The sequence below is a fragment of the Bacillus rossius genome, chromosome 13, assembly GCF_032445375.1.
Source record: "Bacillus rossius redtenbacheri isolate Brsri chromosome 13, Brsri_v3, whole genome shotgun sequence".
NCBI lineage: Eukaryota > Metazoa > Arthropoda > Insecta > Phasmatodea > Bacillidae > Bacillus > Bacillus rossius.
Genome location: NC_086340.1, coordinates 41522221 through 41644872, shown reverse-complemented (window position 1 = coordinate 41644872; position 122652 = coordinate 41522221). Strand labels below are relative to the sequence as shown.

Here is a 122652-nt window from a genome sequence, read left to right as displayed (position 1 = left end):
ACTATGAACAGTCTTAAATATAACTATAAGTTTGACTGGCATTAGCAGTCTGCATAGTTTGTCATGCTTACACTTAAAACCGAATTGATAACTTTTTCCAACAGAGGCTCCAGTAGAACAGTTGAGCTGTGCTAAACTGGCTCTGTGGCACCGGCAGTGGTGAAAGTAAATGCCGCCTTGGCAACAATGGATCAGCTGGACTGAGCATCATTGGCAATGTGGCACTGCAGTGATTAAAGTGCACACCGCCTTGGCAACAGTGGATAATTTAGCCAAGCAGTATTTTCACTGTGTCACCGGCAGTGGTGAAAGTGCATGCTGCCTTGAAAACAGAAGGTCAGCTGGGATCAGCAGCAGTGGCACAGTGGTACAGGCAGTTTTAAAAGTGCATTCCACTGGGAAACAATGGATCAGTTGTACTGAGAAGCAGTGGCACTGTGGCACCGGCAGTGGTGAAAGTAAATGCCAACTTGGCACAGTGGATCAGCTGGGATGAGCAGCAGTGGAACATTTGAACCGGCAGTGGTAAAAGGCAACAGTGGATCAGATTGAAGAGCAGCAGTGGTACTGTGGCACTGCAGTAGTATAAGTACATGCCGTCTGGGCAAAAGTGGATTTTGCTGGGCTGAGCCAAATTGGTACCATGGGTCTGGCAGTGGTAAAAATTCACACTGCGCCTAGACAACAGTAGTTCACCCAGTTAAGCAGCAGTAGTGAAATTTCAGTCCACCTGGACGAAGGTGGATCAGCTGAGCATTGCCACTTAGGCACCGGCAGTAGTGCAAGTGCATGCCACCTTGGCAAAAGTGGATTAGCTCGGCTGAGAAGCGGTTGCACTTTGGCTTTGGCAGTGGTGATAATGCGTGCTGCCTTGGCAGCAGTAGATCAGCTGGGCTGAGCAGTAGTAGAAATGTGTAACAGGTGTTTTAAAAGTATGTGCGATATTGCCAAAGTGGATCATTTAGCCGAACAACAGTGACACTGTGGCACAGGCTAGGTTGATAGTGCATGCAGTTTTGGCCATAATTGATCCCCTGGGCCGAGCAAACAGTGGCATTGTTGCACCGACAGTGGTGAATGTGCACTCTGCCCTTGGCAACAGTGGGTTAGCTGTCCAAAGAGGTGTGGCACTGTGGCACTGGAAGTTGTGAAAGTCCACGCCACCTTGGTAACAGTGAATCACCGAGGCCAAAAAGTAGTGACACTGTGGCATCGAAAGCGGTGATAGTGCACACCGCCTTGGCAACTGTGGTTTAGGCGGGCTGAGAAGTAAAGACACTGTTGCACCGGCAGTGGTGAAATTGCATTCTGTATTTGCAAAAATGTATCACCTGGGCTGAGCGACATTGGCACTGTGGCACTGGAAGTGAAAGTGAAAGCTGCATTAGCAACAGTTGATCAGCTGGACTTACCATCAGTGACACTGTGGTGCAGGCAGTGGTAAAGTGCATGGAGTCTTGGTAACAGTGTATTTGTTGAGTTGAGCAGCAGTGGCATTGTGTCAATGGCAGTGGTAAAAATTGTATGTTGCTTTGGCAACAGTGTTTAATTTAGCTGATAAGCACTGACACTGTGGCACCGGCAGTGTTGAAAGAGCAAGCCGACTTCGGCTGGGCTGAGCAGCAGTGAAACTGTGACACTGTGTGCACGCTGCCAATGCATTAGTGGGTCAGCTTGGCTTAGCAGCAAAAACACTGTGTAACTGGCCTTGGGGACAGTGTAGGCTACCTTGGCAACTGTGAATAAACTAGGCTGAGACATTGGCACTGTGAGACCGGCAGTGGGGAAAGTGCATGCCACCTTGGCAACAGTAGATCAGCTCGACTGAGCACAGTTACACTGTGACACCAGGTGGTAGGAAAAGAGTAAGTCACCTTTGCAACATTTTATCAGCTTGGCTCAGTAACAATGGCATTATGGCACTGGCAGTGGTTAAAGTGACAAACTTTCTCCCGCCTTTTGGGCCCACCCTAAGTACTGAAGATGCACATTCGTCAATGTCCAGTTTGAGCACACTTTACTAAGACACACCTTAAACAACTTATTGGAGGTCCAAACTTCTGGTGTAGCTTCAGCAAATATTTCCCGAAATTTTTCCGGGATTCTAGCGATCATTCTGCCGAACCACATTTCACATGTCCCTATGCCTAGATTTAACATTTTATTCAATTCTATCAGAAAATTAATAACATGGCCTACGTCCATACTACGCAAATCAGGATTTTATCAATTAAAGGCGTGACATACTTTTGCGCACGTTGGCACGAACTCACCCACACTGCCTGCTGTCATCGGATCCTTATCGCCGTCCCGGCGAATGAGCTCCCAAACCTTGGCCTGTTACGTCTCGATGCATTCCTCCGGGTTAACCTCGACTTCGGCCTCTCTCAGCATCATGCCCAACGCCGCCTTACTAAGCTGTGTCCAAGAAGTGGCTGCAAACATGTTGGTAATTACGATTTGCAGCGGTCGGTCTGCTGCCTTCAAACTTCGCGCTTCGCCGCGGGCTTTGGTGCATCTTCCCCTCCCTCCTTTCCCCTCCTAGTGTTGTGTATTGCTTCTCCTCGCCTCCCCTCCTGGGGTTGGCGCATGCGCGCTGTGCCACGCCGATTTAATATAAGCAGCTGTCAGGGTTTTATTCGGTCTTGTCGATCCTACTTCTTCAGCTTCATTAGCTTCTTCTGTCAGTCACGAGCATGTAGTCAGCTAGTCTTCTTTTTTGAAGTGACAACGTCTAATAAATCAATGAACGCTGGCTGCATGCACGAAAAATTGTCCCACTACGGATGTGTCCTGTTTACGCATGCGTGGCATCTCTCTGGTATGTTGCGGACGGTACAGAGAACTCGGCCGGCACGTGGCAGCGTACTGCTCAGGTTTCACCCCGCCATGCTGCAGGGATAGGCGGGTCGCGCCGGTTGGATCATGCCTAAAGTAAATTTATTAATAAAATTGTACATTTCATTTCACTCCTTCTTTGTATCCATACAAAATAGTGATAATTAAAAAAAATGATTCAATTTTATTCATAAAAGTATGCAGAGGTAGATTTTATCATAAAAAAGATAGAAAAATTAAAAAAAATTCTTCCTTAAAGAATATAATTTTTTTAATGCCTAAATGGTTTGGTTGCAAAAACCTATTATGGCTCAGTCTCAGGCCGAAAATGATATTTCCTTTTCTTGTGGATCAATCATTTCATCAATGTTTTGTTATGACGTCACGTTAAACTATCGTCCGTAAACCGACTTTACAGACAACCAATTTTTTTTTAACGATGTGTGAGAGCGACCTCGGGGGGGGGGGGGGGGGGGGGGGGGGAAAGCATGTAAGTGTATTTTTTCTTGTGAGTGAGGCAGTGGCCCTTGCTTTAATGTAACTTGAACGATTTGGCTGTTTTGTTTAAATTCCCTTTCGTTCGCCACCTAGAAAATTATGTTTCGGTTAACTTCTCTGCCGTTTGTGCTTTTGTGCATTCAGTAATTTCCTTCAGGTAGTAACTGTTCTCCCCCGAGACGTCGATGTTGTAAGCTTATAACAGTAAGTAACTATCTCGTGCGTATTAAATTGTGGTTCACGTAGTTTCTTTGCCTTCAGATTTAACGTAATTTTCTGTGTTCGTGGCCTCTGCCATGTGTGGACACAGCGGCCCTTTTGATGGTCCGTATAGGGACCATACCACTGTTGCGCAGATGTGACTTGCGTTGTTCATAGGTGTTGGAATGCTCGTCTACCTAAATTTGTTTAATTTGGTTTAAATATTGTTAACGTATTTTCTGGAGTCTGTATACCAACTTTATATGTATTAATATTCACAGACAGCATAACTTATTGTTATTGTATTACCGTCAGTATTATGTATTGTGTACCTTAAGTAGGCATCTTGCCTTATTAAATGAAAACCGCATAATTAACAATTTATGTAATTGAAATAATCTGTCCCTTTGCAGTCCTTGTTCACAGATACACTTCCTTAGTCCATGCCATGCTATGGCCCCCCTATCTTTATAGAAAGGTAAGCTTTCAGATTAATACTCACACTAGTGACACACACACACAAACGTTTTACAGTATTAATCTGATGATTCAGAATTTTTAAAAGTTATTTTTAACTGACACATTCGCCTACTCCATTTTCCACCGAAACTGCACCTACGTTAGCCCGCTTAACTGAGTTAACTAAAAGAACCCTCAGAATGACACATACGTACAGAGATTAAATGACAAATGCTAGTATTTTGTTTATTATTTATAAATAAAATTGGGGCCTTTTTAATTTTTTTTTTTTAATATTACAAAAGTTCTTGCCCTCCTAAATGTCCACCTCATAGCTAAACTATCACTCGTAGATCCAACCTCAGTATTAGCAGTATCCTGGGCTCCCGCGAAGATGGCTTCGTTGACATCACTCTTCTTCGGCGCGATGGCGGGGGCGTCCGATCCTGGGCTTAGCTCGCACCCCGGCGCCGCCCTGGATGTAGCTCCACCCACTCTTAACCAAAGACGAGACTTCAACTACCTGTAACACTTCCGTAGTTCCTCTTGCCATCGAGTCCTGCTGTGTGGAACACCCCGGTGTAGACTGTCCAGCTCGATTCCAGACCAGCACCAGGCTCGTCTACTGCTATCGAGGTAGACCGTCCTCATCATGCTGACCCATGACCATGTCAGCCCTACACCTTGTACGTCCTGGGGACCGTCCGATCCAGTGCCCTACTCGCCAATGACTACGTTGCACCCGGCATGGCCTTCTTGCGCATGCGCCGTCCATCCGCCGGCACACGCATCTGCCGACGTCACCGGCCGGCGAGCATTTCAAGCAGAGGGAATCCATCTTATTAGTAAGACATGTCAGTATTCTGGGTAATCCCTACCTGGAAGTAGAGTAGAGCTGATAGTAAATAATCTACAATCTAACATTCGTACATATTGCTTAGTTAATAGACTCACTAGGTACCATAGGGGAACTGAAAGGCATGGTTGAAGCTAATAAAGGATGCGTAGTCAGGTTGTTCAGGATACCACCGGTCTGGAAAATTTTTGTAAAATAAAAGGAAAAGATTTTGCAAGCAGAAATAATGGTTTTATTTGTAGTAAAACAAATCACTTGATTCGTTTATTTTTATTTAAGCGAACATACAAGCCCAGAGAAAGTGCATCTAATGCAAGTAGAGAAACCTATGAGAACACCAGGAAGGTAGGTGTTTGCTTTGGATGCGGGAAAGAGTGTAATTTGATATAAGCTTGTCCTTCAGAAAATAACTTTACCGATTATGACTATGTTCGAAAGAGTTAACTCGGACCAGACTGCCTTTTGTGATGTTGATTTAAAAGTGACTTAACTATTACCCCTCCTAATTGTGACTTTTGTATTTTTGTATTAATATTTTGCATATTGTCAACACTATCTTTAACAAAAATCTCATCCCAATTTATATCTTAAGATCTATGTCATACTTTGACAAAGTAATTTTTAACTTCGATGTATAGGTATCTTTCTGTATTTTGTTCATAGCTTAGTCTGAGACTTGTAGCAGTGGAGCGGCTGGCCACCTTTGTACTGTTTCACTCGAAAGCCTGAGCTTTCGATCATTACCATAGGAGATATGTTACATTGACTAGTGTCACCGTACAATATGCCCCCGATTCGGCGACAGAAGCGGAAATGGTAATTGCTGACTACCTCTGCACAACACTATGAAAAAAAGCTCACCGTAATGATCGCTGCCTCTTGGTCTTAGAATTCGCAAATTGCTAGGCCTCTACTATGTTTATTTATAGCTAATCAGAATTCTGAACTTAGCGTATGAGTCTCTGCTGCTACTTGTAATGATTAGTAAATGAAGTTTTTGGACTTAGTAAAAAAACCAAGGTGAATAACAGAGGGCTGAAAGATGTTGGTGTGTGGTGGCAGCGTGGTTTGACAGTGAGAATCTTGTGTTAGTGGCAGACAACAATAACATGAACTTAAGAGTTGGCATTCCATCGCCAATACTCGTGAACAAGGTGATTGAGAAATAACCATTAGTATGACTGGTAATTTGTACGATAAGTGTTCCACGTGTTGTCGCTGGGTTAGGCCACTTTCCTATTAAGGCTTTGAATATTCTGCCTTCGCTCAGGATTTGGCAAGTAATCCCAGTGCAGACACATATGACAAGCATCAGCATATGGTCTACAATCCTGCCTACTAGTTACAGCATTAAAGGACTTGGGTGAGACTGTCGCTGTACTTAACACATCCCAGTTAGCAAGTCAGGCTGCTGTCCAACAGCATCCTGGTTTTGTGACGCCGTAGGTCAGCGAGTAGAAGAGAGGTGAATGTTTCGATACCGAGTAAAACAGTGGCTGGTTCGTCACAGATCCTTGGAGCACCATTACAAAAACACTGTGCATCCACAATTAAATACTAAGGGCAAATTTCACCACGATGTCGTTAACGAGTTAAACTAAGATTAGTTTAAAGTAACCTAAACTTTTTAAACAAATGCTAGGCTTTTTCATTTCACCACTAACTTCATGTGTTTCCATAACTTAGCTTTCTTAATGTTCGCTAGAAATTCAATTCCAAGTAGTGGCCATTTTTTATCTGTTTATGGGTCATATCATGTTGAGTTTGTAAACAAACATAGTTTATAAATAATCTAACTCGCAGACCATTTTTGAGAACGTTTCCAAACCCAACCCTGTTAGGTAACAATTATGGAACCGTTTTAATAAAATGTCTCCTGCACGGGGCTTAAAACTGATTTCAATGATTTTCCAGCGAACGTTTGGGAACCATAGATACATTTGCTATGACTCATATAATCAGAGATAAGTAAATGGACCAGATGGAACATAACCGATAATTCTTGAAGCTGGCATTCACTAAGCAATATGGCGCCTATGTAGCTGAGAAATTGTTTACATGAACAGCTGTTTTAAACAACAAACAAACAGACACGTGTTGTTATACTTTAAAAAACAATTAAAATCATTAAAATAATGATTTTGGACGGTTAATTAGGTTAGTATAGCTACATTTTAAAAATTGGGGGATTGTGTGAATGGTTTGTTAGGTCAGGATAGCTATATATTAAATTAGAAATTCCTAAACAACAATTAAAAGGATTTGACAGTATTTTTAATGTAGCTATACTAACCTAACTAACCGTCCGCAGTGTTTTAAAGTATTTATAATGTAGTCAATTGAAATTTTAAATATAAGTTGTCCAAAACATGCATATACGCAGCGACCGTTTTTAATTAATGAATACGTAATCACCTATTGGCTCACGTACACATGAAATCATTCTCCAATTACAAAAAAAAAAAAAAACATTTGATACTCGCATAGAAGAAATGGCTACCTACCTACAGCTACAAGAATACAGCAACATCGTGATTTAAGCATAGTAATAATGTAATGTAAAAACAAGCTGCAAATCAAGTAATTTGTTGTTACACTAAATTAAAAAAACGTTAGCATAATTGAAAAGTATGCCGGATAACACTTACCTAACTACACAGAATAGCAATAAATAAAATAATGAATCCATCCAACAGTTATTAACATTGGATGCATAACACTGCTTTTTCAATACCATCTGATTACATTTAGTCCTACGGAATTGCGACATTGTCTATTGAATCTTAAATAACATTTAGATAGCAACTAATAGAGCCGATAAAAATAGTATTTCACTAAAATAATCAAACACAATTAACCTGTGAAAGGTTATCTTCTTATGCTTTTCCTTCAGTAACTGGCTCTCAGTTTTCCTAGAACTTCTGTTCACACAACCATACGCAACACACGATGCCATAATATATAAATATATCATGCTTTATAGATTGTCACACTGGTTCAAAATCACACATTCTACTTCTAAAACAACCAAACTTTTGTGAAATTACAACAGATTCACCTACAACACTCAAAAACCAAATTAACGTGACGCCACTCCGGCTGCCTGTCTAAGTTTTTTAAGGAATTATTAACGTTGGAAAAGATCTCAGGGGTTTTAACGGGGGTTCGGCCTCGTGGCTGCAGGCAGGAGCGCGTCGCGGTTCGAAACCTACCCGGGCTGTTCAGGCCACCCAGGACGCCTTATAAATAACTGGTAAACGAATTGACACGACACTGCATTTTATTCAGAACCGATACACTTATTGGTCCAGGTACTGGCAGCGTCTGTTGTCTGACCGCTGCGACACGCGTATCTCTACGCATGAACGGTGCGCGCGACCAGGATAGGTTGCAAAGGGGTATATACGGACTGATACAGCGGCCGACTGTCAACGTGAAAGATGCGGCGGATAGTCGCGGAGCTACTGTGCTGCAACAACTTATGCAGACATTTACGTTAACATATGTTCCAAAGTTATTTGCACTCTAACCTGTGGCGAAATATTAAAGTCTCGAAAAGTACGTACACCCGGTAAGCTGGAGGCATACACGTTACAGTCACTTTCTAATTGGAAATTACTCGGTTAGATTGCTCATTACAAGTTACACATTTATAGACAATGAAAATTAAGAGGCGAAAGTTGGCGAGTAAGAACTCGACACACGTTGCTAAGAGTCTTCGAAGATGATAATTAGGTGGCTGTGAAGCCGAAACTGCGTAACTCGATTATGCTGTCCTTAATCTCTGGACACGAAATTACGTAGAAAATGTAAAGTTCCCTGTTGGGATAAAATTAATTAGTTACGAGTCGCACGAAATATCGTGCGACTGGGTGGGGCCGGCGCAGAGCTGGTAAAAGGATTTTAAACACTTACACTATTGCTGATATGTGGAGGTAGCACGAAAGTTGATGGCTCTGCGTTCGCGGAGCGTCCGACCCCTGCGAGCCCCCGACGATAACTGAGCGCAAGACCGCCCTGCGGCCTCGCGCCTAACCACGTGGAGCGCGGGAAAACAGATCCGGCCAGTTTTGGGCTTAATAGACATGTTACACAATATATGATTATAAGACAATTAGACATAATTTCCCTTGAATTAAATATCTTTTAAATTGTTATTAAATTGGTTGTTTTTGATTTGAACAGAATAAATACATATTTAATCTACCAACCTTTCCCAGCCTGGTTAGGTTTGACCATTCCGAGAAAGGCTCGCAGTGGAAGTTGCCCTGAACCTTAGGCTCAATGGTGTCTTACCTCAAGGTTGAAAAATAGTTAGGCACAAAGGTAGGCCGACTGAACAACCAGCTCACAAAATTATAAGAAATATTTTCTTTTAGGTTAACTTGGGGGTAATATTTAAAAATAGAATAACTCATTTTCAGACCATCATTTATATTTGATATTTAAAACAAACTTTATGAGTATTACAGTATTACTTAGTTATTTATAAAACTTCATAAACAATAAATAGAATATCATGAGTTACATTTGTTACTTAAATTTGAAAACAAAATATGGGGCCCCAAAACATTAAATAAATTATTAACGTTACTTTAATTCATAAATTTATGTTAGCAAAACAAAATAAAAACAAACTATGAAAAATTTTTAAAATGAATTTAGGTAGGTTGTCCACATTTATTGCCGAACACATGCTTCATGCGAAGTATGAAAACGAAGAATCACTTTCCTGAATTCATGAGTGAGTGAATCCCGTAGCCGTCAGAAAAGAGAGGAGAACATCCTCTACTCCAAACAAAGGGTTACAAGTAGTTCATAGCATGGCCGGCATAGGGAAGCACTCCTGATCCATGACTCGTGGGCCGCCAATTGGCGGCTACCCAAACTTGAAACTACCGCATGGATGCGGTGGATAAATTAAGAGCAGAAAATTAATACAGTTTTTCACATGATGGTCACCAAGAAGAAGGAAGTGACCATAGATGGCATAACACAGTTAGCCAAACATAGTTACAAATGCACAATTTAAATAATAGTTCCGAAAACTGAATAGCACACTGCCTTGACGAAAATATAATAATTAATTAAACTTTAAAATAATTAAATTTGTTCAGAGTTCTTTTCTTTGATTCTTGATGCACTTAAATTGGATAATAATTATGTGATAATAAAATACAATACAAATGGTTAGAACAAAACATACCTTTACTTAAAGACAAAATTACAAATAAATTACCCCCATAACAGAAATTCTTAAAAAAAAATAAACCAGCGTTCAGTTTGCCGAAACAAAAAAAACAACACACAAATAGTTAAGCAAAAACGAGTGTACGCCCAGCTGAATGCTGCAATGGCACACACTCCCTCCCTCAAACCACAACATAGCAGGTGGGTGACAACAATCACTAAAATCCCCAAAACATTACTAAGTACCTGACAATTAAAACAAAACAAAATTACACACACACAGCAAAAACTTATTCCACCGAGGAGGATGAAGCTAGGGGAATGAGGATAGTACCTGAAGGAATGGTTGGAGTAGTATTAGGTGGGGTAGTCGCATTGGTCCGCGATTTCCACCAAATAAACAAACTGAGTATAAAAAAACCTACCAAAACTAGGCAAGAAAAGGCTATAGCAATAGAACTTATATAGGACGATGACTCAACAACTGTGTGAGGACGCAATAGGTTAGCAACATCTTTAAAAGAAACACCACTGGGTTGAGAAGTTAGCAAATTATTTATGTCCTTAACCAAGGAGGTATTTAATGTTAGGTTAGGCAAAATGGGAAAACTTAAGTGACTTAAATTAAAGTTAAATTTTGGAACGTGTACAGAAGGTAGTGATAAATTCAAATGTAGGGATGAGCTAACAGATCCAAAGGTTCGAAAGAACGGACTTACAATATCACAGTGTGAAGCATTGCTGATATAACCACTGCCCATTATGGACATGGTGAAAGGCTCAAAAGACATGGTAGAAGTTCTACACAGAAACGTAACATCAATAGAGTGCTTGGTAGTGAAGATCCATAAGGAGTTAGTTTTTTGAAAAAAGGGAAGGTCCAACGGGACAATGGACTTATCACAAAATTCCATAAACGATCTGCCGAGGAAAAGATTAAATTCACAGTTATCCATGTGGGAATCAAAAAACGGAAAAGTAGGAGGGCACAGGATGATACCATGTTCCTTACAGTCAGCAAGTAACTTAGAGTTAATTGGAGCGAAAAGTTTCCTATCAGGACTAACCAATAAAATATCATGAACTTTAAGAAGTATATAATGATGTAATTTAGAAAAGAAAAAGGTAAAACTAAAAACATTATAGAATTCAAAGCTGCTGTCTTTAGTAGCCAAGGGTACATTAACAATAACTTCCAAAGAATGATTATAGATCACCGCTTGAACATGACAAAGACCATAAAATAAGTGAAGATTTTCAATAGAAACTGGGGCCAACATATACAATGGCAAAGAAATCAAGTGCTGAATCTTATCTAATAGCTGAAGGAAAACATTGGGTACTACTAAGGTTGAGCTTAACTTTCCATGCACACTATTTTCAATGGCAAGACGTAAGTCACACAGCTCAAGTCGTGCGCTCGAGAGGGTTTCACTGACTCTAAACAGAAGGGTATTTAAATCAATTCTGAGACTTATCATCATCATCTTATCCCAAACTTCATGAATGGTGCTGTTAAACAACTTAAAAAATTCATTGTAGCTGTCCAAATAATGTACTGCTAAATTTTTAATGAGTTTAGTATTATTAAGCACTCTCTCTTCCAAATCCTTCACAACAATCATATGGTGGAAAACACTGGTAGCAATATCTTCTTGATTTGCTGTTACTGATTTTAAACGTTTTTCTAACATCACTAGGTCATTATTATCTGGAGTTCCAAAAACTGTTTTGAGCACTGTACCTCCAAAATTAAATAAACCACGTCTTTCGCGTGTGTCCCTTCGGGGCAAAAGTGAAGTTAATGCTAAAATCTCTGTTTTGTATGCTAAAAAGTTCTCCCTGAGCTGCGGAATGACAAAAGCAAAATCTTGATTCATAGAAGATTTTTTGGAAGACTGTTCGTTATTAAGTAGAAGAACTTGATTCAATGTTGTTTCCAACTGTGCACTTTCATCGTGTAAATTAAGTAGATCAAAACTCAACACAACAGAATAGTAACTATCCGAAAAATGTAGCTCTTGACCTTTCTCAAACAGAACACCAGATTGTAATTGTTTTACCGTGATGTTGGCAACCAAGGCGTGGATGCATGTGAGAATGCACAACCGCCCAATCATGGCGCAGAAGCACAACGTTGTGAGTCAGACGGGAAATAAACACAGGGACACTGGAACATGAAACCAAAAGAGACCAAGGTGGTAAATAGATGACACAAAAAAATTACTTAACATAACATCTACTATCAAACCAAATTCATTACCCTTATACCATTAAAAAAAAACTAACCAAAAAAAAACTTTATTCTCTTAAACTACATAACAAATATATCAAAGGTTGCAACCGACTTAAAATTAGTACCATGGGTTTTTTACTTATCTCTTCTTGTTACTTTATTAACTAACAAAGTGAATATTATAGGCCTATAACATGTAAATTAAAGTTTCCTGGGTTGTCAAGACTAGGATCGGTGGGTGATCAGACCACGATCAACTGAGTCACAGACCCGAATGAAATGCAAACCAACAGTGAGCACAAGGTTAGATTCTGCAGCACCTAAACAATGTCTACTCAAACTGGAGGTGGAGAATAACATCTCTTTAAATGTGAAATGTGTGCTCTAGTCACATATGCTCCTGAGTCAGGGTTAACTAGGCTTACTGTGACTGGCGTGAGAAAGCGTTGGATTTGAAAAGGACCTGACCAACGAAATGACAATTTTGCCATTTTTTTATCCACTGCTTTGCTTGTGGGATGAGCCTTGCAAAGAACTAGATCACCTCGTCGAAAAGGTTTGTCAATTCTATTCTTATTATATTTTAAGCGGCTCCTTTCGTGAGACCGTTTGAGATTTTTAAGGGCAGAGGCCCAAACTTCCTTAATATTTTTAGCGTTTTCTGGCAATAACTCTTTCAGACACCAAAGATTAGATAATGGGTTGTTTGGAGTAAAAGTGAACATTAAATTGAACGGTGTAGCTTTGTGAGATTCATGGCGGGAGTAATTGAATGCCATTTGAAGCCAAACTAAATTTTTGTCCCAACTACACTGATCTTGTGCATGGAAAGCGATTAACGCTGATCGGAGGTTACGATTGAACCTTTCCGCATGCAAAGGTGGAGGGTAGTAGGGTGACAAGGTAATATGGCGTATGCCATGGGTGAAACACATGCTCTTAAATAATTTAGAAGTGAATTGGCTACCATTATCAGAGACGATAGATGTCGGAACGCCAAAGTTTTGGAAAATACGAGTCTGAAGAGCTCGAATTGTAGATGGTGCATCTGCCTTTCTTAAGGGAATGAGCCAAACAAATTTTGAAAAGGCATCAACACAGACCAATAACATATTGTTTCCATTTTTACTTCTGGGCAATGGACCTACAAAGTCAATGAATAATTTTTCCATAGGTTTCTCAGATACTTCAGACGACAAGAATCCCAATTGTGTGTTTTGAGCAGGTTTGCTGAGGGCACAAAGACGACATTGCTTAACTCTGTTGGAAATTTCACCATGCATACCTTTCCAGACAAAATGCTTTCTTATAGATTCGATAGTTTTGTAAATACCAAGGTGGGCTCCAATAGGTGAAGAATGAAAGTATTCAAACACCACAGGTTTCAAGACTTTAGGTAGCACAATACGTTTCTGATTATGGCGAATTTTAGAATAAAGGATGTCTTTAGATAAAAAATAAGGTTTCTGTGGAATTCCAGATTTAATTTTTTTAACAATATTACTCAATTCCTCATCTTCTTCCTGGTAAGACTGAATGTTTTTGAATGCCAATGGAAAATCAGTCACGAGGACTTTACAAAAGTTTTCGCTTGAAGGTTTGTTAGATTGGTATGTATCAAACATACGTGAAAGGGCATCCGCCACAACATTTTGCGTTCCTTGGATATGCTGCACCTTGAATTTTAAAGAGGATATTCTCATGACCCAACGACCAATTTTACCTAACTGTCGGGGATGAGCCAAAAGCCAAGACAAAGCCTGATTATCAGTTTCCAACAAAAACTCTGCATGCTCTAAATAAGGCCTAAATTTGTCTATACCAAAAACAACAGCTAAACATTCAAGTTCATAAATCGTAGATTTCTTTTCCTGTTGAGTGAGAGTCCGGGATGCAAATGCAATAGGTTGGCGACAACCATCAAATTCTTGCGCCAAGACTGCTCCTACCGCTGAACCTGTAGCGTCGGTTTGTAAGATGAACGGTTTTGAGAAATCTGCCATATGAAGAATTGGTGGACTTATAATGTCATTTTTTAAAGATTCAAAAGTCTTTTGCTGTTCCTTTCCCCATTCGAACTTAACATTTTTCTTTCGTAAACTGTTAAGGGGAACTGCCTTTTCAGCTAAATTTGGAATGAACTTGCCAAAAAACTGAATCATGCCAATAAATCGGGCTATGCCCTTAACATCCTGTGGTGGAGGAAATTCTCTGATAGCTCTAGTGCGCTCCGGATCAATAGATATGCCTTTAGATGAAATATTGTGGCCAAGAAATGAGATTTCATGAACAGCAAATTTAACCTTTTGCGGATTCACTGTTAAACCAGCCTTTTCAAGGCGAGACAAGACTTCTTTGAGATGCTGAAGATGCTCTTCGAAATTTTCTGAATACACAACCAGGTCGTCCAAATAGTTGTACACAAACTTAAAAATTTTACATCATGGAAAATTTGATCTAATAAACGTGTGAGAACTTGTGCACCCGTGGCGAGACCAAAAGGTACACGTGTAAACTGATAAAGGTTCCATGGTACACAGAAACTTGTGATTGGCTTAGACTCATTTTTTAGAGGAATTTGATGATACGCTGAATTTAAGTCAATGGTAGTAAAATATTTTGCTTTAGAAAACCAATGAAATGCTGAATGTAAATCTGGCAAAGGCACTGACTCAATCTCAATTTTCTGATTAACACGAAGAAAATCAACAACCATTCTTTGTTTACCATTGGGTTTCGGGACCAAGAAAGCAGGACTAGCATATTGTGAGGTAGATTGCTCAATGACTCCTTTGTCTAAAAGTTGTTGTACCTCATTTCTTAAGATTTGGGGAGGTGCCAGACGATAAGGATGACTTTTAACATAGCTTTTATCATGGAGTTTTATTTCATATTCCAGAAGTTTAGTAAGGCCTAAATCTGAAGTTAAAACTTTGGGAAACTGTCCACATAAACTTTTAAGTGCTTGATGCTGTTCATCATTTAAATGGCTCAAAGGATCAGAAGTATTACTACAGTTTTGGTCAACACTGATTTCGGCAAGATTATCCTGACTCTGATTACTATCTGTAAAACATATCTTGAGATTTTTTTGAAATTTAAAGGAAATATTTTTTTCTTGCATGTCGAGAATAAGCCCAGACTTAGACATGAAGTCTGCTCCAAGGATAAAATCCAAACCAATATCCTTAGAGACTAAACAAGGGAACTTCCATGTAAAATTTGCAATTTTCAGCTTAATGATAGCACAACAAACTATCGGTAACACATAATTTGAGGCGGTATAACATTTAAAGTGACCTTTCTCAACAGATTTAACTAGTTTTGCCTCTTTTAACCTTAAAAACAAACCATATGAAATAATAGAACGTGTGGAACCTGAATCTACAAGAGCCTGCACTTCAAAAGTGCCAAAGGTGACTACAATCCGAGGGACTGGAACTGGATTTATCCCCACCAAATTAGGAGAATTTATGTTAGAGACAGGGTAAGGCTTATTTTTACTTCCAAAGTATTTTTGAAAAGAAAGAGCTGATTTGGTTTGTCGAAACAGGTGAGCGTTATATTGCGCATTATTTAGGCTAGGTTTGCAGGGTAAGCGGCTCACCTCGCGTCCCTGCTCTGAGCGTTTTTTTGTTGCAACTTCCTACATTCTTTAATTTTATGTCCAGGGTTTTTGCAAAAATAACAGACCGGCTTCTGGTCTGAGTTCACCTGATTTGCAGGCATTTTATACTGCTTTTGTCCACTAGCAGTACTGTTGACATAAACACGATCAGATTGTGTAGCACTAAATGAACCAGCAAGGTTCTTGGATTGCTTGAAACTTGAGGACTGAGGAAAATGTGTATTGCGATGGTAGTCCGCAAATCTGACATTCTGGGAATGGATGCACATCCTATCAAGTTCAGAAAAGGAAGAGGGTTTAGACAGAAAGACAAGTCTAGATCGCTCTTCAGGAGACAAACCATCTAAAATGGTATTTATCACTTCCTGCTCTGAGACTTGTAAACGAAAAATGGCAGCTGCCTCCTTCACTTCGTTTACATAAACTGCAAGAGGTTCACCTGGTTTTTGTAATCAATTGAAATGGCTCAGCTGAAGCTGAGTTAATAACCTAGAGGGAATAAAAAAACTCAGGATATCTTCATGGTACTTGTCAAAAGTAAGATTTTGAGAAATGGCCAAATTTGTTCGCTCTGCCAAAGGACCTAAGGTAAAAGGGTAAATAATCTCTAGCAACTGAGCTTCATGTAAGGAGTTGCTTTGACGTAGCTTCACAATGAGCTGAAGAAAATGGAGAAACTTAGGTATATGCAGACCATCGGTAGCTGGGAAATCCTTTAACATTATTTCTAAAGGGTGGGTTAACTTTCCAAACACATTGGAAAATGAAACTTTATTACTCAGCACTGTTGCTTGATGTGTACTTGGTACACCACTGAAAACAACGTGTGCGTTAGCACTAGCGGGCTGTTTAGCAGAAACATAGGTTAGGTTAGGAAACGTGACAAGGTTACCTGTCATACTACAAACAGGTTCAACATCCTGTTTGGAAGGACCTGGAACAGGAGAAATATCTGGAATTTGAGGCAAGGAAGTAGGTAGTGCCAACCTACCAAGTTGGTCACACACTTGTGCAATAGATGACACAGGGGTTAGGTCACACAAAAGAGAAAACTCAGTTTCAGATTTATTGAGGATATCACCTAACTTTTGAATCTCAATCAGTATAGTTTCTAATGATGCAATCTGCACCTCTGACAACTTAGGGGAATGAATGTCCAAAAGGCACTGGACACGTCTGTTTAAGTGGGCCAAACGGTTTTTGATACGAGGTAAGGTGCTTACGAAATTTTCATCATCCAAGTTTGACACTAATTCCTGCAGTACCAAAATTTTACTGGCACACAGATTAAATTCATCATTGGGATTCAAATTGACCAACTTGTCACAATCAACAGTCAAATTACTCTGAAGTGCCGTGCGCAATCTTTTGCGCAAAACGGCAGCAGTGGTGTCCTCACAGGGAACACCACGCAATTGACATTCAAATGTCAATTCATCTTTAAGGAGAAACTCGGGAATCAAAGTAGCCATAACGAACAAAAAAAAATTAATACAAAACACCAAAAGAACTATCAAATTGCTGTCACCCCCAAGCCATGCAAAGTTCCAAGGGAGCAACACATGCAAGCTAAAAAAAGCTATGCATGCACAACACAACACCCAAAGATAAAACACCAGAACCACGCTCTGCTACCAAACTTTCTACCAACCTTTCCCAGCCTGGTTAGGTTTGACCATTCCGAGAAAGGCTCGCAGTGGAAGTTGCCCTGAACCTTAGGCTCAATGGTGTCTTACCTAAAGGTTGAAAAATAGTTAGGCACAAAGGTAGGCCGACTGAACAACCAGCTCACAAAATTATAAGAAATATTTTCTTTTAGGTTAACTTGGGGGTAATATTTAAAAATAGAAACTAACTCATTTTCAGACCATCATTTATATTTGATATTTAAAACAAACTTTATGAGTATTACAGTATTACTTAGTTATTTATAAAACTTCATAAACAATAAATAGAATATCATGAGTTACATTTGTTACTTAAATTTAAAAACAAAATATGGGGCCCCAAAACATTAAATAAATTATTAACGTTACTTTAATTCATAAATTTATGTTAGCAAAACAAAATAAAAACAAACTATGAAAAATTTTTAAAATGAATTTAGGTAGGTTGTCCACATTTATTGCCGAACACATGCTTCATGCGAAGTATGAAAACGAAGAATCACTTTCCTGAATTCATGAGTGAGTGAATTCCGTAGCCGTCAGAAAAGAGAGGAGAACATCCTCTACTCCAAACAAAGGGTTACAAGTAGTTCATAGCATGGCCGGCATAGGGAAGCACTCCTGATCCATGACTCGTGGGCCGCCAATTGGCGGCTACCCAAACTTGAAACTACCGCATGGATGCGGTGGATAAATTAAGAGCAGAAAATTAATACAGTTTTTCACATGATGGTCACCAAGAAGAAGGAAGTGACCATAGATGGCATAACACAGTTAGCCAAACATAGTTACAAATGCACAATTTAAAGAATAGTTCCAAAAACTGAATAGCACACTGCCTTGACGAAAATATAATAATTAATTAAATTTTAAAATAATTAAATTTGTTCAGAGTTCTTTTCTTTGATTCTTGATGCACTTAAATTGGATAATAATTATGTGATAATAAAATACAATACAAATGGTTAGAACAAAACATACCTTTACTTAAGACAAAATTACAAATAAATTACCCCCATAACAGAAATTCTTAAAAAAAAAATAAACCAGCGTTCAGTTTGCCGAAACAAAAAAAAAACACACACACAAATAGTTAAGCAAAAACGAGTGTACGCCCAGCTGAATGCTGCAATGGCACATTAATTAGGCGCATTGCCACACCCGGCCGGGCGCTGTCGTCGCTTTGGTGTTCGTCTCGGCGCACTTTTATACACTCGGCGGACATCACGCTCGGGCGTGTTTGATGCACTTAAGAGTAAGTGTTGTTGTGACATAACGGCCCGTGCGAACCAGAGGGAGCACCGGCGGTCGGCGTCAAACGATACATAAATTAACAAACGTTCTTATTTTGCAATACAAGACCTGTGCAATCATTCGACCTTAGCCATTTTTTTTTGCATTATGTTTGTAAATGCCTAATTAATTAAAATGGTCGAATAGGTCAGGTCAGTTACATTGTAAATACTTTCAAACTGAGCGGACATTAAAAATAATGTGAATTAATTTTAATGGTGGTTTAGTTTTAAAGTAACTTATTTATAATGTAACTGACCTGACTAAACAAACTGGGGCAAAGGATGAACAGTAGGAATTTTTTTTTTTTTATACTTGTGCAACAATATCCAAATAACAAATTAAACATAAAAATTTGAAACATTAAAAACTCACCTAAGTTAGAGGCGGGTACAATTCGTTTGCCATTAGTAGAAAATTATGTAGTCGTTCTCTACGTTGCGAAAAAAAATTCATACTCGTAAACAAGAAACAATGTTGAACGTCACATGAACATGAATGCACAGGTATTGTGATGAAAATTTAAAAATTCGATATCTCCTAAAGTATTTGGAATTTCTTATCTCCGCCGGGTTTAATGAAAATAGGAATTTAAAGAACATAGAATAAAAGTATTTTCCACATTTTTTAAAAAAAATTAACAAATATCGCCCAATTATGAAAATTAAAAAATTCGATATCTCCTAAAGTATTTGGAATGTCTTATCTCCGCCGGGTTTAATGAAAAGAGGAAGTGAAAGAGCATATAATAAAAGTAGTTTCGGATTTTTAACTTTTTTTTCGCAAATAGTGCTACACTACATATTTACCAAACTTTCAACTACTCGCAATGTAATCAAATGGCGAAATCAACGATGTTATTCACTAAGCAATATGGCGGACCTTCCCCACACCTTTCCCGACTGACTTCAAACCCCTCATCTAAACTATGTGTTTATGTTCCAACTGGTCCATTTACTTATCTCAGCATCTAATACACATAGCAGAACGATCGCGCGAATCACATGGTGTAACTTTAATTTTCTCAAGTACTTTTAAAATTGCCTTTATAAAGTGTACAACATGTATTCCAGAATAGTTTCGCTATTAATAAGTTTCATTTCGCATACCAACACACTTGGTACGTTACCCGATGATAATAAAAATGACTATTATACTACTGTAAGGCGCAAGATGAGATTCAGCCTTCTGGACGAAATCAAAGAAAAAGTGAGCTCTGCGCATGCACGTAATTTTGGAAACACAAAGGCAGCGGTTAGGACACGAAAATCAGTTGCCTGAAAATAAGGGACTGGCCATGTCCTATTGTGCACTAGGAATATGTTTAAGGTACAGGTGCAGAATAATCAACACCTAAACCCTTATTTTTGTCTCTTGGAAAACTGGCCTTAAATCATTGTCATCACCAGAATTTTCCACTAATGTTTCAAGATTAAAACTTTAAGGTAATGTATGCAACTTATTATTTGTTATAGTATCAGCTACACTATTTAGCGGCCATTTTGGTATGTGCTAAATATATATTAAGAAGTTACGAACAAAATAGGTAGTTTAAAGTAAGCATTGGTTATCCATTTTCAACGCAAATAAATAATGGGTGAAATTAAATTATTTAGTAAACAGTGCTTAAGCGATGCTAAGCCCAGTTAAAAATATTAAAATAAGGTTGTGAAATTTGGCTCTGGCGAACAGTATCCAGTAACTAACTTCAACATAAGTCGTTTTATGCTGTATTTTTATGCACAGTTGTAAATATTTTTGGAAATAGACTTTAAATAATATTTTGTACATTGAATTTTGTAAATAATTTCTGTAAATAGGTGTGTAAATCTAATTGGTTGTGTATGTATGCAACTTTGGTGATTTCCGCAAGATGACGATGTCTGTGTACTATAATGAAGTAAACTGTAATTTTGTGAATTCATTTTCTGAATAGAATCGTTATTATATCCTAACAAATAACAATAACATACTTTGAAAATATATATGCTCATGGTTATTATTCGCTGTGCCACTCTAAAAAGGGTGTATATGTGGTTTTATGTTATGTACCTCTTTTCATCATCTAAGAACACTATAATAATATGTTTAATAAGAAGAAGAAAAAACTGTGGATAGTAAAACAATAACACTGCGACTACGTAAGGGTGGGTGGGGAACACACAAGGACAACAAAAATTGTGCTGAAAAATAAAAGCCAGATATTAATTAGGTACCTACTGTTCAAAATAATTACTCAATCATGCCAAATATAAATATCTTATTTCTCTCAGAAAATAAAATGGTTAAGACAAACGAAAAAATAGGCAAATATATAAAAATCTCCGGACAGGTTGGGCAGAGTTAACTACCAAACCTCTATGTTTCACTTTAAATATCAAAGTTTTCAAATAAATAATCATCTCAGGGTAACTTTAAAGTTCCAGGCTAGTTCAAAATCGGTATTACACAAAACTACACTCTGAACTACTGGCCTTGGATGTTCATTTTTTTTTTGTGTGTGTGTATATATGTTAACATCAATAATAAAGACACAGGGAATGAAACATTGTTTGCACTTAAGAACTTCCACTATTTGTTGTGTAATGAACAATAAACCACACTGTTACTGTAATGCAAAAGGGCCTAAAATGTGTTGGCATCACTAGGAATTTTGACAACTGACCTTTCCTACATGGCCTATTTGGCGCTGTCTCTGTTTGCAGTAGAATTTCGTTACGGTTTATACCACAAAATGTTTGTGGGAGTGATGAGGTTCAACACAATACTGTGATAGTGTTCACACACGAGAATTACATTTTAAATTATCACTGCCGCCAGGACCTCCTGACGGGCAGTTTCACTGGACCAAATGGTAGAAAACGTTCGATAAAATTTAGTGTTAACATCTCTTAAAATACATTAAATATGGTTTTAAAACAAAACACAGTATGTAAACAAACATCCTGAGACTGTAAATAGAGCACTTAGGGAAATACTAAGGCTTCAAATGTTTTCGAGATGATAAAAAGTTTTTCTTCCGAACAAAATGAAGATTAGAAAACTAAACTTGGTAGCATATATGCACTGATGGAGCTCTGGCGATTGTTATAAACACATCTGGCTTTGCTGCTTTGATCAACAAAGTGATCCCTGATGTCATATTCACTCATTGTTTCTTACATCAACATGCTTTACTGAAGGAGGTTATGGCTATGTGTCAAAATAATTAAATTCATCAGAGCAAGAGCTTTAAACCAATGGCTGGTCAAAAAACTTTGTCAAGAAATGGGTTCGGAACACGAAGTAATGCTTTACTACACAGAAGTCGTTGGTTGTGAGGTGACTAGTCTTTAAGCGTTTATTTGAGTTGGTGTAGAAGTGTGACTTTTTCTGAAAGAGAAAGAAAATTCACTTTAACAATATTTTGAGAGGGAAGATTTTGTACAAGGCGTGGCTTACTGAGCCGATATATTTAGCATTTTAAACGAGATTAACCCATCTTTACAGGGTCCTGCAGCAACCATCATGAATGGTTGAGAGTTTTTTTTGTAAGCTACCTCTTTGGAAAAGGAGAAAACAAATTTTTCTACGTTGGAAAGAGTTGCTGATGCTAGGTGAAGACAGCACTTTGAAAAGTATATCAACAGTAGTACAAAAAGAGACAGATGCCAAACCATCTGGAAACATTACAGAATTCTTTTGAAGATTTCTTTGGCCCAAAAAACCTTGTTAAAGGAATTAGGGTGCGAAGTCCAGTTTCAATTCATATTGATAATATCAGCATTGAAGATTGTAACACCCCTCGTGCCTCAAAATAGAATTATTTGGAATTAATTAAAAGAGCCTTGGAAACAAGCTGGAAAAAAAATACGTTAAATGAAATGATTTACCAGAGGCGACACGAGGTGGGAACAAACACAATTTAGGAACTTCCTGTAACAAGCAAAGGGGAAGTTGGGGGATCGTTATAATCAATAAAATAAAAACTACACGATTAACTTGATCTATAGTTTCCCTGTTTTATTTGCCCTGATGAATATCATGTTTCAATTATTTTAACATACATACAAAAGATTTAACAATTTTCCAAGATTAACAAAAGGAACACGAAATTGGGGCCGGCCCGGCTTACTGAGAATAATTTACATTTTTAGTTTGAACTATAAACATTTGCATTATGAGTTTTACACCCAAAGTTGGATGGATCCGATGATTACATTGATAATTAGTTCGATTAGTTTTACATTTTCTTGAGAAAAACACTGGTCGCTGGTGGGTTGGTCATCCGGTGAAGATAGTTCGTAGCTAGGTAAGGGGGAAATGTTGAATTTACATTACCACCCGGGGTCTTCAAACGATCACTTCGGGTGGTAGAAAAGTTTCTTCTAATGTTTCTTCCCGCGGAACAGGGAAGGGGGGGGAGGCCACGAGATGAGAGCATCAATCTCTCCCGGTCATCGAACCCAAAACAGGGGAGTTGCCCAGCACGCTGCAGTCGTGGAGTCAGCCAGGCTCGGGAGCTCGCGAATTGCGCGGCAGGACGCGGATGATTTCTTCATAATAATAAATTTCAAAGAGAAAAATTTCTAAGGCAAATAACTAAACTATGCAGACAGACTAATCTACTAAAATGGACTTGAGGGATAGCATCCCTTATACAAGGTGACTACATGTTCGTTAACGGTCGGATGAAATCTACCCGATTCGCCGATACTCGACGGAGGTCTGTCTGCAGCCGCGACGCGAGTTGATCTGTCTCGCGGTAAACGGCGTCTCGTAATTAAAAAGTGCCCCCCCCGGATCTAACAGGTGGAAGGGGGGGGTGTCTGGCCCGCCGAAAAATACCGAACTTGCCCGAACGCGGGCGGAGAAAAAACTCTAGCAGGAGTCTTGAAGTTGGCCACACTGGGCGACCGTAGCGAACTCTGTCGGAGGCGGCTGAGTTGAAAAGAATCGACTCGCGCCGGGCGTCCATATAACTCAAGGCAAAGCAGGTGCTGCTCTCTGGCGCCCTAGCGGGCAGGCAAGCGGAGAAGTTCGCGACTCGGTCGCTAGGCAACGCTTGATCTCAGTTTTAGCGCACACGTTTTGCGAAGAGACCTTGGAAACGGTCACCGGTGTCCAGGGGGTTACGACCGGTCATTGGTCTTACTTGGAACAGAGAAGGGGGGGGAGGTGGGGTAAGATGCAACGCTGATGGGAAACTACGCCCCGTCGTGGCTACAGAGGGGCGAATATAACACTACGACGTGATGAAAAAGGCGAATCTCAGCTCGTCTCTGCGAACTGGGCGCCTGCAAGCTACAGGCTTGCCTTTGCAGTTAGGGTCACGAAGAGAAATAATATTACAGGCTTGAGGCGTGACTGAAGGCGGGGGAAATGGTAAGCGGTCTGCCAGTCAGTGATTAGGCCAGCAGAATATCCGATACGCCGATGGGAAAGGGGCTTCAGGGCACTGAGACAAAGTTTAACTCAGAGGAGTACACCGGACTAACATATTAAAATTACACTATAGTAGGGCAAATAAAATTTCCACACAAAAATTTAAAATCATAATAAAAATTTAAAATATATTGTGTCGAATTTACTAATTAACGGCACATACTTCCCCCCTGAAAGACGGAGTCAGGGTGGCCCACTTGAGCCACCAAAAACCTGGGTTCCAGAAACTTATCCTGTACCAGGATCTACTGTAGTAAACTACTTACAATGGCTAACAATTCTTACGTATCTAAATAACGGCTAAAACTTACAGATAACTTATTGAATTAGGGGTGCCCCTATAAACTAGACAACTTAATGTAACACTTCTTAACCTAAATTTCTTATAAACTAGTACCATGGATTTTTTTATATTACCTATAATTATTACCTAGGTTTTTTGTTTTATACCAACACGTTGGTTGAGTATGGCATGCCGTAGTAGGAACGCTGTTCCTTGTATAAAGAAACACAGTGAAGAGTGCCCTCATTTTAGGTTGGGGTGTACTTTCTTCAACTGAGAAATGTGCGCGCGCGCGCGATATTCGCCGGAGCTGGGGTCGGCTAACGCGACCGTGACTGGCGTGAGGTATCGCTGGATCTGCCAGGGGCCATTCCAACGATATGAAAGCTTGGCTGACCTCTTGTCGATCGCCTTGCTGAGTGTGTGTGCTCTGCACAACACTAAATCTCCTACTCTGTAGGGATTGGGATAGCGTTTTTTGTTATATTGTTGCCTGCTTGCCTCGTGGGCCAAGTTCAGGTTTTTACGAGCTCTACTCCAGACTTCCTTAATGTTCCTGGGGTCGTCTGGTAGTAACTCTTTTAACGTCCATTGATTAGAGAGTGGGGTGTTGGGCTGGTACGTAAACATGAGTTCAAACGGTGTTGTTTTGTGACTCTCATGTCTGGCGGAATTGAAAGCCATTTGCAACCACATGAGATTGGAATCCCACCTATCCTGCGAGTTCGCATGGAATGCTATCAAGGCAGACCGGAGGTTTCGGTTGAAACGCTCCGCATGCGAAGGCTGGGGGTAGTAGGGAGTCGTGGTCACGTGCTGAATGCCGTGTGAAAAACACATGTTTTTGAACTGAGTCGATTTAAAGTTTGTGGCATTATCGGAAACAATAATGGAAGGTACCCCGGATATTTTGAAAATATAATTTTGGAGGGCTCGAATGGTGATTTCGGCCGTGGCTCTTCTAACAGGGATTAGCCACACAAATTTTGAGAATGCATCTACGCATACTAGAAGCATTGAATTTCCGTCTTTTGATCTTGGGAAGGGTCCCACAAAATCTATGAAAAGCTTTTGCATGGGCCTTTCGGCCACGTCATAACTTAAATAGCCGAACTGGGTCTGCTGCGCAGGTTTACTCAATGCACATAATTTGCACAATTTCACCCTTTGCGTTATATCCTTGTGCATTCCATCCCAGATAAAATTCCTGCGAATGTTTTCAATTGTTTTGAAAATTCCTAAGTGTGCGCCCAAAGGTGACGAGTGGTAATATTGAAAAACCATGTCCCTGAGATTCTGAGGTAGGGCTATTCTGAAATTTTTTGCTTGTTGTGTCCTTCGGTAAAGTATGCCTTTTGAAAGTTTGTAATATTTTGGAGGTGAGCCTGATTTTATTTGGTTAATTATGTCGGACAATTGTGGGTCAGAATTTTGATTTGATTGTATGTCGGAAAATGCTAGAGGAAAATCTGTTAATAATGCGTGGCAGGACATAGGATTGTTTTCCTGAATCTCGGAGTTGGAAGGATTCTCGAACATTCGAGAAAGAGTATCTGCCACGATGTTCTGTGAACCACGAATATGTTGGATTTGAAATTTCAGAGAAGCTATCTTGACAATCCAGCGTCCTAATTTGCCTAATTGCTTGGGGTGAGCCAAAAGCCAAGCAAGGGCCTGATTATCAGTTTCCAGCAGAAATTCTTTGTGTTCCAAATAGGGCCGGAACTTATCTATGCCGAAAACTACGGCAAGGCACTCAAGTTCGTATACCGAGGAGGCTTTCCTCTCCTGGTGTGTGAGGGTGCGGGAGGCGAAAGCTATTGGTTGCCTGCAGCCATCGAATTCTTGTGACAACACGGCCCCAATGGCCACACTGGATGCATCGGTTTGCAAAATAAAAGGTTTACTGAAATCAGCCATTCTAAGTACTGGAGGGCTAGCTATTGCATGTTTTAGAAAATCAAAAGCTTTGTCCTGTTCTGGACCCCAATTGAAAACGGAATTTTTTTTACGTAGAGCATTCAGTGGTGCTGCATGCTCAGCAAAATTGGGTATGAATTTGGCGTAAAAATTTGCCATGCCAATAAACCTGAATTGCCCTTAGCATCTTTAGGGGGTTGGAAATCCTTTATCGCTTGTGTGCGATTAGGGTCAATGGTCACTCCTCGACTTGAAATCAGGTGTCCGAGGAAAGAAATTTCCTGCACTGCAAATTTCACCTTCTTTGTATTAACAGTGAGTCCGGATTTACGTAGGCGCTTAAGGACTTCTTGCAAATGAGCCATATGCTCTTCAAAGGATTCTGAATAAACAACAACGTCATCAAGATAATTAAACACAAATTTGAATTTCAGATCGCCGAAAATTTGATCTAGAAGGCGTGTTAACACTTGGGCGCCTGTGGCTAGGCCAAAGGGTACACTACCTTGTATTGATACAGATTCCACGGAACGCAGAAACTTGTGACGTGTTTTGACTCTGGTGTTAGTGGTATTTGATGATAGGCCGAATTTAGGTCAAAGACACTGAAAAATTTGGCTTTACTAAACCAGTGACATGCCGAATTTAGGTCTGGTAATGGCGTCATCTCTACTTCAATTTGCCGATTTACGCGGCGGAAATCGACCACCATGCGGTGACCTTGGCCTTGGTCCTTGGGTACTAAAAATGCCGGGGAGGCGAAACTGGAAGTGGAAGGTTCGATAACATCTTTGTCCAATAAATTTTGTATGTGATCCCGCATTATCTGCATTTTAGGTCCTAATAATTGGTAAGGGTGACACCTAACTGGGGTTTTGTCCAAAAGCTTAATTTCATATTGGGTGAGATGGGTACGCCCTAATTTTTCACTCAAAACGTCGGGAAAGTTACTGCATAACTTCTCTATTTCTCGTTTCTGTTCAAAGTTAAGATGGGTTAGTGAAATGTTATTATCACCTTTAGCCTCTGTGTGAATGGCATTTACTTTGCTCTGACATTTTGCGTCCGGTGACACAAAAGAAACAAAAACTTGGTTGTTAAATTTAAAGTGAATTCTTCGTGCTTTCAAATCAATTATCATGCCTGTTTTTGCAATAAAATCGGAACCAAAAATTAAATCTGTGGCCAAATCATCTGCTACTAAGAATGGGAAAGACCAAGAAAACAAATCGATTTTTACTTTAACAAAAACAATACGATTTACCTTCAAAGGCTGTTCAGCAGCTGTAAAACATTTTATTTTTATTGGCTCTACCTTTTGAGTCAAACGGTCTTGTTGTAATTTCCTGAATAGCTGGCCTGACACGAATGATCGCACTGATCCAGTATCTATTAGGCCTGGAACTTCTTGTTTTCCAATTATTGTGTTGGCGTAGGGCAAAACTGTGGGTATATTAGCTAGAATATTATGACATGTTCTCTTGTCCGTGGTTCGCGGACAATTACATTGTCTGCACATAGGCCTAAACGTGTTACAGTTTTCAGTTTGCTTGTCTTGACGAGCTTTGTCTTTCTTAGCTCGCCTTTGTTTCTGTTTTCTTCTTTTGTTTTTTCCTCTGTGTGGGGAAGCGGTATTTTGTTGAACTTTTTGTTCGTAATTTTTATTAGGGCCTTGGTGAAGGGAAAAATTCCTAATGGTTGTTTGGGTGGCTGGCTCAGAAAAAATTTTTTCTGGCCAGCGATTTACACGTTTTTTTGAGTCACGCGAATTTTGATAGTTTGGGCGATAGTTTTTTGCGCGACACTGTTCAATGTAGTGCCCGGGTCTTTTGCAGTACCTGCAGACAGGTATCCGTTCATCTTTATTTTGAGCCTTAGCGACTTGTTCATTGCTGTTTTTGTGTTGCAAATTTTTGTTATAATACTGCTGTTTATTTTCTGTTATTCTAGTATTGTTGTGGGCGTAGACATTAGCTTCTCGATTTCGCTGGTGGTCTGCGTATGCCACATTTGTGTTGGAGATGCACAAGCGATCAAGCTCGGCAAAATTTTGTGGTCGGGCCTGAAAAACTGCCCTCGATCGTTCCTGCGGATTAATTCCATCGAGGATGTTTGAGACTATCTCACTCTCAGATACTCGCAACCGAAGAATTTGAGCGGCTAGTTTGATGTCTGCTATGTAATTAGGCAAGGCTTCATTTCTTTGTTGTAGCCTGTTGTACCATTCCAACCTGATGTTGGTCATCAAACGGGCTGGAATAAAATAATTTAGAATGTCCTCATGAAATTGGTCAAAAGAATAATTTTGTTCAATGGCGAGCGTCACTCGCTCGCTCAAGGGTGTTTGTGTGAAGGGGAAAATAACTTCTAGGAGTTCCCTGTCTGGAAGGTTTGCCTTTTGTTTAATTTTGAACAAGTTCTTTAGGAAGTCGATTAGACTCTTGGGCTCCAACCCTGTGGTTTCCTGAAAATTAGCCAGCAGTCTTTCGACGGGATTAGGTATCTTGGCGTAAAAACTACCTCCAGTTGTCTGATTGAAGGTAGGAACCACAGGTACTGGGTTCGGTGCTAGATTAGAGGCGTGAGGTGTGACGGGTGGAGGTTGAGTCTGGTTTTGAAGTTGGTATACCTGCGGGCCCAATGGCAGGTATGTGGTGGCGGGGCTGGGGTAAGGAAGTTGTGATTCTATCCTGCCACCAGGGTGCACAGGGGCTGGTTGTGGTAGGTATATGGGTTGGGGCATGTAAACAGGATGAGCTGGGAGCGAATGCATAGGATAGGCGAAGGTGACATTGGGGCTCGGGTGAGTACAAGTTGCCATGACAGTCGCAGATGGAAAATGAGATGGTGTGAATGTCGAAATCAATGCCCGGCGACGTGATGTCGAAATCGGAGTTCGTACTCCATCTCGTCACGGCGGAGATACTCCGGCGTGAGCATTGTGTCCCTTTCGTAGGTGGAGCTTGGTCCAGTCTTACGAGGACAGCAAAATATATACAAAAAATTTACGTTGATTGGCCAACCAACAAAGACTTAAAACTATGGTTGAAACAGTACTTTAAATTCTACACAAGACACTCTTACTTTAACTTAGCTTAGGTTAATAATATCGTAGTTGCTCCGACGGGTCGGAAGTATGTGCCCAGGATACAGAAAGTTAACTATTTTTGCCGGCAGACGAATGAGTTGGTACGCCTGTCGGCGTCGCTCTCAGAGGTAAGTGACCTCTGGGACCTGCGTGAACAAGGGGGGGGGGGGGGGGGGGTGGTAGGCGACGTGTGCTATCACGCACGGGTGGCAAGATTACAGCTGTCAACAGACGCCACGGCCCTCGGCCGTCAGGCGAGGAGAAAAGGGGGGGAGGGGTGTCTGTGACCTTGTGCCTGTCACGTCCGGGGACGCGCGATGGGGGGGGGGGGGGGGGGGAAGGTCAGCTGGCTGGCTGAAAGACGTCTTGCGCGCTACGCGCTAGCTAAGTCCGCACGGGAATTTAACTCAATATAAATTTTAAAAATTTAACTCATTATAACTAGGGGGTGTACCAGCGATCAGTTTACAATATTATTACAAAATTATTATTATCAAAAATTAATTAAAAAAAATTTTTTGTACTTTTAAATTTAGTTTAGGTATGCTTATATTTTTCAGGTATGCCTATAGACCAAGGTAACCACGCTCTGCTACCAAGTTGTAACACCCCTCGTGCCTCAAAATAGAATTATTTGGAATTAATTAAAAGAGCCTTGGAAACAAGCTGGAAAAAAAAATACGTTAAATGAAATGATTTACCAGAGGCGACACGAGGTGGGAACAAACACAATTTAGGAACTTCCTGTAACAAGCAAAGGGGAAGTTGGGGGATCGTTATAATCAATAAAATAAAAACTACACGATTAACTTGATCTATAGTTTCCCTGTTTTATTTGCCCTGATGAATATCATGTTTCAATTATTTTAACATACATACAAAAGATTTAACAATTTTCCAAGATTAACAAAAGGAACACGAAATTGGGGCCGGCCCGGCTTACTGAGAATAATTTACATTTTTAGTTTGAACTATAAACATTTGCATTATGAGTTTTACACCCAAAGTTGGATGGATCCGATGATTACATTGATAATTAGTTCGATTAGTTTTACATTTTCTTGAGAAAAACACTGGTCGCTGGTGGGTTGGTCATCCGGTGAAGATAGTTCGTAGCTAGGTAAGGGGGAAATGTTGAATTTACATTACCACCCGGGGTCTTCAAACGATCACTTCGGGTGGTAGAAAAGTTTCTTCTAATGTTTCTTCCCGCGGAACAGGGAAGGGGGGGGAGGCCACGAGATGAGAGCATCAATCTCTCCCGGTCATCGAACCCAAAACAGGGGAGTTGCCCAGCACGCTGCAGTCGTGGAGTCAGCCAGGCTCGGGAGCTCGCGAATTGCGCGGCAGGACGCGGATGATTTCTTCATAATAATAAATTTCAAAGAGAAAAATTTCTAAGGCAAATAACTAAACTATGCAGACAGACTAATCTACTAAAATGGACTTGAGGGATAGCATCCCTTATACAAGGCGACTACATGTTCGTTAACGGTCGGATGAAATCTACCCGATTCGCCGATACTCGACGGAGGTCTGTCTGCAGCCGCGACGCGAGTTGATCTGTCTCGCGGTAAACGGCGTCTCGTAATTAAAAAGTGCCCCCCCCGGATCAAACAGGTGGAAGGGGGGGGTGTCTGGCCCGCCGAAAAATACCGAACTTGCCCGAACGCGGGCGGAGAAAAAACTCTAGCAGGAGTCTTGAAGTTGGCCACACTGGGCGACCGTAGCGAACTCTGTCGGAGGCGGCTGAGTTGAAAAGAATCGACTCGCGCCGGGCGTCCATATAACTCAAGGCAAAGCAGGTGCTGCTCTCTGGCGCCCTAGCGGGCAGGCAAGCGGAGAAGTTCGCGACTCGGTCGCTAGGCAACGCTTGATCTCAGTTTTAGCGCACACGTTTTGCGAAGAGACCTTGGAAACGGTCACCGGTGTCCAGGGGGTTACGACCGGTCATTGGTCTTACTTGGAACAGAGAAGGGGGGGAGGTGGGGTAAGATGCAACGCTGATGGGAAACTACGCCCCGTCGTGGCTACAGAGGGGCGAATATAACACTACGACGTGATGAAAAAGGCGAATCTCAGCTCGTCTCTGCGAACTGGGCGCCTGCAAGCTACAGGCTTGCCTTTGCAGTTAGGGTCACGAAGAGAAATAATATTACAGGCTTGAGGCGTGACTGAAGGCGGGGGAAATGGTAAGCGGTCTGCCAGTCAGTGATTAGGCCAGCAGAATATCCGATACGCCGATGGGAAAGGGGCTTCAGGGCACTGAGACAAAGTTTAACTCAGAGGAGTACACCGGACTAACATATTAAAATTACACTATAGTAGGGCAAATAAAATTTCCACACAAAAATTTAAAATCATAATAAAAATTTAAAATATATTGTGTCGAATTTACTAATTAACGGCACAAGATATTGTTACAGATGATCTCATTGACATGACAAGGAAATATTGAAGGCTGAATTTCATACAGAGAGTCTAGGAGAGTTTTGGTGTTCTGTGGGAAAAACATTTACCCTCTCCTTGTCAAATGAGCTAAGTCTATTCGGTTACCATTTTCAACTATGTATCTGTGTGAGTCCGGGTTCTCGGTTATGGTGTCAATTAAAACTAAGGGTGGTATTTCAAGAAAATAGGGTAAGGTAGCGAATAAGCACTACCTTGTTGTGATACAACTGTAACCTAACTCGCAGACCGTATTCCAGGATGTGTCCATCCCTGTTAGGTAATGAAAAATCAACCGTTTTAATAAACTTTGTCCTGCACAGGCTGCAACTTCCAAGCTACTGACAGGAGGGAAGTATCTTCCAACAATATCTACAAAAATATTGTCAATGATTCCACTTCCCCCCGCAAAACCAGTCTTCTTAGCATTATCTAGTTTACTCTGTAGAAAAGAGAAAGGTGCAGATTTTATTTAGGTTGAGTAACTGTCAAGTGATAACCTAACTATTAATAGTCAATACACATTTCTTTAATGATTTCATTATTATTACTCAATACAAAAGATGTAGAATGTAGAAAATGAATTTTAAAAATATCTTTACCATGGTACTTTTTTTGGCATTTTATGAACCAACATCCCAAACATAACCTCAGTTTTTACTTTCTGCGATCATTCCCAACGAAGCTACAAACCCCAGAATCTCCTTCCATGCACCATTTTCTTTTCTTTTGTCAGCATGTCTGCGAAAGCCCAAAACAAATTACTTTTGTGTTCTTTTATTTTGTTTAGCATCATGATTTTATTTCCAGTTTGCTTTCTGCCGCCGCTCATTTTTGCTTCAGCAATAAAATACAGCTACAAGTTGACTTGTAAATTTATGGATACATACGTCTATTACGATTCACAAGTGAAAACACAATTGTAAACTAGACTTGTAAAATATTTACGTGTAATTTGTAACTAGCAGCTTGTTAACTTATAGTTTTATGAAACAGGCCGCCTGGAAGTACTGGTTCCAGAGAACTCGAGGAAGAAGAGGTTTTCAAAGGTTTGGAAACTTATACAGTGGAAGATTGATGCATTCACATAATTGTGGGGATTTCTATGGGAAAAGGTGGGGGGAGGGGGGAGGAGAAACAAATAAACTTGTAACATGTGTACCTTCGTACACACTCAGAATCGTCATTGCCCCTAACATGTCTGTGGATGCCGCCCGCGCAACACTGAGCACGGGGGCTCTGAATGCTGCGGCTGGTGGTCGGACGTCATCGGTTGCGCGCCGATTCACCGGAAAAAACAGTCGGCCATTAGTCCCCCAAACATACGAGACAATTCTGTTCTAGCCTGGTAAGGAGTTCTGTGAGTATAAAAGGGCAATGCTTCGAGTCACTGGGACTTCACCGAGGCAGGCCGCCGCGCTGCTCGGACTCCGCTCGCCGCACTACGCTGTAAAACTTTGTGGAGTCGCCGCCGCCTAGAGACCCCGTCGGACTTCGTTTCGGTGAGACTATTTCATGACATAAACGTTAATAGAGACAAGTTAAAGATGATAGTGTCGCTTTGCAAGCATAAAACTCTGAGAGCAGTTAGAAACTGAATTCAAGTCTCTAATAAGAAGTCATAATTGGCGAGCGTAAGGCAACTTCCATGAGGGCGAGCGAGTGGGGCTTCAGGAAACATGAACGGAACACTATACATGGATGCAAATACTGACGTCGACTGCCAACACTGTACATAATGAACAATCACAAACGTAACACCACGCTCACAAGACAGTTTGCCGCAGCTGTTTTCAGTATGAACACACGGCACGAGGTGCATAATAATAACTACAGTACGTGGAATACAAGTGATTTGGCTGACAGCGAGACATTTTTGTCGACATAATAGAAACTTTAGCCAACTTCTACAGATACCATATCAGTCAATTTTATTTTGTAGTTATTATGGTAGTAATTAATTTTAACCACAGGCAGTGCTTGTTATTGATTGTATAAATATATTTTTATATCCCTTTTAAGTAAATTCTATATGTACTGGGCTGCAAATATTTAATTGAGAATTTGTTGAATTGTTTATATTTTTTTGTAAATATCACCTAGTAAATTTAAGGCCAACCACCGTTGTGATTGACAGTGTATACGCAGTAGGTTGAGCCGAGGCTGGCGCAAACCAAGGTTAGTAGAGAGAGGTTGTCTCGATCCCATAAGAACAATGTAGACAGCCCGACACTCCGCTCTGACGTCATCTGCAGCCCCGCCGTTCCCAGCCGTAATACTACACCTGCTGACTGACGGCTTTCTCTTATCAGCTCGGCTCGTTTCACATGTCTGATACGCAATAATTATAGCATTTCATTTATGATTTGTAGATTTCTGTTAATTATAATCGCCTTGATATGCTTTTCAAATGACAACATGCTGTGTCTGAAAACAAGGATGAATTATTATTTCAACATATATTTTCAGAGACAGTAAAAATTTTCAAAATATCAATGATGAATCCATGAATTTTTAAAAATTAATATAATTAACCTGTAACTAGTCAAACAGAATGGTTTATTTGTATTTATTTCTCAGCAAGATTATAATATTTAAAATAATTGCATATCAATTTCTTAGTGTTTAATAAAAGTAGCCATAGCTCATTAAAACGTTTTGGGAATGTTTGCAATATAAATAAACTGAAGTTAGATTTAAAAATAAATTTCTAACATGAATAGAGCAGTTTTTCGTGTAATCGTTTCATCCTCTTGCATCATACTCGAGCGTTTTCTTCACTTTTACTTCGTCAAAGAACAACAATGCGTTCGAAGTCTAGCAACGAAGAACGTGCTACATTAAAAAATTCGAAAATGTTTACTAGGATAACTTTTCTCGTGTCAAATGAAGATGCCCATCGTTGATGAGTTGAAAGTCTATAGGCAATGGGAAGTTAAGTTTCTGTTTTAAAAATAAATAACATTGCTTACTGAAATAACGCAAAGTGAAAGCGAGAGCTATTTCCTCATTGCTCCAGTTTACTCTTTTTTTCAACGAAAGTAATAAGTCAGTTCGATTTTTGAAAAAAAAAAAAAAACTCTTGAAAGAATATTCCGCATGCGGAACTCTAACAAAGAACGTTTTTTTTGTTTGTTTTTTAAATTTTATGTTTTCTTTTTTGAGTTTTTTCATGACTTCCAAATTTAAAACTGATTTTCTTTCAGCAAGAAATAAATTTTCTTTAAGAATTTGGATTTCCTTCCTAAGCATTTCTACCGAGTCATTGTTAGAACAAGACTTTTAATGCTTTAACTGACTACAAGAACATGTTTCTTCCTCACTTACATTTTCATTTGAATCTACAATTAATTTACATAACATTTTTTTTTTTGTTTTCCCTGCATTTAACTCGGTCTTCTCGGCGCATACGACTTTCCAATGTTCCTATACAGGTGGTGTAATTCCAAGTTTTAATGAAGGTACAGCATTTGGTTTAAGACTATTTAACAACTCAGCTTTCAAGTCGCGCTCGTAATCATCTGTAAAGTGCTCTGAACATATGTAAGTTGTTTTTGGATTCCCCTCACCATCACGTCAGCATTTCTGAACCCACACTTTCAACAGATGATTATCACGTGGGAATCGATTATATTTTATATATTTTGTTTCAGGTAAAGATTTTGTATTTACCAAACTATTTGTACATACAGCCACTGTACACCGCGTACCTGGCATTGTAATGTTTAAAAACAACTTTTTAACAGCGTTTAGCCTACCAAAACAAATTCACTTTGAATTCGTGTTCTTAACATTTTGCCTGCTAGTTATAATTAACGAAGCACCTGTGAATTTATGATATAAGCAACACTAACATTTTCTAACACACGCTCTCTCAATTAAACTCCTCACAACAATAACTCTCCCTGCATTACGCTGTAGTTTGACACGTTGTTACGAGCAGATGTGCTTGTAAACTAAGTAACTGATAGGAGCGGACGGGCTGGCAAGCCGAGCTGGGGCTGCAAGTGACGCGATGCGCAGAACGATGCGCAAGCGATCGAGGCAACCTCTCTCTACTAACCTTGGGCGCAAACTGGATTAAGGGTGCTGCATTGATATTTTTATTAGATTGATAACTTTTTGTGTTGTTATAGTTGACCCGTAACGAGTGTTCAACCCCACCACGCAAGGGGTACAGCTTCATAAAGATCAATGTCAGTTCGAGAATGAGATGAGATATTCGATTGTGAGAATATTCCGGTTAATAAATTGTTGTATTTATGAATTCTATTGGGCACCAAATTTTCTGACACTCGCATCTGTTCTTTCCTGCCTTGTTAGGGTTTCCTGTTCCTTTAGTGATACCCGTAACAAAATTATAAAAAAAAATTCAAAAATATAACTTTTTATTTAAATACACAACTTATAAACATGACAACTAATAACTAGTTACAATAGTTGTGATGTAAACATATTCTCAAGCGCACACGACAAAAAGGTCAAATTGAAAAGTAGTGATAGGTCTTTAATCCAACACATTCGGTACCACGGCCAAGCCGGATTATCCAAAGTCAATATAGTTTTAACAGAACACTAAATGTAAAAAGAGAAATGGAAACTGCTGCATAATAGAAAACACTCTACTGCAATGGTAATCATCAGTAATGTTGAAGTCTAAGCAAATTAAAAATGCCAGAAACTCAGTAAACTGACTTGGCAGCCAAAGTTAGCAGCTGGAATCCACCCAAAAAATTTGAATGATTATTGCTTGATTTGTGCCATGTTACAGTGTGTGTCGAACCCTAAAATCATGAATCAATCATAGACCTTCTCTGTATTACACATATGTACAGATACACTTTAAAACACTAATACTGAAAAAATACCCCAAGTAGGATTATATCTTGTTTTAATGCTTTAAGGTTTTTTTTATGACAAATTGTTTAATTTTGTCCTTATACTAATTCCACCACTAATGTTTATACTATTACTGAATACACTATAAACATAGGTTTAAATATATTTCCTTGGCAATAAATTCAAATAATCATGTCTACTTAGTAAGGGAATATCCAGGAGGAAGAGGCAATACATTCGAAGTAGGAAAAAAAAAAACATTAAACATGGTGCATGTAGTAAGAAAAACTGTAACTAACCTTCACAAATAATTGTTCAAAACATATTTTAATGAATGATGTTCTTCCATTTGTCATTAGTGTAACAGTACCATTAAAAAGGGTTTATTTCCAACATCTGTTTTGGACCTGTAATTAAGGACATAAAGAGTATCCTGGTCTGGTTATTTCCAGATTATTCATGAAAATAGTTTTTATGTGACGTGTATTTATCCTTGAATTCAAGTAACTACAGACATAATATTTGCAATCCAACCTGCAAGTTTTATTCACCAATATAATATAGATTTAAAAAAAATTCAGATTGCTCAAAATTATTGTCATGCAAATCAGAGCCTATGAATCTAATACAATAATAAAATGTGTGTTCTCATAATAGTGACAATTTACTCAAAGAAAATATGATACTCAATTATACTAATGTTAGGAATCATTTACAAAAACACATTACATTTATTGTACTAAAGCAGTCAACAACTCTTGATGATGCCAAAAAATGGTTATCAGAATTTGCACAGAATTATGTTTGCAAAACTGCATTGAGTAAAGCTGCTGCTAAATTGAGAATATTTGTATTTCACAAACATTTGGAGTCTACCTTACTTTGTTACATTACAAGTTGGCCCATCAGGCAACCAAAAATAGTAATGAATTCCTGATAGGTATTTGAAAATTTGACCCTGTTGATATGCAATGACTTTGAACATTTTTTGAGGTTAGTTTTTTCACCAAAGGTAGGTTAATTATTCAATGAATAGAAAGGTTTTTCTTCTCTCTGTTTATCAAATAAAAGTTTTTGAACTGTATTTTATTATTTTAATTTCAAAATCAGAAACGCACCTCACAACTTGCATAACAGGTCCAGTTAATTTTCCTAACATATCCACTGTTTTGCTTGCCCTTCAAATGCAAGGAAAAAAAAAAAAAGTTGATTAAATCATTCAGGTGATTTCTCAACTGAAGTGCAGCGTCATGAGACTATGGCAATCACCGTTGCCACGGGCTGGTGTCGATGCATGTGGCAAGTGCCTACATGCACATTACTGAAACCTAAAACTTTAGTTAGAAAAAATGCAGCATGCACTGAACAAAGATTTGAAGTTGCCCGCATTGTGATTCACTTCTTGTTTTGTTTTGAACTGACGATGACACGACCTGCTGGTACGACGATCGAGCGACAACCGATTGGACGATGCCGCTACCTTGCTTTACGAAGGTGGAAACACAGGGAGGCAACTCCGTGGGCCAACCGACCAATCACAATACACATGACTACATTTAATAATGAATGTTTATCCATGAAATTCTGTAGTGTCAGATCACCTCACAGCATAGGTCGTCCTGATTGGCTGTGCCCAGCAGACATTCTACTACATTGCTGCGGTCTTGTGCCTACGCAATGGTTTTTCCAACAACACATTGCTTTGAGACATGAAAAACAACTTATGCCACCAGGGCTTAGCACCCCTGTCTCTTATTTCATTTTGAAATATTACATTATAGAATTTTCCAGTATCAGAAAATGGCCAACTGTAATCAACACACACGCTAATATAACTGGCCAAACCAAACCTAAAAATTTTGACAATTATTTTGAAACTAACCTATCCTTAAAATAAAAATTAACACCCTGGTCAATCCCATATTAAGAACTGGATAAAGTTTTCTGACTACTTTTTTCCCCCCAATTAATTAATTTTTTAATTTGCTGCAGTAACAAACCAATGACATTTAGAAAACAAAATTAAAAATACAAATTTATAATATATGGGAGGAGTGTCTGCTAAGTTACAATTTGTATTTTTAAGATGAACTTAGTACCTGAAATATTGTAATGGTCACAAAAATTATGGATACCGTTTAACCTGTACAAGTATTTTCCTTTAAATAAAAGAATATTTTTTCCTGTAAAGTAATGCTGTATGTTAGCAGCCAAATTATTCAGTCAGGCAGAATAAAAACAAACTGGACATCATGCTCAACAAAATGTCTCTGGGGAGAACCCTGCGTAACAAAGGCTACCGTCAGTAAGGTTCCTACAGATACAAGTATATAACTAGCATACAAGTGAAGGGCAGCAGATAATAATTGTTAACTCTATGAGCCTTCTCTCCAATGCTCAATGACATCAATACTGCTACAAAAGTTTGGAATACCTAACAAAAATAATGAAGTCTCAAAATTTTATATTTTATATATTTTAAATTAAAACTTTCAATAAATTTATCATGACATTAAACACGATTATAGCATTATCATAATATATTATCATTAAATCTTAAATTAAATCTTTCAAGTAAACAAAACATAACAAAATAAAATAAGTGTAAATGGCTTCTCACTGATAAATTCCGAGTATTATTAAATAACTCATCAAAATGAATTTCACAGCAAAAAATACAGAACAATGTGAACATGAAGAGAGCCATTTCACTGAACCCAACATGACTATTACATACTTTAAATCCATGCATCTTCTTTTTAAATGATAACTAGGGAACATCTTCCAAGATGATTAACAGAACATAAATAAATAAATAAATAAATAAATAAATAAATAAATAAATAAAGAACATGTGAATGGCTTCTCACCAGTTATATTCTGAGGTTTGTATAAAAACTACCCTTTAAAGGAAACTTCTTAATACATTGTGAACATCACAATGGCTTCACGCCTGTTTTTTTCATTTGTAAAATAAATTAAAAATCTTCTGTTAGTATAACTGAGCCAAATAAAATTGTGTATTGAATATCATTACAGAAACATTTTGTTTTGCTAAGCAAACATTCGGTTGTGTTAAGTACATCTATAACAAGTGAAGTACTTTCGATGAAAGCACCATGTCTCTGATAATTATTTTATTACTTTCTGTAACAAATGTGTCAGTTCTAAGCCATATTTATTTATTATCCACCATAAATTTTTGTGTATTAGTGAATGTTGTGTGTTCTTATCTGTCTCCTATGTGAACTCTTGTCAGTGAACTTAGCAAAACATAATGGAAATGAGAATAGTGTATCACCAGTATGTGTCCTAAGGTGTATGATCTTATGTGACTGCTAAGTGAATTCTTTGTACACCTATCCCTCAATTAAAACGCTTTCAGATTGTGCAAATTCATTTAGTGCGATGTTAATTATACTGCCCCAGTCTTAAATAGCACGTCTGTAAATTTCAGTTAGCGCAAAATCTGCGCAGGCAAAATAAAAAAAAGTAGGGCACGACGCCACGAAGTCTGTTTCAACTTCTGTAAACAACAGCTGTGCCGTGGGATACAGTTAGCCAAACAACGGGGGAAGAGAAGCACGTGCAGGTCTGACTACGCTATCGGCTGTTGTACAAACATCAGATATGGCAAGTTAAATTGCAGCTATGGAGTGTAAAGGACCAAATGTTTTTACGTCTGCGCGTATGCCGCCGTGCCGTACCGTTGTCGCCCGGCCACAGACCGGGCCGTGAACTCAGTCTAGCCAGTGGCAGGGAATTCACTCAAACAAAAGCATTCAGCTGCCAGTAACTCTACATGCTTGATCACTCATAGTGTATAGTGTTCAAGTATTTGAGACAAAACTAGAAGTATTACAGAGAAGTATTACAGCGCGCAGATTGTCGTGTTGGTCGCACTTTAGTTTTATGCAAGTCAACTGTGCCCACAATTCTTTTTAAAGACTTTTTAAACGTTATAACCTTTATCTGTTAGTCTGAGGCGCCACGGTGTACCACTTATAAAAATGTAGCCAGCGCTAGTTGGCATCATTCATGTTTGGTTATGTTGCTTCCTGTATAGAGTGCGCACATGTAATCGAATACCGATAGTGATATCTCGCCGATTGCATGCAACGCGCGCTCTATGTCGAGTGCTGAGTTAACTACATCTGATGGCCTGCACTCTTTCGAAGTGAGTGTGTACTACGACGATAGTTATGTGTCAGTTTAGGCTCACAATCGGGTCACAGATTTTATTTTTCTATTTAAAGTTAAGTAAGATTTTTTTTGCATGACTTACTAATTTAAGTTGTTAGGCTTGCTTTTTTATACTCTACTTTTTAAATAAATGTACTTTCCATGAATGGGTTTTGTTTACCCATCAAAAATTTTTTTTTTGTTAAATAAAAATCGCACTCCTACTTTTCAAACTTGATTTTAGTATAAAATGTGAGACGACAATGCAATAAAATACGGTAGGCATTTAATTTTTGAGAAATTAAACGTAATTATCCGGACAGTAATATCTGTTTATTTGTCAGTAAAGGATGGTTTGGAAAGGTACGTGACGTGAGTTGACGGTCATGCCCGGGCGGGCAAGTCAGCCAGCCCACTGACGATAAAGTACACAATTACGTATCTCCCGTTACACGTTGTCATATTTGTCATACAAAGTTCGATGGGAGGCATATAAAGATTAATGGGTTGACATATTTATCGTTGAGTGTTATTCTACGCATTTATATTACGTAAAGAAAATTTTCCCACACAATTTCGGAACACATTAAATCAATTAGCCTTGCTATTTATGGAAACTAATGCTTCAGCAAACGCGACTTCAAATACCATGAGCATTTTTAGGAACGAATTAGTCATGCTAAGTGAGGGATAAGGTGTAGTATAGAAATTAGCACTACATAAGGAACTTAAGGATGGCTATTACCCTGTGTGTGTTCTGAGATGTGAAATCAAACTATTCTTTTGAGTGAATTTAGCAGAACAATGAGAACACGAGAATGACTTTACACCAGTGTGTGAACTCATGTGTCTACTAAGTGAATTCTTTGTATTGAAATAAGCAGAACATAAGAAACATGAGAAAAGTTTTTCTCCAGTATGTGTTTTTATGTGATAATTAAGTGAATTCTTTACACCGAACCTAGCAGAACAATATGAACATGAAAACGGCTTTTCGCCTGTGTGTATTCTGAGATGTGCCACCAAACTATTACTTTGAGTGAATTTAGCAGAACATTGAGAACATGAGAATGACTTTACACCAATGTGTGAACTTATGTGTCTGCTAAGGGATTTCTTTGTACTGAAATGAGCAGAACAGTAGGAACATGAAAATGGTTTTCTACCATAATGTGTTTTTATATGATTATTAAGTGAATTCTTTACACTAAACGTGGCTGAACAAATTGAACATGAGAATGGCCTTTCACCAGTGTGTTTTCTGAGGTGTGTAATCAAATGACTCTTTTGAATGAATGCAGCAGAACATTGTGAACATGAGAATGGCTTCTCACCAGTATGTGACTTCATATGTATCTTCAGGTAACCATTACTACTAAACTTTACTGAACAAAATGGACATGAGAAAGGCTTTTCACTAGAGTGTGTTCTAAGGTGTACATTCAAATGGTCCTTTTTTGTAAATTTTGAAGAACATAATGAACATGAGAATGGCTTCTCACCTGTGTGTGTTCTGAGATGTGCATTCAAATTATTCTTTTGAGTGTACGCAATAGAACATTGTGAACATGAAAATGGCTTCTCACCAGTGTGTGATCTCATATGTACCTTAAGATAGCCATTATTGTTAAACTTAGCTGAGCAAAATGAACATGAGAATGGCTTCTCACCTGTGTGTGTTCTAAGGTGCGCATTCAAATTCTTCTTCTGAGTGAATGCTTTGGAACATTGTGAACATGAGAACGGCTTCTCACCTGTATGTGATCTCATATGTACCTTAAGATAACTATTACTACTAAGCTTAGCTGAACAAAATGGACATGAGAATGGCTTTTCACCAGTGTGTGTTCTGAGGTGTACAATTAAATGATACTCTACATTAAACTGAGCAGAACACTGTGAACATGAGAATGATTTCCTAAAAGGTTGTGTTTCATTGATATAACTATCTGACTCACTGGGGCACATATTTTGATTCAATGTTTTCTTCAGTCCTTCAGTTTTTTCCCCCAACTGAACAGGTTCCGAGTCCTTTTCAATCTTAGTTCTTTCTTCCATTACGTACGGCAAGTCACTGCTTTCCACGCACACTAAAAAAAATTGTAAAAAAATATTAGAAGGTTGTACATTTGTAATTAAAGCAAAGAATGCTGGAAACTATATGAATTTATTTTTAACTGTACACATGCATTCAATGTGAGTAAAATGCAGTCACTGTCCAAATAATAAACCATCCTTTTATGGAGAGTAGCCAAAGCTAATGTGCGATATCAGTGCTTTAGATGATATATTGTTGTGAAGGTCGAAAGGTAGACCAAGTAACAAACTAGAATTTTATTTAAAACAAATTTTTACATTATTAGTTAAATTATAACAATTAAACTTTCTCTCCACAAATTTATAACACCTACATTGGATCCTAAATTTACTCTCTACACTGGAGCTTGGCTCGACAGAGGCTAACTCCACTACTTGTCTCTTACTGCACACCTCTGTCCTAACACACTGCCTCGCAAACACTCACTCATTCAACAACACCCGGATGTTTCGGTAGCCGATGCACCAATCTTTGCACACGAAGCTTGTCGCTTTGCGTCCGCTTTCGCTCACCACAGGGGTCACCCAACCTCTGCACTTCACTGATCTCACAGGACACTGAGAATATGCTGGTGTCGCCACAAGCCTCTGTCACTCTCACACTACTCGCTGCAAGTCGTCGTCCGTCTTAAATACCTGCAGAGTGCCAACACTGAAAGGTCTTGTAGCCCTACGAAGTGTGGCTTCATCAGTTGAAAACTCTGATATTCATTTTTGGCATCATCTTGAGTTGTTGATTACCTTAGTACAATAAACTACATGTGAAAGGAGTTACTGTTAAATTGACTATCATTATTGCTATTTCAGTAGTTAGCTTGGTTTAGTTTACAATGTTACGGTGCAGTGAGGCAGCTTACTTGATGCAGAACCTGGGAATGTCTTAAAACCACAGCCCCTCCCTTTCTAGTCAGGGCTGTGGAACTACTTATCGACCCCTGCCCCTTGTAAGCATTAGTGTCACCATCTGGCCCGGCCTGGTGTGAGGGAAGGGTGTTGGCCACCGCCCTTTCGCATGATGCTGGTATGTACCCTGACCAATCGGCCTGCCTTCGCGGAGGGTACGCAAGGCCCTGGCTGATGAGTTCAAATTACGAGAGGTGATGCGAGAGGTGTGTGAGGAAAATGTGAGCAAAGGGTGGTATGGCAGTGGTACAAGCGAGTTCGACGAAGCGATATCAGACAACATCAGCGAGCAGCTTAGAGGAACCCAAGAAAGAAAGTGTTGCGGTGAACGTGAGTAGTGACGCACAGTGCGTGCACGGTAGTGAGCTGACACGGACCACAAGAGACTTGTGAATTTCTTCGTTGACAGACATTCATGTAAATATTAATGAAGAAATACAGAGAAGGTTTATAATAGGAATATCTTTTCGAACTCTGTTTTTCTTATTCGTAACAATAATATGCAACAAATTTGCATCCATAAGTAAAATGGTAGCCTGATTTGAATACTTCTAAATCTTATTTATACATATAGATTTAACAGATTGAAATAGTTTAGTTGTAACATGCCTGCCTATGGCAAGAATGCCTTAGATGGTAGACACAAAACAAATATACAAATGCAATCACAATAAAAAGAATAACAAAACTACGTATGAAAAAAACTCACAGATAGAAAAACATGAAATACAAACAAAAGGACACTCAAATAGTCAATACAAAAACTAAAACCAGATAATATATAAAGAAAAAACACTTTGTTTTAATCGTGTATTATATATTGTAATGTTGCAAGAACCTGCCCTCCCACACTATTAAAAAGATTTTCATAAAAGAATAAATATTATATTTGGTCATTCAGCAGGGATCAGATGATAATGTAATTTCAAGGCCATCACGATCTAGTTTTGTATTTGTAATTTATTTTAATATTAGTAATATTTTTGTAATTAATTATTAAGTATTTTATTTAGAAAAGTCTCTTTACTACAATTTTATTGGCTTTCATTTTACTGGCTTAATTATTATTTGTATAAGTATATTGCAGTTAAATATTCTTCATTAATAACTAAATGTATGTATTCTATAATGGCTATGACAGTGAGTATTGGGTAGAAGGAAATACAGACATGCGGCGACACAGTGACGCCGAAAGACAATAGTTAATCACATCCGGTATGAGAGAGAGAGAGAGAGAGAGAGACATTAGCCGTTACCGTGGGAATATCTGACTGGGAAATCCCAGATATCTGTATACTATTAAAAAGGGGTCAAAATGAAGTACAGAGATGGGTCTTTACTCCAGCCCATCAGGATCACAGCCAAGATGAACTATTTAAAGTCAATATAGTTTTAACAGGAACACCAAATGAGAAATGTAAAATACAACCCGCTATGAAACAGGAAACACTGTACTGGAATGGAAACCAGCAGTAATCAACTCTCGGTTGTTAAAACCGCCAGCAGCGCAGTAAAGTGACATGGGCCACGCTCAACAGTCAAACACACCAGCTTCTCGGTTTGTGCCGTGCTACAGAATGTGCCGTGCCCTAGAAACCTGTGTCACAGACCTCTGCTGTATTACACAGGCAGCTGGCCAAGTGGGAATGGTGGAGTAACACAGTTTCTCAAACAACAGCTGCAGGGAATGGCCTATATGGAAATTGCCTCAATAGCTACTCTTTTGAAAGGTAATTGTTTCTTGTGTTCCTCTTACACACAAATAACCTTCAAATATTCTATAATTTTTAATTATTAAATATTTACACTTCCCTCGAATAATTTAATTTAAACATTCTTTTAAGCATGATTTTGTTAGTGTGATTAATACTAGTATTTTCTAAAAAAGACAAAAAACTCTAATTTCAAAAAATAAAAATGATAATCATAACATAAATAGATTTATTAAATTCTGAGAAATAAAGGACCATATTAGATGTAAATTACTAATTCACTCTTTCCATTTCTGAGTTAAAATTAACATGTCAAGAATACAAGAATACTCAGGATGATAAAATGTAAAAATATTTTTTTTTTTTTGACAAACTTTCTTATGTAATCATGCATATTACAATCTCAAAAATTCTTTCATTTAGGACAAACAGTTTTGCATCACATATTTACTATTGGATGCAAAAAAACTCATAAATTTATACATACTTTTCAATGCCTATAAAAATTACACTACATAGATCTCTTATTCACTTTACATTTCACAGCCAACATGGCTGACAGCAAATCACACAACAGTGTTCTATCCTGTACAGTTATAGAGCTGAGTGGCTCTTGAAACAAGCTAGCGGTCCACAGGACTACATGGCTGCCACAAGTTTTATATATGATACAGTAACTGAGTGAAATATCATGGAGGTATTTATGACACATAATAATGTGTAACAACAACCTCTTACATAATTTGGACATATTTTCAGGAATTCTGTAAGGGTACCAGATAAATATCCTATAGGCAGTGACTTAAAACTTTTTCAATACCTCAACATATAATAAAGAAACAATTTTTTTCATCGCAATAGTTTGAAAAAAAAAAAAAACATAATTGTGTCCATTATTTTAATTTTAATTAATATTTTCAATGCAGGCTATTTCCAAATAAAATTTTGTTCTTAAGTACACTTGTCATCTAATGAACATGCATTGCAAGTACTTGCAAAAACTTGTTGTCTATTTAACTTAATTTCCAAAAGAACTTTCAGGAGCTGAATACATAAGCAATATCAGCATAGCCAGCTACCACAAGTAATATTCATGCAGTACAACAATTTTATTTACCTTAAACAGCTGCACTTTAAGACACTAATACTGGTCAACTTGTTTCAATGCTTTAAGGTTTTTTTACGATGTCAATATATTAATTTTTACTAATTCTAAATGTACTAGTACTAAAGATTACAGTATTCACTATAGATAAATGTTTAAAAATCTGTTTGGCAATTCAATAAATAAAAATCAAAGGATACTTAACAAGGCCATAACCAGGTGAAGAAAAGATGCATCTCTTTCGATGTGGGAAAGGGGGTGGGGCGGAATTAACCACAGAATTTTGAAAAAGCACAAAAAAATGTTGCAATTAGAAAATTTGTAAACAATTCACAAATTATAGTTTAAAACACTCTTTAATAAACAATGTTCTCCCCTTGGAAATTATTTTAACGACACCATTGAAAAAAGTTGAATTCCTAAATTAGTTTTGAGATGCATAGATCCTTGGTAATTAATGACATAAATGGTATCCTGTTCTGGAATTTTCAGAGTAATTCATGGAATTGGCTTTTTTACTGGCTTGCAATTATCCTTGACTGCAAGTAACTACAGACATAATAATTGTGATCCAACCACAAAAGTTTTAATCACCAGTACTTAAATAGATTTAAAAATAATGCAAATCATTAAAAATGAAATTAATAGTAATTCATGGCATACTAATGTCTTAAAATTGAAAATTATTACAAAATAAATATGTGTGATCTTGTTTAAATAAGTTTATAAATCATTTAGGAAATACACAAAGTTACCTGTTCAAATATTGCAGATTGAAAATAAAGTGGACAGCAAGCTCGACATATTATCTCTAGAAAGAACCCTGCTTAAAAAATAATTCTCTTCAGTATAGTTAAATATGATACAAGTAAATAATTAACAAAACACAAGTGAAAGATCAGGAATTTATTAACTCTATGAGCCTACTCCCCAATGCTAGTTTCCAATTGTAAAATGACTTTAATTCTGCGACATAACAGTTTGTGTTCTCACTTGTATTTTAAGTTAAAAATTTCAATAAACCTAGCATTAACAAACTAACATGTGAATAGAATAATGAGAATATTTTTTTTTTTTACATTTATTCTTTAAAGTTAATCTAACAAATTAAAATATCAGGTAAATTGCTTCTTACTGATGAATCAATGTATTATCAAATAACTCATTTGACTGAATTTCATATAACAATATGCTTGAGAATGGTTTTTGACCCGTGAGTGTTCAGAGTGTAAATAATGTTACACTTTATAGTCAACTTATCAAGACAATGTGTACATGAGAAAAGCAATTCACTCACATGTGTTCTGACATACTTTTAGAATAACTTATCACTGAAACCAGCATGGCAAATTTAACATGAATATAGCTTTTCACCCTGTGTTTTCTTTATATACAATAGTTAAGCAAACTCCTTCCATAATAATGACCGAAACAAAATGAACTTGATAATTGCATCTCACCTGTTTTCTCTGTGTGCAAAATAATTGAATTGTAGGTACTCAATGCAGCAGAGCCAAATAACCATGTTAGATAAAAATCGTTATAACAAAAATTATAGTCATAAAGAATTTGTAGTTGTTCAGAAAGTTCTGTAAGCTCTCTGTTGTGTTAAATGCATCTGTAATGTGTGAGCACCATGTATATGATGTCATTTTACTTTCTGTAACAGAGAATTGTTTTCTTACGTTTACAGTTTGACACGTCTACGACATATTTACTTATTTTGTCACCCAAAAAAAATAGTGAATTAATGACTGCTGTGTATTCGTATGTCTCCCAAGTGAACTCTTTGTAACTAGTTAGCAAAACACATTAAACATGAGAATAACTTCACACCAGTATGTGTTCTAAGGCGTACAAAACAAATGTTTTTATTTTCCTCCGTAAATTTAGAAAAACAACACAAACATGAAAATGGCTTTACTCCAGTGTGTGATATTATGTGTACCTAATAAAATTAGCTAAACAAAATTAATATTACATTGGCTTCTCATCTGTGTGTTTCTTGAGGTGACATATCAATTTATTTTTCTGAGTGAATGTTTTAGAACATTGTGAACATGAGAATCGCTTCTCAACACTGTGTGTTCTGAGGTGTACATTCAAATTATTCTTTTGAGTGAACGCAGCAGAACATTGTGAACATGAGAATGGTTTCTCACCAGTGTGTAATCTCATATGTACCTTAAGATAACAATTGCTACTAAATTTATCTGAACAATATGAACATGTAAAAGGCTTCTCACCTGTGTGTGTTCTGAGATGTGCATTCAAATTATTCTTTTGAGTGTAAGCAGCAGAACATTGTGAACATGAAAATGGCTTCTCACCAGTATGTGATCTCATATGTACCTTAAGATAATCACTGTTAGTAAACTTAGCTGAACAAAATGAACATGAGAATGGCTTCTCACCTGTGTGTGTTCTGAGGTGTGAAAGCAACGTCTTCCTTTGAGTAAATGCTTTAGAACATTGTGAACATGAGAATGGCTTCTCACCTGTGTGTGTTCTGAGGTGTACAATTAAATTTTGCTTTAAAATAAATTTAGCAGAACACTGTGAACATGAAGGGTGTCCTAAAATTTTGTGTTTCATTGGTATTATTATCTAACTCACTAGGGCACATATTAAGATTCAATGTTTGCTTCACGCCTTGAGATTTTCCCCCCAAACAAACTGGTTCAGAGTCCTTTTCTTCCTTAGTTCCTTCTTCCATTATGTACGGCGAGTCACTGCTTGCCACGCACACTACAAAAAATAAATATTTATAAAAAAAATAAATAAAAATGTTGTACAATTGTAACTATAGTATGAAATTCTACAGAAAGTATATAATTTTGTTTTTATGTATACAAGCATTTACTGTCTAAGTGGACTGCAGGCACTGTCCAAAATAATAAAACTCTCTTAGAGGCAGAATAGCCAAGTCTAATCTGCGATAACACTGCTTAAGATAATACGTTCTTATGAGTGGGAGGTTTGTAAAGGTTAGCCTAGTTAATTAAATAAGAGTTTTAATTATGAACAATGATTTTCACTATAAGTTAAATTATAACAATTTAACCATCTGAAGAAGCTTGGCTTATAGGTTATAGCCATGTCCTTGGCAAATAATTAAACGACGTTTCGGTCTACATTGCAGTCGCCATCATCATGTAGGTAACTGCGCCCTGATGATGGCGACTCCAATCGGATGACTCGAGCTCCAATACCCCAGCTCATTGCAGTCTTCAACTTGTGCTAACCAAAATGGTCATTCGCCCTCTAACGGGTCCCTCCGAGGATCCACCGGTGTCGCCACCAGCCTCTGTTACTCTCACACTGCTCGCCACAGGTTGGCCTCCATATTAAATACCTGCCAAGTTTCCACATGGAAAGGTTCGTAGTTCTCCGAAGTGTCTTGTCATCAAAATCCCGAACTTTACACTCGAAGGTGCGAGAACAATGTTGGTGTTCATATGCCACATCTTCCGATGCTGCTCCTATGATGTACAGAATATACCAGATGTTCCCTCCTCTGTTGAAACAGAGCTATGGTATATTCTGGAGAGAAGAAAGAGGAGGGGGAGAGTTGGGCACTACCAGGGTCGCAGTGGGGTTTCCCGAGGTAGGAACGGCCAGCATACTGCTTCAGCCCGCTTGCTGTCTCGTACCAATGAAGAAAGCAATGAAACATATTAAAAAGTTACTTTGTAAAAAACTGTAGTCAGCAACAGTTCTCTTAATGGTGCCAACACTTAATGAATGTGTGACAAGATACCTTATTAACCTACACAAGTACCTGAATGGAAATGATGGATTGGGCTTAATTACTCGTAGTCATCATGGTCATTGGAAAAAAATTAGTTAAGGGGCTAAATTATGGGGAAGGTTGATCGATGATAATCGAGCATAGGAGGAATAAATGCTTAAACAAGTTAATAAAGCTGCATACATGCATAATGGTTATTGAATAATGACACGACTCTTTTAAAAGGAGGGTAAGACGGCGCTAATAAAAACAGGGCACGTGGCAAAGAAAATTGACAACCAAGTCACCCCATCCAACAGTCCATGCGTCCTGTTATGACTAGGGAATCTGTGAAAATAGTTCACAGACTAGCCGGACGGTGATGTATACAAACCAATCTATTACAAACAGTTTTGAAGCTAACCATGTATCCTGTGTTGAACTAACACTGTGCATTTGTGGTGTGTTTACCCATAAAATTAAGTTCTGTGTTTATGAAATATTATTATGTACGTGTTTAACTCTACATAGTTGTATGGATGAAAACAGAACATAATAAATCTGCCCCTAGTTACGGGTTTTCTGCGAATCTACCCCACCACCAAATGCATGTGAGGGGAAACAGCCACTTTTCATGAGCCATCTTTCTCACCTCAGGCCTGATTTCCACACACCGGTGTTGTGACAGTGCCATGGCCAACCTGTGAATCCACTGTGGAGGTTGAATTATCTTCTAGGAATTTGAAGGGTTGCTCGGCGTGTGTGTAGGTGCGGCTGCGAACAGTGCTGTTTCCGCCATGGTACCGTGACCGCCGGATAACTGCGGATGAGAATTTATTATTTTACGGCCCTGCAACTAGTGGATATTTACGATTGTAGATGCTGGACTACAGACGTAGCACTGTCCATTGTGAATAGAAATCACTGAGCACAGCACTGTCATGTCACTGTCATGTCACTGGTGTGTGTAAATCAACCTTTTCTCGAGTTTTCTCTCTCTCCCCTTTGCTTTATCCAAGCTCTTATATTTCTGATTTTTTGACTGTGCTGTGATGCAACATAAAACCATGCCACCCGGTATGTCACGATCCGGCTGTTAAGTTTTTACATGGCATGTTACACATTTTTGTAAAATCTGGGAATGTAGCGAATGACATTAATATTTTTCTTTACATTGAAAAAATGATTTAATAAATCAACATTTTGCTAAGCACACAATATCAGAAAAAGTAACCTGTCCGTTAATCAAAGCCTTACTGTATTATAATTTGTATGAAGTTTCCACGAACAAAAACAACCAAACATGTTTATATTCATTTTTAAGGAATGCAGGACATGACAATATAACTAGTTCACAAAAGAAATGCAATGGAATTCCCCAAAATTATTTAAAAGTAGGTATATACATTAAATATATGCTTTGATTTTTTTTTAAATGTAATTTAAAAATATTTTATTAGAATTTTCAAAACCAAAGCAATGTCAACATAATATACACGTAATTTAAAGCTGTTGCAGTGTTCATTTACACACATAAACAACCCAAAATATAATGTTCGCAGGCTTTCACGGCCATTGTCTGAAGTAGGTTAGCTTCTGGGTTGTAGCCGTGTCCTTGGCGAATAACTCACTGTCGTTTCGGTCAAGCTTCTTCAACCCTAAATAATACTTTATAACTTTGTGACGACACTGGTTGGTGCTCCCTCTGCTTGCACAGGCCGTTACGGCCGGTCGCCACCTCGCTGCAGCACGCGCAAGGCCTAGCGTGTGCGAAGAACACACTCAGTGTTCCACGAGTGCAACGTGCTGCTGCGAGGCAACCAGCGGAACGAGTGCTCCCCGCAGAAAATCAATTATGCTCTTTTTTATATGTAAATGTTTAATCATTATTAATTACACAATGTTTTCTCATTGTGGCCAAAGCCGTTCACGCCACTTTCTGCCGACACGGTCAGATGCGTATCACACTGTGTGAAGTCCCTCATCCTTTGTGTTTACCGATCTTCACAGCAATAGTAAGTTTCAGTCTTTAATCCTTAAGTTGCCAGACATCGCAGCTACCGCACTGCTGGCCTCAGATGAACAGCAGTTTAACGTAATGCATTTGTGCCCCATGCGGGAGTTTTCTTTCTCTCTATATAATACGTCTGTCCGGTTGTTGGTCGCACGTGGGCTTCATTATCGATCTACGTGTCGCAAGACGCTGCTCGGTGTGTCCGCACAGGGCCGCCATTTAATTGAACAGTGCATCAATACATTTTTCAGTTAAGGCCCATGGATTTTTTGGGCTCCTCATGTGGTCATTAGGATCTAGTAGCGAACAACTAAAATTGTTTTGTGAAGTTGTATGTCATGATTGTGTAGCATTTGGTCACGTTTCGTGGGCACATACCATAGCGCGTAATTAATTTGAAGTGTATTTTGTTATCACGTGAGCGTATAACTTAATGTAATATATCAACCACCAATAACGCAGCCAACAGTCTTCAGCTTCCAACACTAGGTATGACCATTTGCACTCTAGCTTCTTTTGTTTCAAGCATATGACCACGTAGCGAGGGCACAGGTCATAACGCCTCCACATCAGCGTAACGAAAAAACCAGTACATGATGTAACAAGCACTAGTTCATTGTACGGGACGGTCTGAGAGTAGTATCTGTAAGAGTTCTCTGTTGCAATGAAACTGCATCTCGCCTGAACTTCATCTTTAATTACGTCTTCATTAGCAGTGTCCTGGTGAGCTGATATACCCTGGAGTATTTTCATATGTGCCTCTCCGCTTACTGCCTTGCAGCCTCGTGGCGAAGTCATGCCAGAGAGATGCTTGTTGGTGCCCAACTGAGCACCATACCATCCCGGCAAGGCCACTAGTCATCATATTCAAATTTCAAATATGATGATAACTGGCGTTTGTTTTGTTACAACAGCATCGTGATTTGTTCACGTAATCAGCATCTCATTGGTTACGACAAAAGTGTCTGTGATTTCTAAGTATGAACTTATTAATTAGTAAACTTCAAAAATGAAAAAATATAAAATCCAGCCAAGCGGGTTCTAAATACAATTCTATTTTGTAGGGAAATTTACAGTCACAAAATAATTTTGTACTTGAAAAACTGCAGCTTAAATATGGTCATCCCACATTTTAAATATGTGATAAGTTTGTTTTCTGTTTGGCTTGTACCTGACCGGACCAAGAAAGGCAGTTGTAGCACAGCTGGAGACACCTTCATGCTAGGACTAGCAGGCTCACGCACCTACATTTTTGCCAGCTGTAGTGTTTCTGATTTTATACAAAACAAGCAGTATTATCAAAATTAATCAAGAAGGAAGATCTAAATTGGGCATAAACTGTAAACACACAAAAACTAACCTCCCTTTTCACCAAATTCTTAATTTCCGGCCCAAAGTAGTAGTAGTAAGGAGGATGTGTCCTAGTTCTTTGCAGACGAAGCACCACCGTCTTCCCCTTGTTTTATGAAACTGAGATCCATTCAACAGCTTCTTCAGTGTTCCAAGTATAATCTCTTCGTTAGTATCTGAGCGGCTATTCACTTGGTGGTAAGGTTCTATCAAAGCCTGTCTCGCTCTGATACTCATGTTTCTTGAGGCAATGTAGGCACATTCGATTTCCAGGGCGTGAACAAGAGCATCGCGAATGTTTTCGTGACAGGCCAACCAAAGAGTTTGCTGAACCTCCACATCTCTAAGCCCGTCCATAAAAGCACTGGTGGCTAGCTGCTGGCGGAACTCTGTCGGTGCTTCTGGGTAGGCGAGGTGCACGAGTCGCTCGATGTCGGCTTTGAACTCTTGGAGGGTTTCCGAAGATCGCTGTTGACGTGTCTTCAGGGCTGTTCTATACACCTTGCCCATGTGTCGGTCGCCATACCTCAGCTCAAGGGCCTCTTCTAATACCCCGTATTCTTTCTGGTCTGTAACTGGTATGGTCTGCAGCAGCTCTAGTGGAGATCCTCGCAGGGCCAAGACGAGTGCCGTAGCCTTTTCTTCATCTTCCCACCCATTGACTTCAGCAGCTGCCTCATACTGTCACCTGTAGATTCTGGGGTGATTTGGTACCTGAACGCCCGGGTAATGTTTGAGAGATTGTGTGACAAATATCCCCAGTTATCACAAAGGCATATTTCTGACTCTGAAATTAATATTTGTATGGCGAATGGCCAGATAGTAGAGTCTCAAGCAGAGGTTTTGCTGCATGGTAAGATAGATGAGTTTTCCTGGAATTGGTGTTTCACCTTAGTCCCGAATCTTCCTCATGGTCTAATCTTGAGGTTAAATTTTTTAAAGGGAAAGTGTTGCATTCTTGGTAAGAGTAAGCATAAAATTGTTTCAGCTTTTCTCCCTTCAGTAATTTTATTTTAACGCATGATTCTGTAGTACCCATTGTCATGATGTGTGAGTCAGTAATGATTAAATGTGACATTGCCATGGTGTGGCTTTTTAATTTAATTAATTTAAATTGTAAGTTATATTTAATTAATAGGTTTTATTTAAAAGAAGTCCCAGTGAAAGCTAAATATAAAAAAGTTTCTCCCTCTAAGTTACAGGGGTCATCTCAACCTCTGTTTCGAATTTTTGTTCATCTACACTGCTTGTCCCAAAACAGAGAGCAATGAGTTTAACATCGTACACAACTTTAAGCCTCCGAATGACCTGATTAGGGAGAACCCATTTCCATTATCTACCATAGAGAGTGCCTTGAAGCATCTGGATTTGGCCAAAATATTTTCAGTGATCAATCTCAACGCAAGCTTCCCTTAGTGCTTACTGCACCCAGACTGCCACAAATACACCACTTTCTCCACTCCCTGGGGGCAACATCAACTCAACAGGATACCCGTGGTGGTAAACTTCCGCAGTGAGGCGTTGAGTAGGGTCCTGGACTTTGTGCACAGAGATTTGAAGTTTGATTATGTGCTTGATTACTTAGATGATATTATTGTGTACAGCTAAAGATTTGACGAGCACCTGAAACATTTGCATGAAGTTTTTCAAAGACTGACAGAGGTTAAATTGACAGTTAATCCAAACAAAATCACTTTAGGTAAAAATATCATCAAGTATTTAGGTTTCATTATTTCGGACATTAATTTAGTAACGGATCCGGATAAGATAGGACCTATTGTTAATTTTTCCGGCCAAAAATTAAAAATGGTACAGCAGTTTCTGGGAATGATTAGCTATTTATGTACGATTCATCCCGATTTTTGCCTCAGTATGTGCACCCTTGAATCGACTGCACAATAAAACATGTTGAATTTGTCAATGACCACTAACCATCCGAACCAATTACGCAAACTCTGGTGACAGATCTTAAGACTTTCGTGATTCCGTTTTGCTATACACCGTATTAAGGGTTCAATAATCTTGTTGCAGATACATTATTCTATATGTTTATGCTTAAAATATGCTGAAAACAAAGTAAAAAAAATTGTTTATCTGGTTTATTTCATTATTTCAACAAAAACATTTTATGACTTGCAGCAGTTAGGATGTGAAATGTTTGTTGCAACCATGCATGCTACAAAAGAGCATTTTACTAATAAAAATATCAAAAACATTTTCTAAATATAAAAAGTTTTTATTTTAATAGACAACTTTCAAACCTAATACAAACACACTAATTTATATTTTTACAATAGTACAGCGCATGAGACAAAAGTCAAAGTGAAGTACAGTGACGGGTCTTTAATCCAGCCCATCAGGACCTCGGCCAAGCTGGATTCTTGATAGTCCATGTAGTTTTAACAGGAACACAAACTGTGAAAAGTGGAATGTAACCTGATATAAAACAGGAAACACTGCACTGAAATGGAAACGAGAACTCTCAGTAAATCAAAACTGCCGGTAACACAGTAAAGTGGCATGGCTGCCAGCGTCAACAGTTGGGATCAACCTAAAAATATTTGAACATAGCGGCTCAGTTTGTGCCGTGTTACAGAATGTGCCGTGCCCTGCCCTAGAAACCTGGGACACAGACCTCTGCTGTATTACACAGGCAGCTGGCCAAGTGGGATTGGTAGAGTAACACAGTTTCTCAAACAACAGCTGCAGGGAATGGCCTCTAACTAGTTTAAATAAATATGTGGAAATTACGTCAATGGCTACTTTTGTAAGAAGTAATTATTACTTGTGTTCCTCTTATCAATAAATATGCTTCTAATATTTTATAATTATTATTTATTAAATGATCACACTTTATAACAAAAATTTCAAACATTCCTTTCAGCATGATTTATTTAGTTTGATTTATATTTTATTAATAATAATATTTTCTAACAAAATACATAATTTAAAAATATAATTTAAAACAGGATTTATTAGGCAACACCTGAGAAAATAAGGCGATGTTATGTGTAAAAAAACTTGTTCACCCTTCCCATTTGTGAATTTAAAATAGTGTAGAAAACAAGCATACTCAGGAAGAGACAAAATAATACAAAATAAATTACATAATTTGGATATATGTATTTCAAAAAACTTTAAGGGACAGTAAAGGATTTCTATAAGTGTTCGAGACAAGAATCCTACAGCCAGTGACTCAACACTGTTAAACTTTTAACATATATTATTAAAGAATTTTTTTTATCAGAATGAATAGACATTAGTTTAGGAAAAATAAAAATTTGTTTGTTTGTAAAGTTGGTTTACGGACGATAGTTTAACGTGACGTCATAACAAAACATTGATAAAATGATTGCATACTTTTATGAATAAAATTGAATCATTTTTATTGAATTATCACTATTTTGTATGGATACAAAGAAGGAGTGAAATGAAATCTACAATTTAATTGATAAGTTTACTTTTATTTGCACTCATTAATTCAAATGTGTTTATTACTTTAACGAAGAGAGTATTTTAACTATAACTTTTATACATGTTTGCTATTTAACTTATTCCAATCTGTGTTATTCTGTTAAGGATAGCACAATGATAGGAAAAGTAGGAAACGAATGGGGGTGTTTCAAGTTTAATGTGTCTCGAAAAAGTCAAATCGATGGTTATTCCAATCGAGTGGAAGAGAGACAGATGCGGCGCAAGTGTACAATATGCGTAACGGGACACAGTGTAATGGGACAATGTGCGTTATGGGACACTTTTTCGTGCGTGCAGCCGGCATTCATTGATTTATTAGACGTCATGTCAAAAAGCATAAGTTTGTACATTATTTTAAAGTAATTTTGACTTTTCAATCCAGCCCTTTTCTTAAATGAAATAATTTTCCTATGTACATTTGACTTTGATAAATATGCAGTGTATGTACTAACAAACAATTTAGTTGTCTATTTAACTTTATTTTCAAAAAAAAACTTTCAGTGGCTGAATATACAAGCTATATCTGTACAGCTATTGTTGCCAAATATTATTCATGTTGTACAAACATCTCCCCTTCTGAAGTGGGGAGAAAAAAAAACATTCAAAATGGAAATTTTGTTAATCACAAAAAAAAAAATGTAAATGACAAAGTTTGTTACTAATTTCCACACATTATTTTTTCAAAAAAATTATTTAATAATTAATGATTTTCCTTTTGAAATTATTGTAATAACACCATGAAAAAAGGTATTGTGAAATCAGTTTTGATATGGATAGACATTTGGTAAAGGACTTTAATGGTATCCTGTTTTAGTATTTTCAAAGTTATTAATGAAATTAGTTTTTCAACTGGTTTACATTTACCCTTTAATGAAATAATTGTGATCCAAATAAAAGTTTTAATCACCAGTACTTAAATAGTTTTAAAAATAATGCAGATGATTAAAAATAATATTAATACAAATTTGGAACATACAAGGATCTTAAAATTTATAAATATTAATTCAAAACAATGATGTGTGATCTCATGGGTCACATCTCATTTAAAAAAAAAATTTATACTTGTTTGAAATAAGTTTATACATTGTTTAGAAAACACAAAGTTTTTTTTATTAAGTTAGTCAACAACTCAATATGATGCCAAAAATAAATTTGTAACCTAACCAAAATTTACACATATGCTGTAAGCATCTTGTATTAAGTAAAATATTTGTACACTGCCTTATTTGTCTTTTAAGATGAATATGTTCATGGAAATATTGGAATAGTTACAAAACTATGGATTCAATTCTATTGTATAAATATTTTCTTTTATTCTTCCTGTAAAGATATGCTGTATGTTGAGTGATCAGCGCCATTTTTCATTGGGCAGATCGAAAACAAAGTGGACAGCATGCTCGACATATTATCTCTAGGAGAACAGTTACATCAGATTAAATGAAAAAAAAAAAAAAACTACCATAAGTGAAGAAAGCAGAACAATAATTAAATATTATAAGCCTTCTCCTAAATGCTCCAATGACATCAATACCGTAACTACTATAGAACACCTGACAAACATATTGGTGTCTTAAAAGTTTGGGTTCTTACGAGAATTTTTTTTTAAATTAGGTCCATTTGGGAATGAGAGTGAGAAATACGCATGTTCGCCACAGTCCGCTTGCTCATCTGCTAACCAGCATGCTTCGCACGCATTTAGACAATATTTGCAGCCATATCATCTGCCTGTGCGTGTCTGTCTGTGTGTGTCTGTGTCTGTCCGTGTGTGTCTGTGTCTGTCCGTGTGTGTCTGTGTCTGTGCGAGTCTGTCTGTGTCCGTGTCTGTGTGTGTTTTTGTCTGTATCTGTGTTTCGGACTGTGTCTGTGTGTCTGTGTTTGTGTGGCTGTGCATGAGTGTGTGTGTGTGTTGAGTTGTAGATGTTTATAATGTTTAAGAAATTTTAGTCGCCCGCCGACTGTGAGATACGATCTGTAATTTGATTCTCGAGTGCAAGAAACTTGGCAGCAGCAGAAATTTACCATCGGATTTGTAAAGTACGGTAGAGTTTGACAGTGGATGAGAATGTTCAAGGACAGGCGGGTTAATGTGCATGATGAGCCACGTCTGGCCAACCTTTGGTTCGTGATGTAGACCATCAAATATGAGAGGACGACGATACACAATTTTAAAGTTGTCAAGTGGATTTCCACAAGTTTCAAGTGCCATTCTGCACACCAATTGTTTTGGAGAATCAGAATTATCGAAAATTGTTATCATGGTGGGTTCCAAGACTTCTTTCTGATGATCACAAAACAAATATGTGCTATATCGTTTTTGACTCGAAACCATCAGGAAGGAGATGAATTGTTGGACTACATCATTACAGGAGATGAGACTTGGGCATATCACATGACTAATGAGACCAAACAATGGCAACACACATCGTTGCCAACCACACTGAAAGGCAAATGGACAATTTCAGCACAAAATATAATGGCAATTTTCTTTTGGGACAGGAAAGGGATTTTGCTATTGGATTTTATGCAGATAGGAACAAAAATCAATTCAGATGCTAATTGTGTGACCTTGAGAAAACTAAGGCGTGCCATACAAAAAAGCGGCGTGAACTACTGTCTTCCGGTGTGATGTTTCTCCATGGCAATCCAAGGCCCCAAGTACAGTCCAGACCTTGAACCCAGTGATTTTCACTTGTTTTGGTGCTTAAAGAAGTTCCTTCGATGACGAAGAGATGGAAACTGTAGTTGTGGATTGGTATTTCTTCACAGGCAGCAGATTTCTTTGACGTTGGAATTCTAGAACTTATAGAGCGGTATGAAGTATGTTTGAAAAATATTAAATTTTAAAGAAAAGCAAATAAAATAAAGTAATTAGTTTATGGAAAAATAACTTCAATAATATGTATAATCTTTTTTTTTCTAATTCAAAAACAAACCTTATTTAAAAAAAAAAAACCTTGTACATTTATTTTAAGTTCAAGCTTTAAATAAACCTAGTGTAACATAACAAACATATGAAAAACATAATCAGAATATTACTTATTTTATGTTACATTAATTATTTTAAGTAAACGTAACAAAATAACATAACATGCAAATAGGTTATCACCGATGAAGTCATTCAAATAACTCATTTGAACATGAACTTCTTCTTTTTATAGGATAACTTAACATACTCCTTCCATTATAATGACCATAACAAAATTAACTTGATAATGACTTCTCACCAGTGTGTATGCAGAATATTCAAACAAACAACCCTTTAAAGGAAACTTAAAAAAATATTATGTCCCAGAGAATGTCTTCTCACCTGTTTTCTCATGCAAAAAAATAAATTAAATGTACCCAGTTAATGTAGCAGAGCTGAATAAATTTGTGATATATATATATATATATATATATATATATATATATATATATATATATATATATATATATGTGTGTGTGTGTGTGTGTGTGTGTGTGTGTGTTTAAAATAGAAAAAATATTTTTGATAATTTTTTTTTTGTTAAGAAAGCACACTGTTCTGTAAGTGCATCCATAATATGTGAAATACTCTCTTTTTAAGCAGCATGTATATTATGTCATTTTATTTTCTGCAACAGATAACTCTATTTACATGCATTTATAATTTGACAAATCTAAGACATATTAACTTATTTAGCTATCAGATATTTGTGTGATCCTAAGCGTATCCCAAGAGAACTCTTTGTCACTAAATTATCAAAACATAATGACCACGAGATTGGCTTCTCACCAGTATGTGTTCTAAGGTGTACAAACAAATGGCTCTTTTAGGTAAATTAAAAAAAAATTATACATATACATGTGAATAGCTTTATACCAGTGTATGATCTTATGTGTACCTTAAACTAACTATTAGTACTAAACTTAGATCAATAAAATGATCATGAGAATGGCTTCTCACCAGAGTGTGTTCTAAGGTGTACAGTCAAATGCCTCTTTTGAGTAAATTTAGAACAACAATATGAACATGAGAATGGCTTCTCACCTGTGTGTGTTCTGAGGTGTACATTCAAATTATTCTTTTGAGTGAACGCAGCAGAACATTGTGAACATGAGAATGGTTTCTCACCAGTGTGTAATCTCATATGTACCTTAAGATGAAAATTGCTACTAAATTTAGCTGAACAAAATGAACATGTGAATGGCTTCTCACCTGTGTGTGTTCTGAGATGTGCATTCAAATTATTCTTTTGAGTGTAAGCAGCAGAACATTGTGAACATGAAAATGGCTTCTCACCAGTATGTGATCTCATATGTATTTTAAGATAACAATTGTGACTAAACTTAGCTGAACAACATGAACATGAGAATGGCTTCTCACCTGTGTGTGTTCTGAGATGTGAAAGTAAAGTCTTCCATTGAGTGAATGTTTTAGAACATTGTGAACATGAGAATGGTTTCTTACCTGTGTGTGTTCTGAAGTGTGAAAGCAAAGTCTTCCATTGAGTGAATGTTTTAGAACACTGTAAACATGAGAATGGCCTGTCGCCAGTGTGTGTTCTGAGGTGTACAATTAAATTTTGCTTTACAATAAACTTAGCAGAACACTGTGAACATGAGAAGGGTGTCCTAAAATTTTGTGTTTCACTGGTATTATTATCTAACTCACTAGGGTACATATTAAGATTCAATGTTTGCTTCACGCCTTGAGATTTCCCCCCCACACAAACTGGTTTCGAGTCCTTTTCTTCCTTAGTTCCTTCTTCCATTTTGTACGGCGAGTCACTTCTTTCCACGCACACTACGAAAAAATAAATATTTATAAAAAAAATAAATAAAAATGTTGTACAATTGTAACTATAGTATGAAATGCTACACAAAGTATATAATTTTATGTTTTTATGTATACTAGCATTTACTGTCTAAGTGGAATGCAGGAACTGTCCAAATAAAAACTCTATAAGAGGCAGAATAGCGAAGGCTAATCTGCGATAACAGTGCTTATGATAATACGTTCTTATGAATGGGAGGTTTGTAAAGGTTAGCCCAGTTAATTAAATAAGAGTTTTAATTATGAACAAAAATTTTCACTATAATTATAACAATTTAACCATCTGAAGTAGCTTCGCTTATGGGTTATAGCAGTGTCCTTGGTAAATAATTCACCGATGTTTCGGTCTACATTGCAGTCGCCATCATCATGTAGGTAACTGCTCCCTGATGTTGGCGACCCCAATGTAGAACGAAACGTCGGTGAATTATTTACCAAGGACGCGGCTACAACCCAGAAGCCAAGCTACTTCAGACAATGGCCATGAAAGCCTGCAAACATTATTAATTTAACCATCTGTCCAAACATTAATCACTATTGCATGGGGTCTACAATTTACTCTGTCCACTGGAGCTTGGCTCGACAAGAGGGTCTCTCCACTGATTGTCCCTTACAGCGCACCTTACGTCCCAACCCCTTGTCTCTCACTGACCCTTGTTCGCTGCACACACAACAACGTCCGGATGACTCGAGCTCCGATACCCCAGCTCGTTGCAGTCTTCAACTTGCGCTCAACAAAGGGGTCACTCGCCCTCTAACGGGTCCCTCCGAGGATCCACCGGTGTCGCCACCAGCCTCTGTTACTCTCACACTGATCGCCTCAGGTTGGCCTCCATATTAACCCTTTAACTGCTATTATCGAGTTATCTCGATGTGCTTTAACATGCACACCAATGCGATGATCGAGATAACTCGGACGCGATCATTGTGATGCTGCATAAGCTGTGGATTAACATGTAACATGATTTTGTTTCTTTTATCGCAGGAGCCGTAGGTATACGTAAAGCTAAAAGGTAAACATATACTTCTCGATTCCAAAATTATTTGGTTAGCACTTTCTCAAAATATAATTCAAAATCCACATTTCTTGGCAACCGTATGTACGCAGCTAGCATGCGCGCTAAAATTGTTCCTCGTGCGGCTGTCTGGTAAACGTGAAAAAGTATACACTAGTGCTTGCTATCTGTAGGTGTCTCTTGGAAAGAATTTGTCTGTTCACTTTTTTACCAATAGAGGACACTACAAATAACTTTGGCAGCATTCCGCCCGCTGAACGGGAAAATTATTGTGACTAGTAGTTACAGATAGACTGTAGTAGAGACAGTACATCATGGCAACAAAAAGACGTGCTGATATTTTGTAGCCTAATAAAGTTATAAATTACTTCAATGAGTTAGGATCGGATCTTTCAAGTTTGGAAAGTGAAGTAAGCAAGTTTGAAGGTGAAACAAGCGATAGTGATAACAAAAATGTAAATTCATGTGTAAAGATAGTCAAAACTTCTTATGTGTGGCGTCAATGCGGTGTAAACCATTTAGTTCATGATTTCGATATGTGTACTGCTGGCATCACAGGTAGCGTCACCTCAGAATCCACAGAGATTGAATTTTTTGAGTTGTTTCTCACTAACGATTTTGTAAATACAGTTGTTTCGGAAACAAACCGGTTCTATTTACAGAAGTAAAAAACACTGAACTCGACCTACACTCGCGACTTAGAAAATGTCTTGACACAAACAACAACGAAATCTATGTTTTTGTTGCTGTGACAATATTGATGGTAAGAAACAAACATCTTTCAATTACAGAATATTGGTCAACAGATTCACTAATGCATTCTCCAATATTTTCACAAAAAAATGTCACGAGACAGATATTTGCATTGATGAAAGCATTGTGTTGTTCAAGGGCCACTTGTCATTCAAGCAGTACATAAAAACAAAACGCCATAGTTTTGGTATAAAATTTTTTGTTTTGTGTGATGTTGAGACTGGTTACATTCTGGATTTCATTATTTACTGTGGAATTCAAACAAATGTAGTTGAATCACAGAATTTTGGCATATCGAGAGCTATTTAAATGAACAGATGTCACCATATCTCAATTAAGGCCTCTCTCTCTTTGTTGACAATTGGTACACAAGTCCACTATTATTTGATTTTTTGCATGCAAACAAAACAAATGTGTGCGGCACTGTACGTAAAAATAGAAAAGGAATGCCAGATCTGTCCAAAAATTGTCCAAGGGGTAAACTGTAGCCAAACACACAGACACACTGACAGCACTAAAGTGGCATGACAGGCGTGATGTCTACATGCTTACAACAATGCATGATGACAGTATGGCAGCAACTGGAAAAGCTCATCACAAGACAGGCAAACAAATTGTAAAGCCGTCTTGTGTGAATCATTACAACGTGAATATGGGAGCAGTGGATAAAACAGATATGTTACTCAGTTCGTTTGCATGTGTGAAAAAAAAATGTGAAGTGGAACAAGAAAGTTTTTTTTTTCATTTAGTCAACATGATTCTCCTGAATGCACATGCTTTGTACATGACAAAAACTGAAAAACATGCTCAATTAGCTGATTTTCAGTTGCGTGTGGTAAACCAATAGTTGGAAAAATATCAAGAGACAAAAACATCTCCACAGAGCCACAGACTACCTTCCAGTTCTGACACATAATTGCGGCTCACACAGAGACATTTTCCATTCCTTGTTCCAGCTACAAAAAGGAAGAAAAATCCTATGAGGCACTGTCATGTCTGCAGCAAAACTAAAAAAAAAAGACAAGAAGAGACGAGAATCCCGTTTCAAGTGTGATTTGTGTGGAGTGGCACTTTGTGTTGTGCCATGTTTCAGTGATTATCACAATCTGAAAATCTATTGATTTGTAAAAACAAATAATAAATTTTAGGATAGTGTAAATAATGTGCAAACTTGTATTAAGAAGAGAATATTAAAAAACAGAACAGAAATATAGCAACTAACTAGTGTAAATTTTTTTATTTTTATTTTTATTTTCACATTTTTCCTTTAAATACTCCAGCACTGAGGGGTTTGCAAAACAATCCAAGTACATAGCAGTTAAAGGGTTAAATAGCCGCCAAGTTTCCACATGGAAAGGTCTCGTACATCTCCGAAGTGTCGTGTCATCAAAATCCCGAACTTTACACTTGAAGGTGCGAGAACAATGTTGTTGTTCATATGCCACATCTTCCGATGCTGCTCCTATGATGTGCAGAATATACCAGTGTTCCCTCCTCTGTTGAAACAGAGCTATGGTTGATTCTGGAGAGAAGAAAGAGGAGGGGGAGAGTTGGGCACTACCAGGGTCGCAGTGGGGTTTCCCGAGGTAGGAACGGCCAGCGTACTGCTGCAGCCCGCTTGCTGTCTCGTACCAATGAAGAAAGCAATGAAACATATTAAAAAGTTACATTGTAAAAAACTGTAGTCAGCAACAGTTCTCTTATTGGTGCCAACACTTTATGAGTGAGTGATAAGATACCTTATTAAACTACACAAGTACCTGAATAAAAATAATGAATTGGGCTTAATTACTCGTAGTCATCATGGTGAGTGGAGAAAATTAGTTAAGGGGGAAAATTATGGGGAAGGTTGATCAGAGCAGTCACACTCTGAGAGTACTTTAATTATATTGTTACAAACGTGAGCAAAGCCGCAACACGTGGATGCACAGCTAGCTGACATCATGCGACCGTGCAACATGAGATGTTCCGCGCGCACCTGGGTCGCCGCTTCCCCTCCCTCCAGCCCTCTGCGCCCCGCCCGGCGCTGTTAGTTTGACATACGAAACCTGGCAGCTGCGGAGTTACGCGTGTCGCCTACACGGTTTCGAGAGATTGCTGCCGTCGTGTCGGCACGGAATGACGCGACTGGCCCCAGCCGCACTCGTGAGTTCTAGAATAGCGTCTGTGATATATAAGATGAGGATGCCGGCCTGAGAGTCAGTGGAGTTCAGAGAGAGAGTTCAGGCAGGAGCTGTCCTGCAGCGGAGTCTCCGGGGCGACAGTGCCGCGGATTAGGGCAGAGTGGCGAAGTACTGGTACGAAGGTTCCAGGGCAGGGAGTGAGTGAGTTCAGTGGAGTCAGGAGTTTTCCCGCGGCGGAGATTCCGGCAATAGAGCGGCGAAGTCCCTGGACAAAGGTTCCAGGGTGGAGAGTTCAGTTCCGGGTGATAGTGTCGCGGGCGCGGTGGAGTCCCGAGCGAAGTTCCAAGCGAGGCGTTGAGAGGATACTTAGCGAATTAAAGTGCGACGGCAGCGGCGGAGTGCGTCGACAGAGTCCTGCGACGGAGGACCACGAGGGGTGCTGCGGCGAGAGTTGCACCAGAGGTGTGGCAAAGCGAAGTGTAAGGTGTGTGAAAACGAGTGACTGGGGAAGCAACATTTTTAAGTGTAATTAATTATTTGGTATTTTTAGATTATTTGTAAGTCACATAAGTAGTGGCCATCAATAAAACTGTGTAGTGTAATAAAATCTTTAATTAGACTATCCTTTACGAACCCCGTATAGTAAAAATATCAAGCATTCAAGAATAAATAAATACTAGGCACATATCTATTATTATTATTATTAATACAAGTTTCAATGTAAACATATATCATTAAATTTAATACATTTACCAAAACCATAAACTTACTCCCAGATTCCTTGCTTTAAATAAATGAATAGTATAATAACTGAATATTGAATTTGTAACTGTGTGATAATATACATATAAATATATTCACATTATTTCACATTTATAGTAACTGCCCCCTTTTAATCTACTGATCTCAAGGCTCGAAAAACAAAGCTGTAAAATCATTTACTAAACAGCTAAATTACAAACCAAGGCCAGACCAATATTGTTTTCAATAACTGCCTACACAAGATCTCTTTTGTGTTCAATTAGGATCATTAGTTTATAAAAAATATTGTTGTAAATTTTACTGCCTATAAATGGTAACTTCACTGCAACATCTTAACACATCAACATGTTGCAGCCACTATCTCAGAATACAAAACTAGACAACTTCATGTGAAAATACAATGTGGTGAGGTAATAGGTAAAAGCTCATTTATATTTGCCAGCTAAATCATGCCAGATGCTGCAGCTTTCACTCATATAATAGTTCTTCACCTCATCAAAATAATCACCAAAACAAAAACTTAAAAATCACTAAACTCTATCAAATCAAGCGACCAGCTTCTTAATAAAGGTACAATTTAGTGTGATCATTTTCCAAAATTAGGATACTGGAGTATACTACAAACTTATACAAATGACTGACTCGGTTTTATGCTGCTGCACAGTAATAATGTAATCACAACTGTGCATATCCAGTTAATATCACCAGCATGCAATATTCCCGAAACTCACAGAAAAGTTAAAGGCATATATCATCAAAAAAACTAAACTGTCAAACTTTCGCACATATACTCAGTACATTACGATAACCTTTACATCGTTACTAAAAAATATATAAGATGGCTGATGTCATGTCTCCGCAGAAAATCAGTCGCAAAATCCACCACCAATTCAAACTTGAAATTCAACACTTACAGCAGCTGAAGTTGTCTCCCCAGAAGGACAAAAAAAAACCGTGTCAGCTTTCTTGCCTCGTACCGAGCGCAAAGGAAAAAATTGCTCATTTTTCCAAACAGGCAGCTTGCAGCCTATTTCCAACAGCACAGGGACCCGGCAACACCACTGCTGAAAGGAACCTAAAGTAAATAGTAATTTCTTGCCAACACCTCCCAAATTGGTGTGCAAATAATGAGGCGCGAGGAAAACATTACCACAGCAATCCTGCACACTAGACTACATTTACTGCACAGCTAGCGCCCATAGGTAAGACCGCCACGAAACTCTTGCAACCGGCGTTCATGAACGTTAACGTAATTTATGAACATTCTACGCCACAGTAGAATTCACTGTTAAAAGCAGCCAGACAATTACTTCCTCAAGGCTCCAGGCCTAGTTTTCTACAACCTGCACTTCGCAACTCTCACATGTTTTCCCTCCTGTTAAGATTCCCGACGTGAACCTGCCTTGGGTGAAGCGACTGGGGTAAACACGCCTGGTAGGAAAGGCAGCAAGGCCATGCGCAAACACAGGTGCGAATAGGCTCAGGTGTGCCAACTGCTGTGCCCTGGGTCACTAGGCGGTGGATTGTTTGCAGCCGTAAGTGGAGTTTACTTCCCGACGGTGTTTCAGGTGCAAACGTGTCGGACATGTTCGGGAAATGGCTCTCGACTGGGTCGCGTCATAGTCGCAAGTTTAGAAAACCCACCTATAGACCCTTCAATAATTTTGTACAGGTATCCATTATTTTAAATTTTCTGCCCACACTTGTAGATTCTGGTGTGATTTGGTCCCTGATCGCCCGGGTAATGTTTGAGAGATTGTGTGACAAATATCCCCAGTTATCACAAAGGCATATTTCTGACTCTGGAATTAATATTTGTATGGCGAATGGCCAGATAGTAGAGTCTCAAGCAGAGGTTTTGCTGCATGGTAAGATAGATGAGTTTTCCTGGAATTGGTGTTTCACCTTAGTCCCGAATCTTCCTCATGGTCTAATCTTGGGTTTAGATTTTTTAAAGGGAATGTGTTGCGTTCTTGGTAAGAATAAGCATAAAATTGTTTCAGGTTTGCTCCCTTCAGTAATTTTAATTTAACGCATGATTCTGTAGTACCCATTGTCATGATGAGTGAGTCAGTAATGATTAAACGTGACATAGCCATGGCGTGGCTTTTTAATTTAATTAATTTAAAATTTAATTTATATTTAATTAATAGGTTTTATTTAAAAGAAGTCCCAGTGAGAGCTAAATATTAAAAAGTTTCTCCCTCTAAGTTACAGGGGTCATCTCAGCCTCTGTTTCGAATTTTTGTTCACCTACACCTCTTGTCCCAAAAGAGAGAGCAATGTGTTTAACATCGTACACAACTTTAAGCCTCCGATTGACCCTATTAGGGAGGACATATTTCCATTATCTACCATAGAGAGCGCCTTGAAGCATCTGGATTTGGCCAAAATATTTTCCGTGATCAATCTCAACGCAAGCTTCCCTTAGTGCTTACTGCACCCAGACTGCCACAAATACACCACTTTCTCCACTCCCTGGGGGCAACATCAACTCAACAGGATACCCGTGGTGGTAAATTTCAGCAGTGAGGTGTTGAGTAGGGTCCTGGACTTTGTGCACAGCGATTTGAAGTTTGATTATGTGTTTGATGACTTAGATGATATTATTGTGTACAGCTAAAGATTTGACGAGCACCTGAAACATTTGCATGAAGTTTTTCAAAGACTGACAGAGGTTAAATTGACAGTTAATCCAAACAAAATCACTTTAGGTAAAAATATCATCAAGTATTTAGGTTTCATTATTTCGGACAGTAACTTAGTAACGGATCCGGATAAGATAGGACCTATTGTTAATTTTTCCGGCCAAAAATTAAAAATGGTACAGCAGTTTCTGGGAATTATTAGCTATTTATGTACGATTCATCCCGATTTTTGCCTCAGTGTGTGCACCCTTGAATCGACTGCACAATAAAACATGTTGAATTTGTCAATGACCAGTGACCATCCGAACCTATTACGAAAACTCTGGTGACAGATCTTAAGACTTTCGTGATTCCGTTTTGCTATACACCATATTAAGGGTTCAATAATGTTGTTGCGGATACATTATCCTATATGTTTATGCTTAAAATATGCTGAAAACAAAGTAAAAAAAATTGTTTATCTGGTTTATTTCATTATTTCAACAAAAACATTTTATGACTTGCAGCAGTTAGGATGTGACATGTTTGTTGCAACCATGCATGCTACAAAAGGGCATTTTACTGATAAAAATATCAAAAACATTTTCTAAATATTTAAAGTTTTTATTTTAACAGACAACTTTTAAACCTAATACAAACACACTAATTTATATATTTACAATAGTACAGCGCATGAGACAAAAGTCAAAGTGAAGTACAGTGACAGGTCTTTAATCCGGCCCATCAGGACCTCGGCCGAACCGGATTCCTGATAGTCCATGTAGTTTTAACAGGAACACCAAATGTGAAAAGTAAAATATAACCAGCTATGAAACAGAAAACACTGCACTGAAATGGAAAGCAGAACTCTCAGTAAATCAAAACTGCCGGTAACACAGTAAAGTGACAAGGCTGCCAGCGTCAACAGTTGGGATCAACCTAAAAATATTTGAACATAGCGGCTCAGTTTGTGTCGTGTTATAGAATGTGCCATGTCCTAGAATCCTGTGTCACAGACCTCCGCTGTATTACACAGGCAGCTGGCCAAGTGGGAATGGTGGAGTAGCACAGTTTCTCAAACAACACCTGCAGGGAATGGCCTCTAACTAGTTTAAAAATATGTGGAAATTGCAACAATGGCTACTTTTGTAAGAAGTAATTATTTCTTGTGTTTATCTTACCAATAAATATGCTTCTAATATTTTATAATTATTATTTATTAAATGATCACACTTTATAACAAAAATTTCAAGAATTCCTTTTAGCATGATTTAATTAGTATGATTTATATTTTATTAATAGTAGTATTTTCTAACAAAGTACATAATTTAAAAAAATAATTATTAAAAACAGGAATTATTAGGCAACACCTCAGAAAATAAAGCGATGTTATGTGTAAAAAACTTTTTCACCCTTCCCATTTCTGAATTTAAAATTGTGTAGAATACAAGCATACTCACGAAGAGACAAAATAATACAAAAATAATTTAATGATAAACTGTCTTAACCACTAAACATGTTAACCCGATTTAACTCGGGTTATATAAAGTGGTAATTTTATGCTAACCCGAGTATAAGCGTGACACAATTCACTTTTCTGTCCTTAGTTATGTATCCAGAATATTTCCGTCGTGTTTCTACGCTCCTGTAGTTTACTTTTTTCTGTGTAGATTGCGGCACATATCGACTATCTGTGTACACTTCCAGCTTTGTAACGAGATGGCAGCTCTGTGCGCTTGATTAAAGCGTGTTCATGAAACGTTTGTAACTTACACCTGTTTGTTTACAAATATTTAGTTTATATTTTCCTTGACAGGGTGCAGTATCTATTTAGATTTCATTACCTTACCGTGCACAATGCAGTGATCAGAGACAATAGCAATTGTACTGTTTATTCGCAAGTTTTGCGACACTCAAGTAGACAATTTCTTTCGTTTTCGTATGCGTATTTCATAAATAAATGTATGAACATATAAACAGAAAATTTTATTTTTTATTTTAAATGAGTTTTGTCATGGATATTGCCATACGTTTTGCGATCTTTTCTTTTGTATTCGGGTATGAATGTACTCTATTCATGTACTTTATTTTCGTATTATAGATAGTATTATACATTTGGGACATTATTATGGTTTTTTTCCAGACTGTGTATGACAAATAATGTTTACATATGTAAACTTTGTTTCATGCATATTATTAATTGTATTGTTCTTAGTTAGTATTTTGGCCATTTATTACTGGAATATGTAATTTTGGAATACATATAAATTTTTTTACTCTTCAATAGTGTATACTGTATAAACTTTTTGCATCAACATTTTTTAAGGATTTTTTCCTACAAATAATATGTTATTACTTAATGCAAACGTAATTAATTACTTGAAATAAAATCGATTCACAAAATATAACAAAACATTACATGATTTGCATTTCGCTGCAAGAATAACATATTTATGCCGACATAATGACTGGCCGAGTTAACTCGGGATAAATCTGTGATACAATTATTGTCCATATTTCATAAACAAACAAATTTTAAAAAAGGCAAACAATTGTTCGTTACATTTCTAAAGTACTTTTCTATTTATTAATAAAAAAAAAAGTAATTTTTTCGGAACAGCTTTTGAAAATGTTATTGGAATGTTAAATGGTTAATGTAGTCATGCATATTAAAATCACACAAGTTTTTTTTTTCCATTTAAGACAAACGGTTTGCCCTTAATTATTTACTACTGAATGCAATAAATAAATAAATAATACATGAATGCAATAAATAAATAAATAATACATACTTTCCAATGCCTATACAAATTACACTTCACAGACCTTTATTTACTTTACACTTCACAGCCAACATGGCTGACTGCAAATCACACAACAGTGTTCTACCCTGTATAGTTATAGAGCTGAGTGGTCTACGGATCTAGAAGGCAGCCTCCATTTTTATATATGATACAGTAACTGAGTGAAAAACCATTGAAATATTCACAAAAACACCAAAAAATGTGTTAAAAGAGCTTTTTACATAATTTGGATATTTTTGAAAAACTTTTAAGGGACAGTAAAGGATTTCTATAAGTGTTCGAGATATATTCTACAGCCAGAGACTTAATTTCATAGCAAAATATACTTAAGAATAGTTTTTTTCCTGCGTGTATTCGGATGTGTAAATAATATTGTACTTTATAATAAACTTATAACAACAATATAAACACAAGTAGTATAATTCACCCACGTGTTTACTTATATACTTTTTAGAACAACATTTTACTGGTCCAAGCATGACAAATTTAGCATGAAGGCATTTCACCCATACTACTTCTTTTTATAGGATAACTTAGCATACTCCTTCCATTATAATGACCATAACAAAATTAAATTGATAATGACTTCTTCACCAGTGTGTATGCTGAATTTGCAAACAAACAACCCTTTAAAGGAAACTTAAATAAATATTGTGTCCTAGAGAATGCCTTCTCACCTGTTTTCTCATGCAAAAAAAATAAAAAAATAAAATGTATCCAGTTAATGCAGCAGAGCTGAATAAATATGTGATATATATATATGTGTGTGTGTTTAAAATAGAAAAAATATTTTTGATTTTTTTTTTGTTAAGAAAGCACTGTCCTGTAAGTGCATCCATAATATGTGAACTACTCTCTTTTTAAGCACCATGTATATTATGTCATTTTACTGTCTGCAACAGATAACTCTATTTACATACATTTATAATTTTACACTTCAAAGACATATTAACTTATTTAGCTATCAGATATTTATGTGTTCCTATATGTATCCCAAGTGAATTCTTTGTCATTAAATTACCAAAACATAATGACCATGAGATTGGCTTCTCACCAGTATGTGTTCTAAGGTGTACAAACAAATGGCTCTTTTAGGTAAATTAAAAAAAAAATAATAATAAACATGGGAATAGCTTTATACCAGTGTATGATCTTATGTGTAGCTTAAAGTAACCATTGGTACTAAATTTAGATCAATAAAATGATCATGAGAATGGCTTCTTACCTTTGTGATCTGAAGTTTTTAATCAAATTATTCTTATGAGTAAACACATTAGAACATTATGTAGATGAGGATGGTTTCTCGCCAGTGTGTATTCTCATATGTACCTTAAGGTAACTATTGCTACTAAACTTAGCTGAACAAAATGAACATGAAAATGGCTTTTCACTAGTGTGTGCTCTAAGGTGTACAATCAAATGGCTCTTTTGAGTAAATTTAGAAGAACAATATGAACATGAGAATGGCTTCTCACCTGTGTGTGTTCTGATGTGAACATTCAAATTATTCTTTTGAGTGAATGCAGTAGAACATTGTGAACATGAGAATGGCTTCTCTTCAGTGTGAGATCTCATATGTACCTTAAGGTCAAAATTGCTATTAAACTTAGCTGAACAAAATGAACATGAGACTGGCTTCTCACCTGTGTGTGTTCGGAGGTGTGTAATTAAATGAATCTTCTGACTGAATGCTTTAGAACATTGTGAACATGAGAATGGCTTTTCACCTGTGTGTGATCTCATATGTACCTTAAGGTAACCATTACTACTAAAATTAGCTGAACAATATGGACATGAGAATGGCTTTTCACCTGTGTGTGTTCTAAGGTGTAAATTCAAATGGCTATTTTTAGTAAATTTAGAAGAACAATATGAACATGAGAATGGCTTCTCACCTGTGTGTGTTCTCAGGTGTGCATTCAAATTATTCTTTTGAGTGTACGCAGCAGAACACTGTGAACAAGAAAATGGCTTCTCACCAGTATGTGATCTCTTATGTACCTTAAGGTAACCATTGCTTCTAAACTTAGCTGAACAAAATGAACATGAAAATGGCCTCTCACCTGTGTGTGTTCTAAGGTGTGTTTTGAAATGAATCCTCTGTTTGTATTCTTTGGAACATTGTGAACATGAGAATCGCTTTTCACCAGTATGTGTTCTCCTATATATCTGCTTCAGACCTTGAGATTTTTCCCCCAAACAAACAGGTTCAGAGTCCTTTTCATCCACAGTTCTTTCTTCCATTATGTATGACAAGTCACTGCTTCCCACGCACACTACAAAAAATTATAAAATAATTAGAATGTTGTACATTTGTAATCAAAGAACAAATTGATACAGAAACTATATCATTTTATGTTTATCTGTTAACAAGTAATCAAAGTTTAAGTGCCATGCAGTTACTGTCCAAATAATAAACCAACCTAAAAGGGAGAATAGCAAGAGCTAATCTGCGATAACAGTGTTTAGATGATATATTGTTATGAGTGGGAAACACAGGGTCAAAATGATAGCCCAATTAATTACTAACTAGAGTTTTTTTTTATAAAGTAATATTTACCTTTTGTATATATATTTATAACATAAATTGTTATAATTTAACTATCTGTACACACATTAACACCATCACCGAGTCTACAATAATTCTCCCCACTGAAGCTATGTTCGACGGAGGCTTCCTCCACTGCTTGTCTCTTACTGCGCTCCTCTGCCCCAACACCTAGGCTCACACAGCTCACTCGTTCGTCTCACACGAGAAGCCTGTCGCTTATCGCTCACCTCAGGGGTCACTTCAGGTCGCTCCGAGAATACAACGTTATCCCCACCAGCCTCGAGCATCCAACGCTGGTGTTGCCACCTGCCTCGTTACTCTCGCACCACTCATCACAGGTTGTCCTCCGTCTTTAAGGGCTGCCAAGTTTCAGAGGGCTCTGAAGTGGCACGTCATCAGAATCACCGAATTAACACTCGAAAGTGGGAGAACAATGTCGTCCTTGTTAAAACACTTCTCTGGGAGCTGGTCTCGGGACGCGTAGAACAGGGGCACAAATCTGTAGGATTTGCCAGGGGAGCCCGCGTGGCCCCGTGGGGTTAACCGACACGACATCTCTGGACACGGTTCTTTTAAGTAGCATGCTGCTCATAAGCAGAAATCTTTCAAATATACAGAACATTTTCCGTAAATCTGACATCAAACACATTTCACAGTCACACTTTTACAAGTGCAGGCAGGCCCCTTCAGAGAAGGGCTCCTTAAATCCAGGTATGTATACCCATGGCGCATCCCTTTCTTCTCGGCCCCAGCGGAACAGAAGTATGGTTTACATGAAGCAGCCCGCTGGAATCACGAGGAAGGAAGTGGGACACACGAGCATTACCTGGGTCACAGGGGCGTTTCCCCAGAGTAGCACGGCCAGTATACTTATCCAACCCCCTGGCTGTCTTGTACTAATATAGAAACACGTTAAAATGTTATGATGTAAAAACTGTAAAAAGCAACCATGCTCATAATGGTCCCATCACTTATAAACATGTGATAGATACCTTATGATACGGCACAAGTACCTGAATACAGAAAAAAAATGTATTGGGTTTAACTCCTCGTGTACAGTTGATTCCCGATTACCCGGAGTAAAGAATGGTAAAGGGACCACCAACAAAATAGGTAGTAAAGTGTTAGGCATAATTTACAGAAAATGAAATTGCGCTACATATCACTAAACCATAGCCATATTTCATGTCGCTATATTTTACGTCTAGCTGATCTAAAGTACACTCCAGGGCGGTATATAAATACATTTTGATCCTTATTGACACATTCCTCAATTTTTTGACATTGACCGGGGCTGCGCCCTCCTTAAGCCCGATGAGCCTCACGTCTCGCCGGCCCCTCTCCCCCCATCTGCCTGTTTCAAACCACCCGCCGAGTGTGCGCGCGCGTGTGTGCATTGTTGTCCGCCCTGCAAGAACCGATTGGAGTCTCTGCCACGCACCCCTAAAATAATACTTTAATTTTAAAAAAATGGGGGTTGTCTGTAAAGTCAGTTTACAAACGATAATTTTACGTGATAAGAACGTTATAAGAAAACATTGATAAAAAATTGCATACTTTTTAATTTTCAAATATTATTTACAGTTTTTGAAAATTTGAAAAAAATTTGTTTAAATATAATCACGAACAATTAGTTATAGAAATAAACTGAAATCAAATCAATGTCAATAAATTGTTAGTTTGAAATGACGAAATTGGACAAATAAATCAAAAATTTTAAATTACTGCTTTCAAAAAGCCCGCCTTAACCTGTTTGATATTATAGAAGATTTTCTCACACGGTGGTTTGCCGGTTCTTGCACGCTCGGCTCAGGCGGAACGTGATAATGGGTCATGCTTTTCCGTGCGTGCAGCCGGCGTTCATCTATTTATAAGACGTTATCACGTCAATAGTTTGTAATTTTACTTATAGTTCATTCCCTGAGTGTTTTGTTTTCTTCAACTTGTAGCATTGCACAATGAGGATTTGTTATATACATATATTTTTTTGGGTTATAAGAATATTGATTAAGAATAACTTTGATATGAAAGATAATAATTATTTAATATGTAGATAAGGATAGTTCAGAGTTGTTAAGAATTGTTATTAATTACTTTGGTTAAATTTCATGGAAAGCCTTAAAATACTTATTTCCTTGAGATACTTAATTATTAATTTGAGGGTTAGCTCCAGTTCATAATAATTAATTTTGATATTTGATAATTAATTTCAGTAATGGTTTTGTTTAAAGCAGAATAGATTATAATTTTACAGGACATCATTTTTAAACAAAAATTTCTAATATGGTATGAATTTCAACTTTGTTTACTAAATTTTGAACATTGTATTTAAATTTGTTGGGTAATTTTATATTCTATTGGATATTGCTAGTATAATATTTTGAGAATAGTCTGGAAGGTACAGAAGGAAGAGCGGACAGGCGCGACACTCTGGCGCCAGAAAGTTATTTTCACTTTGTAAATGCGTGTTTGGGAGTTACGCGTCACGTTGTACGCACAGCTGTAGCGACCATCTGGTAGGGTCTCTGTAGGCTACCACTAGCCAACCAATCAGGGCGAGCCCTGGCGTCAAGTGATGTGCCCGTACGAATTTCCTTATATGGTCATGTTTTGGAATTATGTGCGCTGATTGGTCAGTTGGCCCACGGGGTTGCCTCCTTTTTTTTCACCTTTACAAGGGAAGGTAATCTCGTCGACCAAGTCACTTGTTGCTCGATCGTCGCCGAACTCGGTCGCGTTGTCGGCAAGTCGCAAGACAAATGGAAAATTACTAAGAGATAATTTAACGCCTAGGGGCTGGGGCCAGGCCGTAATTTTTCAACCTAAGTTCATTTTTTTCGGACAAATTAACTAGAAATTCAGGCCCTAGGCGTCGGCATCGGCCCGACTTCGTGAGGTTACGGTCCGCGATCGACGGTACCTTGAGTTATGTAGGTAACCAAGGGACATTACTAAGTTGTTTTTTTTTGTTTGTTTTGGTGAGTGACAAGACTCCTCGACCATCAACGGCAAGATGTATGGTGCTGTGGTATGTATTTGGACCTCATTCTATCAAAATTCAAAGACAAAAACTGTGCAAGTAACGAAGTTTTTCTAACTAAATTCATTTGTAAAATTGTGTATTGAGGCCATGTAACGATGAGAAAAAACATTTTTTTTAAAGAAATAAACAAAAATAATTTAATAAACTCTTTTATTTCCAAATAACGAACCATCGTAATGAAAAATTCTCCAGGAACATTGTTTGTTTTGTTTTGTTACGTTTCTCTGTGTGCTTAGCTGGGCAAAAACATACAACGTAACAAACTTAAGTAAGGATGGAGCAGCTCAACGCGCAAACACTTTCAGAACGCACCCAGACGCGGGCAGTTTATGTTTTGAACGTAATTAATAATTGCCAACACAAGTAAATGTTGTTATTCTGTAATAAGTAATTGTAATTTATTGTTCAGTGCTAGAGAGGTTCTGTTTGTTATCTGTTTCGTCACGTAACTATAAACGGCCTAACGGTAACTAAACTGCTTCCTGCGGCCATGACACCTAGACGACCGCGAGTCTATCTCGATCGTCACCCGGAGCAGGACGCAGCGACCACGTGCGATTCCTTCCTGTCCTCCGTCATGTGGGAAGACCTAGAAACCACTCTGGTTTCTTCTCGTGAGTTAAGGAGCGTGCCCGCTGCTGAGAGTAGGTGGTTAGGCCAGATTTGAGCAGTTAGGGGAACCTCGTCGCACTTGGGCTACGTCACGACCCTGAGAGGGGATACCCGGGTCAAGTGCCCTTAAACCACGTGGTGGCGCCCATATTTAGTCGATTCTCACAAATCGCGTGACTTCTCAACCCCAGTGCAATAGCATTGTGTTTATTTTGCCTCTAAAGAATATGACCAGTAGCAACAGGGCATATTTTTATAATAATCAAAAGTTGGACTTTTTTTGGTAGTTGTGGAAATACTTGTGAGACACAAACAACACTTTATATTTCTGTAGCCAAGTTTTCAGTAAAATATGTTTAGGTGGAGTAACCACCACGTAACTACCAGTCCCTATTACCCGTGCCCCAACAGCGAGTTAACAATAAAATACATGGGATTGGGACCAGTTGGTTCCCTCTTCGAATATTGCTTTTAATAAGGTGATTCATAGAGCTACTACGTCATGCCTTATTGTTTTTTGGGGAGAATCCTCTGACACCATCTAAATGTATAGTGAATTACTCCGGAGACTTAAGATAGTACCAGTCCACGGCTGCTGGAGATGTACTGGAATGAGGCTGCCTGGAACTTTGAAGGATCCAAGAGGAAGACCGGAAGACAGCATTGCAATATAATAAGGGGAGAGTAGAAGAAGATTTTAGGTAGGGGACTCGGCAGTTTGTCGCCAATATCCTCAAAGAAAAAAAACCTAAATTTAAATATTCTAAGTTGGAGTTCATTTATGGGAGCGGGGTGAGGTCCCCCCCCCCCCCCCACGTTAAAATCATTAAGTTTGTGGGACCTGTGACCGTTGTTCTGGAAGAGGTAGGGAGCCATTTTAGGATACACAAGTCACATATCTCCCATTAAAAAAAGTTTGTAAAACAGAGATGATGTAATTAATATACACCCTACTAAAGTCTCTTTGTTCCAAAGGGAGGATTTTTTTGGGGGGGAAGTTTGTTTGGCTATAGCTTACATTAATTTTGTTTAAAGGTTTCATTTTACCTGAGGCTCCTGTTTGCAACTTGGATCTATTTATGGTAATATTATTTTAATTGAGAGTTTTTTCTCTCTCTATTTGTGTTGAGAATCTTATCTTAGTGTCGTGGGCTAAATACTTAGTGATATCCTCTGTTGTTCTTTCTACTCTTTAATTCTTTAGCTATGGAGAAATTTGGCCTAGTGGCATTATAGTATAAACCTCATGAATGTTAAATTTAATTTTTTGCTATGCCTATTACATTTCTTTTTATTAATTTTTTTTTGCAGGAGGATATTGTGGCACTTTGTGCCACAATTATATTAAAAATTTATTGTTAAATTTCTTTCTGAGTTACTGCCTTTCCCTTTTGGGATAAATTATTGACAATCAATACAGTTTTAACAGGAACACCAAATGAGAAATGTAAAATACAACCCGCTATGAAACAGTAAACTCTGTACTGGAATGGAAACCAGCAGTAATCAACTCTCGGTTGTTAAAACCGCCAGCAGCGCAGTAAAGTGACATGGGCCACACTCAACAGTCGGAACCCACCAGCGTCTCGGTTTGTGCCGTGCTACAGAATGTGCCGTGCCCTAGAATCCTGAGTCACAGACCTCCGCTGTATTACACAGGCAGCTGGCCAAGTGGGAATGGTGGAAAAACACAGTTTCTCAAACAACAGCTGCAGCTACCTGCTATAAATAGTCAGAAATTGCCTCAACGGCTACTTTTATACAAATAATTTTTTTTTTGTTTCTCTTATAAACAAATATCATTCAAATATTTTATAATTATTATTTATTAAATTATTACACTTTCAAAGAAAAAATTAATCTAGCATTCTTTTCAGAACAATTCAAATTTTCCCCGACTGCAGCATGAAAAATTTAAACTGATGATGGTTTTTCACCCATGTGTCTTCTTTTTATAAGAAACCAAACTCTTTCCACGATAGGGAAAGGATAGCTTCTTACCAGTGTTTTTTCTGTAGTTTGCATACACCCTTTCAAGGACACTTTATAAGTACATTGTGTTTTAGAGAATGACTTCTCACCTGTTTTCTCATATGCAAAATAAATGAACTTTTCTCAGTTAAAGTAACGGAGCCAAATAAACACAAATAGTGAATATCATTAGAGGAAAATATTTGTCATTAAATATTTTTTTGTTAAGAAAGCACTAAAGTGCATCTATTATGTGTGAAATACTTACTCCCTTTGTGAGCACCATGTCTATGATGTCATTTTACTTTCTGCAACAGATAATTCTATTTTCTTACATTTATACATAAAGCCAATCATCTTCTCAACTTTATATCTAGTCTTGGTTTAACCCAATATAATTACACCTAGCCATCTACAATTCTTTTAGACCTTTGACTATCTAATTTATCTCACTGTATGGTAACGCCAGCTGTTGACGTGCTTTTCAAAAAAAAAAATTTATCATACAGCTTTAAATATTAACATCTCGCTGAACACATGCTCTAGTAACACAGATGCTTCTTCTTTTTTCAGAAATTACAAACACAGTAATTATCTAGATCTTTATCAACTCTATTAAACTAATTCTTCCGATGTTAATGATCTCGTCCATCAATTAACAAAACTGTATTATACTATAAAATCAATACCTTTATACCAGTAACCTCCCAAAAAGACATATAAATATCCCCTAGGTTTTCTAGTGAATTAATTCAAACTTTAAAATCAAAGAAACGCTTTCTCAAACTATACAAAAGAAATAACAACTTGTACTACTATTAACAGTTCTCTCATTTTCACAGATTGGTGAAATTGTTTATAAAATGTAACAAAATTCAGTGTACCCGGACTACCAACAACAATATTAAGAATAACCCAAAAAAAATTATGGCAATATGTAAAATTAATGAAAGTACATTGAGATATTTCCAATGTTCCTATTATGCTATCAAATGTATTTGCGCAGTATTTCTATAAGTGTTTATGTGAATTATAGTCGCACTCTACTTGTGTCTACCTCTGACACATCCTACGATTCTATATCTGACTCTAATATCTCAGAAAGCCTTATATATTGGGGTATCAAGACCCTGAAAACTTCAAAATCCACGGGGACTTATGGCATCCCCAATTTTATTTTAAAAGGTTCTTCCCACCTTTTAGTACCTCTTCTACATTTTTAACACCAGTTTGAAAATTCAAGTTTTCCGTGACGAATGAAAAATAGTTAAAGTTATTCGAATTCAAAAAAGTGGTTCCAAATTAAATGTAACAAACTACAGGCCAATTTCTTCACTTGATAGATTTTCACAAATATTTGTAAATTATATTAAGATATTAAATTTTCAACTTCAAAATAAATTATCTATTAATCAACATGGGTTAAGGACAGGAATGTCAACTTCTACTTGTGCCCAAAATAACGAAAAATCTTTGTTTAGAATACATTAACTTTATACCTAGGATGGGTCAAACACATGCGTCCTAGCCGGTAATGAAAACTTATTATTACTGCTTGGCTCGTGGAACGAAGGACGTTCGTCAAGTTGCGTGCCCAGCAGGCCGCTGTGGCAGTACAGATGTCGTGTGAAGGTCGCCCAGGGACGTGAACTGAACTCGACACGACAACGCGCACCGTGAGTTAAAAGGTGCAGGGGGGAGGGGGGTGTTGTTTGCACCGGGGGAGCACGTCCTAGAGATAAGACCAACAGCTGAGTGAAGAGGCGTGGAGAAAAATATGTGTCGGTCGGTCAAAGGGAAAACATAATTTTAACTTAAATGAATTTAAGAATAAAGAAGGGGGTGCCAGTTTTAGGACTTACAATAATATGTCATACAATCTGAATCTAAAAAAAACCCTAAAAACTTTTAGTTATATATTTAATTATTTTTAAAATTTAAAATTGAAATTTCAAATTAAAAATTAAAATTATTGTTTGGGTATGCATATAAACCAAACCACGTTAAATACTACCAACTTCCAACTTGAAGCAGAAAATTTCTCTATGCTACCAACTTGTAGCAAAGATCAAACCACACTAACTGCTACTAATTTTGGTAAGAAACCATGCTCTGCTACCATTTTTGTAACGAACGCTGGACTGCAGGTAAACACTCAAAAATGAATAATTAAATTAAGGCCTTGAAAGCGTCAGCCCAGAAAACAAAACAACAACAACAATAATCACAGAGGTGCCCAGACGTCGTACAAAAGAATTTTATTTATAACCTCCTATCAACTCTAGGAGGCTATGTGGATCGGGGATCAGTAATAATGAAATAACAAGACTGGTGGTTTGATTTATATAACTGCCCTTTTACTAAAATAATTTACTTAGGTTTTTTTGTATCTTTTAATTACACATGTATTAAAATATATTAATCACAAAATACATATAAAAGTAAAACAATAATACATCTTGAACTTAACACTGGTTTTAAGTGAGCTCGCAGGCTCAAAAGAAAGAAACAATTACATTGTGTTTTTAATTTTCTTTTCAAATGAAATTTAATTATATCCTGTGTCCTGGCACCAGAGGTTTCGGTCAATTAAAGTCCAGAAGGAATCATTTTGTATAAACTTGGAGATAAACTTGGAGATAACTTGCAGCTAATTTTGGAGATAACTTGCAGCTAATTTTGGAGATAAACTTGGAGCTAAACTTCAAAGCTGAACTTGGAGATAATTTTGGAGTTGAACTTGGAGCTAATTTTGGAGTTAAACTTGGAGCTAAACCTCGAGGCTGATTTTGGACCCCGCCTGCAACCAAAGTCCCAAATAACTTAGACTGGTTAACAGGCAGCTAAGCCTGGGCAAGACTATGCCCAGGGAAAGGCAAAAAAAAAAAAAAGGGGGGGGGGGGGAGGGATGACCACCACTTACCCAAAACAGCGGGGTTAAGTCATGTAGGCTGGCTGCAGGAGCAGAGAAAGCAGCTCGCGGCACGGAAGTTCGCGGTAGTCATGTTGAGAGATAATGAAATAATTTAGATTAGCAAAAAAACTATTGAGGGCAGCAAAATTAAAAATTAGAAGATTGAGGCCTCTATGCCTCGACGTTGGCGACTGCATGACGTAGTGTCGAGTCTTGGTCGAACAACAGAGATTGACTCTCGCGGATCGCGACGCGTGGTTCGCACAGACCAGATGCTGCCCGCCGAATCTTCGAAAAATGGCGTCGGGGCGCCTAATTAAAGAAGGTAACTGCCCCCATCCAAAGAAGGGGGGGTGGTGATTGTCCGAAGGTGTCCGGAAATGCCCGAAGGGGCGAAGCAGACTGCAAAACGCTCGCCGCGCTCTCACGTGAGTCGCTGGCGAACTAAGATCGCAATCGCACTGCGACTGCTGCCAAGGTCGATTATGACAAGCTATCTCTTATGGGAGAGATGAGTAGTGCGCTCTGGCGGCCAAGATGAGAACCTGCCTGGAGGGTCACCGAAACGTCCGCTAGAGAGCACTGAGCGCGCTCGCGACCGGCGGACAGAGCGAGGTTAGGGATTTTTCCCGCCGCTAGACTTCGCTGAGGGCTCGGTTTGACAAGGGCGAATGTCCTTGGGGAGACCATGTACCCTGATGGGGTTCACGGGAGGTCGTTTGGAGTTCTCGTGAAGCCACAGGTGGGAGATGAGGGGAGGGGGGTTTAAATTTGCCAAGTCGCCTGGGAAAGGCGTCATGTGGACCGTCCCGAGGCTTCGCCGGGGGCTGTAACCTAGTCCTGTACATGGTGGCAAAACCCTTACCTATGCTTGCCTCCGATAAATGAAAGTTGCTAGCAGTGGGCTTGGGGTAGCGTTCGCTAGTCATTCTGTTACAGAGAGAAAACGTGATGCGAACCGCGGCCGAGATGCAGAGATAGCCAATCGTCAGCAAACAGTATCTAATTGAAGCCTGCGAACAAGCGCAGGTGCACTGGGTTGCACAAGATTACGTCGGAGTGTACAGTAATGAAAACAAAATTAAATTAAATTAAAAATGCAAATTTATTATTTGATTTCCTTCTTTAAAAATTAAATTTAAAATCGTACATTCGTGCCCGAAAGTGGCACTGCAACAGCACATACTAACTTAATTACATTTATTAATTCAATATATAACATAATTCCTAATAGAGGACAGGCTGATGTCTTTTCACCAGTGTGTGTTCACCTATGTCTCTTAAGTGACCTACTTTCATTGAACTTAGCAGAACTCTGTGAACATGAGAAGGATCTCCTAAAATTTTGTGTTTCATTAGTATTATTATGTAACTCACTGAGGCACATCTTAAGATTCAACGATTGCTTCAGTCCTTCGGTTTTTTCCCCAAAACAAACAGGTTCTGAGTTCTTTTCATCCTAAATCCTTTCCTCCTTTATGTACGGCAAGTCACTGCTTCCCACGCACACTAAAAATAATAATAAAAAACTTAGAATTTTGGACACTTTGTATTTTAAGTTTGAAATGCTATAGAATCTATATAATATGTTAATACGTAAACAAGCATTCAATATTTAATAATAATGCAATCATTCTCCAAATAATAAATCTAATTAAGAGAGAGAATAGCCAAAGCTAACCCTTTTAAACAGTTCTTATCATAATATATAACAAGTAGTGAAACATTATAATTTAGTTAGTAACCATGCTATTAATAAATCTATCACATATTAACATGTAGTAATATATTCCTTATATGATAGTGCACATGTAACTGGATGGAATATATCAAATTTAGTTAATTACTCGTAGACATCTAAGACATTAGAAATGAAGAAATAAGGGGATAGAGAGGTAGGAGGACTAAAGAATAGGTGGTAAATGCTTATTAGATTTCCCCCTTTAGAAGAGTTTTCCTCTCGGTCCGACGTCACCCTGGGAAGACTCGGGTGATATAAGCTCTATATATATATATATATATATATATATATATATATATATATATATATATATATATATATATATATATATATATATATATATATATATATATATATATATATATATATATATATATTCCACTTGAATTGAATCAACTAAATTCACTAACAAGATACCAGCGAGCAGGGCTTTAAGAAAGTAATCTTCAGGGACATGTAAAGTCAAGGAAACTCATGTATATGTAATCGTTGCGACATTCAAATTTGGTGCAATTTTTTAAAATTTTTATTTATGTAATCATTTATTTGTTAAGCTGTAATATGTATTGTTTTAAATAATACTGGGGCGCCCCCTTAAATTTGTAACTTACTAGTTCTTTATTGTCATGTTGAAAAAATGCGAAAACAAAATCTCTTAATAATAAACCAGGAAAACCTATAGACCAAGCTACCGATATAGTGTATTTATTTATCAAATACCTTCTTCATTTTCTCGATCCACGAACTCCCCAAGTTACTAGTGTGCAGGGAGTGTAAATTTTATCTTGTGCACCGCCTCGTGCCCCCTCTGGTAATCAACTTTAATTTTCTTTGTATTTTGCCCAGCAGTTTCCAAGGACTTTTATCAAAAATAAAATAATTTTATTTTTGAGGCACGAGGGGCGTTACAACACACAGAGGAATGTTACAGTCTGCACAGAAGTAACAGCTTTTTCTGCGGATTTTCTTGCCATTTGAGTCACGTACTCTGCTGCACATAGCGCATTGCCTTGTTGGGTTGGCTTTCTTCTCAGTAGCTGGTATCAGATCAGGAAAATGCCTTGCTGTCAGACGAAGAGGATGTGCTGTGGTACCTGGATGTCCCTGAGATGGCGAGGTGACAAACAGGCGATATCTTTCAAATATATTCTGGACAATTGTCATTCTGTTGACGCCCCCGCAAACCCCTAGGGAGCGTCGTGAACCGCGTAAAATTGCCGGGAATTACCTGGTATAGTGTATCGCCATCCGACATATCAGCAAAATAAGTTACGGCACACAGTTCACCCAAACCTCTCGGCATTCAACGCGGGTATAGAAAATATCAGGGCTTAATTTAAACAACAAAAGAAAGGAATTTGCTTGAGAAAGCACAACTTTTGCAGCAAATACGACAAGACAATATTTATTAATCTGAAAGGCTGACATCAAACTATTACAAGCATAAAAAGAATATAAGCATTCGCCGGTACCTATTAATTAAATCGGGCCCGATGCTATAAACTATATATATATATATATGCATACCCAGCACATGATAAGGAAATATAAAAATACCCTAATCTTAACATCAGTTACAAAGACACTTTATACTTATTTAAAATCTCAAATAAACCAAGTTCGAGCTAGTAAACGCCTTCCTGGTTACGCGACGTGCTCAAGTGTTCGGGGGACAGGTACCCTTAAAACGTTCAACGCGAGTCTCTACCATTTGAATTTTATCAATTATTTACTTCACGCGTCCATATCCGAAAATTGTTACATGTAACTGGGGAAAAACAGACCTCCGATGTTAAATGACACTCTCAGGCTTGATGTAATTATTTCTGCCACCAATCTCTTGCAGCGTAACTCCGTGGCACAAGGGGAATCACAAGGGAAGTCACTCACGTATCGGCTCGGCGTCTCCGTATGATTAGCGAATCCTCGCTAAACCCCACTGGTCCTCAGGCCAGTCGGTGCTGACGGCTATACCAGCCGGAAGGCGCCTCGTTCCGCCGCGATAGAACAGCGGCTATCATCTTCACCAGCTATACAGCTACTCTTCCACACACATATCAACGAGTTATTTGCTGCCCAAGCCGGCCCCACACTCGCAAAAATCATTTTTAGCGAGGCCCCAGGCGCGAACCGCCTCACTTGCAGGCCCGTCGTACATAACAGCTGATCGCCTGCCATTCCCCTCTCCTCCTTCAACCAAGGGAGGGGAAAAAGTCTGTCTCCCTCGCGCGCATGCGCGCCGTGCTCGTGAATTGTTTCATTTTACCCCGATCACAATTTGTCCAACTTTGCTATGTCGCAATAATAATTAAAATAGTTTTATACAAATGCAAATATATAACTACATTATTAATATAACTAATAAACACAATTATTTAATGATATTCTGACTAACTGTTACCAGGTGCTCCCAGGCGACACTAGCGCTGAAAAACGTTACCAACATTTAAAAAATACCGCCGTACGGATAACACCAATACTCAAATAAACTATACTAAAGGAAAACTATAATTTAAACTTCCTTTCTTGTAAAACAGTACCCCGAGAAAAGGGGTACACTGTACTGTAGCTGAGATTTTTTGCCACCTTGTTTGCAGTACATAACATAGGAATTCCACAATGCTAATTTCATTAGGTGGAAAAAAATCTTCTTATAATATTTCTTTCCACGTTTCCTAGGAAGTGGATAAGTGGACATATGTTGATCAACTAAATCAACTCCTCCCATTGTGTTGTTGTAGTCAACTAACACCTTTGGTTTTGTTACAGTTTTAGAGGCAGTTTTCACTTCGACCGTATCTGCATTGTGGATGGTGCTAAGAAGAACGACATCCTTTTTGTCTTTCCATCGAAGAGCCATCACTTTTCCTCTCTGAAAAGTTGTAATTTCGCCCCTTTTCAGTTTTTTTTTGTTTTAAGTTGGGCTGGCATTTCTTTTCTGTTCATTTTTACTGTGCCATAAGTGTCAGTGTTGCGAGAAATCAGAATATCTGCAAGTTGAGGTGATGTTCTGTCGTGAGACAACATCCCTTGTCTAAAAAGGGCTTCATGAGAGTCATCACAACTTGAGATGACATCGGAAGTTCTTTGAACTCTTCATTTAGTGAAGTACCTTTCCCTGTGTATATGATGGTAGAGACCACGTAGCCGCTTTTCGACTCGCATAACATGAAAGTTTTTATTCCAAATCTGGCACGCTTATTTGGAATATACTGAACCCATCCTAGTCTCCCCTTATACAACAGCAAGCTTTCATCAATTGTAAGGTCTCTTTCGGGTGTGTAGAGACCAAAAAATTTCTTCTCTAGGTTCTGATACACTTCCCAAATTTTATTTAATTTTGGGTTGGGGTAAGTTTCAGCATTGTAAGATTCGTTGTTAGAAAAATGTATATATTGTTTCAGTTCAACAAAACGACGGTAGGACAGTATTTTTGAAAAAACTGGAATGGAAACCAAAGGACTTTTTGACCAATAGAGCTGTTGTTCAGGCAACCACACAATGCTCTGTAATATTATCAAAGCCAAAAAAACAATAATTTCTTCTTTTGTAGTGGGACGAAACTGTTTTGATGAACCTGGTTGTTTGGCTTGAGTTTGCTCTGCAAATCGGTTTGTTTCAGAAACAATGATTTCGAGTAAATTGTCATCGAAAAACAACTTGAAATACTCCAACAAATCATCGCTTTCATCTCCTGGTAGCTGGAAATTCATTGTTGGAATACCTTTGAAAGGATATCTTGGTGGTGGTGGAGGACGAGGTTGTTGTGTTTTGTCTATCTCGCACCACTGTTGCAAAGCCGACCAGTCAACAGAACTGTTAGAGTCTGAACTGCACTCACCTTCTGAACATGATTCGCTACCAGATTCTTCAACATCGCCATCGATACTTACTATTTCACTATCACTGCAATTACTATCATCACTATCCATTTTAGGATGTAAGATCTGTCAAAACTTCAGTTTATATACATTCAGTTATAAAAAAATAAACTGTCAGTAAAAACATATATTTTAGTCACTTATAATAAATAAATAATCAAAGAAACACGTAATTATGATGATCTCAATTTGTACAATTATGGGTATTCACTTGCAATATGTAACTGAGCAGAAAACAAAATACAATTTGTCAAAAACGCGCACAATCGACACGCCGCAGAAGACAACACGCAATACATGAAAGAATAGCAGATAATACAAGCTGCACAATCTAGTGACTGTTTGCGGAAGCAAAACAAGCCAACCTCGCAGGCTCGGTAGGCAGTAAAATCTTAGTGGAGCATTGCGTAGCATTTATACAGTAAATATACGGGATTATTCGGGTTGGTAAATTTTCAACCAGAAAACCACTTAAAGACCGAGTTAACTCGGGATAATCAGGGAACGGGTTAATTAAGGATACATGTTGATTTATATTCTCAAGAAAGCCGGAGAACCAACTAACACAATCAACACCTGAACCAAAGTTACTTAGCTTTCGGAGTAGCAATGAATGATTTACTGTATCGAAAGCCTTGGCTAGATCGAAATAGCACGCATCAACCTGACCTCTGTTTGCGACTTCACTATTGATGGCATTTAGAAATGTAATAAGATTAGAAGAGGTTGAAATTCCAGGTATAAAACCGTGTTGAATACTAGATATTTACAGAGTTCAAAATTTAAGATTTTAAATATAATTTTTTTTCAAAAACTTTTGAAAAAAATCATTATACTTATGGCTGAAACAGCACAACTCCAGCCGGCCGGAGACCACATCATGGCAGAGTGTCTACGATGCGTCAGCCCAGCTCTGCCTGCTCCCAGTAACTCTAGCCCAAACACAACTGCCTTAGTTACAATTTCAAAGGAAAACATCACATCTAGCAGTACAACAATTTATCTGTCTGAAAAAAAAAAATACATATATATATATATACTATATATAATCTAGCAAAAACAAAGCTCAACTCGAAAAACACTGGGTGACAATTTTTCCCAACTTTTGTGAACTCACAAAGAACGGACCGGCCATGAATTGAACCACGAGTTCCACTGACACCACTTTCATGAGACCATGGTTAGGAGCAAGCACCGTCTCCTAAATACAATAATAATAAAATATACTACCTAACTTGAATATCTACATATAAAATTTCCATAAACAACTATTTGTTTGTCTTTCACAGTATAGTGATGCCTGTAACTATTCCTTAAATCTTCTTAATTTTCTTCCTAAAATGACTCAATAATTAATAACTCACAAATATTACCGAAATGACAAAATGGTGTTGTGTTCTGTCCGAAAATTACAAGTATATATTTTAGCAGGCAATGACTGCAGATGAAGTTTAGAACTTAAAAAGGGACTTCAGAATTTTCACTTACTTTGTTTTCAACACTGCGGCTTACACCATGTAAATATTTGTACCTACTTAAAAACTTTTAAATTTTTGCCGTAGCCTTATAAGACCTTTTTGACCCTTCTAGCTAAAAGTGTTGGTTTGAAGTATGGAACAGTCACACAAAAATTACAGATATTGTGATACATGGACAACATGTTTTGTTTAATTCTACCTTTCAACTGCTGTTATTTGATAACTGATCAGTTAAATGATTTTGCTGGGTGAATAAAAAAAAATGTGTCTGCAAACTGCATCTGGGGAAAACCCTACATACATTATAGAAAATATAAGTGTAGTAAATATTAAGAAGGTTTATTAATTGAGCTCTCTTTTCGAAACCTGTTTTTCCTAGTTCATAACAATAACAGCTGACTAATATGAATGACACCCAATCTTATTTATACCATGAATTTTACAAATTAAAATAATTAAAATGATGACATGAGATTGTATGTAAATGACAGTGTAAATGGTGTTTATTTCAACAGCCGTTTATTTGTGCATGTATTCCGCATTTCATTGCTGGTGATTCATCAGCAGGAATTTAATAATTCCTGAACTTCCAAAGTAAAATTACATATACAAAGCAGGTAATAAAATACAGCTTTTAGTTTTTATGGAAATTCCGGTCACAAAATTATTTTGTGCATGAAAAGTGGCAGTTAAAAATGGTCATCTCAAATTTTAATCAGCTATTTAATTTTCTTTTTCTGTTTGACCCTTACCTAACCAGACCTTTGAATATATATACTGTATAGAAGTCGCGAGTGGATAGGATTTACTCTACGTTTTTCAGGAGCGTATGATGAGCAGCTTGGGAACTTCACCGCTGCAGGGCGCTGCCGTAACGGCCTGTATCGTCTTAGTTGTTATTTACACATTAGAGCTCAGCACTGTCGCCCGCTGTCATTCCCCGCACCCCCCACCCATCATTCACTTCAGCTCAAGGTCGTTCAACGAGAGGGGGAAGGGGTGTTTGAAGAGTTCAACACTTGACCGCTAGGACCACCACAAGTCGATGCCCTAGAGATGGTGGCGATTGCGGCAGTGAAATAACCAACTACCTCAAACCGTATTAGAAATTTTAACCTGGGCTGGCGACTTCTATACAGTATATATATTCAAAGACCAGACCAAGGAAGGCAGTTGTTGCACAGCCGGAAACCCCTTCAAGTTAGGGCTAGCGAGTTTACACCCATTAATTTTTACCAGCTACAGTAATTATTGTTTAAAAATTAACATAGTATATTGTTACGAGCGCAGAAATGACTGCGACACACGCCAGGATCGGAGCTGGCTGGCGGCCCTGCACTGCCACTGACGTAAGGCACGCGTGCCCGGCCGGATTACAAGGGTCCTCGCTACCCCCTCCCCTCTCCGCACCCTGTGCGTCGTCCTGCCTCCGCGCTGTTATCTATCGCTGAGCGGCCTTGGGAATTCCGCGGGCCGCCGCAGCGAATTGACGCTGCTTTCCTGGACTGTTCGGGCGTCGGGTCGGCCCGGGATAACGCGACTCGTCACATCTGCGCTCCTCGGTTCTGGGAAGACGACCCACGACTACTTAAGCCGCGACGCCGGCCTCCGCGGCAGTTCCGAGCTGATTCCTAGCGAGGGGAAGTGCAACATCGACGAAGAAGGTGAGAGGACCCCCCCCCTCAAGAGTGAGTGACGCGGAGTTCGACTGGATCGAGAGAGTGCGACTGAGTGGCGCGAGACTGTGTGTGTGGACAGGCGCGAGGTAAGGGGTGAACCACTGTCTAGCCTAGCTCCAGTGAGGTGTGCGAACTGTTGAACTTGACTGACATTGAGTGACTTGAGAACAAACATTTTTAAGTGCCATTGCAATCAAACATTATTTTTAAGTACAATTATTTACTAGTAATGTAAATATTAGTAATCAATAAAACTGTAATATAACTTATTGGGCTATCCCTTACGAGCCCAGTTCTCCCCAGATTATAAATCATAACAATAGCTTTAAATTTAGTCAAGCAGAAAGATTGAAATTAGGTATGTAACAGTAAACTCATAAAACTACCATCTTTTTTTCACAAAATTCTTAATTTCTTACCCTTAGCAGTGAAAAGGGAGGTATTATTATATTAATAGTAAAAAAGTGTCACAATCTACTAAAGCGACAGGAAATATAAGAGTACTATCCAAAAAAAAACCTTAAAATAATTTTTTTCACTTTCTTTTATTTAAATTTCACCTTTAAAATATTTCTACTTGCACAATTTTTGTCTTTTTGACCATTATTAAACAATTCATATCATGATTTATGTTTACAGATGGTTACATACGTATAAAAAGTCAATAACTTTTTAAGAACCTAAAATTGCATAATTATATTTTAACACTAGCATGAAGTTCATAGCATGAAATAAACTTCAGTTATCTAACATATATTCTATAAATGATCACTTTTAGGACAAGATAAATGAATCAATATAAATTCTAGAAACCAATATTATTAAGATTTTTTGGGAAAATTTTGTTTTACTTAATATGGACGATATTTTAAAATTAAAATGTTTTACAACACAGACAACATCCAAACAATTAATTAAATACCAGAACCTGTTTAAATGCTTTCAATTTATGCAAGGGTATAAATATTGGCAAATAGGTTATAAAAATTATTATCAAACAAGAAAATTTTTTTTTAATATACAAAATGCCAACTTGCCAGATATTTGATTCTTGGTATGTATAAATATATATATACACACACATAAAGGTCTTCATCAACATGACAAAAATGGACCTTTATACACTTCTGTATTTGAAAACCAACTTAGATTAACATCTTCGATTCCAACGCCAATTTCCAACAGAATAGTTGACGTCTAACAGGTGTGCTCATCTCAATGGAATGCAAGGAATCACTTCCTTGCGATTCCTTGCACGCAGAGGGGACTAGGCACTTGATGTACATGCCGTTGTCACCCTTAACGCTCCCTTGTTCCCCAAATAAATATAGTAATATAATAATGTCTGATAGGCCGACCCTTGACATAAATTAATATATTCAATAAAATGTGAGGAATTTTTATGGTCAAAATTGAAGCGGGAAAAAAAACATAGGGAAAATTTTAAAATATATTATATTAAAAGTAAGGCTACTAATTTTGAATGTAGATTTCATGTGCCAATATATTATCTCCAACTTATAAAATTCCCAATATTTGCTCATATTTTAAATTCCATCCAAAATAAATCCATGGATTATTGTTTACAAATCATTTTATTATTTAAAAAAAAAATTGATTATGAATATGTTTAGTAATTCCTCTCAAACATGTTTATAATAAACACCCAATAAAGGTTCATGCCATTTATACTGGCCCATTAGGAATGAAATAATTTACATACAGTAGAGTCCCGCTAATCCAAAAATCCACCTAATCCAAACAGGCCTAGGACAAAAAAAAATTTTTTATAACATTTAAGAACTAGGAAAAGTAAAGAAAAACAAGTTTTTTCAAGTACTGTTGTACGTTTATTAATATTTACATAAGAAACTTATAATTTATCCATTTCACTGTTTAACTGAAAAGAGAAAAAAATAGGATTACGTACATAGTACTTAAATACAAATGCACGTATTGAAAATTTTTGTCCACTTTTCAACGCTCTCTTCCGCATTTTCGCAACCTGGTACAATTTTTTTCACTAGTTGAAGTTAAAACTTTTCTTTTGCCGGGGGAAAGACTGTTTGGACAAACTCTAAATCAGGTCAGAGATATTTCCATGATTTCTGTAAAGATTCCTTTTGTGTGTTCTCCCAAGCTTCTGCTACCCAGTAAATGACATCTCTGATGGTGATTTTCTTGAGTTTATGCAAGATTGTCAGTTCTTCATTCTCTTCAAGCAGGCTATGAAGAAGCATTTTTCTGTAATTCTGTTTCAAAGCCTGCAAAACTCCTTGGTCCATTGGCTGCAAAATTGAAGTGACGTTTGGTGGGAGAAAAATGGCTCTGATATCACCGCAAACAATTGCATTTCTTCAGGATGTGACGGAGCATTGTTTATGAGTAACAAAGCACTAGGAGGCAATCCATTTTCTTTGTTTAAGGCCTTTACTTTTGGCACAATTTGTTTTTCAAACCAGTCTTGGAACAACACACAATCCATCCAAGCTTTCTTTTGGTTTCTGTAAAATACAGGGAGAGTGTTCATGTTCATGTTTTTTAAAACAGCGTGGTTTTGCCGATTTGCCGATAACCATCAGTGGAAGCTTATTTGTGGCAGAAGCGTTGCAGCAGGCTAACACAGTTAGGCTTTGTTTATCCATTTTAAACCCTGGTGCAGATTGTTCCTCTTGTGATGCAAGACTTTTGGTAGGCAATGCTTTAAAGTTAAGTCCCGTCTCATCCCCGTTATAACTTGCTGTGGCGAGTAGGAAGATATTATATCTTTGAACTCCTCAAGGTTTTCAATAGCCGCTTCGTTGTTCGCTGACAGTTTCTCCACAGTTATTGTAAGCTGCCTGATTCCATGTCGTTTCTTCCATCGGTCTAAGAAACCTCAACTAGCAGTAAATGATGCGTCACCATCCATGAGCTTGTTCAATTGAAGCGCTTTTTCTTGAAACAGAGGGCCAGTGATAGGGATTCCTCTTTGTCTTTTTTGGGTAAACCATAAAAAAAGTGCTTCGTCCAATTTTTCGTATGAAGACACTGTCATTTTGCTACATTTTTCAATAATTTTATCACTTGTAGTACAAAACTGCTCAATTTTACCACTATTATTTTTACAATCGGAAATGGTTACTTTGCCGACACCGAATTCTTTCGATAACAGAGTGGCACTTTCACCTGTCAAGTCTTTTCAGTACTTCCAGTTTTTCTTTTAATGTACACGAGTTATGTTTACGCTTGTTTGTCACGATGACCATCAGCACTACACACTGCACACAAGGGCTCACAAAACACAGGGCAAGTGTGCAGTAGCAGGTGACACAGCAGTAGCATGTGGCACACTGACTGTCTGACTCATCATAGTTGGGAACGCAAGAGGAGAGGAATGCGTAAGACTATGCGGGAAGGAGGATGGGGGCTTTGTTTACTCTGGTTGAAGGTCAGTGCCCTTCCGCTAATACACACTCACGACCTAATGTTGTCACGTAATGTAGGCTGTTGTATTTGTTAAACTCGGAATATCTGAAATTGCAGTTAAAGCTATGTGAGTAATTAAAAATATTATATGATATTAAATATGTACGCTAAATAATAAAGGTGTATTTTTCGTCTGACCTTTCATACATATTTGACATATCAGACACTAAATACACCTCAAAAAGACAATATATGGCATTATATGACAAAATTCCGCCTAATCCGAATTTTCGCTAATCCGAACAGTGTTCGGTCCCAATTAGTTCGGATTAGTGGGATTCTACTGTACAAACTTATCTTACAATGCTAAAATATTTCATAAAAAAAAGAGGAGGCTGCTAATGAAAAGTAATACTTTAGAAACACGCTAACTCAGACTAAATGGAACAGGTCCATGTACGGATCGCTGAGAGTATGGATTAAACGTAATTTGCCTTAAAATGAAGGCAACCTGTTTTAGAAAAGAAAAACTATATAAAAAAAAAATACAGTATTTTCATAATTTTATTTCCATGCTGATCAGATATTTTAGGAAGTCTTCATGTTGTTCTTCCCAAAGGCTTTAATAACAAAGCTGAAATCCATATATTTGTACTAGAACTAAGTTGCTCAACATGTTGGCCAAGAGAGGAAACAATAGTGAATCTACTGATGTGACCTAGAGATAGAAATATTCTGTATACACAAAGTATTGTGTGAATTTTACCATATGTCTATTCAGTTGGTGAACAGAATGCCAATGTTCCAACATTTTTGATATTGTGAAGCCAATTACTCACCTGAAAATATATTAAATTTAATTTCATTCATAGCCTAATAACATTGGAATTTAATCAAGTCTTTGTAAAAAGGAATTTTGTTTCATAGTTAACCTTTTGCTGTATGAAATCTGTATATGTAACTTATTCCTTTGGATTTGATTATTTACGAATTGTGCAATGTAAGAATAAAACGAGAGAAGAATGTTTAGTTCTTGTTACAACATTTGGTCAGAATATGTTCGTTACTGAATCAGTTTGGGTGTCGATGAACTTAGTGTGTCATTTTGAAAAAATATTCTCCTCTTATGCGCCAGTACTGAAGTTAAAGTTAAAATTAATAGATATAAATAGTTTTACATACCTTAACTTTATTAAGAATTAAATAACTTTCCACAGGAATGCTCTCTTCGAAATTTATTGGCATCGACAGTGTTTTAAGTCTGGGTACGTGTAACTATGTAATTCTACAGTTCGAGGACTTTATAAGGCGCATGGTGACTTCTACCAAACTTCTGCAAACGAGAACCAACTGAAATCTATGGATGAATTTAAGTGCCGTCTAATAGTTTGCAGACTTTCTGTGACACATCGTAGTTTCTACTACAACAATACGCAAGCTGTAAAAGAACTACTGAATTATATGGGTGAACATTAGTGTTGTCGATTAGTTAGCAAAACTGTCTAGGACGCATCGTGAATTCTACCTGAACGGTTAGCAAATCAGTGAAGAGAACTACTGAAGCCATCAAGTCAACATCTCTTTACTGAAGACAATTGAAATATGTACGAAGGACGTTAATCTACGAAAACACATAAGTAATATATATTGTACTGGTGATGAGTGAACGTTTCATACAGGGTATGTACTAGATGATTGTATGTTTTAAAATAGTCCTTAGTTAATGTTAAATTTGATGACATTCAATTTTAACAGTTCGCTTACCAAGTTTTTATTATTCTCTATTGCGATACATTAACCATTTGGTCCTATTTCTTTGAAAATATTGAATAATTTACTATTTGCAATTATTTCTCTCAAATAAACACCTAGGGGATACCCAACAAACATGAGTTTTGTTTTGTATTAAAGCCCCTGCTCTACATTGCTAGCTAGTCCAAGGTCAACTTGATAAGAGTTAAAACTTAAATTGGACACACACCTGAGAGCGAGGCAGCCTCTTGTAGCTGCTCACTCGCCTGGAAGTCTTCGACGTCTATCTCTTCCTTCACCTTCACCCTGCTCTCGGCCGTCTCAGCGCCCGCCGTCCACTCTCCATCAGCCCCGTCTTCACTCTGCCACATGCGTCACATCTCACATTCATACCAACATACGTGAATGTGAATGTTGTGAAAAACAACTAAATAAGCTGAAACACATTTTGTGTCAATACTATCCATTCAATGTCAAACTACATTTCATAGTAAAGGGTCAGGCCACAATAAAGAGGGACATTGTTGAATATTTTAATATTTAATATTATATCAGGGAAAATATTAAAAACTCGTGTAGCAGGCTTTAAAATAATTATAGAAAACTTATATTAAGAGCTTAACCAAAAGGTTGGTGTGATAGGCATGATCAAAGTTAAAAAATCAAAAATTTTATGTCACGGAAGGACAACAGTTTTTTAGAATTTATTTAATTCCTATTTACTTTTAGTCAAATTTTCACCGTAGGTCTACGTTGCTTTGTATGAGTAAACTAGAAAAAAAAATTGTATGCATAGATAAATGTTACACGATTTTGTGACTCCTCCAAAAATTAAAATATCCTTCCATGACAATTTTAAGGCATTATTTTAAATAAAACACCAATAATTATCAAGGTATGAAATTGTAAGCTCACATTTTCCTAAGTGCAATTAAATTTTACCTAACTAACCATTAACATATTTTCTGACGTTTGTATTGAAAATTTAAAAAACATTTTACAAACTGTCACTGAAGGACATTTTTTGTCACGGAAGTAAAAGTTCAACCAAATTTCCCAACATAACCTGTTTCCTGTTCCCTCCAATTTTTTTCACATGATATTTTCCCTCCATTTTCATTACTAAATCTGAAGTTAGAATATGTGGTCTCAGAAGAAAATTTTTATAAAGCAAATTTGTTAAATGTGGTAAGTGTATTTCACTCTCATTTCAAATTTTAAAGATTATACTATTGATGTGAAAAAAACTAACAAATTAGTTCACCACGAGCATCTACAATCTTGTAACTTCATATATTTTAAAAATGAGGTTAGGATATGTGCTTGCAAATCTGTCTTATAATGTACAGTTCTAAATTCTTTAAACAATGGAGTACTGGCTTCAAATTCATTTTCTATAACTTTACAGGTGATGTATTATGTTTGTAGGTAAACAATGGGAAAGACAGGAGCTCAACGGATGCGGGAATGCAGAGAGAGGCAGAAGATACTTCCAGGAAAAGAAGAAGAAAAGAGGTGGAGATCGTGAAAGGAAAAAATTAAAGAGGGAAGCGCTAATAAAAAATGGAGGTATTTTTAAATTAAGAAAATATGAACGAGAAAGGAAAAGGGTTGCACGAATGAAAATAAAAAAACCAAACTGCACAGATACACTGCTTTCTCCAAGTGCCCTAGGTAAAGCGGCTGGTAGAGTGAAAAAGGCGTTACCTGATTCTCCAAAGAAAAGTGTTGAGGTTCTTAGAAAACTTAAGACTTTATCACCAATCAAATTGGGTAAATTTTTGAATGTAGCAGGGCTTAGCAATTATAAAAAAAGGAGTTCAAATGAAACGAATAAGTGATGCCCTTACAGATGAATGTGTGAGAACAGTAAAATAATTTTTTTGAAGGGATGATATAAGCTGGCAATGTGTAGGTCAGAAAGACTTTGTTACTGTCCAGACTGCAAATGGCAAAATGCGGAGTCAGGGGGTTTATTCTAAGTTCCCAGCGTTTTCTATCGGAACATTTCGATATCGATTCCGACGTATAGCTCTTTGGCCGATCGGCAACACACGGTTCCGAACGATCGTAATCGAAAGGTACTGAAATTGCTATTCTAAGCGCGGTATCGTTACGAGGCCTAACTATCTCGGCAAAGTTCGGGTTACGATTTCCTCCTCTACAATTTTTCTGGCAGCGAAGATGAGATTTGAAAACTGCAACATAACAACAAAAAACACTTCATATTTCTAACAAATTTATAAATAAAAACACAGAGTTTATAAGACAATATACTTTGCAGATGTTTCAATGTTGATAAAAGTATTTATAAAAATCTTAAGTAATTTTAAAAGTGCTCGAGCAAGCGAAAACATGTTTATTTCTTAAATTATTTTTACGGGATATTTGGTGTGAAATGTTTAGAGTTGTTTGCACGTGGTCGGTCATTGTATTATTGGAATAATGGCTGCTCTGCGATCTCGTGTGAGTGAGAGGCTAATTAAAATGTTGCTTTATTTTATGGAGGAGCACCCCGAATTCTTGCGGAGAAAATTTTCATCGAATTTCACGACTGCAACAAAATACACACGCTGAGTTATTGTTGAAACTTTTGATATCTGAAACAGGCGAATAATTTATGAATATGTATTTTGAAAGTTGGGTTATTTTTCAATTTACTTGCATAAAATCTTCGTTTTATATTGTTATTATAGAAAGAACGTATTTACATTCCCACTTAGTTATTATGTATCTGGAGCACTACTTACATTACGTAATTATTGTAACTTAAAGCGGTAACCATGGTAAGGACTCATCCGAAAGAAGGCAAAACTAAAAAAAAAACGGAATGCATTTCTTTTACTTACATACGTCATATCAAATCATTCTATAAAACGGCATTGTGATATGTATATGGTTAGAAGTAGCTTCCATATGAAGAAATACTTTCGTGATTATGGGGCGTATTCAAGTAGTTGGCCTAACAGTCACGAGATTTCAGGGATTGCGGAAGTGCGAGGCAGTAGCGCGCAGCGGCCGGTAGGACTAATACAACACTTTATCGGAATTAAGTTTCGCGTCCATTACCGTTTCCTGAGTAGTAACAGTAATTACTGAAGATATTTGTACATGTATTATGGATCAATATTTTATACATAATAAATGTACAAATATCTTCAGTAATTACTGTTACCACTCGGGAAACGGTAATGGACGCGAAACTTAATTCCTATTAAGTGTTGTAGTAGTCCTACTCGCCGCAACGCGCGCTACTGCCTCGCACTCCCGCAAGCCCTGCTGCCCTCTCGTGACTGTTAGGTCAACTACTTGAATAACACCCCAAAAACATACATAGTCAATGCTACTGGGAAAAAATTTCCTTTTACAAAATATTAAACACAATTGACACCTACGTAAAATATCGTAAATATAGATCACGCCCAAAAATGTACTATTTTCGACCATGTTTAACTATTTGTGTACACATAAATCGTGCATCCGCCATGATTTCAAATGGCTGCTAATTCCCGATCGGCAAAGGCTTTTCGACAGCAATTATATATTCAAAACATACCGATCGTTGGCTTCCGAGAATCGAAAGGTTCCGAGTTGATGAAAGTAACTTAGAATACCATATTGTAGAAAGCTTCCGATAATCGTGGAAATTACGATCGGGAACTCTTTTTCGAGAAACTTAGAATAAACCCCCAGAAACATCTATTGCTTGTAAACTTAAGTGAAGCATTCAGTGTTTTCAAAAAAGAATCCAGTGATGTTTTATTAGGGTACATCAAATCCAAATTGTTACACCCTGAACATGTAGTTCCTATGTCTCTTAAAGATCAGGACGTGTGTGTGTGTAGTTATCATGGAAATGCTGAACTACTTATAGGGTCATTGAAGAAGTACCTTCATGAAATCCCTAATTCTGTAAGCAATGTGCTTTCACAAACATTATGTGACACAAATAACGTTCATTGCGTAGACAGAGAATGCAACCATTGTGGAACTTCAAATTTAGACAATTATTTCGATGACACCAAGTTCAATAGAAATATCTCCTATTACAAGTGGAGAACAGAAAATGGCAGAGTTGCAAAGCAAGAAATACATGCAGACATTGAAGCAGTAAAATGTGAGCTTTACACACAGTTACAGTATCTTTCCAGGCACAGTTATAATGCTAAAAGACAACATAGTATAAAGGTTGGACTTGTAAACTTTATATAACAAGATGGAGGAACTAAATTAATGTGTCATATTTTAAAATTTCACTTCAGTGTACATGTCTTTATTTCTCTATGAACCATAAGTTAATAATTTTGTAGTTATATCTTTTTAATGTAAAACTTCTTTGCTCAAGGAATGAGATATTTTGTTTAACCAATAAGGATGGTATTTTCAAATTTCATGTTTAATATTATATGACTAAAAGTTTGTAAAACAATCTGATATTGGTCGAAGACGGTAGAAAAAAACTATTGCTAGAAAATAAAAGTTTGTTTGGAATTTTAAGTGAGAAAACGAATATGAGAATTGATATAGGAACCTTCGGAGAAGCAAGACGTGAAATTACATTACTGAAGAAATTGGAATTAAGACATTTTGAATACTTTGAAAAATAGCATGAAATAATAGAAGAAATTGATAATATTGATAATTTGGAAATATTTATTGACCTGAAGAGGAATTACGATTTATACGAAGATTATAAGAAACATTGAGGCGTTCCCAGGATGAAGAATATGAATCACAGCTACGAAGATTGGAAGAAATATTGAGGCGTTCCCAGGACGAAGAAAGAAATATACTGAATATTTGACAGTACGAGACCATCCAGAAACAACGAGAGGCGTTCCCAGGACGAAGACGAACAACGAGAGGCGTTCCCAGGACGAAGACTTGGAATCAACGAGAGGCGTTCCCAGGACGAAGACGAGGAATTGCTAAGAGGCGTTCCCAGGACGAAGTCGTAGAAAAGCGGAGAGGCGTTTCCAGGACGAAGACACGGAACAGCAGAGAGGCGTTTCAAGGATGAAGACGCGGAATATTCGTTGCTGAGTTCCCGTATAATGAAGACAGAAACCGTAATGCATAGTTCTATCACACTGAACTATTCCTACAGGTCGGTCATATATTTATAAAGGAATGTAACAAAACTTACTAGCTTTGCAAAAATAACACACCGGAATAGTTAAAATCATGTAAAAACAGTTTAAATACTCCTTTCACCAATACCAGAATGCTTAAGTCTATGACAACTTGAGTTAATGTTTAAATGTTGTATGTCATCTAATCTAACGAACTAGCAAATTTTTCCACGACATACCCAGCTCTACTTACTGAATAGTCAGGATAATAAAAAAATTAATTCATTTTGTATAGTAAACATTCACTGATTGAAGACTTGCAATAAAACAGGTTCAATGAGGTTGATGCTATTTTACTGGTATGAAACAAATTATGAATATCAGTTGGAATTTATTGAATGTCACTGAAAATTGATAACTGTTATTTTTCCGATCACGATACGAATATTGTGTCATTCAAGTCGACAGATTAACACAATTTTATTGTTTACTCATAATTACAACTTCTTAGAAGTTGTTGGCGCCCACAAATTAATATAAAATGATTCGTTCTTTTGCTTTTATTCTATAAATACATTAGAATGGGTCTAAGTACACTCGAGTTATTCAAAGTCAAATCGATTTATACTAAGTAATAAATGTTTTGACCAAGAAGACCCATTTAATAGTGAACTGCGATCTTTAAAAGAAACAGTTCCGGCAAATGAAATAATTATTTTGGAAGACTTTGCAGAAAATTATTTAATCAAGCATCAGTCTGAAATCATGCAAGCCCACTGGATTTCACCCAGTGTTACAATTTTCACTGCAGTAGTATACTACAAATTGGAAGGTCAGTTACAACATATTTGCTATGCAATAGTATCAGATTCATTAAATCATAATAAAGACAGCGATCTTGCTTTCAATGAAGCCATTTTCAATGATTTAAAGACAAGGCTCATATTTCATTTTGATTTTGTTCACTATTTTTCTGATAGTGCAGTGAACCAATTCAAAAGCAGATATTAAGTATGTGATCTTCTTTTCCATGAAAAAGACTTCTGGCTTTCAGCTTGAAGTAGGTGGGGGCCTACTAGGGGATGTGGGAGGCCAGAACCTGGCATGGACTGGGGTTTACGTGAATGGAGCAGATTAGGTATGCAAGGTAAACGGTATCAGATACACAGACATTTTATTTATAATCAAAATTAATTCAAAATAACATTACGTTGACATTGCTGATAATGTTAAGTTTAAACAATGCAAGGCTAAATACATAAAGTGAGAACAATTTCTGACAAAGCGAGTTAATTGAAAATTATGTGGGTAAGCCGGCTACACAGTAAGCGATCCAATCAACGATCGTCAAAAAGAGACAATGCGCAGTTAACTCGAAACACAAGCATTGCCACGAATGAAGTTATATTACAAAATTAAATTACAAAACAACTGCAAAGTGCAGGTACAAGAAAGAATGAAGTTACATTATTCTTTAAAAAAAAACTTTAACAATCAAATACGTGCGACAACGTCTCAGGGGGAGACAGTTACAAACAGAAAAACGGAAGCGAAGGTGAAGTTAAATTTAATGCAAAAATACAAAAAAATTTTGATGGTGGCGACCGAAAAAGAATTTAGATAGAACAAAGTCAAGAATAAATGATTCTACATTAGGGTGAGGGCCACCGCCTCACTGACGACTCAAACCAACTTACATTTCTCCCCTGAGGTCGCACACGCACAAAGTTTAACTAGAAGCTCTCGGACTACATGCTAGTAGAATTACAACAGATCAGCTATAGCTGACAACCAAGCCTGACAAAGTCAACCAGTAGAAGAAGACTCTCAACATGGTTGCATCTTAATTTATAAGCTCGCGCCGCAGCACGCGCATGCGCCTATAATCAAAAGGGTGGGGGAACGAGTACAAATTGAACAAACACTTGGAGGGGGTGGGGGGAAAGGAGGGAGAAGGAGGAGGGGAGCGGAGTGCCGGAGGCCCGCGATGACGCGCGCCGTTTGAAAGTAGCGGACCTAACCGCTACAAGCTGACCATAATTACTTTGAAACATCCCACGAAAAAGGACCCCATGATGGTGTTGGCGGAGAAGTAAAGAGGGTGATACAGTAAAACCATTTTGCTGCGACCCCATTTATTGTGACCACCTTTCTATTACAACCCGATTTCGAGGAACCGTGAAAAAATTGCCGAAAATCCGAAGAATATCGGACAGAAAATAAGTTTCTTGTGGTGAGTAGCGTGTTACTGCGTTTCTCTTGCCGAGTGCTGTACTGCCGTAGGCAGCGCATATCTAAAAATAGATACCACTTCCTGTCGACCGCTGTCAGAGCTTGACAACCCCCATTCCACGTCCCTTCAATGCAGGAAAAACCCTCCGGCCGCAGTGTGTGAACATGGTAGTTGGCCGCTCGCTCGCCCATGCTCACCCTCTCCCCGTACCGAGCGCTGCGGCCGATCTCGGATGCTGCTTGTACTTGTTAACAATCACGTTATCTGCTTCATTTTAACGAGGAGAGTAAAAATATATTAATACTGTCAGCAAATTGATAAAAGCTTTATGTGTCCGCAAAACAGGGCACAACACTGGCCCGCCAGTTGTTTTCATTCAAAACATGGCTAAAGAACTTGCATGGATCAGGCTGAAAACATCCGGCAATACGTGTAGGTTATAAGGAATCTTGTTATGAATTGAGATGTTATGTTTTTAGAGTAGATATACACAGCGACCGACTGGATGCACGCCCGCCGACTTGTTTTAACTGCCGCAGCGATGTTTATTTTGACAGCTCAAGCAATTATCTTTTCCAGTGGGTTGACAAAAAAAGGTCACTTCACCCAGCATAAAAAAAAGGCTACGCCACTTATTACCCACGCAGGAAACACACTGGCTGCCGTCTGTCTCCCCCGCATTTATCTTTCTTCTAACATTCCACGTCTTGCCTCTCGCACGAGCAATTACGAAACGACCACGCACTGGGCCGTTTTATGCTTTGTTTGGTGACAGCAGCTTGATTTTATTCGGTATATTCCATTTCATAGGACCCTTTCCATTAAAATACATTTATATTTAAGTTTGAAAGCTTGTAAATTCCTTGCCAGAGATGACTGAACTCGAACTTGGTGTGAAAAGTGACATATTTTGGCATACTTGGGGTCCGAAAATATTTACAACGATCTTACTCTTCTCTCACCGCTTTAGTACCCATTCATAATAGCCCAATTTTACGGGAGAAGGGAGGGTGAAATGAGCATTTTCTCACTGAAGGTTTTTCAACAGAGAGCGAAGGTAGGACACTAGATGGTTTGTGTGTCTGGGAGGGATGAGCTAGCCTTGAAGAATGTTAACGAGGGGAGGGAGGGGTGAACTTATGCGTCATGAAGCCGCTGCCGTCAGCCAGCCAGGCGAGCTTAGTGTGCGCCCACTCGCGTTGCAGAAGCAACAGCTGCCATATTTTTAAAGGAAATGTCCCATTATTTTTTTGTTATTCTTACATGAACATTATTGGAAGTATTAAAGCCGACACAAAAATACGCTGTGTGTTAAAATTAACAGATTTTAATGATCTTTCATTTCATTTTGTTTTTAATTTTTTTCTGATTTTCACATTTTGGTCAAAATAACCAACTTTTTGACGGTTCCCGAGAATGTATTCATAAAATCACTGCTTCGTTAAATCCGGGGTTCGTGACATCGGGGTTCTAGTGTATTTAACTACTGCAAGCAGAAAACGTACATGTAAACTAACCAGTAAAAATAAACTGTCTTTTGACATATTTTCTTTAGAGGTGGCCTGTAGGGCGACGGACTTGTCATGAAGGTTGAAGTGGGTTTAAAGCAAAGCCGTCTAGCATTGTGAGTGACATCATTCTGCCATTGTACGGCTGGTTTCTTAGTGAGTAGCAGTTTGGAAAAAGGGGGGGGGGGGGGGGGGAGAGGTGAAATCAACTGAAAATTTCGGAAAACATCTATTACGACCCCCCCTCTATTAAGACCCTATTCCTGGGAACCGTGAGGGGTCGTTTCAGAGAGGTTTGACTGTATTAAGATCTGAGCTACAAAAAAAATTATAGTAAATGGAGCTCAAGATTTTGCTAATGCTGCTGCCAAATTAGTAAAATTGATTGTTATATTGTATGTTCCTGAAACTAAGAACAAGATATTGCATGCAAGCTACAGCATTGTTGGGAAATTTGTCTCCCAGTGCTTGGACTCCGTAAGTTTCACTACATGGTACCAGCTGAAAATGGCAGCAGCGCTTTGTTGCTAATAAATTCTGTGTTTTCTGGACAGGAGAGTAACGGTGTATGTTGTGAAATTATCAAGAATGTTAACACTATGCTACCAGGAAACTATGATAACCTTCCAGAGACATAATCGCAAGAATATTAGTTTGGAAGTAGAAAGCTCTAAACTAAGTGAAGGAAAATTTGTGCTATGCAGAGTAATTTCTGAGAAGAATTCTGTGTTTCGTTACGTGTGTGTAATTCAAGAAGTATTGTCTCCAAGTGATTTTTGAGTAATGGGGTTGAAGGCAACAGACCACAAAGTAATTTATTTTAAGGCTAATGAAAGTGATATATTTACAGTTTCAAGAAGTGATGTATTGTTTTTACTCCCTGATCCACTAATGGAGTGTCGAATTGGTAGCGATAGTGTCATCTACAAGTTTAACTCTCCTGTTGATGTCAATGAAGCTTAATTTTCTTCTAACATACGTATATTTGTTCATTTTGTTACATGATATTTCCAATTTATATCAGCCCATGAATTTTTAAACACATTGGGACAAAATTTCCTTCTGTGACGTCCTTCCGTGACCATACGCAAAGGGTTATTTAAACTCTGATAGATAAATAAATAAAACTATAAAAATTTATTTTTGTATGTAAAATGATGTTTTTATAAATTAATCCTAAATACATTAAGAAGAAAACGTTATGTCAAACCATACCTATCAACTCACATTTTCTAGCAAAATATTTTCCTAGATAATATTTAGAATACTCCAGAAATTATTAAGATTTAATTGTAAAAATGTTGTCCTTCCGTGACAAAAAAATAATATGGCCTGACCCTAAAATACAAATTGTTATTATGAGTTTTCTTTCCTGACACCACATATAAAACAAATTCCGCATGGAAATTATTATGAAGGGAAAATTATTTATTTATTTTTTATTTATTTAAATTTGTTACATGCCCACCGACAGTCTTGGGACTTTAGAGGTGGGCACGACACAAAACAAGTACAACACAAAACAAGTAAAAACAAACACTATCACAATAGAGACAGCACAGGATAAACACGAAACATGAAAACAGAAATGATATAAATACCAAAAGGACAAGATAACATGACACATTACTTAGCGAAATGTTAATTACATAATTATTAAACTATACATAAAATATATTAAAAAAAAATGGATAATACAAAATATAACATGTGAGTAGAGGACAAGTTAAGAGGATAAATTTTTAAGTTTAGACAATTGATTATTATTGTGATTCCTAACTAATCTGTATATTATGTCATTAAAGTTATGTAGAGTACAATATGTTTGGTATAAACGAGAATTAAATTGTGGTATTTTTAACCCAGTGGTTTCCAGGAGATAAGTACAGTAAATTTTAGCGTTAAAACAATTTTCAACAAACAGAGAATCTAAATATACTCTACGTGCACCAAGAGGAGTTAAAGTAGGTGAAGGAAGGTTTTTTAAGTTTATTAAATTAATTAATTTTGTTTGTATACTTTCTAGTTTATTTGCATCGGCCGACTTGATGTCATTCCAGATTACTGAACAATATTCTAATTTGGACCTTATTAAGGCAAAATACAGGGAGAGAATTGAGTCTGAATTGTGTACTAGATAGGTGACAGAATTCAGTGTGAGTTGGGCTCCACGTAGTGGTAGCCACTTTTCTGTGGTGTGCTCGTTATATATATATATATATACACAAATACACAGATAGTGTGTGGTATTGTTAAGTAGAAACAAAATATGGTTGTCATTTAAATATTAAAGTTTAAATAATAAATAATTATCTATGGATGTTTATGGCTCTGTAAAATAAATAGATTCTTTAATTAATTTACAAGATTCATATATGGACGCCACCCTTATGCACCACTTAAATTCCTTAATAGTTTAAGGCTCATGTAGTATGATACACAAGGGAAATATTAAATATTCTCACACTATAAAAACCTTCACAAGGCATGAGAATAGACAACAAAACAATTGGAATCATGAAGGACACATACACATACACTGTAAAATGACAACATGGAAACATATGATTAATATAAACATTCTTTAATCAAATAAAAGTATGTTTTAGTTTCTAGTCAATCCAGTGGTATGTCATTTTATATTTGATAAAATTACAGGAGTTAGGTTGCACACATGATAACATGAAACAAAAGTTCATATGGTTCAAAATAATAATGTCTGTTGAACATCTCAATTTATAATAAATTATTTGCGTGAGAAAATAATGTTTATTTAAAATGTTCGTTATTAAAGTTGATTTTTATATTCCACGGCTGAACTCATTAAATAATTGCGGTAGAGCATCTCGAGACATCTGTCTCAGTTCCCCTCTGGGTGTTTGAACAAAGTCAAGTGTGGAAAACAGGATGCGTGATTGTTTTAATAAAATGTTTATTTCAATATGATCTTAGACTAGCTCAACAATGAAACGTAATATTTAAAAGTCCGTCGGCAAAATTACGATGTATGTAGGTAAAGAACAGTTAAATTAGCATGGCATCATGAGTCGCTGATTACTCACGGTAAAACACTCCTCAATACACGTCAGTTATGACGTGCCCTAATTAAATAACATATACTTTAGGCTTAAACGACGTTTCAAACATCCTGGTTGTAGGATGATCTACCCAGCTATTTATCTTCGTTGATTTTTAAGGGGATTTAAACCCGGCCAATGCAGCCATCATCGCCGTTAATTCGACTCGTTACAGTTAATTCTGTAGTGACGCTTATCTTAAGTAACAACGTCGCTGATTGGCTGAAACCCTAAGATTGTTGACTTAATTACACGTTCAAAATCACTCACAGACAATTAACAAAACAAATTAATACATCAAAATGCCTTAAATTTAAAATAGGATTTTCCAACAATGGAAATTCTGTTTTATAAATTATAAATAAAAAGTTCAATTCGCCGTTTTCAGTCCATTGTTCCCTAGAGGGGTCTTGTTAATTGAGCTTCGGCGTCACTTAGATTACACCATAGAGAATGGTAGTTGCAGATACGTCCAAAGACATAAACATAGAACAAAAACATAAAATGTCAATAAATAATAATACTAATAATTAAAAATGTTATTTAAATAAAACAAAACACTTTCTGTGCGTAGGACAGCCATGTTTCAGCACAATTGGTAGCATAAATAGTAATAAATTTGATCATAGCAAGGGTTTTGCGGGAAGACATGTATAAATAGTTTACATGATTATGGAAAAATAATTTAGAATCTAAAATAACACCAAGATCCTTAATTGTTGAACATTTCGTGATTACAGAGTTTTCTAAAATATAATTCAAATTAAGTGGTTGATATTTCCTTGTAAAGGATATAACAAATGTTTTGTGTTTATTTAGTGTAACCAGATTAAATTTACACCAATTGTTTACTTGGGAAATGTCATTTTGTAATAAAATACAGTCATTCTGTGTTATTATATTCCTAAATATTTTTAGATCATCGGCAAAAAGTACTCCTGTAGAATGGTTGAGAATTTGAGGTAGGTCGTTTATATATAAATTAAAAAGAAGAGGCGATAATGTGGTGCCTCCTTGAGGGACACCAGAAGAGATACTAAACAGGGAAGAATTGTGGTTATTAATTGTAACATAAAAACTTCTATTAGTTAAGTAATTAGAAAACCAGTTTGTAAAATTTTGAGTTAAACCAAAGTTAAATAATTTTTTAAGAAGTATAGAATGGTTCACAGTGTCAAAGGCCTTGGCTAAATCAAAATAACAGGCATCCACTTGCCCTCTGTTGGTAACCTCTCTGTGTATAGGATTTAAAAAAGTAAGCAAGTTAGTGGTGGTCGATAAACCTTTCCTAAAACCATGCTGACTGTTCGATAAACTGTTCTTAAGCTGGAAATTTAAAAATATAAAAATTATTTTTTCAAATATTTTAGAAAAACCATTGAGTAGAGAAATAGGCCTATAATTGTTAACATTCTGTTTAGAGCCTTTTTTGTGGATAGGTATCACCTTAGCAGTTTTCCATTTCTCCGGGAAAACAGAGGATTGTAAACTAAAATTAAAAATATGCAGCAAAAGAGGGACTAATAATTCAGAGCAGCCTTTTATAATGAAATTAGGTATGCCATCAGGACCAGTAGATTTGGATGATTTCAACGATTTTATGCCCCATAATACTAAACATTCTGAGATTGTGGGCACAGGAATAGATACTAAATGTATATTGTTTGTCACAGGTTGTTGGATACATGTAGAAGGTTCGTAGACACTGGAAAAATATTTAGCGTATCCATTGGCTAGTTCAGCGGGATCATTCGTGATAGTTCCATTAATTTTTAGAGAATGCTGTTCATAAAAACCATCTTTCATTAGTTTGACATATCGCCAAAATTTTTTAGGGTTAGTTTTAATATAATTATTGGTATTTCGAGTCCATTGAATTTTGTCTCTTTTTATTAAATATTTCACTAATTTACGATAATAAGAGAAAAGTTAATAGTAATACGTGTTGTTGTTTCTTTTATAAAGCTTATAGAAATGCTTCTTTGACTTTAATGCTTGAATTAACTCACTGGTAAACCAAATTGGAAATTTAGATGATTTTTTGTTTGTCATTGGAATGAAGATATTCATATTTTCAACCACGCAATTGGTTAGTTGGTCAACAAGTTCATTTACATCCATAGAATTATAAAAATCTGACCAGTCATGATTTTTGATGGAATTGAAAAGACCGAGAAAATCACCTTTTTTATAGTTTCTAAACGTTGATGTAATGTTGGAACTGTTTTTGAAGGACTCAATCTTGATGTTGATGTTTAATGCAGGATGATAAATATCTTCTTTGATAAAAACATCATAAGCCTTTGTCACTGAACACAGCTGTAGATTGGTTAAACACAAGTCTAAAAGATTTATATGAGTTTGAATATTGTTGCACTGTTTTAGACTATGTACAGATATAAAGTTAAGTAAATGGCGCACCTTAGTGTTAATGTTCATAGTCGCCTGATGGAAAGGGTTAAGATTAAGATTATTCCAATCTATACCCGGTACATTGAAATCACCGAGTATCAAAATGTCATCTTGAAATGAGGAGAGTTTATCTTCTAAAAATTCAAAATATACGCGGACAAACTCTGCCGTTAAATCTGGAGGTAAATAGATATTTCCAATAATTAAAGATTTGCTAGAAGATGATTTTATTTTAAACCAAACTGCTTCAACACCAGGAAAGTCAAAAACAACGTACAGTTGAACAGAAATAAATTTCGACTTCTTAACAGCAGATAAAACACCACCGCCTCTTGATTTATTGGTTTGTTCAGCATTTCTGTCATTTCTAAAGACATGGTATTGGTCTGTGAAATAGTGTGACGTAATGCTATTTGCATTAAGCCAAGTCTCAATTAGGCAAATAATATCAAAATGTGAGCTAACAATATTATCATAGAACTCAACAGACTTAGTCCTTAATCCTCTGACATTCTGATAGTAGATATCAAACTCCTTAATGTTTGACGTTAGGACGTGAGATTAAAGTGCTCCTCCGGACACCAAGGATGCTGACGCACATACATTGGTTGATGCACGGCTAGGAGTGGGCCGTGGCTGAACGTTCGGGTCATCGTTAATTGTATCGTTATTTAGAATCTGTTCCTGGTGTAGTTTGCCGTAAAAGGGGCTTATCATACAGCCACTAGGCCAAAAAACAATGTTGTTTATCCTGTTGAAATCATTTTCAAGTACTGAAACATGGAATGATGCATAAGAATTATATTTGGTTCTCAGTTTAGTCACCTTGATTTGCGATAAATTTAATTCATTTGAGATATAGTCAATGATTTCTTTTTCCTGTACTTGAGGATCAAACCTGGTAACAAAAAGAGCCTTTGTTTTTAAGTAAGGTGGTTTTGAAATAGTTTTCAAAGATGTTGTGTTCCTGATGCCCACTTTCATTTGAGATTTTTTCTTTTCAGGTTCACGTTTCAATTCGTTGGTTGCAGTAATTCTTTTACTGGGTGCACGTTGCACCAGTGTAAAATTGTTATTGTCAGCATGCTGCGTCATGCGGACTGAGCTCTTGACAGCGCGCGAGTAACGCTGAGTAGAAAGTAGGTCATCTGCAGGTGTGACGTCACTGGAACCAGCAATGGACACGAACGCATCGGTAGCCTTGTTACTAGCAGGATTCGATAGTACCTGATTGTATGAAATACCCTGATTATTTTTTACGTTTAGACTTTGCCGAAGATGAATCAGTTCTTGCTTAATTTCATGGGTTTCATTTCGTGCGTCAAGAAGAAGTGTTTTTAGCACTTGATTTTCACTACTCAGCTCATCTACTTTAACACAAACGGACTTTATCAATTTGAATAGTTCTTCCATGTTCATAACTTCAAGCTTTGTATTATCTGGCTTCAGGACTGCTGACGGTGGATGCTGATCCAGACATCCAGAAGTAAACGAAGACCGATTTTTGGTCGGAGATCTTATCATGTTCATGTGGTCAGCAGGAATTAAATCGGTAGCTGAAGCATCACTGAAAGATAATCCAAACCCCGGGAATTCGGGTTGATCTAGGAAAGACGACTCAATATTGATAACACATTTACATACACAACTATAGAATGATTATTACGAGCATAAACACGGAGCGCGCGCACAAACACGACCGGTCTGCGTGAACACACGGCCGCAACAAAACAAAATCCTTTCTTTGCATGCAAATATGTAAACTTTTTTATGATTATCTGCATCAATGAACATATTGCAAATATAAATATGCTTCGGGTGTTAACCCAAGTAGCACCTTTCATTTAAACTCATGTCAGCAGAATTAAGATGGATGTTCCAAAGTTTGAAAATATAAGATCTGTTTTGTCAATCTCGCATGAGCCACAAGCAACACTGGTAGCCTTGATAGTAATCATTTGTATTTAAATACTTAGATTAATTTCGCAAACGAACAAAATGGTAGCAATTCATTATTATCATTCACTAGTAATCCAATGCTCTGACCTCAAACAAACTGTCACTCAAACGATTGTCACAAAATTTACGTTTAATTTTATTCTGATCGCTACACAGAAAGATAATACATAAAACCCTGTTGTTATGGTCCCTTACATTTTCCAGAAATAAGCTTGTAATAAACATTTTGAACCAATAACTATACATCAAAACATGCAATTTTTCACACCGTGTCCGAGTTTAGTATGCATGAAATTTACTAGTTAAAAAAATTAAATTTTTTTTTTTTTTTTTTTTTCAAAACCATACCACTTCCAAAAAGGAAATATCATAATGAGAGACACAAACAGTATCTTTTAGTGCGCAGTAAGTACCTTTGACACTGACTGTATAGGGAAAATTAAATATATTTTCATTAAAATGTTACTTTACTATTTGTGAGCCATAACAATATAACACTCCAGATATGTCAAGAAAGTGAAGCCTGTGACATCGCTTTATCGCTCGCACGAGCGGGCCAGATGTGGAATTTTATGAAGGCTGCATGTTGTGCATTGTGTGCGCGCTTCAGTAAAAGGGGCAAATTTTTTCTTGCGGTGTGAAAAAAACTTTCATTTTGAGAGGAAAAGATAATTGCCTTAGCTGTCAAGATTGTTACAACCCCGGTGAATGCCCTTCCCACTTGTTAAATATATATTATGAAGCCTTATCATGTTCAATACAATGGTCAGGTTTTCTGATATTATTTAAATAACATTTTTATGCCCTTTAAGAATTATTCTTATGTTTGCCATATGATTTATAATCATAATTTAAATTATTTAAGTTATTCTGACAACTTGTGTCCTTTATAGTGAATAAGCCCCTAGATGTTATTTTTACCAGTGTTAGTTTGTGTAGTTACGTTTTTCTGTGCTGTAACATAATTTTAAGTGTTGCTTGAAGGTTTTTATTCGTAATTGCATATTAACATAATTTTCTTTTGTATTTTTTTTTGCAATGGCCCTTTGAACAAGCAGGTGAGGTGGTTTTCCCGGTGGATAATCATTGAAGAGAGAGAGAGAGAGAGTTTGGTAGCCGTGAAAAAGAACTCGGTGCTGTGACCAAGTGCCATGACTGGATGATAGTTGATAGTTTTTGCATACAATTTTGAGATTGGTTTCTAAATGATGTTACCACACTTCATGATTTTTTCTGGTTGTGATCTCTGTCGAAAACGCCTCGGTGTGAGGGCAGGAAATGTTGTTGTGAGGACTGTGCTGTGATTGGTTGGAGAGGCTTCTCTCGGGAGGTGGGCAGATGAACATAGCCTCATGAGTCAGTGTCTGAACGACATACCTGTAGGTCAAGTGTCTGGCGGTGGCTCAAAAATAATATAATTATGTAGTTGAGGGTATCACTAAGTCAGTCAGTTTTTGTATATGGATAAGTGGGTCTTTTCTTTTTTTTTTAGTTGCAGAATTCTTTGTTGCAGCGTAATGTAACTGCATTTATGTTTTTATATTTATAGATAAAAGTGTCTGACAGTTAAGTTACAAAGATTTCAGATAAATATATAACATGCCTACATATAAGTAGAGAACAAAGTTCAGAAAAACACACAAATGAATCTGTGTGTTTTAAAAACACCAAATGTCATGGCCCCACTCTTCACAATACAGACAGAAGTTTTTACTATGGTAACATCTATGGCTACACTGATACCAACAAAAGCACGACAGCGAAACTTGATTTCTAATAATCAGCCCCAGCACACTTTAAGAGAGTAACTGTACCAGCCATCCATGATGAAAGAATTACATTAGAACTACACTGACAACGAATGTTGTCCTTGGTTTTTTTTTTTGTAATTAAACTGTTCACTACTTTTGAGATTTAGCGGCATTTTGCAACAGCCATCTTCAGGGTGCTAACAGTAAACAGGCCAAGAAAGCCTGAAAACCTTTTTTTCACTATGTTGCTATGTTACCTACTAAATCTTGAATTAAATAAATCAGTTTAAAGTTTGTTCGAATGGCAATAATAACGTATTATTCTACAATTTACCTTATGTCCCTGGAGTACTACTTCAAAGTACAGTAAACTCTCGATTATCCGCGTTAATTGGGACCTGCCAAAGCACGGATAACAATAATCCTGTAAAAACCCCAGATAATACGTTTTACGGCCCTCTAATTTTGGTCTCAAAATACATTTTATCTTCTTTAGAATGCTGAGCACAAGTGAAGTCTTTGTGCACCGAGTCTCAGCTTACTGGACCGTAAACAATTACCCCCCCTCCCCCTTTTATGACACCATGTGGTTATTCTCCATTGGCTGGAGAGGCAGCACTTACCCACACCTTCCCCCCCCCCCTTTTTTTCTTCCACTTGACAAGTTATTCCTTCTCAGTTCTTTGTCCATTCATAAAACTAGCACACAGAGAAACTTGTGCCAGGCTGGAGGAATATATATGTAGCACTTCAATACACCAAACCTCTGTACTTTCACAGACCTAATGACAAAGTTTCCACAAATCAAAGATGAATCCGGATATACGTACGCATCTTGTGGAGCCATGGCTGCAGTGTTTGTCAAGAACTGTTGCAGTTACAAGCGTGGGAAATAAGTAACACGATAAATTGATACTGTTTCCATCATAAAAACTTGTGACAGACACGCGAAGATCGCAGACATGTTCAGTTGCTAGTTCCCGGTCATTACAACAGCGGAAGAAACTGCTCACAATAAGATCACTCGCCAGGTGCCCACCGAGCATAACGGCACGTGAAACACTCCAGATGCAGACAGGAGGCTGAGGCAGTGGACAGGGAATGCCCCTCAGATTTAAAGTGTGACAAATGTGACGGTTGAGGGGGTGAGAGATAAGAAGGGTCCCACCAAACAGCTTTCTAACACACAGTAACAGGATGGTTAAAAAGTAAAGAAATGCGCCCGAGCAAAAAAAAATTTTTTTCACAGAAAATAACAAACTAATAGGTAATTAAACTAAATCAAAGCACATAATCCAAAAAAAAAAAGATAATCCGGACCCGGATAACTTAAGTTTACTGTACCTCTGTTATTTTCCCTTGGTCTCCACACTAATGTCTTCAAACACTTTCCTATTACTACCTATTTACACCTCATCACTAACACCACCTTGGGTCTTCCTCTCTTCAGCTGCAAGGCCACTCCAGGCTGGAAAACAGTCCTCTCTTTACCTCAGAGTAGCATTGACCTCCAAAATTCACTTCCCTGCACCATTAAATCTTATTCTCTAAATCAGTCAGCAGACATGCTTATGCACGACAAAGGATAAGCTCAGGAAAGATTATATTTTTATAACAGTTGTAAACGGTACATCATTCTGCAACTTGGAAGTTGCCAGAGATCTGTTCGCCATTCAAGCTCATGTACTCTTTCAGCAGAGTAGACTGGTCACCTCTAGAAGTTTCTTTCGAAACACTGCTCCCCCGCAAATCTGCCTGTCACAAACAAGTAATATGGGTCTGCTGCTCTTCTTGCAACGTCTTCTACGCATCGGACAAACCCAATAGGTTGGCAGGCAAAACATAGATGGCATCTCCAGTTCTTTGGAAATGTGGGTCTCTTATGGAATTAATTCAGTAATCATAATGCTGTAATTCTTTTAGTGATTTCCTCTTATACATCAAGCAGTCGAAATGTTATAGTTCTTAAGAGGCGAAGCATCAAAAATTATGCAATGCCCTGATGATGTCTGCCTGATTATTGGTAGTACTGGTACCTAATGGTATTTTTCTAGTCGAATCTTTCTCGTCCTCCTATAAATGCACTAGTACCAAGTGCCTGGCCAATCTCTACAGAGGCTTCTAAGTAACCAATAGAATCCCAAGTATGGGAATCCAAACAAGCATTTTTTTGAAAGCTGACCCTAAATTAAAACTAAAACCTATAGGTTTGTTTCCTTCATGCTACAAACTAACAGCCTCAAAGCAACAGCAGTCTAAACTTACCTCAATCTCCTGCTTCACGGGCAGGAGCACTGTTTCAAATGGCTCAGGCTTCACTGGGTCCTCCTCAACACACACACCTTCAGCCATCGTCTGCAACCACAAGTCAGTACACACTGTGGTACAAGTACAAGGACATAGACACATACACTTGATATAAGATTCTGGACATACGCCATTGCTAAGAAACATTGTGATAGATCAATTATTTTCTTTTCCAACTTCCTCAGAGAAATATGCATACCGGGTCCATACCGGGCATTGATATTATCTTAGAAAAATTTGTGCAATGTGCATTTTCAACTAACTTGCTTAGCATACTGCTAAAGGATAAGATGGCAACAGACAAATTCGAGAAATGTTGAAGCAATCCAGAATATGTTTATTCAATTAGGTAGTGAACCTATGTCCCAAAAGACAACCAATATTATGAATATCAAGTGCCTCAAACCACGCGAGTATGTCTGCAGGATTGTTTGTCACATAGATATGCACAGGAGTTTAATGCAATGAGATCTCCAAGATTAACGTGTGCTTCGAACCAGTTCTCTTGAATTTGTCATGTCAGGGTCCTGGGATCAAACCAGCAACCTTAGTTACTACGCACCAGGTGAGTGTGAGACGTGAGTGAACATGGTCTCATAGTCTCTACCCCAATCCCTTACAGATCCAATTAAATAGCTAGTTTGTAAAAAAATGATCTGATTAGAACATTTATCAAAACATGGTGCTACATCTACAATAACTGATGCCAACTTCTACAGAACACACATGTAAGATTTATTTTATTTATTTTTTCATTCATTCATTACATTTGCAGTGGACAAAGATTCCAAATTCCCGTTGGTTTTGGCTTACGTGGGTATCTTACAATAGTGCAAACAGATTGCCTCCGTGTCTATAATGACAGGAACAGTTTTTGTTGTGTCCAGGATCTTTCAACATACTAAATTAAAATAGCATCACGTACCACAAGATTCATGTATACCAGACCATGCCACCAGGATGAAGAAATAAACTCGGACATGTGGTACCAGAGGAACCAGATGGTGATTTGAGGGGGGGGGGGGGGGGGGGGGGTTTGCAGATGACCAGAGGATTTAAAGAGGCATTCTAATCCTATTGGATAAATGGAAAATCCAACATTTTGAAATATATTAGACTTTTAATAAGCTATCTTAAAATCTTTCTGACATCAACGAAAGTTAAAATCAAACAGAAGTGAAAACTTAAAACTTTGTTTTTAAATGTGTAATATGACATCATTTCTACGTCAAATGTATGTAAGAAAATGATTTTGGTATTATATCAGTACGATGTCAGCATTATATAATTTATCCTTACATCATTTTTTAGTCACAACAGATGTCACTGAAATGTAAAAATTATGTAAAAATTCATCACCTAGCTATGAATTACCAGTGATGTCAGACCTAGGTCATGTATTCACGTGGTCAAATTAACTTCACTTACTGCTGCTACAGCATGTCGGTGACGCGAACTCACAAGATTTTACCCATCCAAAAAACAGTCCAACACGCACATGATACAGTCGAGTATATACAATGTGTTAGTGTATATATGTGTATAAATGTACACAGGCCGCTGCACGTCGCCAGTCTGGCATAACACGTCACTAGCATGCCGGTGATGCAAACCCAGAAGTTTTGCCCCTACCAAAAATCGCTCAACGCAGCTACATTTTTACAATGAACTGACTTCAAAGAACAGATGTTGCAAGCAGTAGATTATCTTTGTTATCACTCCAGTATTTATGTTTTAGTTCTAGTGGTTAATTGAGAGAACAAGGGAAGAAGGGGAGGGGAGTTTTCCCACACCCTTCTTCCCTCACAGAGGATCGCCAAAGTGTGGTATGCAAATTTTATCAAAAATTGGTCTCCTTTCTCAAAATAACCACCACAAAGGTAAGTATAACTATCCGGAACTTACAAAACATTCCCCTATTTTCCTTGAAAAGTGTGTTTCAAAATTCATACTAGTTTCTGAAAAATTGTCGTTTATAGGTTACAGTAGGTAGCTCTAGCAGTGACTTGGCCAATACCGTACAGTAGCCGGGACTGTTTTACACAACAGTTTGGCCTGATTGCTATTGCAGCATTATTGTTTACTTGATACTAGCAGCAACTTGTTCCTGTGGTTGTCTGGACAACCTTAGGAATACAGTGTAGCCATGGCTGTTTCCAAATAGATATGTATGTTTGATGACAGTACGTTAAACCTACGGTCAGGGCCCAGGATGTTTTCCACGTTGTTATTCTCTTGTAATGAAAACAGATCAGGGTGGAAAAAGTCTTGGCCACTACTGTAACGTACCAACATGTCTTTTGTAAAACAGCCTCGGCTACGCTGTATTCCAAAGAGTTCTCAGGAAAATTAGGGGAAGGGGAAGGGGAAGGGGAAGGGGAAGAAAATTTGCAACTAGAATCAAGTGAACAATAAAGCAGGCAAAATCTAGCCAATCTATTATGGGAAACCATCTCAGCTACACTAATAAAGCAAGGAATAAATTTGTAAATATGTAGAGTCGTGGTATATGTGAAAAAATTCTCAAAATCCGAAAATACTTTTATTCTATGCTCTTTCACATCCTCTTTTCAAATCAACCGGCGGAGGTAAGAAATTCCAAATACTTTAGGAGATTTCGAATTTTTTAATTTTCATCACAATACCTGTGTATTCATGCGGCCATTGTTTCTTGTTTACGAGTATCTATTATGATTCTTATTGGACAATTTTTTCACGTGACAGTTCCGTGATTGGCCAGTATTCAAATGAACCAATACGTGATTATTTATTTATTTATTCATGTTCCGTCGGAGGTATTGCGACGTAGGTGTAAACGACTACATCATTTCCTTCTAATGGCAAAGGAAATGTACTCGCCTCCAACTTAGGTGATATTTTAACGTTTCTAATTTTAAAGTCTTACTTTTTATTTGGATATTCTTGCGCAAGTAATAAGTAACAAAAAAATTTTTACGTGAGTTGTTAATGTTCATCATTTGTCCGGTTTTGTTAAGTCAGGTCAGTTACATTATAAATACTTTAAAACTAAAGAACCATTGAAATTAAATCATATTATTTTTAATGTACGCTTAATTTGAAAGTATTAATAATTCAACTGACCTGACCTAATCGACCATTTTATTTTTTACGCATTCACGAACACACGGCAAATAACAAAAATTGTGGCGGAGGAATGGTTGTACAGGTGTTGTATTGCAAAATTAAAAAATTCGATATCTCCTAAAGTATTTGGAATTTCTTACCTCCGCCAGTTGATTTGAAAAGAGGAAGTGAAAGAGCATAGAATAAAAGTATTTTCCGATTTTTAGCATTTTTTTTTCCGCATATACCGCTACTCTACATATTTACCGCAAAACATGGCGAAAGCCGCGTCATTGCAAGACTACCTAATATAACCTATAAACGGTAATTTCTCAGAAACTAGTAGGTATTTGAAACACTATTTTCAGGAAAGTGAGAAGACCGTATGAAATGTTTTATAACACCATTGGTAGAAATATATTATTTATTTTACAGAGAAGCTGCTAAACTTGAAATTAACTATAACAGCCAATTATCTTTCAACAACGAAAACCTGTTTTTAGTTGGACTTAAATTTAAGTAATACTGAAAACATACTACTTTTCTTCGCCTTTAATTGCGAACACCGTAAATAGACATTTAAGATGTTAAAACAGTAGAAAATAACATAATCCACTGTCGTACACAATTTACTTCAATACATTTCTACACATAGAATATACAACAAAATGATGCAGTAGGACAATACAGGAAAGTAGTCCAAAAACTGGGAAACATGTTACAGAGCGCATTCTAGCGGCAACGTGTAGGAGCCTATGCTTGAAACTTGTGGAATAAATTCCTCGCGGAATGATCCGCTAGTTTCATTCCGATGGACATCTAAAAGTCTATTCTTGAAACTTATATAGCGGCTATCGAAATAAACAATGTCGGGTTGACGAAGCCACTATGCATAAAGGAAACTTTTTATAAGTTTATAGTTTCCATTCTCACCATCGGAATGACACACTGACAAATAACACACATACAGATACTCAGAAATCTTTTATTACTATGGACTCCACGTTAACCTGACAACCAAAGATTATCCACCTACGCTGACAACATCAAATTCAGAGGCTCAAACTACACCTACATAAGTCCATCGATTTATTCAACCTGGTCAGCGATAGTAAATGGGATGGAGATTATTTTATTCTTTTATTTTACAAAGTCTTCTTTAGGGCCAAAATAGACTATGGTTGTATTTTTATGACTTCTGGTCCTACAAAATAAATGCCTACGCATATGTTATGGGGTAACGCAATTTCTCCTATATCAGCCCTCCATGTTGAACCAAATATAGAGTCTTATCATAAATGCTGGATGCTGCTATCAAATAGACATGCTCTCGTGCTCCTTGGGAGTTGAAAGAGTTGGGAGCAAGTTGACCTGAGGGCAAAAAGAGTTGGTAACTTTTAATACACGAAGAAAACGCGATTTGTTGTAAAACAATGATGGCGGAAAATATAGCAGACATCGTGAGAAATTTGTTTGGAAATGAAGATTCATATGAAGATGAAGTTGTTATTGATTTACCATATATTGGACTACAAATTATGAGAGAGCTTGATGAAGGTAAAAATATATAAATATTGCTTTTTGACTTTAAACTGCTTGTGGTATGCATAAGCTAACCTGTACTAGGAAACGATTGCAAATCTTGTGATTTTTAAATAAAGGACGCCAAATAAGTTATATTGAAATGTTTTTCCACTTCAATGTCGTCATCTAATTAAAATATTACCGTCATCACTAAATGTAGCTTGATAACATATTGACTCCATCGTCAAAGTCGCGCCAAAACAACCAGCAGACGACTTGCCCTCGCAACTCTTCCTCGAGAGGAGGAGCATCGAGAGCATGACCTGAGTGACCTGAGACGTTGCCTACGAGATTGGGAAGGCCTTCGCATCGCTGCGGTT

At 37.4% G+C, this 122652-nt stretch overlaps 1 protein-coding gene across 13 annotated transcripts; it reads right to left on the bottom strand.

The window, feature by feature from the left end:
* Positions 1-36400: 36400 nt before the first annotated feature.
* Positions 36401-121408, bottom strand: LOC134538484 (gastrula zinc finger protein XlCGF8.2DB-like). 13 transcript variants are annotated; one of them, XM_063379850.1, is made up of 6 exons: positions 121286-121391; positions 117623-117712; positions 97575-97707; positions 74379-74591; positions 43009-43140; positions 36401-37275 (listed from the first exon to the last, which is right to left on the bottom strand). In XM_063379850.1, exons 2-6 carry the CDS (start codon positions 117707-117709, stop codon positions 37241-37243), a joined length of 600 nt encoding a protein of 199 aa, XP_063235920.1. In that variant the 5' UTR covers positions 117710-117712; positions 121286-121391; the 3' UTR covers positions 36401-37240. The 13 variants fall into 13 exon arrangements, with proteins under 13 accessions (XP_063235920.1, XP_063235912.1, XP_063235913.1 ...); XM_063379851.1 differs by lacking the exons at positions 36401-37275; positions 43009-43140 and adding exons at positions 62189-62200; positions 74211-74268; XM_063379842.1 differs by having other exon boundaries at positions 36401-43140.
* Between the last annotated feature and the right edge of the window lie 1244 nt (positions 121409-122652).

Bases quoted from the DNA above. Each gene is read 5' to 3' on its own strand.
- LOC134538484 (XM_063379842.1), bottom strand. From the start codon at position 117,709: ATGGCTGAAGGTGTGTGTGTTGAGGAGGACCCAGTGAAGCCTGAGCCA. The intron at 97,708-117,622 runs GTAAGTTTAGAC...CGCATGTGGCAG, and splicing joins CCGTGAAGCAGGAGATTGAG to AGTGAAGACGGGGCTGATGG. The intron at 43,141-74,378 runs GTGAGAGGCCAT...AATTTTTTTTAG, and splicing joins ACACCTTAGAACACACACAG to TGTGCGTGGAAAGCAGTGAC.